This window comes from Mesoplodon mirus, assembly GCF_964341445.2.
Source record: "Mesoplodon mirus genome assembly, chromosome: 17".
In the NCBI taxonomy this organism is placed as follows: Eukaryota; Metazoa; Chordata; class Mammalia; order Artiodactyla; family Ziphiidae; genus Mesoplodon; species Mesoplodon mirus.
Window position 1 is genome coordinate 5087308 of NC_138993.1, and position 116763 is coordinate 5204070.

At 42.6% G+C, this 116763-nt stretch overlaps 1 protein-coding gene and 1 long non-coding RNA gene across 3 annotated transcripts; one reads left to right on the forward strand and one right to left on the reverse strand.

The window, feature by feature from the left end:
• Window positions 1–26702: 26702 nt before the first annotated feature.
• Window positions 26703–64926, forward strand: LOC309792795. Of its 2 annotated transcripts, none has more exons than XR_014291792.1 (7): window positions 26703–26810; window positions 28239–29631; window positions 30736–30837; window positions 31733–31801; window positions 36300–36398; window positions 61741–61939; window positions 62693–64926. It is a non-coding gene; the product is annotated as an uncharacterized lncRNA (long non-coding RNA). The 2 variants fall into 2 exon arrangements; XR_014291793.1 differs by having other exon boundaries at window positions 62698–64926.
• On the reverse strand, window positions 36721–84625 carry LNX2 (ligand of numb-protein X 2). The gene is made up of 9 exons (XM_082602615.1): window positions 84204–84625; window positions 72661–72887; window positions 71308–71507; window positions 66251–66619; window positions 62496–62633; window positions 58895–59072; window positions 53990–54221; window positions 40433–40591; window positions 36721–38984 (listed from the first exon to the last, which is right to left on the reverse strand). Exons 1-9 carry the CDS (start codon window positions 84608–84610, stop codon window positions 38849–38851), a joined length of 2046 nt encoding a protein of 681 aa, XP_082458741.1. The 5' UTR covers window positions 84611–84625; the 3' UTR covers window positions 36721–38848.
• Between the last annotated feature and the right edge of the window lie 32138 nt (window positions 84626–116763).

Genomic DNA, 116763 nt, shown 5'->3' on the forward strand with positions numbered 1-116763 from the left:
TTTATTTCTCTGCCAGCTCAGGTGGAGGGGCACGAGGGATGGGTACCCCACAGCCCTCTTCTGCTGCCGCCCGCTTCCCCCAAACGCCACCTTTTCACAGTTTGCCACTCGATTTGTATGCACACGTGGGCCACTATTCTGGATTCGGTATGCGGTGCCCATCAACCTGTCTCCGAATCTATCCGTTCTTTGTACCAATACCATCCCAGCACTTGGTAGGCAGACCTGGGACACTCAGTCAACATGCCTTAAATTGAGTTAATTTCATGCTCTGAGGTGGGAAGTAGGGATTTTCTGATTTTGGAGAGCCTTTGTTTTTAAAGTAATGAAAGCGAGGGTACAGAACCACATACCAGATAGAATCTCGGCTATGAACACACACACACACACACACACACACACACACACACACACAGAGCTTGTGCACACATGCAAAAAAAAAACAAAAACCTGCAACTATCACCATAGTGTTAAAAAGGATTATCTCTGGGTAGTTGGAATTTAGTTTCTTTCCCATATTTTTTCAGAATGGCTATGGGAATCTATATTACTTTTGGAATCAGAAAAAAATAAACATTTTATTTCTTCTATAAAAGTACCCTTGACACCGGTTAATTAAGTAATCATCAGGCAACATTTTTAGAGGAATTAATGAATGAAAGCCTCGGAGAAATAGCACCTGAGCTCAGTACCTGAGGTTTGGGAAGAGACACGGTGACAGGGCAGAAGGGAGGGCCATGGCCCTGTAGGGCAGTGTCCCTGATGTCACACCTTTCTTACTGTGTGTTGAGCTAAAGAAACCAGACACGAAAGAGTACACAGTCTATGGTTTAATTTATGTGAAACTCTAAAACATGCAACAATAAGGTATGGTCCTAGAAATCACTAGTGGTTTCTGAGGAGGGGCTGTGAACTGACTGGGAAGAGGTGTAAGGAACTTCCTGAGGTGCTGGAAGGGCTTTTATGTCTTGATTGAGTGGCTTATGGGTTATTTATAGGTAAGCATTTGTTGAAGTTGAACTGTACCTTAAAAAGTTAAAAATGAAATTTTAAAGTGTGTGTTTTACTGTGTGACTATGATACAGCAATTTTAAAAAAGGAAGTAAAATCAATATGAATGGACACCTCTCTCAAAAAGAAAAACAAAAAAAACCCCACCTAATAGACACCCTGACTTGTAATTCACCTGAAAACTGCATCAGTGAATTAGAGGAAAAGCAATGGAAACCATAAGAAGGGATAAAATTTGAATCCAGAATAACCAGCACTTGAATATTAGGACTTTCATGAGGAGAGAGAAAAGAAAAGAAGAAAAAACAATGAAAATATCATTAATTTTTTTCTGAGTGGAAAGGGGCCATTGAGTGCCAAGTAGGAATAATTTTTTGAAAAACCAAACACCTGGATATAGTCTGATGAAATCTCTTAATTCCAAGGTCAAACAGAAAAATTTATAAGACAGAACCCTCCACCCCAAAAACCAATCACCCTCATAGAAAAGAGAATCAGACTTACCTACAAGGTCAAGCGCTAGAAGAGAGTGAAACAATATTCCCAGGGCCCTGAGAGAAAGAACTGTGGGTTCGAATCCGTAGCCACCCAGCTTGGCCTTTCATGGGTGAGGGCAAAAGAGTCACGGTCGGTGGACCACCCACACCTCTCCTGTGCTGACAGCCACACACAGTTATTAAGAGAGTTCTCTTAAAGCTCTTAAAAGTTTAAAAGTTCTCTTCACAAGAAAAAAAATGTAACTATGTCTGCTGACAGATGTTAACTAGATTTACTGTGGTGCTCATTTTGCAATATATACAAACACCAAATCATTACGTTGTACACCTGAAACTAATACGATGGTAACTGTCAATTACGCCTCAGTAAAAAACAAAACAAAACAAAATGCAGAAACTAAATAACCTCCAGGAAGTAAGTGAAAATGCACCAAAATAAATAATCCAGGAAAGAATGAAGGTAAGAAACAGTGTGAAACAATAAAAGCTACAATTGAGGTTAAATTATTATTGATACAATGTTAAGTTCAGTGGATTCTTTTAAGCATTCTTAAAATAGAAGAGGGATAAAGTAAAAGTTAATAATAACATAAACTCAAACATTTAGATGATTTCAACAGAGGTATTTCAACCCAGAGAGGTAGAAAAGAGTAAAAGTGTGCTAAATATTGCACTTTCTGTGAACTTGGAGAAGTTATATACAGATTATTTAATTCTTGACATTCATGAAAAATACACGTTCATATGTGTTTGTTAGAATAGAAATAGGATTTAAAAAGCTTCCAAAAACCGGGTGGGGGGGCGGGGGGCGGTGTGGGTTACAAACTGTGTTCATCCCAACAGATGTACATTCCACCGCAGTCTCTGAGTGCCAGGGGTGGGTAGAGATGTACAAATGAAACAGGGATGGCAGAATGCTGTTCATTGTTGGAGCTGGTCGACAGGGACACGCGGGTCATCGTCTTTATTCTGTTTATTTTATATGTTGAGTTTTTGAAAATTTTAAGTATTTTTTCCTATTTCCTTCATTCCAACTGGGTCTTTAGTTTGCAATTTCCTCTCGCTGAGGCTGGTCTGGGAAAAGAGCCAGGTCAGCAGCCCTTTGCTGCCTCTGGCGCCGTGGAACAGGAGCCTGGTGTTCTAACTGTGGGCGTCTGGGTCACGGGGCAGAGGCCAGGGTGCAGACTCAGCCTCCAACTCACCCTGAACTCTGCCTTTACAATTTGCAACCTGTGGACAACTTGAAGCAGAGATGGTGGCCCCTTCGTGCGCCCGACCCCGAGCCCTGCCAGAGGGGTACTCAGCAAATGTTTGGTGAATGAATAAACGAATCAGTTAACAGGAGAGTTAAGCCAATAAATTATAATTGAAACAGGCTATATAGACTTTTCAAAAAATAAGCATATTGTAGGCAGAACCCAGTTTATAAATGGATTGTACTCCAGAGATTTATTTGTCAGCTGTTTGGATTTCTTGATGAATTTCTCCTGAGTGGTGAAGTTTCTAGATCAGTTACAAAATATGGTGGCCTATAAGTCACAACACGTAACATTGTCTCCATGGAAAAATGCATCTGAGATCCAACTCTGGAAGAGTTTGCTGCAAATGTGCAAATATTCGGTATTTACTGAGAGGCAATGGCCCCAAGCAAGAAGGCAAAAGAGCCTCCTAGAAGCTTCTCCTCTCCCAGACTGGGTAGATGTTCTGTTTCATGCTCCCTGTCCCCCTTGTCACTGGGGGAGCTTCAGAATTTCTATCTGGAACAGGGCTCGGGGGCCTTGTCTAAAACAGTAGTAGTTTATACTTAGATCACAGATGTATTTGGAATTGCTTGCAGAGGGTTGCAGAAGCCCCCTGTCGCACACCTTGGTGCTTTCACTACTCGTATACAGCAGTCATTATTATTGCTTTAAAAATACCTATCTTCCTCAGCAAAATGCCTGCCTGATGAGGCAGGTATCAGGTCTAGTTTTCTCCCCACACTAGGCAAGCACTCAGGAAGCTGCTGTTGCATGCTGAATAAGGCACTGCTGTCCGAGGGGAGCCTGCAGGGGCTTCTGGATTCCCAGCAGGATGCGCTGCTGGCGGCTGGGCTGGGCCACACTCAGAGGGCACTGGAGGCTTCGCCCCCCAGGTATTAAAGGAAAGCGCTCCAGGAGATGGAGGGGGACATATAGCCCCCTGAATAGTCACCATATGCTACGAGCTAGAGGTCTGATGGATGTTATCTCATTTTACTCTTACAAATTATATAAGGGAGAATTACATAAATATCCCCATTCTACAGAGGGGCAAGCAGAGGCTTGGAGTATGGTTCTGCTTGGAGATAATAAAGTACACTAACTCACTTAAGGTACCTAATACCCAGTGTGAGTCGACACTTTCAGTGGAAAGCTTTAGAAATATAATATGTCTAACCCTTGCTGATTCTTTGCAATCCCTTTGCTTCCTGCTGGATGAAAAGGGCACGTAGGAGCCATGTAGACGGTGGGGAAGAGAAGAGAAAATCAATGTATCAGAGGAAACCATGAACAGACGCCAGACTGTGTTTCATTCTCAATTTATTTCCTAACTCATCCCAGCCTGGCAGCTGAGCTATTAGAAGCCTGCAGTGTTGGCTGGACGCTTGGACCTCTCTCACACTGGAGGTATTTCTTGCTAAAATAGCAGTTGCACATGCCTCCCACAGAGAAGGACAAGACCGCCAGCCTGAAAGCAGCCTGAAAGTTTACTCAATTCCTGCATCCGAGGGTCTTTCTGACTCTGCCATTTTCTCTTTTTAAATCCTATTAAGGTAAGGCAAGAGCAAATTTTACTGTAATAGGAAAAAAACCCACCACAACCCAATCCTTGGGCCTGTGGTTTCAGTAATTAGCTCAATGTGTTAATGAGAGTCTTCAGGGAGAACATTAATTAATGGGTGAATTTCACTGTAATAAATGTATAGGCAATTTTCTAAATGCAGATGGCAGAGTCCGCCCTGACGGTCTACCTAGAGCCACTCAACGTGGTAAGTGTCGGAGGAAAGTGGTTAATTTGTAAAATGCTTCATGATCCTGATTAGAAGGGAAATCATGCTGATGTTTGCTTTCCAATGTATTATTCGTCTCTCCCAGGCTGAGAAGCCATCCTGCTCCCACCTCCATCGTGTCCTAAGGCTTTGTGTTGCTCCTGTAGTCTTGAAGAGGGAGACACTCCTCTCTTCTTCCTGGGGGGCTGGGCTGGACATCCCCCACTTTGTGGGCTTTCTCTCCTGGTTTCTAACCCCTAGGCCAGCCCAGGGGTCTTTATCTTCTGTTTCTCTGAATACCATAAATGGTCAGAATGTGGTCCAGGCGAGATCAAGACACTTTTAGAAAAGATGGCTTCCAGGATATGTGACACTCCAAAGCCACCATTTCCTTAAGAAATCATTTGCTAGTAGTTGGTTACAGACATTTAAAAACACCAGTAAGGACAGGGCACTAAGAGAAGAAATGAATTCCTCTCCTTTTTAAAAAAAATTTATTTATTTATTTATTTATTTATGGCTGCGTTGGGTCTTCATTGCTGTGTGCGGGCTTTCTCTAGTTGCGGCGAGCGGGGTCTACTCTTTGTTGCGGTGCGTGGGCTTCTCATTGCAGTGGCTTCTCTTGTTGCAGAGCACGGGCTCTAGGCGCACGGGCTTCAGTAGTTGTGGCTTGCAGGCTCTAGGCACGTGGGCTTCAGTAGTTGTGGCTCACGGGCTTAGCTGCTCCGCGGCATGTGGGATCCTCCTGGACCAGGGCTTGAACCCGTGTCCCCTGCATTGGCAGGTGCTTTTTTTTTTTTTTTTTTTTTTTGCTGTACGCGGGCCTCTCACTGTTGTGGCCTCTCCTGTTGCGGAGCACAGGCTCCAGACGCGCAGGCCCAGCGGCCATGGCTCACGGGCCCAGCCTCTCCGCGGCACGTGGTATCCTCCCGGACCGGGGCATGAACCCGTGTCCCCTGCATCGGCAGGCGGACTCTCAACCACTGCGCCACCAGGGAAGCCCGGCAGGTGCTTCTTAACCACTGCGGCACTAGGGAAGCCCTCCTCTCTTCTTTTAATTAACCCTCTGGATCAGGTTTGCCTTCAGGCTTCACAGTCAGGCAAACCTGGTCTCCGATTTGAAAGTGTGCTTCCAGGCTTTCGAAAGTGGCTGTCTCCTCAGGATTTATCGAGCACTTTCTTGGACACGCCACTGGGAAGTCACAACTACAGTACAATTCAACTGCTCTGGATCAATAAACTTGAAAAATGACAAGAAGTCAAAATTCATTGCCACCATTATCTCGACGATAAAACCTGTTTCACAAATCCTCTGTGAGCGAGACAAATTAATTGGAAAACCCAGTTAAATGGAAATGACTCGGCTTGTGATTTGGCGTTTTAAGAATCAAAATGGGAAACTGCTGGACGATCATTGCCATTGCTTTGGACAAAGATAACCTGTTTGCACCTGGACCAACTCCTACTTCACTGGGCAATTCCAACACTCACTGGAGGCACTTAGCCACCATCGTGTGCCCCATAAACCTGGGAGGATGTTTAGAAGAGGACTTGGAGGGTCGGTGAACTCCTCTGAATGGGCCCCACCTGCCCATCCTTGACATCCCCTGAAAGGGAGGTAAAGCATCACATTCTAGGGACACTTTTATGTACATGAGGTGGGATTCTTTTCCCCCCTCAGCCCACAATGAGTAGTAAATTAAGGCAATCAGATGTTATATTCTGATAAATAGATTCTGAATCCAGCACAAAAATCTGGGACAATCACAGATATGGTCCTGGAATCAAAGGTTTTTTTTTTTAAGAACCGAAATGGAATTTGGGATTATCAAGTGTTCACAGCCCAGACGAGAAGAGGCGGCCTGGAGGGGTTGGGATACTTGCTCCAAGCCAGCTGGATAGAGCAGAGGGAGGCCCAGACCCAGCTCCCAACCTCCGGAGGAACGCAGCGGTCTCCCTGACCCGGGAGGGGCCGAGGCTGCCCGCTTGCTTTTTTCTTGCCGGCCCTGCGGTGCGCACACTTCTGGGGCCTGGCCCTTAATGCACTGGCCTCATCGCTCCAGGCCTGGCCAGAGTCTAGCCTTTGAAGTCAAGAGGCTGCTACATTTATTTATTTATTTTTTTTTTTTAATTTTTTGCCTTATAACAAATTTAATCAGTTATACGTATAATATACATGTTTCCATATCCCCTCCCTTTTGCGTCTCCCTCCCACCCTCCCTATCCCACCCCTCCAGGCGGTCACAAAGCACCGAGCTGATCTCCCTGTGCTATGCGGCTGCTTCCCACTAGCTATCTACCTTACGTTTGGTAGTGTATATATGTCCATGCCGCTCTTTCACTTTGTCACAGCTTACCCTTCCCCCTCCCCATATCCTCAAGTCCATTCTCTAGTAGGTCTGTGTCTTTATTCCTGTCTTACCCCTATGTTCTTCATGACATTTTTTTTCTTAAATTCCATATATATGTGTTAGCATACAGTATTTGTCTTTCTCTTTCTGACTTACTTCACTCTGTATGACAGACTCTAGGTCTATCCACCTCATTACAAATAGCTCAATTTCATTTCTTTTTATGGCTGAGTAATATTCCATTGTATATATGTGCCACATCTTCTTTATCCATTCATCCGATGATGGACACTTAGGTTGTTTCCATCTCCGGGCTATTGTAAATAGGGCTGCTATGAACATTTTGGTACATGTCTCTTTTTGAATTATGGTTTTCTCAGGGTATATGCCCAGTAGTGGGATTGCTGGGTCATATGGTAGTTCTATTTGTAGTTTTTTAAGGAACCTCCATACCGTTCTCCATAGCGGCTGTACCAATTCACATTCCCACCAGCAGTGCAAGAGTGTTCCCTTTTTTCCACACCCTCTCCAGCATTTATTGTTTCTAGATTTTTTGATGATGGCCATTCTGACTGGTGTGAGATGATATCTCATTGTAGTTTTGATTTGCATTTCTCTAATGAGTAAAGATGTTGAGCATCCTTTCATGTGTTTGTTGGCAGTCTGTATATCTTCTGTGGAGAAATGTCTATTTAGGTCTTCTGCCCATTTTTGGATTGGGTTGTTTGTTTTTTTGTTATTGAGCTGCATGAGCTGCTTATAAATTTTGGAGATTAATCCTTTGTCAGTTGCTTCATTTGCAAATATTTTCTCCCATTCTGAGGGTTGTCTTTTGGTCTTGTTTATGGTTTCCTTTGCTGTGCAAAAGCTTTTAAGTTTCATTAGGTCCCATGTGTTTATTTTTGTCTTTATTTCCATTTCTCTAGGAGGTGGGTCAAAAAGGATCTTGCTGTGATTTATGTCATAGAGTGTTCTGCCTATGTTTTCCTCTAAGAGTTTGATAGTGTCTGGCCTTACATTTAGGTCTTTAATCCATTTTGAGCTTATTTTTGTGTATGGTGTTAGGGAGTGATCTAATCTCATACTTTTACATGTCCCTATCCAGTTTTCCCAGCACCACTTATTGAAGAGACTGTCCTTTCTCCACTGTACATTTCTGCCTCCTTTATCAAAGATAAGGTGACCATATGTCCGTGGGTTTAACTCTGGGCTTTCTATCCTGTTCCATTGATCTATCTTTCTGGTTTTGTGCCAGTACCATACTGTCTTGATTACTGTAGCTTTGTAGTATAGTCTGAAGTCAGGGGAGGCTGCTACATTTAGACAAGAGCAGCAGATTTAGCAAAGTGAGGAGACCAGGATGGCCACGCCGGGGCCCCCCGGGGCTTAGCCAGATGTAGTTTGTGTGTCCGCTGCAGCCGCCCTCCCAACACCTGGATCCTGGGGCGGCAGGAAAGCAGCGATCCGCGTCTTATTTCATGTGTGAGCGGAGAAGAGAGATGCATGCCTGACTCCCTTCTGTGACACTGGTTATTGGGAGTGGAACACTTAAAAAAACAGTGCTAAGAAAATTCTTGCCAAGAGTTAGAAGAGAGAGTGTGTGAAGGGCCAGGGGCCCATAACCCCTCCTCGCTGCCCCCCGGACCCTCCGACCAGAGCCAGATGCACCCCGGTCTTCTCTGCTATGAGAAAGCAGGGACCACTGACACGCAGCCTCTGAGCCGGGACTGTGTCACATGCTTGGTGGTCTGTTCTGCAAAGCACCCCCGCACGCGTGAGCGCTGAGAGAGGGAGACCATTGCCGTTCCACGCCTGGGCTGCGTTCAAACACCACGGAAACAGCGTGGACTCTGTACACGGCTGCGCCGGGTGCCCCATGGGTGACCTTCGTCCTTTCCATAATTCATTCACTTATTCAACAAATCTGACCACTTTCTTTCCACCAGGCACTAGCGCTGGGGGTAAGACGGTGAGGAACGGGGATGCGTTTCCTGACCTCACGGAGCACACGGTCCAGGGGCGGAGAGCAAGTCAAACAGTAATCTCCACGGTAAACTGATTAAGTTATAAGGTCCCCTTTGCCTCGTCTGGTCAATACACGCAGCGCTTTGTTACAGTGGCTCTTGGGTGCTAAGGGGACAGGTCAGTCGTGCCGAGACCGGGACCAGGAATCCAACCAGGCCACAGGCTTTAAGCGGCAGAGAGACCAAGGGTGGCTTACAGACTCAGACCGCCCAGGTTACAGTCTGGTCCCTGTCCCTCACCAGCTGTGTGACCTTGGGCGGGTCAGCTGTGCATGTCTGAGCCTGCTTCCTCAGAGGTAGAATTGAGTCTAGGGCTCGACCTCGGACGGGGCGATGCCCGCGCTGGTGTCCAGTGCCAGGCGCGGTGCCTGGCACATAGGAAATGTTAGCTGTGGCTTGCCAAGAGTTCTTGGCTGGAAATTTAGCTTGTTGAGGGCAATTCAGTTTATTTGATTAACAGTAACAACAATCTAGGCAGATAGAGGGCCTGGGAGGCTACCGGGGGAATATGGCAGCAGGGTTCAAAACCTGAGACTGGTCTCGGGAGGGAAGGCAGGCCAATGGCTGCGGCAAACGGAGGGGTGGACCCAGACCCCACAGCTGCCTCTGTTTTGCGTTCCCTGAGACCACGGACTGGGAGTGCGCGGGACGTCAGGAGAGGGGCCTGTGTTGGAAGCTACTGTGAGTTCTGAAATCAGAAAGCTTTCCTGACTTTTCCGTCTTGTTCAGCTTTGGGCAGAAAAAAACTCAGCCGAGGTCACGCTTACTCCTGTGTCTGAACCTGGCTATTCAGAGGAAGACAGGACCCAGTGTTTTTCTCTAATTTTCACTGGAAGCCATAAGGAGTGAGGACGCCTGTCCTGGGCATGTCTGTGGGAGAGTTTAAGTTCATAGTTTAGGTTTTAAAACTGCAATTTGAGCCCATTAGAGAGAGATTGGGCTACTGACACACACGGGAAAACAGTGCATTAGCCTATTTCCTTCCCGTAAAGACCTGTAAAAGCCAGTGTGATTTTTGCAGAATGAGGTTATTGCAGCGAGTAATCGGCTTGGGCAGCACCAGAAGCCCTGAAATCAAGCAGACGGGGTCAAAGCAGGGCTGTGTGCCTGAGAGTGGGAGCCGGGAGCAAGGCTCTGTGCCTGGTGTGGAATGTGAACGGATTTATCTGAATATTCACTGTCACTGGATGGGGTTAGGATCAACTCCATTTTATGGATGGGGAAGCTGAGGCTCAGGACTCCGAGATTGTGCTCCCTGGCATTGGGAATGGAGCAGCCTGAGAGAGGAAAAGCTTCCTCCTAATCGAGACAGCCCAGGTTCGAATCCCGCCTCTGCACCCACTGGCCAGGTGACCTTGGGCACGTTCTTGACTTGTGAGACCTCAGTTTCCTCATATAAGTAGCCCTGCCTTGCAGGGCAGCGGGGAAGGTTAAAACAGAAAATGCGCCAGCCTGCTTAGCCCTGCTCCTGTGTCTTGACCTCAGAGCTGCCCCTGCTGCCCTTACAGCATAGCGACATGGAGGGGACCTCAGTCTGCTCAGCACAGGGACAGGCACAGATGCAGGAGGCCTGCAGCGTGCTGCCACTTCCGCACTTGGGGAGGCCCCGCCCAGATAGAAGGGGGTGCTTGGCGATGCCAGGACTCTCCCGGCCCCTCCACATACCAGCTGGGCGGGCTCCCTGTCGCCCCCAGCTGCTCTCACCTTCCAGCATTACAGCTCCCCACAAACACCACCCGCCGTGGGTGGACCATCCATGGAGCAGCTTCCAGCCCATTTCCTGGACTTTTGCCTTTGGATCTCCCGGCTTCCTCATCTGGAAGCAGAGGTCATGAAGTGGCCCACCCTTTGGGGAAACTTTGAGTGTAATTAATCTCATTGTTTAGAGTGCTTTGAACTCTTGGGGGTTATGGTTTATCATGAAGATTATCGACATCGGGATAGCAGATATAATTAACTCACCATATACTTTGCCCAGGAACCATGTCTTTGAAAAACATTATTTGTAACTTTACAAACTGGATGGCCCCATCCTGGTCAGCAGCCAGCAGCGGACTCTTGAAGCAAGCCCGGGGGGTCCTGGACTGGTGTTTGGGAGCATTCCAAAGGGGAGTGGGGACAACTTTCCTCCCTGAGGGCCCTTCGCCCCAGTCAGTAAAACCACAGCAGCACAGACTTCAGAATCAAAGCGGGATCCTGTCTCAAACTTGCTCTTCTTAAGTTGCCAAAGCCGGATGGCAACTGCACCCGCAGAAAGTCCCTTTCTCTCCTCCTTCCAGGTCCGTGGCCCACCTGTATTTTACCTCTTCCGAAATTGCTGCCGTCAGAAAACCCATTGTGATATTCTTTGAAAGAGCATTTATTTATTGAATGCTAACTCTGTTCTAGGTAAAAGGGAAATTAGACATTCTCTCTGTCTTTCATATGGTCGGTTATGGCTGTGGTCACAGAGAGGGAAAAGCACACCATTTGGGGTGGGAGATGGGGGAGCAGCACGGATGAGAGACGGGAGGGTTGCTGTGGAGACCAGGATGCGGGTTTGAAGGGGATGCTCAGACCATTTTTCCTCGCTTTCAAGGTCTCAGTGGCCCCCTGAGGCAGGAGTTACGCCTTTTCTTAGAGGGGCCCCAATTTTGCAGTCGCGATGCCGAAGAGGTCTACCAGTGACCATGGTTTGAAGTTGGCGAACATAGGCAGGTGGGGGGAATACTCGCGGGGAGAGGCAGATGGGGTCACGCACGCGCGCGCGCGCACGCACACTCACACGCACGCACCCTGCGTACCTGCAGAGGTGTGGAGACGCAAAATGGTCCAGTGGGAAGGATACGTACGAGTGAAGCAAGACACCAGCGATCGGCTCTCACCTCTGCGACGTGGATTGTGCTTCTCATCTGACCATCGGAAGAGTTGTCTCCCAGGTCCCCTCTGCCTGATTCCATATTTTACACACCTTGCCAGGTATCACGTTTTGAAGCGAACGCAGTCGCAGGTCTTCTGTAGTGCGGTTTGCTGTGCACGCGGTTCCTCCTCCTTTTTGGGTCCTCTTCTCTGCCTTTTCTTAATCGTTCTGTTGTTGCCTGAACGCCTCACGTGCTCCGAGTTCTTTAGAAGTGTGGCCGTGTGTTTTTGTCTCGTATGTTAGGATCCTGAAGGACCGCACCCTCGTCTCAGCGGAAGGAGGGGCAGGCAGGCGGGCCTAGCCAGCGGGCAGTGTTTGAGTGGTGTCCGCAGAGCCGTCTGCACACGAACCGGTAACAGAAGGCAGCATGGCCGCGGGAACACCGCCTGCTACCCTGAGAGGCCTCATGAATCCCCTCCTGTTTAGTAACTGAGGGTCCGCGGCTCGCGGCCAGGCCTCTGCCCGATGCAAAGCGTACAACTTGCCTCAGGCAATGAGGGGCTCCAGAGAGCCCAGTTGCGTGACTGTGTCTTAATAAATCACTCACCGCAATTGTCAGGGACGTTCTTTCCCATGGATGTCTGATTTAGGGAAAGCAGCCCTGGGCTGTGGACAGCGTTGGAGTAATTTGGTCCTAAAACAATGACCCAGAAGCAATCAATGACATAGCTGTGTTAGGGAGATGGGCCTTCCATGGTGTGGCTTTGGACAACTCAGAAATCACGGATCTGAGCAGTGGAAGAAGAATTCCCAGGTTCAGACCAACAAGGTGTTCTTAACACCTCTGGCTGGCACTCCTCCGAGCCCAAGGATGCCGCTGCAGAAGGCTCTTCGGGCTGGCATCCCCGGGGAGGGGGGTGGACTGGGGTGCGCTCCAGTGCCATCTACTTGGTGATTGTCCAGCTCTTTCAAGGGTGTTCTCTGCAGAGCTGTGTGGTTTATTGTCTTGTTTGGAGCTCCTTTAAATGAAGACAGTCCATGCCAGCACGGTTCTCTCATTGTTGCTTCTGGTCTGTTTACTCCCAGCTCTCTTTAGGGAGGAAAAGGCTGGAAACTGCATCCTAATGGCCCAATTAGTCCTAATGCTGTGCGGTGTTGACTGTTTAGTTACCACCATATTGTGTACAGAACTAATTGTGGTGAAAGCAAATGAATGGTCAGGAAACAAACAGGCTACTAGAAAATAATTACTTGGAGTGTTTCTCTTTAGTACCTGTGCAGCGGATTTCATTATAGTCAACAGCCTCTAAGCTGCTCGAAATAGTGGTATTTGTCATTTTCATAGAAACTTGATAATGACATTAATTTATCTTAATGGCCTGTTCTATTGTTATAAATAGTAAAATTAGCTTAAATTGTCTTGCTTTTGCTGGTTTTGGATGGCTGCAGAGGACCCCACAGCAGCCGACGAGTAGATAATTTGGTGTACTTGACAGATTTCCAATAATTTGTTATTTGGAACATGAGTAATGCTAGTACCATTAATGTTCATTTTCCTCTAAATTCATTACTGCCCTTTTCCCTTTTATCTTTTTTAATGTCTGGGCCATTTTTCTATATTTCAAGTGGAGCCACAGAGCCTGTTCATATTCAGCCAGCTATTAACATTCTGCACATAGCAAACATCCCATAGAAAACAACTCTTTATGAAATGATGAGCCTGGTCGCTCTTTATGACAGAAAAACAGGCAGAAATGGGGAGCTTACTGGTATCAGGGCCTGGGTGTAATTAAGCCAAATGTAATTTTAAAGAAATTTAAATGCTTTCATTTTATGGCAAAGGTAAAATATACTCAAGGGAGAATCTAAGAAGGTGTAAATGCATTAACCACACCTCCTCCTTCCTCCCTTCCACATCACTCCTGTTTCAACTTCCTGGGGCGTTTTATCAAAGGTGAGCAGGCAGTGTTCCCTAACAATTCGATGCTAATTAATCCCTAAGAAATGTTACGACTGATTTCATTTCTGTAAGCAGATATGTTGACGTAATATCTGGAACAAATGTGAAGGCTATTAATCATCGGAAAAACTCCTATGATTTAGCTGGTTCACTCTTAGTTCCAGATCTTTGTATTTCCCCCATTTACTGGGAAAGACCACAAAATCAGTAGCTTCTGTCCCTCAGCATTTTCTAAGTGCGTGTCCTCTTTGTGTCGTGATGTGAAGGCTCTCAAGCAATAGTCCAATTAGAGCTTTTTATCAGTTTAATAATATACGTGTTACAGCTAACATGAAAAAAAAAAAAGTGTGCACTATTTATCCAGGACAAGAGAAAGGCCACTGCCACTTGAAGTGGGTTTCCTTTTACAACCTGGGCAGAATAGACATTATTTCTTAGCCTGAGTGCCGTGACCCAGCCCAGGTTGAAATGCCCATGTGGGTAACAGTGAAAACATGAGCATGTTTGGTGAGAAGTAGGCTTTTCTATTATAAGCTGCATCTTTTCAAAAGGGGAACTTAACCAAACAGAAAGATTGACTTTCTTAGGATGCTTGGTTCTCAGCATAAGGGAGATGCTCCTTCCTGTATCCATGCAAAACTCATCCCAGGATTGTGTAGTTCCGTTGGGAGCACCAAGGGAAGAAGGTGCACTGAATTTTAAAGATGAGACCCTGGACACGTCTGTCAAACCAGAAGTCCCCAAAATGATGACTTTCACACTGAAATAGCAAATCCACATTTAAAGAACTTTTCCTGTCCATGAGACAAAATTATTTCTTTTCTCCATGGATACAAGCAGATTTTGAAGTCAGCCTGTTCAGCAAAATCACCCAGATGTACTCTTGAGTGTATGTGTGCCCAGACCCTGCAAACCTTGGGGAGGGATGAAGGATAATGTACTAATAATGTGATGTCTCAGAGGGGCGATTCATAAAATACTTATCCTAAAGCAGAAAATGTGTCTGTCTGCCTTGTTCATTTATAAAATAATAGTTTAGGGGAATTAGGTACCAGCTAAATTCCTTAGTCAATGTGGTTGGTTTCACCCAGAGTCCATTAGACTAGGTTATGTATCTGCTGAGGAAGACACAGCCTGTCAGCAGTGCATAATGCATCATGAAAGATAAATGGAATTAGGCAATTGAATAATTAGAGTAGTGTCCACCAGAGCGGCTCTAAGTAAAGGGCTGCAGGGATTTCCATTAGAAACCTCCATTTCAACGGTTAGAAATCCATCTGGGAAAATTTGGCTGGTGCTGAAAAGTTAGAGCCCGGTGGGGAAGTAAGGGGAAAGACTCTCCCCAGGGAGTGTCCTGGTACCCGAAAGCCAGTGCTGGGTGGTTTAGGAGCCACGATGCTGGAGAGGCTTGAGCCTTTTGCCCCCTTCCGTCACCTAAGTAAGCCTCCCAAGCACCAGGTTTGATGGAACTGAACATTTCCCTGGAGAGGGGGAGGTCTGATCTGCTCCTCTGTCCTCAGGCTTGGAGCCTTGGAGATGCCTTAGGGGAAGGCTGTACTGTGAAGGCCGTGCCCTGGGATTGTGCAGTAGACAGGCTACACAACCGTGCTCTGCTGCCCTCCAAGGGCCACACCTCCAACACTCAGCACGGAGCCTGGCACGTAGAGGCTGCTCAAAAATATCTGATGATTATGACCTTTACTAAATCCAGTGAGAAAAAAGAGAAGACAGATTGCTAACAAAGGTGGTCCCAGGCTTGGAAGACAAGATTAGAAGATTTTCTGCAGATGCAGTATGAGAAGAGAGTAAAGTCTCTGGGCTATTTTTAAGAAACCCAGAAAGCATTTCCTCACTCGGGATTTATTAAGCAGCTACAGTGTGCCGGGATATAAGACGAAACACAGGCTCCTGTCTCAGCTGCTTTGTGTCCACTGGGGGGACGGACGTCATGCTGGAAGAGGGGACTGTCCCCAGCTCAGGGAGCCTATGCAGGAGCCCAGTTGGCCTGGAGTCCCCGAGGAATCTATAGGCACATCCTTGTGCCCTGGAACCTGCACAAACATTCAAAAGCCTTTTTTGTCCAATAGGATCTAGCTCTATTCCGAAAACTGTTGCTGGAAGGAAAGAAGGTTTCTATTAAAGGTGTGATTACGTTTGGAGGGAAACACAAAACCCCCTGGCCCGGCTTGGCCTCTGATTGGGTGTGGAGCCAGGAGCAAGTCAGTGACCGTCTTTAAGCCCAGTTTTCTCGGCGTCTGTAGAGTTGACAACAGCCAGCTCGCAGAGCCCCGGGATCTAGTGAGGAACAGGGGGCCTGAGTGTGCTGTGAACGTGGACGCTGAGTGGATACGGTCTGGTTATGCCCGTCACCCTCCACTGGACATTCACGCAGGTCCGTGCAGCTCTCCTTCATCAAACACACAGGCGTCTTACTGTCCACTACACGTGTTTGAATTTGGTCATGTTGCCCTATTTTATAGAGAATGAGACTTAAGAAGGTGCAGGAATTTGTGCTAATCTGATGCCTGGTAACTGGTGACACGGGTAGGACTCTTAACTCAGGTCTGCCCAGCACAGAGGCCCTTGGGCCTCGGGGTTTGTGTGGCCTGCACAGAAGGGAAGTCCTGCAGGACAGGGGACATGCTGGCCACCTGCGTACGACAGTGTCCACGTGCAGAGCCCCGCCCTGGTGGAGGTACACGCAGGCACAGGTGCTCCCGGGGGGATGCCGCTGGTGGGGCGTTCTCAGTGCCTGTGACCAGTCTCCTGCACACTTTTCATCCTGCAAAACCCAAACCCTGCAACTCCCTGTTCCCTTCCTGCCCAGCCCCTGGCACCTGCTATTCTGCTTTCTGCTTCTACAAACTTGGCTACTCCAGGGACCTCATATGAGCGTAATCATACAGCGTTTTTTCTTTGGCGTTTGCTTATTTCACTGAGCATAATGTCCTCGAGCCTCGTCCGTGGTGTTACCCTGTGTCCAAATCTCCTTCCTTTTTGAGGCTGGATAGTATTCCACTGTGTGTTCACGGCACACTCTGCTTATCCATTCGTCCATCGATGGACACTTGGTTTGCTTCCACCTCTGGACTGTTGTGAACAATGCTGCTGAGATCGTGGGTGTACAGTGATCTCTTCAAGGCCCTGCTTTCAATTCTTCTGGGCATATACTCATACGTGGGATTGCTGGATCATACTGTAGTTCTATTTTTTTGAGGAACCTCCACACTGTTTTTCATAGCGGCTGCACCATTTTGCATCCCCAGCAACAGGGCACAAGGGTGCTCATTTCTCCGCATCCTCACCAATACTTGTTATCTTGGGTTTTCGATGGTAGCCATCGTAATGGTGGCGAGGTGGTATCTCACCGTGGTTCTACTCATCTTTTAAGACCTAGGTTAAACCGGTTCTCTACTGCCACAATTCTCCCAGCTTTTTCAGACAGGGTGAGCATCCCGGGTGTACCCCTGACACCTGTCCCCAACTCAATTATTATGCTTTATGAGGTTCTGTATTTATTTGTTTATCTGTATCCCCTGCAGGACGTTGAGTTCCTAGATGGTGGTCCCATTTGGTTAGTGAGGTGTTTTCAACATCCTGTATGCAACAGTTATTCTAGAGATGTTTGTTGAATGAATTCAAAAATGTTTTGTCACTCATATTTAGTATAACGTTTTGTTGATTTACCAGTTTTAATTTTCTTAGAGCTACACCTTACATAAAGTACACACATCTTAAGTGTACAGCTCAATGGATGTTTAGATATGTTTACACCTGGGTAACCATCTGTCCAGATCAAGACAGAACATTTCTAGCCCCTGAAAAGTTCCTTTGGGTTCCTTACCAGTCAAATGCCCACTCCCCAAAGTAACTCCTGCTTTTATTTCTTAACCCTCGATTGCTTTGCCTGTTCTTGAGTGCATGTAAATGGAGCCACAGGGTACCTGCTCTTCAATACCTGACTTCCTTCACTCAACCGAGTGTTTGGGAGATTCATCTTCATTGCTTGTGTGTCAGTGATTCATCCCTTCTCATTGCCCAGGAGTATCCCATTGTGTGCATAACCGCGGTTCATTTATCCATTCTCTTGTTGATGGACATTTGGGTTGTTTCCAGTTTTTGGCTATTGTGATTAAAGCAGCTACAAACATTCTTGGCTCTTGCAAATAGAGATGCTGTAAGTATCTTATACACTTCTTTTGAGGAATGCTCCTCTTGTGTTCTCATTTCTCCTGTGTCTGTGCCTTTGAGTGGAACTGCTGGGCCATCTTGTACACGTATGTACAGGATTAGCAGGTAATGCCAGTTTTTCAAAGTGCTTGAATGAATTCACACTGCCCTCAGACAGTGTGCGGGAGGCTCAGGTGTTTCCTGGCCTCACCTACGCTTGACACTGTCTGTCTTTTGACTTCATTCATTCTCGTGATTGCACATAGCTTTTTCGTGATCTTTTCCCTGATTTCAATTTTTTTGGTACCAAAGTTTTATTTTTATACTGATATTTAAAAATTTGTCGCAATTTCTTCTGTTTATTGAATGTCAGACTTCACCTCCTTCTGCATTTGAGATAGGAATTTAAATTTTTTAAAGCAGGGCTTTTTAAAAAAAATTAAGTGTAGTTGATTTACAGTGTTGTGTTAGTTTCAGGTGTGTAGCACAGTGATTCAGTTATATATATATATATATATTCTTTTTCGCATTCTTTTCCCTTATAGGTTATTACAAAATATTGAGTAGAGTTCCCTGTGCTCTACAGTAGGTCCTCGTTTATCTATTTTATATATAGTAGCATGTGTATGTTAATCCCATCCTCCTAATTTATCCCTCCCCTGACCCTTCCCCTTCGGTGACCATCAGTTTGTTTTCTGTGCCTGTGGGTTTTAGCAGGGCTTTGGAAGCATAACTGTTTGAACAACTGGGTTGAAGCTGTGTCCTCACTTCAGGGTGAGCAGAGAAGTGTGAGGTCAAGAGGCTGGGTGTGGACTGATGCTCCGGGCGTGAACCCCACCTCTGACACCAGAGCTGCTGTGTGGTTCTGGGCCAGTTCATACACCCTCTTGGTGACTCAGTTTCTTTATCCATAAAATCGGGAAAGTAATAGAACATGCCTCTTGAAGATGTTAATAGGATTAAACAAGTTATTGCACTTTTAGAATAACCCCTGGCAATAAGTAAGTTAATACTTATTAAATAGTAACTATTTTTGTCACTGAGTTTCTTCAATGGCTTTTATTAAAAGTTGCTTCCTTTCCCTTTGTTTTCTTATTCCAGGTTGGTCCTAGTAACAGCTCTCATAAGGTTTAGGCATATATCTGGAATCTATGCTTTATTTTGTTGGTTACTTTTTTCTGTTCTTAAGCCAATGTCATACTGTCCTATTGATTGTCATTTGGTAATATATTTGATAATTATCTAGGAAGTGAGTTCTCCTGATTCCACTTGTATTTTCCTTCCCCAGTGCAGTGTTCTTGCCTACTTATTTTTCCAGATGGATTCTTAGTATAATTCATGTGGAAAATTCTAATTAGTTTTTGAACTGTATAATTTTTAATTAATTAATTTTTAATACAATTTAAAGTTACTTTCCATTTAAAGTTATTACAATATATTGGCTATATTCCCCATGGAATATATGTACAATACATCTCTGAGCCTATCTTACACCCAGTAGTTTGAACTTTATTTATAACTAACTACAGGAGTTTTTTGATCTTTACTGTGTCAGATCTTCATAGCCTGAAACAGAACCCAGCACCCAACTTTTTAAAACTTCCTTTATTTCTCCCACAAGAATTTTATAATTTTCTTTCAACAGACCTTGAAATCACCACACCAGGTTAATTTCCAAGCATATAAAGAATAAAGCTTTTGTGAATGGGATTGCCTCATTTACTATGCCTTCTGTTTACCTCCCATGTATTAGAGAGTCATTGATTGTGGTGGATTTCTGTCATAGCATGCCACTTTTGAGAACCTGTTGATTATCTCCAATAGTTTTCTGTTTGGTGGGGGAGATAGCAGATTATAGTGGGTAGAACATGGGCTTTGGAGCGGAAGAGCCAGACTGTAGATGCATCTCCTCTCGTGACTTGTGTGAGACACTTTGGGCAAATTGCCATCTCCTCTGAGTGATGGGGGTATTAATAGCCAGGGAGGACTTGTGCTGGAACTCTGGAACTTCTTTCTTTCTTAAAAATCACATAAGCCGTGGGGTGGATACCCAAAAGACTTAAAAGCAGAGTCTCAGAAATATTTGTGCCTGACATTCAGAGGAGCGTTATTCACAGCTAATGAAGAGGTGGAGGAACTCAAGTGTCCGTGGATGTTGGATGAACGAGATGTGGTCCCTCCATACAGTGGAACGTTGTTCGGCTTTGAAAAGGAAGGAGATTCGGACACAGGCAAAACCATGGATGAATCCTGAGGACATGACGCTCAGTGAAATAAGCCAGTCACAAAAGATGAATTCTGTGTGATTCCACTTATATGAGGTACCCAGAGTCATGAGATTCATAGAGGTGGAAAGTAGAGTTGTGGTTGCCGGGGGCTGGGGAGGGGGCGATGGGGAGTTGTGTTTAACGGGGACAGAGTTTCACGTTTGCAAGATGGAAAACATTCTGGAGGTGGATGGTGGTGACGGTTGCACAACAGTGTGAAGGTACTTGAGGCCACTGAACTGCACACTGAAAAATGGTCAAGAGGGGAAATTTTGTTATGTGTATTTTATCACAATTAAAAAAATAATTCTTAAAAAAAATCATGCAAGCTGGAGTTGGCATTCTGGAGGCACATCCTTAGCAGATGGGAGTTAGTGCAATGAAACACACGCTGTGCATCAAAAAAAAATGTAGGGCTCAAGTCCACGAACAAACGTTTAATTGTGCGTGTTTCGTATCTCCTGGTATGTAATAAAAGGAATCATATTTGTTCCTTCCTTAAGTCAGCAGGCTGGGGGGAAAGTCAGTCCTTCCACGACCCGCACCAGGGTGGAGGTGGAGGGAGGGGTACCAGGTGAGAGAAGGGAGGGTGAGAAGCTGCAAGTGTAGAATAATCGTGTTTATAACATTAATAATGGTGACACCAGCAGGTAGCCCTTAATGACTCTTTGTGCTAAACATTTTGAAATCATCATTTTATTCAATATTCATAGCAACCCATGAAGTAAGAGTTATTCCAGTTTTCCCAGCAAAAATACCTGAGGCTTAGGAGGTCAGAGAGAAGGAAGCACCTGTATATTTGCTGTTCCTGCAAACAGGCCTCTTCACCCTGCAGGGGACCTGGAGTTGTTCTTTCTTTTTTCTTCTTTTTTTAATATGGGTTTTCTTTTTTAATGTAAATTTATTATGATTATTTTTAAATTTTATTTATTTATTTATCTTTGGCTGCGTTGGGTCTTCGTTGCTGTGCGCGGGCTTTCTCTAGTTGCGGCCAGCGGGGGCTACTCTTTGTTGCGGTGCGTGGGCTTCTCATTGTGGTGGCTTCTCTTGTTGCGGAGCACAGGCTCTAGGTGGGCGGGCTTCAGTAGTTGTGGCTCGCGGGCTCAGTAGTTGTGGCACGTGGGCTCTAGAGCGCAGGCTCAGTAGTTGTGGCTCGTGGGCTCAGTAGTTGCGGTGCACGGGCTTAGTTGCTCCGCATTACGTGGGATCTTCCCAGACCAGGGCTCAACCCCGTGTCCTGTGCACTGGCAGGAGGATTCTTAATGACTGCGCCACCAGGGAAGTCCTGGAGTTGTTATTTCTGAGACATTTTTACCATTTTCCAATTAAAGAGGACAGAAGGGGTTGTTCTCCCCCAGGTTCAGTTTGACAGATCCCATGGAGAAAGGGCCTGGCTTGGGTCACATGTCCTGTCCTGAAGAGATGACTATGGTCAGAGGAGGCATAGTGATGTGAGGCCCCGTGAGAGATGGGACCCTAAGAACACCCTTGTCTTGTTCCTGACTTTAAGGGAGAGGCAGCTGGCACTTCAGCGATGGCCACAAAAAGAAAGACTTGAAACATATTTTAAAAGACCAGAACAAATGGAGAAAAAATGAAGTTCACGGGAAGAAAATACCAATACTGTAAATGTAATATTGTAAAGATGTCAGTAGATGTCAGTTCTCTCTGAGTGAGCTCAGTCCAGTGCCCGTCAAAATCCCAGCAGTCTTTTTCAAGGACCTGAGCAAGCTGCATCTAAAATTTTATGTAGGAGTAAAGAACCAAGAATAGACATAGAATTCCTGAAGAAGAAGAAAACGGAGGGACTTTCAGATCAAATATAAAGTCTCATTTTATAGCTATTACCGTAGGAACAAAAATGAAATCACATTTGTATCTGACACCATGCACAGAGATCACTTCTGACAAGGAAAGACTTAAAACGTGAGAGGCAAAACCGAAATAAATGAGTGGATCACCGTAACATAGTCATAAGGAAGAATTCCTTCCAAAAGTTCCCCAAAGTACTAATTATACATGAAAAGACTGGTAAATGCAACTACATTAAATTTAAGGCCTCCATTCATCAAAGGACAACAGAAAGGAAATTCATATGAAATTCACAGCGGCCTCCTGGCTCAGCTCTTGAAATGGCAAAAGGACATTGCTGGGAAGAGTGGTGAAATCTGAAGGAAGTCTAGAGCTTAGTTTATAGTAACATGTACCGATGTCAGTTTCTTCGTTGTGACGAATGCTCCTTGGTAATGTTCCCCAATTAGGGGAAATTGGGTGAGGAGTAGACGGTAATTCCTCTGCAAATCTAAATTATTTTAAAATAAAAAGTTTATTCACAACCTGGGATTTGATGTTTATGATATATGTAATCAATAAAAAAGTAATTTTAGGGCTTCCCTGGTGGCGCAGTGGTTGAGAGTCCACCTGCCGATGCAGGGGACACGGGTTCGTGCCCCGGGTCTGGGAAGATCCCACATGCCGCGGAGCGGCTGGGCCAGTGAGCCATGGCCACTGAGCCTGCGCGTCCGGAGCCTGTGCTCCGCAACGGGAGAGGTCACAACAGTGAGAGGCCCGTGTACCACACACACACACACACAAAAGTAATTTTAAAGAACCACAAAAAAATCAGTAAGAAAAAGTCATACCACCCAATAATAAAATGGGCAAAAATCAAGAAAAGATGTTTTTCAGAAGAGGAAAAGTAAACAGTAAATAAACTTAAGGCAAGATGACAATCTCGTCTTTAAAAAAAATTTTTTTTTTATTGGGGTATAGTCGTTCTACAATGTTGTGTTAGTTTCTACTGTACAGCGAAGTGGAGTTCCCTGTGCTATACAGCAGGTTCTATTAGTTATCTATTTTATACATATCAGTGTATACATGTCAATCCCAGTCTCCCAAGTCATCCCCCTCTTCCCTCCTTGGTGTCCATACGTTTATTCTCTACATCTGTGTCTCTATTTCTGTCTTGCAAACTGGTTCATCTGTACCATTTTTCTAGATTCCACATATATGCATTAATATATGATATTTGTTTTTCTCTTTCTGACTTAATTCACTGTGTATGACAATCTCTAGGTCCATCCACATCTCTACAAATGACCCAATTTCGTTCCTTTTTATGGTCGAGTAATATTCCATTATGTATATGTACCACATCTGACAATCTCATCTTAATAAGCAGACAGCTGTCAATTAATGCTACAGTGCCATCTCATCTCAGCAGTCCTCTTATAAACTGCTGGTGGGAATGTAAAATGGTACAGCCACTCAGCGAGTAAGCTGGAGGCCCAGCAATTCCTTTTCTAAGTATATGCCCTAGGGTCGCTCTTGCTTTTGCACTTGGACACCAAGAGGCAACTGAAAGGGTGTTCACAGCAGCATTACTCATAATAGACAAAAACTAGAAACAACCAAAATGTCCATTGATAGGAGAATGGATAAGTAAACCACCCCAGTGGAATATTATACAGCAGCGAAAATGGATGACTGTCAACAATATGCAAAAATAAGGATGAACTTTAGAAACAATGTTGAATCAAAAAAGTCTCAGATGAGACAACATATGGTATAATATTTTATGAAGTTCAAAATCAAGCAAAATTAAACTTCATATTAGAAAACTGTAGGATGGTGGTTAGTTACTCCAGGGTTGAGGATGAGAGAGGGGGATGGGTTCAGGGAGGGACACTCAAGTGCTTTTAGTGACCTTGGTGACATTCTGGTTTTCAGGTCAGGTAGGTTCATGATGTTCATTTATTATTTTTTGTCTCATGTTATCATATGCATTATTTTGTATCTATTAAATGTTACCATTTTTTTCAAATTTAAAGATAGGTTAAAGAAACAAGCAACAGACAGAGCAAGCATGTTGCCAGAATTCATGATGACAGGGCTTTTTTTTTTAAATTCTAGTGTTTCTAGAGGAAAATGGAATCTTTGGAAGGCTTTGGGAGACTATGGAATATCCACATGTCTTCTCAGCTGGAACTGATGCCAAGAATGTAGAAAAGACGGCTGATCTTAGTGTGTCTAGAGGGCAGGGTGGGTGGATGCACGTGAAAATGCTATTCAGCCTCCCCACAAGCCTTCACTAAGAATGGTGAGTGCCCTGGGGATGCCAAGGGGGAGGGACAGAGCTCTGCACTCAAGGGGCTCGTGGGGTGGGGAGGACACTGCTTCACTAGGGGAATATCCAGCAGAGTCAGAGATGATCTTTTTGGAACACAGGCAGATGATGTCGTGACCTTTGCTTACCCCTCAGGGCTTTCTCTCGGCCCTGGGATCAAGCTCCCTTCTCTGGTCCTGGTTCCCTTTGGTCTCGGGCAGCTTGGCCACTGTCCCTCCATTCCTCATGCGACTCTCATCCGGAAATTCTTTGGTTCCTGGAACCTACCGGAGCTCTCCTCTCAGTGGGCTTTTTCACACTTGGTCTGGAATGTCTCCCACCATGTGCTGAGTCCTACTTACTGGCTTAGTCTCCTTTGCAAAGGAGTGCTCCGGGGACCCTGGGCTGCATTAACTTCTGGCTGCACGTGTCTGTGGCATCCTGTATCCCCATCAGCTCTAGGGTGACAGTTTCCGTCCTGTCCCCCATGAGATCCCCAGCAGGCCCTGGAGCACAGCAGGGGCCTGATCCGTGTTTTCTGGATTAACTGCAGGTATGTCTTTTTTTTTTAATTAATTAATTTATTTATTTTTGGCTACACTGGGTCTTCGTTGCTGCGCGCGGGCTTTCTCTGTTTGCGGCGAGCGGGGGCTACTCTTTGTTTTGGTGCACGTGCTCTCATTGTGGTGGCTTCTCTTATTGTGGAGCGTGGGCTCTAGGGTCATGAGCTCCAGTAGTTGCAGCGTGCGGGCTCAGTAGCTGTGGCACACGGGCTCAGGAGTTGTGGCTCGCAGCTCTAGAGCGCAGCCTCGGTAGTTGTAGCGCACGGGCTTAGTTGCTCCGCGGCATGTGGGATCTTCCCAGACCAGGGCTCGAACCCATGTTCCCTGCACTGGCAGGCGGATTCTTAACCACTGCGCCACCAGGGAAGTCCCACAGGTATGTCTTAAGAGTTTCATGCAGTTACAGAGGAGGGAGCGATAACTTGTACTTGGAGGGAAGAGGTGGAGGGCTCCCCGGAGGAGGAGGCGTGGGATATGAGGACATGTCCGTGACGTGCATCAGCTTCCACTTACCAGCGTGCTTTGCCCGAATTGCAGGTTGTCCTCAATGGGTGGGCTGTGTGTCCCTGTGGTTGCCACAATTTCTTTGTCCATTCATCCACTAATGGACACTTAATTGGTTGCACCAGTTTACGGTCCCACCAACAGTTCACAAGGGTTCCTTTTCTCCACATCTTCACCGACACTTTCTTGTCTTTTTTGTAGTAGCCATTCTGATAGGTGGGAGGGACTGTTGCTTTGTGATTTGGCTTTGGATTTTCCTAATGATTAGGGATCTTGGGCATATTTTCATGTACCTGTTGGCCATCCGTAAGGAGGGCTATTCTTACGAAAGCATCGGCACTGTACCAAATGCCCACTACAGTCAGACCTTGGGGAAATTCATAATCCCCTCTCACTAATTTCTCCAGAATCTTCTACTGTGTTCTAGGTGTACTGTTTCTGTGTCACTCATCCTCTTCCTAGTGTCACATGGGCGAGTGAAATTCGGGGTGAATGCATGTGAAAAGACACAAGGAAGGTGGCTCATATGACTGAGCTTCTTGAGGAGAGCAGGGAGAGTTTTCTCCTCTTACGCCTCTGTCTCAACATTACTTACATCCTTTTACTCTTTATCCCTCTTAGCTTTCTTTTAACCACCAGTGCCTTGTCTAACCTAATTTTGAAATTCCTCCCTTATGCCCAGACCCTATAAAGATAAAATCCCCCTGAAAAGTGAGCAGTTTGGATTTGGTGGAGAAGTCAGAAGTGAAATCCTCAACCACTGTGTTCCTAAAGCCCCCCTCCCAGCTGGGAGACAGACCCAGGGGCTGGGAACAGGGGTGGGAGTGACAGCTGATGGGGAAAGGGTGGAGACACCCTCATCACGAACCTGTAAATTCCATTCCGGTGTCTCTTAAGGGGTCGGGCCGCTTGGCTGGCAGGCCACAGAGGTACAAGGTCAAGTTACTTGACTTAATTCTACATCTGTCAAATGGGAAAGATAATACTTGCAGGGTTCCCTTTGCTTTGGGTCAGTAGACTCAATTCCACTTTTATGTCTGTTCCTTTCCAGCTTAGGGCCTGTAGAGAATTCAACCCCACTGAACTTGAGTTTCCTCACTGTCAAATGACCACGTGCAAGGTGATTTACCTGCGTCGTCCGTCAGAGTAACACGCAGAGTGAGGCATGGTCAATCACTTGTTAAATAGTTTTGTTTTTATTTTGGAGAAACACCGACTGCACAGAGCATATATGAGAAAGGTTTGCACTGCATGAATTATTTTCCCATTTGAAACCCAGAATCTCGCTCAGATGGCTTCCCAGCCCACATTGTACTGAAGTACCCTGTTTGTTCCATTAACTATTCACAGAGTCAACTGGGGAACCGCTGTTATTAATTTCAATGGAAAGCTAAAATGCAGTTCATTTTCTATAATTGCAGGCCCACGGTCTAAAGAGCCAGCAAAAGCTTTTAATCTGAGGCATTTTTAGAGGAGTATGATCAGAATTACATTGAACATCTTTTGAAGGTACATAATTATGAAAACCTCAATGACACTGACATTCAAAGAGCCCAAACCATAGATGCAGGGAACTCGCATGCGGGGAACAAGGCAAATTGCCGTCTTAGTTACTCGTGATGGAGAAACGCCCACGGGGAAGGTCGGCAGTGTTTGCCCACCTTGCTTTTCTATTTTACTCCAAAGACGTGAGCTCTTCATACCGCATGGGAGGGGGATATGGCGCTCTCGTCCGAAATGTAGGATTTCTGTAGCCCCAGGGAGCCTGCCCCCGGGGCTGCACCCTCCCTCCCACCCCTTCCGCGGGGCGGGGCTCGGGCCCGGGGCGCACGACAGCGGGAGGGTGCTCCGAGCGGCCACCAGAGGGCGCCAGAGCGTCTCTGCGGGAGCGGCCGCGCAGCTGCCGGTCCCTCCACGGCTTCCTGCGTCTAGACTACTCCTGGGTCGCAGGTGTCTGGGCAGGGCTGTCATCCGTTGGTCGCGACTCCATGGGGACAGAGCTCCCCCTCCCCTTCCCCGAAGGAGGAAGGACACTAAGAAGGCAGTGAAGTGCCCGCAGCAGCCACCTGGCCACTACGACTCCCATGGGGGCCTGGAGGTGGGGAGAAGCCGCGTGCGGGAGAGACGTCGGCTTTCGTTCAAAACGGAAGTGCGAGGCTCCCCTGGTGGCGCAGTGGTTGAGAGTCCGCCTGCCGATGCAGGGGACACGGGTTCGTGCCCCGGTCCGGGAGGATCCCACATGCCGCAGAGCGGCTGGGCCCGTGAGCCATGGCCGCTGAGCCTGCGCGTCCGGAGCCTGTGCTCCGCAACAGGAGAGGCCACAGCAGTGAGAGGCCCGCGTACCGCAAAAAAACCCACCCCCCCCCAAAAAAAACCTGAAGTGCGATTTACAAACACACCCTCCAGGCGAGCTGCGCAGCAAGGGGGCCGCAGAGATACCGAGGCGGGGCCCCCGCGCCCACTCAGCCCTCCCTCCGGATGGGGTGACGCACGTGCCGTGGGCGCCCAGGCCCGCGAATCTTCCGCTCCCCCCCCGCGCGGTCGAGAGGGGTCACTGAGCCCTGAACCGGCTGCGGCCCAGGGTGGAGAGAGGCAGCGGGACCAGCAGGGGCAAACGCGGGAGGGGCAGGGACGAGTCCCGGGCGGGGCTGGGGTGGGCCGGGCATCAAGCCCCACAGCGGCTCCGGGCCCCCAGGGGATGGGTCCCCGGTAACCTAAGTCAGGCTGGGGAAGCTGGACTTTATTAAGTGGCCTGAGGACCCAGTAGCGGTGTTCGAGCTGGGGGGCAATTGACCAGGTCCAGCCTGGCCTTGGCTGTCACGACCATGGCTGGACCATGGCTGGATGGGTAGGAGGGGGCAGTCTGCCACCGTGCAGCCCGGGAGGTGGGAGGAGACACTCACCCCCAGCGGGTGCTCAGCGGAAAATGTTTTGCAGGTTGCCATGCTGCGTTTCTGCAGTTCTCCAGATCTCTTACTGAATTTCAGTGTCAAGTTCTTAACGCGTGCATCTCGGAGTTCTGAAGTACACTTGAGGCTTTTTGCCAAGACATGTAACATCAGCCCCAGGAGGAGGAGCAGAGAAGAGGCCTCCAAGGGCGTTCTCCTGTTCAGAAATTGAAACGGAAGAGTTTGAAAGCAAAGAGCTCAGGTACAGGGGGTGGGCCGAACTCAGCTGGTTTGACACTGTGAACCAAGAACGCCAATCTTTTTCAAAGTCGAGGGTAAGCGTAAATCAGAACATAGATTAGCATAGTTTGCAGCGTTCCTACTCGGTAGAGCCTTTAACTCCTGGCCTCTCCGAGGTCCGGCAGAATACGATCATGTTTTAACATTTCTTCTGACTTGCCTCCTTACCCTGTGAATGTCCCACAGTGCCAGGCTGTCCTCCTCATCCTCACGTTTGTTGAATGAATGGTGACCACACCGAAGCACTCCTCGTGGGGAAGGTGGATGTAAAGAGGTGGAGAGTGGTTCTTCCTCCTAGTTTCAAGATGTTAATACAATGCACTGAGGTAGAGTCTGTAGCAGGTGGTGGGCAGGGACAGTGGGGCTTCTGGATTCTGGTGCGTATTTTTCCATTTGCCACTTCTGTGCAGATAAGTAAGCCACGTAACCTCAGTTTTCTTCACTTATCAAATGGGAATAATCTATACTGAACAGACCTCCTAAGGTTATTATGAGAATCAAAAGGAAAATTTGTAGTGAACGCACAAAGTGTCTCCCCACCTCCAGACAGTGGGCGCGGGGCGTCGGAGTAAAGCTATTGATTGTATGGAGTTTGTGGACAGATGTGCGGGGTTGTGATGTTAGTCATCGGTCGGTTGCCCTTGAACATGTGGAAGACAAAAACTAGCGAATTTGCCTAGAAATGATGCCCAAATAGGTAAGCAAAAATAATCACACTCTTGTGTTCCTCGTACGGGTTCCTTGTACTGATTTCAAACCACAGGGGTCTGGCCAACGACAGCTTTTTTTTCTCACCTCCAAACTTTTCTGTTGGTTGGTTTCTGCTATTGTGCTATTTTTATTATGGAAAATTTCAAACATCCCCTTACTCCCTTCTATTCCCTTGTTCCCATGTGTCCCTCTTTGTTTGCTGGAGGATCCCAGATGTCGTCCTTTCATCCATGAACGCTCGCATGTCTGCCAGACACCTTGCAAGACCTCCATCCACTCCCTCGCCCTCGGCACCGCTCTGCTCAGCCCCACCCCGCCATGGAGCCTGTTTTCTTAAGAATCACCGAGGATGTCATCCAGAGACCATTTCACAATCTCATCCTCAGCTTCCAGCACTGTTGAATGGAGACGGCTGAGCCAGGCACTGTCAGGTATGGCGGCTGATCCCCAGACCTGAAGGAGCTCACAGCCGCGGGGGGCTCAGCCCGAGGAGTAGTCTGCGGTCAGAGGGCACCTGAGGGGCACGCAAGCCCAGCCGAGGGGCAGACGGCGCTGCCGTGGGGGAGTGGGAACTAGGGCGCGCAGTGCTGGGAGGCTGGCTGCAGCCGGCCCTGGGGCTGGGCTGGAAGGGTCAGCAGTGTTCGAGAGGCTGGTCTGGGCGCTCCTGGAGGGATCGGCGTGAGCAGAGAGCCTGGCCGTGGGAAAGCTCAGCGCCACATCTGGGGAAGGGGACGCAGGTCTGAGACGAAGGTGCGTGAGAGAACCTGCCGATCGGTGCGTTGTGTTTAGGAAACGTGCACAATGCTGAGTGTCAACAAAAGCTTGAGTTCAGAGGAACCTCTAAAGTAGACAACTCACTTGAAGCGCGACTTCTTGATAATTCCCGGGGGTGAGTTGGGGAGCCGGCATCTCTTGGTGTCACCTCTTTGCACAATGTGTCAGCCACCTTACACGTACCATCTCTAGAGCTGGCAGCCCTCTAGCGAGGTAAGCAGTATTCTTCTCCTTTTACAGGTGAGAGGCTGAGGTCCGAGGTTAAATGGACTGCCCCTGGTCTTCTAGGCCCCTGGTCTTCTAGGCCACTTCTAGGTCAGTGGCCGCAGCAGATCCAGGCCTCTCTGGTTCCATCCCCTGTGCGGAGCGGCTGGCCTCCCTCTAGATTAGTGTCGTGTGGGTACCAGCCTCTCTCAGTGCTCCTGTTACAGAGCCCGAGAAAGGAGTAGGGGTCCAGCGAGCGTGCCACGAGCCTGGAGCCTACCGTATTGGCACCGTCGTCCTAGAGTGAGGTCACCAGTGAATGGGATGGAAGCTTCTGGTAGTTGGCAAACAGTCGACACCCACACACAATCTGACCTGCAACAGCGACCCCATGTCCTGCCTCTTGTGCCTCCTTAGAGAGGCCTTCCCTGACCGTCTCTCCCACCCCGTTCACTGCATCACATGTTCGCCATGTACCTGGCTTTATTTTCTTCATAGCATTTATCACCATCTAAAATTATGTTATTTCTTCATTTGTTTATTATTCCCCTCTGTAGAATGTAAGCTCAGGAGGTAGCTTCGTCTTGGTAACGGATGGATTCTGAGTAAATACCTGGCACGCAGTAGATGCTCAATATTTGCTGGGTGAAGACGAAACAGTAAGTGTTTTGCCTGTTGTACCTGCCTAAGTCATTTAGATATTAAAAGTAACAAATGAAGAGACTCCCCATCCTCCTGTGCAAATTTCCACACTGTAGCTGTGAAGAGGGACAGGGACAAACTCTACTGAAAAAGCAATCACTTACACTTAGAAATGAAGTAGTGAGGTCCCTGTCATGGGAGCATTCAAGCAGGAGTTAGATGACCATTTCATAGAAGTGGTTCCCATACCAGGAACATGGATAAGGACCTTCCAATTCTAAGGTTCTATGATTTGGGGCCAGTGAGGGGGAAAGACTTTAGTATATAGGGTGTGGGGACGTGGTAGACACAAGGACATCATAGCCTTTGGAATGGCTATGGATGAGAGTGAAACCGCGGGTAACCGTTAGTTAGATGCATTTCACCTGTAACCTGCCTTCACCAATCAAGGTCGTTTGAATTGTTACAAAGGACCGGCGTGTCCTCCATGCGGCACGGAGCCTAAACAAGGTGTTTTCTAGGGTCTTGGAGTCAGCTGTGTCTAATTCACGCGGAGCCTGTTAAGACTGGATAGGTCCACCGACCCTCCAAGGGGGCGTGCGTGAGGGTTACAGGCTCCGAGGCTGTTGGAAGTGAGAGGCCCCAAAGCCCCGCCCTGAGCTCATGCCCCGGGCCTGCGGCTTGGAGCGCAGAGGCCCGCAGTCTAGTTACGCCTGCGCAGAACCACGACGACGCACCTTCTCCCAATCCCCTTTCCCCGCCCCCCACGCCCCCCGCGCCCAGGGCGCCTGCGTCTACGTCCCTCATCCCTTAAGTACCCCCGCCCCCTCGCCTTTCCGCGAGTGGGTCGGCGGCTTGTGCTGCGGTTTCTGCGCTTGGCTGGTTTGCGAGTAAACCGTGTCTTCGCTGCAGGCGTTGGCGTCTCACGTGTTGTGGCTCCTGACGCGGCGGGTAAATGGACCTGGTTCCTTCCGTAACAAGGTGAGACAAGAACTCCTTTCCCTCCGGCGTTTACTAGTTATCCGCAGGACAAACTTCGCTGCCCTAAGCACCCACCACTGTCGGCAGGCGGGGCCCCGAGGAGCAGGAGGCCCGCCCAGGCCCGGGGAGGGCGTGCATCTGCGCAGACGACCCTGGGAGAGGCAGGGGTGTGCGACTCAACACGTCCCATGACCTCAGACACTCTTGCATTGATTGGTTCTGAGTCGTGGGCGACAGAGGACTTTTTCATAGAATCTCGGCAAAGTAAAGGAAAACTTTAACAGCTGCCTTCACCCCCAGAACATCCACGTTGGATAATGGTCACTTCTCTTCCATCAGAGTCTAAGCGGTAGGTCTTCTCAGATCTCTCTCGAAACAGTGGTAGGTCTGCGGGCGGTCCAAGGAAGGGTGGTAGTTGGATTCACCCTCAAACAGAAACTTCTCGAGGAAGCAGGTGAGAACTGGTAGAAGTGCATAAAGAGCCCGTCCTCAAAGCATGACTTGCAGCTGAGCAAGTGAACAGGGCCGGTACGAGTCTCTGCTCGCAGGCGGCGCGGGGGCTGCCGCCGCCCTCCCGAGTGGGACGCCTGCTCTGGGCCGCGGGCAGGTGGCCACAGGGTCCCCACGGGCTGGTCGCCTGCTCCTTTGCTGGTGAAGATTCCGCGTCTCTTACTTGGCACTTTACAGACAGTGGGCGCGGGGCGTCGGTACATCACTTCTAGAGAGCTTCCGTGTTGCCATAGAAACCAGTTGGCTTAGATTTACACTAAAATGGCAAAAGAGCTTTCTAATAAGGACCCCGAGGAGTTGAAACCTCCCCTTCAGCAGACAGAGAGACTGAAGAGAAAAGGCTCACTTTCTGAATTCCCAGCCCCTAACTGGGCAGCAGGTCACCAGGCCGCTGGAATCTATACTGGTTCATTTATCACCAAGTGTGGACAAACGCAGGGGAGTCTGGGTTATGACAGACGAAGTCAGGTGTTATAAAGCCACTGCTTTATAGAGCCCATCTGTGTCTTGTGCACACAGTAGGTGCTGGATAAGTTTTTGTTTAAACGACCACATTAGGTAAAGAAACACGTCAGTCACTTGAACGTGCTTGGGTATTTAAAGGCAACTTAAACAGTATGCATCAGCATGCAGCCTAAACACCCCACGCTCCGTTTATTTAATACCTTGACTTCACTTGGCACTTTAAGAATATCTTACTTCAGCTCTTAGCTTTAATACTGCAAGTCAGTTAAATCTGAACGAATGGGGAGGGACTTCCCTGGCAGTCTAGTGGTTAGAACTCTGCGCTTCCACTGCAGGGAGCGGGGGTTCGATCCCTGGCTGGGGAACCAAGATCCCACATGCCCCGTGGTGCAGCCATAAAAAAAAAAAAAACAACTATCAACGAATGGGGTTTTTACTCTACGGTCCGACGAGACCTTCAGGCATGATGAACGGTGAGGTAACCTTAGAAGCTATCCAGGTTGCTAACTTCACATTTAACTTTAACTATCCATTATCTGACTAAAGTCTCAAGTATTTGAGCAATAAAGCAGCAGCCCACTTTAATACGCAAAAGAAGGGAAATCAGGAAGTTGTAGCAATAGAATTGAGACGCCGTGGTTTTGTAGGGAGAAAAGTGCAACAGCTGTGAGGGAGGGAGGGCTGCGCTATCTGAAAACCAGCTCACGTGGCGCAGCGTCCTGAGAAAACGAACCCCCCAGATCCACCTCGCACCTCTTCCTATGGGAGCTATCTCTGGGTTTATTAACACAAGCTGTGTTTGCTCTGGATACGTTGCTGACAGTGATCTCTGCAACTCCCCTTTTTTCCCCTCTGGAAAATGAAAAACTGCTTTAGTGACTCCAGACAGCTTGGAAACTGGCAGCAGGATGGTGAGGACGGTGCTGCATCCCAGGCTTTTATGAAACCTCCCCCGACACCTGGGCTGCAGCACCAGCTCCCAGCTCGTTTAGGTCAATAAGTTGCCTTTAATCCCACTCTGGCCTGTTTCCCACAGGTTTTTTTTTTTTTTTTTTTTTTTTTTTTTTTTTTTTTTTGCGGTACGCGGGCCTCTCACTGCCGTGGCCTCTCCCGCCGCGGAGCACAGGCTCCGGACGCGCAGGCCCAGCAGCCATGGCTCACGGGCCCAGCCGCTCCGCGGCATATGGGATCCTCCCAGACCGGGGCACGAACCCGCATCCCCTGCATCGGCAGGCGGACTCTCAACCACTGCGCCACCAGGGAGGCCCCCCACAGGTTTTTTTAAAGGTATAATTGACTTACAACATTAGCTTCAGGTGTGCGGGATTTGACACTTGCATACGTTGCAGAATGACCACAGCAAGTCTTGCTAACATCGTCACCATACGGTTAGAACGTTTTTTTCTTGTGATGAGAACTTTTAAGATCAACTCCTCAACAGCTTTCAAATAGGCAATGCAGTATCAACTGTGGTCCCCACGCTGTACTTCACATCCTCGTGACTTACGTTATAACTGGAAGTTTGTACCTTTTGATCCCCGTCACCTATTGCACCCCCTGCCCCCCGCACCTCTGGCAAACCAGCGATCTGTTTTAAGATTCCGCATATGAGATGGTGTGGCATTTGTCCTCTCTCTGACTTATCTAATTTAGCGTGATGCCCTCCAGGTGCATCCACGTTGTCCCATATGGCGGGATTGATTTCTTACGGCTAAACGGTGTTCCATTGTTTACATCACCACGTCTTTATCCATCGATGGACATGAGGTTATTTCCACATCTTGGCTGTTGTGAGCAGCGCTGCAGCGAACGTGGGGGTGTCAGTAACTCTTCTCCACGTTCCTTGTGGGGTATTATTGTAGTAAGAACGACTACAGACTGTGCTGGTGTCAGTTTTTCTGTACTTCACGTAGTTCAGAAACGAAATCTAAACACATCTCGACTGTTCAGAACAATCATAATAATGCCTCCTTGGAGAAGACCGCAAGGAGGAACCGCAATACTGGTGGTCACGTTAGACTGCAGGGGCGGCCGGAGTCGGCAGTGCAGAGGGGACAGCTTTTGGGTGGAGAGGGAGGGGTAGACGGAAGAGGACTTCACTGTGGAGAAGCCGGACACACTTGGGCCGGGTGGTCGGGGGCAGCATCGATAGTCATAAATCCTGGGGACAGTCCGTGCCCTCGAGACGACAGAGGAAAATGGCGCTCTTCCCCCCCAAGCCCATAATCCCAGTCTAACGTGAGGAACAGCAGACGAACGCCGACAGAGCGCGTCCTGCAGTGTCCCCGCCCATCCTCTTCAACACTGTCCAGAGCCTCATAAACAAAGTCTGAGAAAGTGGCCTCACAGCCAAGGAAGACCTACGGAGACGTGACAACTGGTGGTCACGTGTCCTGGGTGTGACCCTGGAACAGAAAAGCACAGGAGGCCTAGCTTCTCTCTCCGGAAAACCTTGGGTTCTTCAGGAGGTGCAGAATCTGATACTTAATGTCTAGTTTTAAAAACTGAAACAGTGGTATTCAAGCATCTACCTGATGAGTTGTCCCAGCACACACTGACCACAAAAATGCAATAAAATCTTTTAGGAGGAGAAGGGTGTTTGCCCTAAGAGGTCGATAATGATTTCTCAAGGAGGTGATGTCACTTGAGCCAAGCCAGCCACGGAGACCCAGGAGGGCAGGGGGGTGGGGGGTGGTTTAGAAGAGAGGCAGGGGAGGTGGGACCAGGTCGTGAGGGGCCTTCCACGCGGTGCTGAGCCGGGCAGGGATACGGTCAGTGATGATCCGGTTGGGGTTTAGGAAAGCTACTCTGCTGTCATGAGAGTCTGGATCGAAGGAGTGGAAGCAGGCAGAGGCTTGGGAAAACGTTTCAGTTTTGCAGGACTGAGATTTAGGGGCCCTAAAGCAATAGGATGCTTAGTCTACAGACTGTGGGAGCTACAGACCCAGGCATCAGTGGTATTCAGAGTGGCAAGGTGGCAATCAAAGACGGTACTTAGGGCTTCCCTGGTGGCGCAGTGGTTGAGAGTCCGCCTGCCGATGCAGGGGACGCGGGTTCGTGCCCCGGTCCGGGAGGATCCCACGTGCCGTGGAGCGGCTGGGCCCGTGAGCCATGGCCGTTGAGCCTGCGTGTCCGGAGCCTGTGCTCCACAGTGGGAGAGGCCCGTGTACCGCAAAAAAAAAAAAAAAAAAAAAGACGGTACTTAAAACTATGACAGTAAGTAGGTGATAGGAAGGCCTGCTGAGATGCATCGTCAGGAGGATCATTCTCCTGAAAGGGGGGGGTGGAGGCAAGAGGGGGCGGCGTTCAAGCTCTTCCTCAAACACGGGGCCATGCGAACGTGCAGAGAAGGGAAAGCACCCCAGGGACGCGGGAGGGAACGCTACCACGTGTGTGGAGGTGAATGGGGCTCCGGAGCTGTGGAAATCCTGACTGGGGCTGGACCGGAGGCCTTGGTTTGAGCTTAACTTACTAGGAAATAGGGAGCTAACTTTCAACTAAAACTTTTTTTTTTTTAATTCAGGGAGTGAGCAAAGCTCTGCAAGAACAGAAATCCCAGTGTCAGGACTGCCTGGTAGGTGCCGGTGAGGAAACCAGTGCTGCCGTCCAATAGAAATGCAAGGTGAGCCATAGAGGTGATTTAGTTTTCTACTAACCACATTAAAGTAAAAAACTGGTCAAATTAATAACTTTATACAACCCAATATATCCAAGGTATTAGCATGTCAACACATGGCACTAGTCACATTTCTGGTGCTCAGTGGCCACCGTCTAGAGGTCCTGCACAGGCTGACATCCCGAGTGTCAGTAGGGATCGCCTGTGTTCTGCCTACAGCAGTGAGAATTAGGAGATGGATTCGTGATCCCAAGTCTTCAGGCTTGGGATATCGTAGTGATGACACGATGCCACGAACAAAAGCAAGGACCACACATGAGTCAGCGTCTGCTGTGCAAGAAGAGAGACAGTGTCGCTCTTACGGAAAGGATGATGTTTATTTCCATCCTAAATGATTATCACAGAGTTATTTAAACACATCTGAAAAATCCTGAAGTAATTTAAACTGAAGGCACAGAACAAATCAAAATATCTAAGCTTAAAATGAGAGAATTCAAATATTTCGACAGTATCAATAAATTATGAACAAGTTTCCATCACCAAATATCATTTTGACCAACAGCTATAGTCTTATAATAAAACCAAATTAGCTTAAACTGATTTCAAGATTTCCATGATAAGAATAATATTGAAAAAAAGTCATCTTTCAAAATATTCATTTTATCACCAGGTTCGCTGTAAGCATTTTATTTATGACAAAGTGGCAGTTAGGATATTTGTTGGTGGGTGACCACTCCCCAAGAATGATGCATTTTTACAAAATGTTTTAAAAAATAGCAAAGTAGGCTACGAAATTCTATTTGGGGAGCAGGAAAAAAAACTTGTTCTATGTCAATTAGAGTAACAAAGCATTTCAATATCAAATTGCTTCAAAAGCCAATCATCACATAACAGTAATATACTGCATAGGGCGTTCCACTGTATCTCGGTTAACTGCTGATCATACAGTGTCGCTGGGGGGCTGAACAAGTCTGTAATGATTATTGTTGCCATTTCTTATTTAGTCAAGAGATATGTTTTAAAAAAATCGTTAAAAAACTCACTGGAATAATCTGTGACATGCTACAGAAACAATAAACCCCAGCAAGGCAACTGCTAAGTTTTGAAATAAAGTGGTCATGCTTCATAGTATACTGTAGTATTCTGAAATACATTCTCTGATCATCAACACCATTTATTAGAGGTCACTTGTAAATTAGCTCAGATTCTGCACTAGATTTCTAAATGAAACTTTTTTCAAGTATGCATAATATTCATAAGGTAAAGACTTTCCTCTTATTCACTTCTTTGTGTGTGCTTCCAATGGACAACCATGATGGTTAAAGGACAAACAATGGGCTGGTCAGTTTTCAAAAACATTTCAAAAAACATGAGATAGTCTAGTGACCAAGGACTGATTGAAAAGTTTTTTTAAAATCTGGCATAGCAGGTTTCACATGTTAGTATCTTTCAGAATTTTTCCTGAAATAACTAAGTAAGGAAATAATAGGGAAAAATAATGGTTTCTAAAACACTCAAGAGAATAAAATAAAAAAGGTATGTCTTCTACTTAGCTGTGATATATATGAATGTGCATTTTTTAACAGCAATATGGTTTCATTTTTATCATCTAATTGCATAAATCACAGAAACACTTCCAGCCAAGTTTGCTGATAGGAGTATAATACAAACTCTAGAAAACGATTTTTAGCAAAAACTGCTTCAAAATCTTCCTACATAACAAAACATTCTTTTGGAAATGAATCTTTAATGCTTTTGGACTGTCCAAGTAAATGCAGCTTTTACCCTCTCCAGCTCTAAACTATAATTATTTCCCAAATTCCTTTGTCATTGGATAAGTGTTATCTTTTATTCTCTACTATTCTAATAATGGTACATTATTTTAAAAAAATCTCTTTAGGGTGTCTCAGACTTAATGTCTTCATCTATGAGTACTGAGATTAAAGTAGAAATAAAATAAGCCAGAAAAATCACCTTATAAACAGTATGAAGTTCTGAAATGTGGCACCGGTGTAAACTGGGAAAGCCTTATCCAAACTCCGACCGCATCCGTTCCCAGCACTGCCGCCCCAGGGGCAGCACATGCTGCCTGTCTTGGGCACGTGGAACTCATTTTATGACTCAGTTAGTGAAAACAGAGCCACCACAAGTCATCTGACCCAGCCGGCTGGCTCACAGTTTGGGCAGACTTCATTCTTTATTATTATAGCTCACATTTTGACAGCTGAGAATCTGAATTCTGAAAATGTGGTCTCACAAAGGTTAGTGGAAGATGGGCACTGAGCTGGCAAACGGAAGGAAACCCTTTAAATAACAAAGGACGAGCCTAGTGGTTTTGACCCTGCTTATACCCAGCTGTGTCTGCAGCCCCTTACAAACAGAAACTCGACAAAACCAAAGGGTTTTCTTTCCAAGCCCTGAAAAGAAGATGTTGGACTGAAACCCGACTTGAGAGTCTACACCAGGCTGCCCGGCCAGCAGACCACTGTCAGTGTGACCTTGCTTCTCTGGCCCTTCAGCATGGGGACCAGCGCCGAGTGGCTCATGCCCACGGTCGACAGGCCGTTTACGGCCACGATCATGTCTCCACACCTGCACAACGACAGACAGACACAGTCACTGTTTCCGTGATTCTGAAACTGTTATCCCGGGACTTGCTTCGCAGGAAAACCACACTTAACCACTGTCAATGACTAGGCTGCACTGTTTACTTTGAGAGACATCTGGGGTGGTTTTTAAGCCTATGTTGGCTTTCCCTTGCCCATCAAGGACACCCCTTGCCGGCCTCTCCTGTAACTGGTAGATGATTTTAAGGGCCAGCAGAAGAATTTTCATATAAGCTTCAGCAACATAGAGTTAAGAGAATAAATCTGCCTCTTCTTTTTTTTTTTTTTTTTTTGTTTTTTTGCGGTACGCAGGCCTCTCACTGTTGCGGCCTCTCCCGTTGCGGAGCACAGGCTCTGGACGCGCAGGCTCAGTGGCCATGGCTCACAGGCCCAGCCGCTCCGCGGCATGTGGGATCTCCCCGGACCGGGGCACGAACCCGTGTCCCCTGCATCGGCAGGCGGACTCTCAACCACTGCGCCACCAGGGAGGCCCAGCATCCACTTTTTAAGAACGTTTCTTTCATCCAAAACTAGGCACTAAGAGCTGAGTCACCCGTCTCCTCTGTTTGTATAATCTCTTGATATAACACCTCTTTCTTCTCACCGTGCCTGAGCTTTGAAAAAGAGGCGGCACAGAGATTGAGAGAGTACTTTTTGCCCAGTGGTGTCAGCAGCAGGGCTGAATGGCAAAGGCTCTGAGCCACAGTCCTGGTTTAAATCACTGTCAACTACTTCCAGCTGTTCGACTGTGGGCAGGTTTTTAACCTGTCGAAGCCTCAGTTATCTTGCGTATAAAGTAGGAACCACAGCAGCACTTTACCTCACAGGTTGCTAAGAAGATTCAGTAACCCGTGCCCAGCACCTGGTCCTGTGCCTGGCACGCATATCATCCATCCAGGGTTGACAAAGACTTTACTACATATGCAAGGCCCTGTGATGGCTGCCAGGGATGTAACAAGAAATGCAACAAAATCCCTCCCATGTGGACTTGCATAAATTGAATGTTAGGCTGACTTAAGTGCTGTAGAGAAAAAGTTACCTAATGACAGGACTGGACCCAAGTGTTCAGAGCAAGTTGTCACGTCACAGTGTGTCCAAATGACTCAGCTTTATTTTGTTAATCTAATAACAGGCACTGAACCTGTGAGTGCCAAGATGGTAGAGGTGATGCTTCAGTCTAGATCAGGGCTGGCAAACTGTTCTGTAAAGGGCCAGATGGTAGATAAATATCTCAGGCTCTGGGAATCACTGGTCTCTGTCACAGCCACTTGGCTCTGCCATGGTGGCTCAGAAGCAGCCATGGGTGATAACGCAAACGAGTGAGCGTGGGCATGTTCCAATAAAACTTTATAAGAACAGACATCAGGCTGGATTTGGAGCTGACCCCAGTCTAGAATAAACACGAAGTACATCATTAAACATAACAAGACTCACTTTAATCTTCCATCGTAATAAGCAGGAGTTCCCAACACAATGGTTTTAATGAAGAAAGGCTGATTGGTGTGGTTTTCTTCATATCCACCAACGATACTGAAGCCCCAGCTTCCCAAGTAACTTCTTCGCAAAACTATATCATGGCAGCTGTGAAGGGCACTATAAACAAAAACAGAAATCAAGCAATATTAGTGGGAAGGCTTTTTATAGCCTGTTCATCTTTGTACAACTCCACACCATGTTACGTGCATCACTGTGGGGGAGCCATAAACAACATGCTAGGACTTCTCGTCTGGTCTACTTTCTTAGCTCAGTGGTCAGCATTTAAAAAGGCTCCTGGGATGCAGAAGAGTCCCACACAGTGGCCTGATATTTTAGGAAAGTGCAGGTTATTTTCATTATTCTGAATCTTCTGCAAAAAAACAAAACACAAATGAGCAGTTGTCTGGTACACCCAGCAAATCATAGTGGAAAAGCCTCCCTCGTAGGAAAACCAGAGCTGCTACCCTAGGTGGCGGCCCCTCTGACCCAGTTGTTGAATACGGGTTTGCATATAATAGAGACCTCCGAGAATCCACAGAACAGTGGCTGTTTATTGACAGGTATTCTTTTGACATAGGTGGGCTCAAAAATAGGTTTTACTATCCTGTGTATTTATTTTTCTATTTTTAAATTTTATATTGGAATATAGTTGATTTACAGTGTTGTGTTTCAGGTGTACATCTAAGTGATTCAGTTACACATACATACATCCATTCTTTTTCAGATTCTTTTCGCATACAGGTTATTACAGAGTATTGCATAGAGTTCCCTGTGCTATATAGTAGGTCTTTGTTGGTTATCTATTTTATATGTAGTAGTGTGTTTATGTTAACCCCAAACTGCTAATTTATCCCTCTCCACCATGTTTCCCTTTGGTAACTGGAAGTGTGTTTTCGAGGTCCATGAGTCTGTTTCTGTTTTGTAAATAAGTTGATTTGTATCATTTTTTTTAGATTCCACATATAAGTGATATATGATAATTGTCTTTCTCTGACTTCACTTAGTATGGTAATCTCTAGGTCCATGCATGTTGCTGCAAATGGCATTATTTCACTCTTTTTTATGGCTGAGTAGTATCCCATTGTATACATGTACCACATCTTTATCTGTTCCTTTGTCGATGGACGTTTAGGTTGCTTCCGTGTCTTAGCTATTGTAAATAGAGCTGCAGTGAACACTGGGGTGCCTGTATCTTTTCAAATTATGGTTTTCTCTGGATATATGCCCAGGAGTGGGATTGCTGGGTCGTATGGTAGCTGTTTTTAGTTCTCTAAGGAAACTCCATAGTGTTCTCCATAGTGGTTGTACCAATTACATTCCCACCAAGTGTTGTTGGGTTCCCTTTTCTCCACACCCTTTCCAGCATTTATTGTTTGTAGACTTTTTAATGATGGCTATTCTGACTGGTGTGAGGTGATACCTCATTGTAATTTTGATTTGCATTTTTCTAATAATTAGCAATTCTGAGCCTATTTTCATGTACTATTTGGCCATCTGTATGTCTTCTTTGGAGGAATGTCTGTTTAGATCTGCCCTTTTTTTTTTTTTTTTTTTGCGGTACGCGGGCCTCTCACTGTTGTGGCCTCTCCCGTTGCGGAGCACAGGCTCTGGACGCGCAGGCTCAGTGGCCATGGCTCATGGGCCTAGCCGCTCCGCGGCATGTGGGATCTTCCCAGACCGGGGCACGAACCCATGTCCCCTGCATCGGCAGGCGGATTCTCAACCACTGCGCCACCAGGGAAGCCCCTGCCCATTGGGGTTTTTTTAAAATATAGAGCTGCATAAGCTATTTGAATATTTTGGAGATTAATCTGTTGTCAGTCGCATCGTTTGCAAATATTTTCTCCCATTCTGTGGGTTGTCTTTTCATTTTGTTTATAGTTTCCTTTGCTGTGCAAAAGCTTTTAAGTTTATTTAGGTCCCATTTGTTTATTTTTGTTTTTATTTTCATTACTCTAGGGGGTGGATCCAAAAAGATACTGCTGTGATTTATGTCAGAGTATTCTGCCTATGTTTTCCCCTTAGAGTTTTAAAGTATCTAGCCTTACATTTAGGTCTTTAATCCATTTTGAGTGTATTTTTGTGTATGGTGTTAGAGAATGTTCTAATTTCATTATTTTACATGTAGCCGTTCAGTTTTCCCAGCACCACTTATTGAGGAGGCTGTCTTTTCTCTATTATATATTCTTGCCTCCTTCATCATAAATAAGGTGACCATATATGCATGGGTTTATCTCTGGGCTTTCTATCCTGTTCCATTGATCTATATCAGTATCATACTGTTTTGATGACTGTAGCTTTGTAGTATAGGCTGAAGTCAGGGAGTCTGATTCTTCCAGCTGCTTTTTTTTTTTGATCAGTATATTTTTAAATTGAAGTATAAGTTGATTTAGTGTTATGTTAATTTCTGCTGTACAGCAAAGTGACTCAGTTTTACATATATATACATTGTTTCGTAGTCTTTTCCATTATGGTTTATTGTAGGATACTGCCTAGTTCTCTGTACTATACAGTAGGACCTTGATGTTTACCCATTCTATATATAAAAGCTTACATCTGCTAACACTAACCTCCCATTCCACCCTTCCCCCAATCCCCTCCCCCTTGGCAACCACCTGTCTGTTCGCTATGTCTGTGAGTCTCTTTCATACATAGGTTTATTTGTGTCATATTTTAGATTCCACATATAAGTGATGTCATGATATTTGTCTTTGTCTGTCTGACTTCACTTCGTATGATCATCTCTAGGTCTATCCATGATGCTGCAAATGGCACGATTTCATTCTTTTTTTTATGGCTGAGTAGTAGTAGTCCATTGTATACATGTACCACATCTTCTTTATTCCTCTGTCCATGGACATTTAGGTTGCTTCCATGTCTTGGCTATTGTAAATAGTGCTGCAGTGGACAGTGGGGTGCCTGTCTCTTTTTGAATTACAGTTTCCTCTGGATATATGCCCAGGAGTGGGATTGCTGGATCATATGGTAGCTCTATTTTTAGTTTTTTAAGGAACCTCCATGCTGTTCTCCATAGTGGTTGTACCAATTTACATTCCCACCAACAATGCAAGAGGGTCCCCTTTTCTCCACACCTTCTCCAGCATTTATTGTTTGTAGACTTTTTAATGATGGCTATTCTGACTGGTGTGAGGTGATACCTCATTGTAATTTTGATTTGCATTTCTCTATAATTAGTGATGTTGAGCATCTTTTCATGTGCTTATTGGCCATCTGTATGTCATCTTTGGAGAAATGTCTATTTAGGTCTTCTGTCCTTTTTTAAATTGGGTTCTTTTTTGTTGTTGTTGACTTGTGAACTGCTTACATATTTTGTAAATTAAGCCTTTGTAGGTCACACCGTTTGCAAATATTTTCTCCCATTCTGTAGGTTGTCTTTTTGTTTTGTTTATGGTTTCCTTTGCTGTGCAGTTCATAAGTTTGATTAGTTCCCATTTGTTTTTTGTTTTTATTTCTATTGCCTTGGGAGACTAACCTAAGAAAACACTGGTATGATTTACATCAGAGAAAGTTTTGCATACGTTCTCTTCTAGTAGTTTTATGGTGTCTTATGTTTAAGTCTTTAAGCCATTTTGAGTTTATTGTGTGTATGGCGAGACCTGTGTATGGTGTATCTTCATTGATTTACATGTGGCTGTCCAACTTTCCCCACACCACTTGCTGAAGACTCTTTTTCCATTGTGTATTCTTGCCTCCTTTGTCAAAGATTAATTGACTGTAGGTGTATGGCTTTATTTCTGGGCTTTCTATTCTGTTCCATTGATCCATATGTCTGTTTTTGTGCCAATACCACCCTGTTTTAATTACTGTAGCTTTGTAGTACTGTCTGAAGTCTGGGAGGGTTATGCCTTCTGCTTTGCCTTTTTCTTCAGGACTACTTTGGCAATTCTGGGTCTTTTATGGTTCCATATGAATTTTAGGTTGTTCTAAGTCTGTGAAAAATGTCATTTGATAGGGATTGCATTAAATATATAGATTGCTTTGGGTAGTATGGCCATTTTAACAATATTCTTCCAATCGATATCTTTCCATTTCTTTGAGTCATCTTCAGTTTCTTTATTCATGTTTTATAGTTCTCAGTGTATAAGTCTGTCACCTCCTTGGTCAGGTTCATTCCTAAGTATTTTATTTTGGGGGGTGTGATTTTAAAAGGTATTGTTTTTTACATTCCCTTTCTGATAGTTCATTGTTGGTGTAAAGAAATGCAACTGATTTCTGAATGTTAATCTTGTATACTGCTAACTTGCTGAATTCGTTGATCAGTTCTAGTAGTTTTTGTGTGGAGTTTTTCTCATTTAGTATCATATCATCTGCATATAATGACAATTTTACCTCTTCCTTTCCAATTTGGATACCTTTTATTTCTTGTCTGATTGTTGAGGCTAGGACTTTCAATACTATGTTGAATAGAAGACATAAGTGGGCATCCTTGTCTTGTTCCAGATTTTAGCAGGAAGGCTTTCAGCTTTTCACCATATAGTATTATATTGGCTGTGGGTCTATCATAAATAGCTTCTACTATATTGAGATGTGTTCCCTCTATACCCACTTTTGTAAGAGTTTTTTTTTTTAATCATGAATGGATGTTGAATTTTGTCAAATGCTTTTTCTCCATCTATTGAGATGATTACGTGGTTTTTGTCTTTTGTTGATGTGGTGCTTCACATTGATTGATTTGCATATGTTGAACCATCCTTGTGAACTTGGGGTGAGTCCCACTTGGTTATAGTGTATGATCTTATGTGTTATTTTCTTGAGAATTTCTGCATCTATATTCATCAAGGATATTAGCCTGTAGTTTTCTTTTTCGGTCGTGTCTTTGTCTGGTTTTGGTATCACGGTGATGATAGCTTTATAGAATGTCTTTGGGAGTGTTCCCTCCTCTTCAGTTTTCTGGAAGAGTTTGAGAAGTATTGCTATAAGTTCCTTTTTGTATGTTTCGTAGAATTCGCCTGTGAAGCCATCTGGGTCCTGGGCTTTTTGTTTGTAGGGAACTTTAAAATTGCAGATTCTATTTCACTTCTAGTGACTGCTCTGTTCAAATTACCTATTTCTTCTTGATTCAGTTTTGGTGGGCTGTTTGTTTCTAGAAACTTGTCCATTTCTTCTAGGTTATTGAATTTGTTGGCATATAATCGTTCATAGTATTCCTTTATGGCTTTTGTATTTCTGTGCTATTGATTGTTATGTCTCCTTTTTCATTTCTTATTTTGTATATTTGGGTTCTTTCTCTTTTCTTCTTGGTGAGCCTGGCCAGAGGTTTGTCAATTTTGTTTGTCCTTTCAAAGAACCAGCTCTTGGTTTTACTGATTATTTTTCTATTGTTCTTATAATCTCTATTGATTTCCCCTCTGATCTTTTTTTTTTTTTACATCTTTATTGGAGTATAATTGCTTTACAATGCTGTGTTAGTTTCTGACTTATAACAAAGTGAATCAGTTTATACATATACATATGTTCCCATATCTCTTCCCTCTTGCATCTCCCTCCCTCCCACCCTCCCTATCCCACCCCTCCAGGCGGTCACAAAGCACCGAGTTGATCTCCCTGTGCTATGCGGCTGCTTCCCACTAGCTATCTACCTTACCTTTGGTAGTGTATATATGTCCATGCCACTCTCTCACTTTGTCACAGCTTACCCTTCCCCCTCCCCATATCCTCAAGTCCATTCTCTAGTAGGTCTGTGTCTTTATTACTGTCTTACCCCTAGGTTCTTCATGACATTTTTTTTTCCTTAGATTCCATTTATATGTGTTAGCATACGGTATTTGTCTTTCTCTTTCTGACTTACTTCACTCTGTATGACACACTCTAGGTCCATTCACCTAACTACAAATAACTCAGTTTCATTTCTTTTTATGGCTGAGTAATATTCCATTGTATATATGTGCCACATCTTTATCCATTCATCCGATGATGGGCACTTAGGTTGTTTCCATCTCCTGGCTATTGTGAATAGAGCTGCAATGAACATTTTGGTACATGACTCTTTTTGAATTATGGTTTTCTCAGGGTATATGCCCAGTAGTGGGCTTGCTGGGTCATATGGTAGTTCTATTTGTAGTCTTTTAAGGAACCTCCATACTGTTCTCCATAGTGGCTGTACCAATTCACATTCCCACCAACAGTGCAAGAGGGTTCCCTTTTCTCCACACCCTCTACAGCATTTATTGTTTCTAGATTTTTTGATGGCCATTCTGACTGGTGTGAGATGTTGTCTCATTGTAGTTTTGATTTGCATTTCTCTAATGATTAATGATGTTGAGCATTCCTACACGTGTTTATTGGCAATCTGTATATCTTCTTTGGAGAAATGTCTATTTAGGTCTTCTGCCCATTTTTGGATTGGGTTGTTTGTTTTTTTGTTGTTAAGCTGCATGAGCTGCTTGTAAATTTTGGAGATTAATCCTTTGTCAGTTGCTTCATTTGCAAATATTGTCTCCCATTCTGAGGGTTGTCTTTTGGTCTTGTTTATGGTTTCCTTTGCTGTGCAAAAGCTTTGAAGTTTCATTAGGTCCCATTTGTTTATCTTTGTTTTTATTTCCATTTCTCTAGGAGGTGGGTCAAAAAGGATCTTGCTGTGATTTATGTCATAGAGTGTTCTGCCTGTGTTTTCCTCTAAGAGTTTGATAGTTTCTGGCCTTACATTTAGGTCTTTAATCCATTTTGAGTTTATTTTTGTGTATGGTGTTAGGGAGTGATCTAATCTCATACTTTTACATGTCCCTGTCCAGTTTTCCCAGCACCACTTATTGAAGAGGCTGTCCTTTCTCCACTGTACATTCCTGCCTAAGGGGATGGAAAAAGATATTCCTTCATCACTTTAAATATGTCCTGCCAGTTGCTTCTGGCTTGCAGAGCTTCTGCTGAAAGATCAGCTGTTAACCTTATGGGGATTCCCTTGTGTGTTTGTTGTTTTTCCCTTGCTGCTTTTAGTATGTTTTCTTTGTATTTAATTTTTGACAGTTTGATTAATATGTGTCTTGGCGTGTTTCTCCTTGGATTTATCCTGTATGGGACTCTCCGTGCTTCCTGGACTTGATTAACTATTTCCTCTCCCATATTAGGGAAGTTTTCAACTATAATCTCTTCAAATATTTTCTCAGTCCCTTTCTTTCTCTCTTCTTCTTCTGGAACCCCTATAATTTCTTTCTCTCTTCTTCTTCTGGAACCCCTATAATTTGAATGTTGGTGCATTTAATGTTGTACCAGAGGTCTCTGAGACTGTCCTCAGTTCTTTTCATTCTTTTTTCTTTATTCTGCTCTGCAGTAGTTATTTCCACTATTTTATCTTCCAGGTCACTTATCTGTTCTTCTCCCTCAGTTATTCTTCTATTGATCCCTTCTAGAGTTTTTTTTTTTTTTTTTTTTGTGATACGCGGGCCTCTCACTGTTGTGGCCTTTCCCCTCGTGGAGCACAGGCTCTGGATGCGCAGGCTCAGCAGCCATGGTTCATGGGCCTAGCTGCTCTGCGGCATGTGGGATCTTCCCGGACTGGGGCATGAACCCATGTCCCCTGCATCAGCAGGCGGACTCTCAACCACTGCGCCACCAGGGAAGCCCCCTTCTAGAGTATTTTTAATTTCATTTATTGTGTTGTTCATCATTGCTTGTTTTATCTTTAGTTCTTCTAGGTCCTTGTTAAATATTTCTTGCATTTTTTCTATTCTATTTCCAGGATTTTGGATCATTATTCTGAATTCTTTCTCAGGTAGACTTCCTATTTCCTCTTCATTTATTAGGTCTGGTGGGTTTTTATCTTGCTCCTTCATGTGCTGTGTGTTTCTCTGTCTTCTCATTTTGCTTATCTTACTGTGTTTGGGGTCTCCTTTTTGCAGGCTGAAGGTTTGTAGTTCCCGTTGTTTTTGGTGTCTGTCCCCAGTGGCTAATGTTGGTCCAGTGGGTTGTGTAGGCTTCCTGGTGGAGGGGACTATTGCCTGTGTTCGGGTGGATGAGGCTGGATCTTGTCTTTCTGGTGGGCAGGTCCACGTCTGGTGGTGTGTTTTGGGGTGTCTGGGGACTTATGATTTTAGGCAGCCTCTCTGCTAATGGGTGGGTTGTGTTCCTCTCTTGCTAGTTGTTTGGCATAGAGTGTCCAGCACTGTAGCTTGCTGGTCGTTGAGTGAAGGTGGGTCTTGGTGTTGAGATGGAGATCTCTGGGATATTTTCGCCATTTGATATTACGTGGAGTTGGGAGGTCTCTTGTGGACCAGTGTCCTGAAGTTGGCTCTCCCACCTCAGAGGCACAGCCCTGACTCCTGGCTGCAGCACCAAGAGCCTTTCATCCACTCGGTGTCCACTGTGACACCATAGAGGAGCTCACGCTCTGGTGAAAACAATGAAGTGACGTTCGTGAAAGATCCTCTATTCCTTTATAACACTAGTTGGAGTTTCTGGTTGCAGCACCTCTTCGCTTCCTCTTGGTTTATTCCCTCATTTTGATAGAGCACCCCCTCCAGTAGCTTCCTCACCGGACCCCAGCAGGGCTGCCGGAGCTGAAATTAGAAACGAGCCCGATGCGTGCTCTTGTGCACTCTTCGCAGCGGGGCCAGGGCTGCGTCCTGGGTGAGTCACCTCCCTTCTGATCTTTATTATTTCCTCCTCCTGCTGATTTTAGGCTTTGTTTGTCCTTCTTCTTATTCTTTTATTAGGTTGTTTATTTGAGATGAAGGCCTGTATTGCTATGAACTTCTCTCTGAGAACTGCTTTTGCTGCATCCTGTAGATATTGTATGGTTGTGTTTTCATTGTAATTTATCTCAAGGTATTTTTTAATTTCCTCTTTGATTTCCTTGTTGACCCACTGGTTTTTTAGTAGCATATTGTTTAGTCTCCATGTAACCATTTTTCCCTCCTCATTTCTTTTCCTGTGGTTAATTCCTACTTGCATGCCATTGTGGTCAGAAAAGATGCTTCAGATAATTTCTATACTCTTAAATTTGATGAGGCTTGTATTTTGCCCTAGTATGTGGTCAATTCTAGAGAATGTTCCATGTGCACTTGAAAAGAATTGTGTATTCTGGGTTTTTTTGGTGGTAATGTCCTGAATATATAAATGAAGTCTAACTGTTCTGTTCTATCAGTTAGGATCTTTATTGCTTTACTGATTTTCTGTCTAGAAGATCTGTCCATTGATGTGAGTGGGGTGTTAAAGTCTCCTCCTATTATTGTATTCCTGTCCATTTCTCCCTTTATGTTTGTTAGTATTTATGTATTTGGGTGCTCCTACAATAGGTACATACATATATGTTGATTAGTGTCAAATCCTCTTCTTGTAGTGATCCTTTTATCATTATATAGTGTCCTTTATCTTTCTTTATGACCTTTGTTTTAAAGTCTAGTTTGTCTGAGTATTACAACCCCTGCTTTCTTGTCATTTCCATTTGCATGAAATATCTTTTTCCATTCCCACACTTTCAATGTATGTGTCCTTTGCCCTAAAGTGGGTCTCTTGTAGGCAGCATATTGTGGGCTCTTGTTTTTTTTTAATCCCATCTGCTACTCTGTGTCTTTGGATTGGAGCATTTAATCATTGACATTTAAGGTAATTATTGATATGTATTTACTGCCATTTTAAATCTTGTTTTCTCATTGGTTTTATACTTCTTTGTCCCTTTTTCTTTTTTCTTTAGTGGTTTAATGATTTTCTTTTGTATTATACTTATGTTGTCTTCCTTTTGGTTTCTCTGAATCTACTGTATACTTTTGATTTGTGGTTAACCCTGTTTTTCAAGTATGTTACCCCCTTCCTCTATCTCTTTGCCTTAGATTGAGCCTATATTATGACTGCCAAACACATTCTAGGAAAAAAGTCTACATTTGCCTACTCTCCTCCCCCACGTTTTATGATTTTGGTGTCCTCTTTTATATCTTCATGTTCATCCTTTTGCTGTTCATTGTGATCATCATCACTGTCACAGAATTTTTGTTTTTTAATCTGTGTACTGGCTTATTTTAGTGATTTACTTTCCACTTGTGACTTTCTCTTTTCTATAGATTCTTCTTTTTTTATTTGGAGAAGACCTTTCAATATTTCCTTTAGGCTATAGGTTTAGTATTGCTGTATTCTTTTAGTTTTTGTTTGTCTGAGAAATTCTTTCTCTCTCTTTCTATTCTAAATGATAATGTTGCTGGGTAGAGTATCCTAGGTTGCGTATTTTTCCCTTTCAGGACTTTGAAATCTTGCTACTCGCTTTTGGCCTGCAACGTTTCTGTAGAGAAATCAGCTGACAGCATTATGGGGGCTTCCTTTACTATTAACTCTTTTTCTCTTGATGACTTTAGAATCTTCTCTTTAACTTTTGCCATTTTTATTATGTCTTGGCATAGGTCTGTTTGGGTTTATCTTGTTTATCCTGTACCTGGATATCTGTTTCCTTCCTTAGGTTTGGGAAGTTTTCAGCCACAATTTTTTCAAATACATTTTGGTCCCCTTTTCTGTTTCTTCCCCTTCTGGAATTCCTATTATAAGTAGATTGGCCCACTTTATCCCATATTGTTTTCATTATTTTTCATTTGGTTTTCTGTCTGCTGTCCTGATTGGGTGATTTCTATTATTCTACCTTCCAGGTCACTTATTCGTTTTTCTGCCTTATTTATTCTGCTGTTCATTGCCTTTATCTAGCTTTCATCTCTGCAAATGAGTTTTCTTATTTTTCTTGGTTCCTCTTTATAGTTTCTAGCTCATTTTTACAGTACTCTGCATTTCTGTCCACAGCCTTTCTTAATTCCTTCAGTCTAATAGACACCCATTTCAACAAGGAGATAATGAAGATACTGAAGAGGTCTGTTTTGTTGTTTGTTCTTTCTGGGGATTGTCTTGGTCATTTAATTGGGAGAGGTTCCTCTGCTTCTGCATTTTACTTACATTTCTTTTATTTACTTGTATTTCTTATATTTAGTTATTATATCTCTTACTCTGTGGTCTTGGAGGGCTCTTTATATTTAGGGGCGTTGCTGTGTAGCTTGTGTGGGTTTAATATATTTGGTGTGAGGGTTGTTTTTAGTATGGATGCATGTCGCCTCTTTCCTCAGCATGTGCTGGTCATTATCCCCTTGATAGGGGGTGTGCTGATGCCTGATCCTGGGATTCTTGGTGGTGGTGGCAGCTCAGGCTCACCCCTGGAGCACATGATGGGAGCGGAGGTAGCTCACGACCACTCCTGCAGTCCAGGAGGGAGGTGGTAGTGGCTTGTGACTGCTCCTGGAGCCCATGAAGGCAGTGTCCTGACCTCTGAGCACACACACAGGGAAAAAGGCTACAATGGAAGGTCTTGCCCCTCCCCTTGTGCATCCCCCAAACAATGGTGCCTGGCCTCTAAGGTGGCCCAGGCTTCCTCCATGTACACCCTCAGGTGCAGTCGCAGTAGATTTCAGCCCCCCCCCCACCCCCGAGGCTGTTTCTGCACAGCCAACCCCAGTCCTCTCCCTAGGTCTGCTCTCCAAAGGCCAAGTTCCAGCACCCACCTGCACCGGTGGACATGTGTCTCAGGCTGGGGAGTGCAGGGTGATGGTACTGGCCACCTGTGCAGTCTTCCCACTGCTCTGGCTGCCATAAAACCAGCTGCTGTGTTCTCCTGAGGTTCTGAAGCGCCCCTTCTGTCCTGGCTGATCTCCCCCACTGGTGAGGGGGCCTTCCAGGGTGCAGGAACCTTTCCTCTTTCACAGCTCCCTCCCAGGGGCATAGGTCCTGTCCTGATTCCTTTCTTTCTTTTTCTCTTTTTTCTTTTGTCCTACCTGGTTATGTGAAGATTTTCTTGCCCTTTCAGCAGTCTGAGGTCTTCTGCCAGCATTCAGTAGATACTCTGTGAGAATTGTTCCACATGTAGATGTATTTGTGGGGGAAGATGAGCTCACATCCTACTACTTCGCCATCTTGATCATTTACCCATTTTTCCTTCTCAGGATTGCTTTGGCTATTTGGGGTCTTTTGTGTTTCCATATAAATTTTGTAATTTTTTTTTTTTTAGTTCTGTGAAAAATGCCATTGGTAACTTGATAGGGATTGCATCGACTCTGTAGATTGCCTTGTACTATCCTGTGCATTTCTCATCTAAAATCTTTGTTATTCTTCCTGGCACATCAGAAAATGCCCTGAACAAAGGAAGAGGTACTGACCCCAAAACTAGCCTGGAATAACAAATAAAGAAAGCTACAAGAAGCATGGGGGTTTCTCCAGGATGCCACTGGTCTCAGCCTGTGCAGCAGCAGAGTTGGGCACTTGGGCAGAACTGCTCAGCAGGAGGGTACAACTTCACACATAAAGTTTTGGGCCGAGTGTTTAATAAGATCAGTTAGGTTCCTTCTGACAGCTGACAGCTCACAACTTAGATGGCATGTCTGCAGGAGTTGAATAGGAACCATTTAAATCTATGTTGACTTTTTAATGGGGAAAAAAATCAGTTTTGGTGCACGGAATAAACATATGAAGCAGTTAATCATCTCTGTCATGAAAAATCTCTCTCCACAAGGGCCCTAGAGTTCCCTGAAACAGTTATTCTATTACAGTTTTATGCCCTCTTACTTTTTTCCCCTCTTCTTTTAACTGAGAGGATGTGTCAGCAAGTTAAATTAATAAATGAAATCCAATAATATCCTTGCTTTTTGTGTTATTCTTTATATGAAAATACTTTATAAACCATATAGCACTGTATAAATGCTAATTATTATAAATTTATTTCACATGAAGCTAGATGGCTCAGAAACGGGCATATTCTTATTGCTTATTTTAAAGAATCAGTCATTTTCATACCAGTTTAAAAGTCAAAATGTTTCACCATATTTCAGTTTCAGGATTCTTCTGTACAGTAAGAATCTAAACTGAGTTGGAAACAAATGAAGATGGTAATTCACATCCTCTCTACCTCAATACCAAATTACACAACTACCACCTGCAGGTTCCAAAACGTCTCACGACCAGACACCGACCAACTACAGAATGTCCTGTCTGGTGAGCCGGTCATGAGCTGTGACCTCCTCCTAAAAGGGGTCAAGAGCAGTAATGCTTGAACACCAAGGGTCTGGCCTAAAAACTCTTATGTCCAATAAAAACTCAGTTTTACACTCCTTTGTAGGAAGAGTAGGGCTTTCAGCGATACTTCTGGGATAGGGAAAGGCCCAACACTTTGACTTGTTTTTCTCTGGTGAAAAATGCACAGAAGTCTAAGCATGTATCAGAGTGAATGTTGGTAAAGGACAGCTGTTCTAAGCAAGAGACTGACCACCCAACCTCATAGCTGGCCCACTGGGCAGCCTTTTGTAGGAATGAACAGAATAGCTTTATTTATTTTTATAAACAGAGGTAAGTCTTTTCAGCTTCGTTCTTATTATCAAATTTACCTTTTAAAATATAACCTAAGAGAAAATTAACCTGATTCGATGTTGCTACTTTTATCTAACTAAAGCCTTTTTTCCTCCTCAATGAGTGAATTTGCTGTGCTATACGCTGATGAAGGTTGCAGTTGCGATTTTCTGTGAAACAACAGAAAAGCTGCAGTACCTGGGCAGCCCAAGCCACATGACCCATGACGGGGACCAGCTGGCATCATACTCATTCTCGCTGACAGTGCTGGGCTGCTCATCTGGGCTGTGGGTGTCCTCCTCCACAACCCACACCTCCAGTGCTTTCAGGGCCACCGTGGGCGACGTGGCGCTGGCCTTCAGCATAGCCACAGCCTCGCTGTGACGTAAGCTGGTCAAATCGATGCCATTGATACTCAACAAGATGTCACCTGTTCAAATAAGGGGGCAAGAAAAATGAGCCACCACGTGATTACGTCCCTGTAAATCCTGTTATCTGTAAACTAATTAACAAAGGTTAGTTCCAAAAACTCAGATGACATAAGGGAAAAGACCATTTTTCTCTTTATAATTCTTAGAATACTGAAGAAAAATCCAATTCATGGACAGAACTCCAAAACAATTCAAAAATTTTTAAATAATGTAATAATATATAGGAAAAGGTTTGGCTCGAGGCTCTGGAATTCAGTTAGGGTCCACATCATCAGCCCTGGTATAGCTGTGGACGGGCCCTGGGCACCTTCATTTCTCTTCTTACCCTTCCTTCCAATTAGAAAGTGATTTGATCTTTTGCTCTTAGAAGGGAAGTTTTAATATATTCTACTTTATATTGATATGGTTTTATACGTCTAGACAGCCCTACATAGTTCACTCAGCGCAATCATCTCAGTACGTAGAGAAGATACCCTTGGGCCTACACAAAGAAGTGAAACTTGTGATTTGAACATGTCCTGCTTGAAGAAGAAAAATAGTCTTTGTTGCTCTGCCAAGTAATAAAATAAAAAAGAACAATGGGGCTCATATAAAAGGTTAGGAAGGAAAGGATTAGTTTTATAGGAAGCACAAACGTTTGTACTAAGAAAGCCAGCAGAAAATCCTGCTCCCCTAATTCATCATTTTTCAGATTATTAAAGCAAAACATTCTTTGTAGAAAACTTCAAAACCATAAAATAACAAGAAGGAAATAAAATTACCTCAAATTCCACGATAGAACAAATAACTTTTAAAAAGCCTTTTAAAGATGTAATTCATATACCATTCAATTAAAGTCTGTAATTTTATGGTTTTATAGTCAGAGTTGTATTGTACAACCATGTCATTTTTAGAAAATTTTTATCACCACCCCCAAAACCCTGTACCCATTAGTAATCAGTTCCCTTCCCTGAGTCCCTAAGCAACTACTAATCTACTTTCCATCTCTACAGATTTGCCTTTTCTGGATATTTCATATAAATGGAATCATGTGGTCTTTTGTGACTGGCTTCTTTTACTTAGCATGTTTCCAAGATTCATTTATATTGTACAGTGTCAATACTTCATTCCTTTTTATGGCCAAATAATATTCCATTGTATGGATAAATCACAGTCTCTTCATCCATTCACCAGTAAATGGACATTTGGGATGTTTTTACTTTTTGGCTATTATGGAAAATACTGCTATAAACCTTCACGTACAAGTTTTTGTGTGAACATGTTTTCATTTCTCTACGAATGGAATTGCTGGGTCATATGACAACTTTAACTTTTTGAAGAACTGCTAAACTGTTTTACAAAACAGTTCTACCGTTTTACATTCTCTCTGGTAAATACATGAGAGTTTCAATTTCTTTACATCCTTGCCAAATGTTATTGTCTTTTTTTTTTCTATATTCATCCTAGCAATGAATTTGCATTTCCCAATAACTAATGTCACTGAGTATCTTTTCAAGTGATTATTGGCCATTTGTGTATTTTCTTGGGAGAAATGTCTTCAGATCAGTTGCCCATTTTTAAATTGGGTTATTTGTCTTTTATTATTGAGTTATAAGGGTTCTGTAATCCCAAACTCCTGATTTATCCCTCCCCACCACGTTTCCCCTTCAGTAACTATGTTTGTTTTCAAAGTCTGTGAGTCTGTTTCTGTTTTGTAAATAAGTTGGTTTTTTTTTTTAGATTCCATATGTAAGTTGATATCATATATTTGCCTTTCTCTATCTGACTTACTTCACTTAGTATGATAATCTCTAGGTCCATCCATGTTGCTGCAACTGGCATTATTTTGTCTTTTTAAATGGCTGAGTAATACTTCATTGTAATATGTACCACATCTTCTTTATCTATTCATCTGTTGATGGACACTTAGGTTGCTTCCATGTCTTGGCTATTGTAAATAGTGCTGATGTGAATGTCGGGGTGCACATATCTTTTCGAATCATGATGTTCTCCAAATACATGCCCAGGAATGGGATTGCAGGCTCATATGGTAGCTCCATTTTTAGTTTTTAAAGGAATCTCCATACTGTTCTCCATAGTGGTGTACCAATTTACATTACCACCAACATTGTAGGGAGGGTTCCGTTTTCTCCACACCCTCTCCAGCATTTATTATTTGTAGACTTTTTGATGATAGGCATTCTGACTGGTGTGAGGTGATACCTCATTATAGTTTTGATTACATTTCTCTAGTAATTAGTGATGAGCATCTTTTCACATGCCTTTTGGCCATCTGTAGATTAATAGACCATAAGTGCGTTTATTTCTGGGCTATCCTGTTCCATTGATCTATATTTCTGTTTTTGTGCCAGTACCACACTGTTTTGATTACTGTAGCATTGTAGTTATAGTTTGAGGTCAGGGAGCCTGTTCCCTCTGGCTCCATTTTTCTTTCTCAAGATTGCTTTAGCTATTCGGGGCATTTTGTGTTTTCATACAAATTTTAAAATGTACTGTTCTGTGAAAAATGCCATTGGTAATCTGATAGGAATTGCACTGAATCTGTTGACTGCCTTGGGTAGTACAGTCATTTTGACAGTATTGATTCTTCTGATCCAAGAACATGGTATATCTCTCCATCTGTCTCATCCTTGATTTCTTTCATCAGTGTCTTATAGTTTTCAGAGTACAGGTCTTTTGCCTCCTTAGGTAGGTTTATTCTTGGGTATTTTTATTCTTCTTGATGCAGTGGTAATTGGGATTGTTTCCTTAATTCCTCTTTTTGATCTTTCATTGTTAGTGTATAGAAATGCAACAGATTTCTGTGTATTAATTTTGTATGCTGCTACTTTATCGAATTCATTGGTGAGCTGTAGTAGTTTTCTGGTAGCACGTTTAGGATTTTCTGTATATAGTGTCATGTCATCTGCAAACAATGACAGTTTCACTTCTTTTCCAATTTGGATTCCTTTTATTTCCTTTTCTCCTCTTGATTGCTGTGGCTAGGACTTTCAAAACTATGTTGAATAAAAGTGGCGAGAGTGGACATGCTTGTCTTGTTCGTGATCTTAGAGGAACTGCTTTCAGCTTTTCACCATTGAGTATGATGTTAGCTGTGGGTTTGTCATATATGGCCTTTATGATGTTGAGGTAGGTTCCCTCCGTGCCCACTTTCTGGAGGGTTTTTATCATAAATGGATGTTGAATTCTGTCAAAAGCATTTTCTGCATCTATTGAGATGATCATATGATTTTTATCCTTCAATTTGTTAATGTGGTGTATCACACTGATTTGTGGATACTGAAAAATCCTTCCACCCCTGGGATAAATCCCACTTGATCATGGTGTATGATCCTTTTAATGTACTGTTGGATTCAGTCTGTTAGTATTTTGTTGAGGATGTTTGAGTCTATGTTCATCAGTGATATTGGCCTGTAATTTTCCTTTTTTGTGGTATCTTTGTCTGATTTTGGTATCAGGGTGATGGTGGCTCCATAGAATGAGTTTGGAAATGCTCCTCCTTCTGCAATTTTTTGTAATAGTTTTGGAAGGATAGGTGTTAACTCTTCTCTAAATGTTTGATAGAATGCTCCTATGAAGCCATCTGGTCCTGGAGTTTTGTTTATTGGGAGTTTTTTAATGACAGATACAATTTCAGTACTTGTAATTGGTCTGTTCATATTTTTTATATCTTCCTGGTTCAGTCTTGGGAGATTGCACCTTTCCTAAGAATTTGTCCATTTCTTCTAGGTTGTCCCTTATTGCCATAGAGTTGCTTGTAGTAGTCTCTACAGTCCTTTATATTTCTGTTGTGTTGGTTGTAGCTTCTCCTTTTTTCATTTCTAATTTTATTGATTGAGACCCTCTCCCTTTTTTTCTTGAGTCTGGCTAAAGGTTTATCAATTTTGTTCATCTTTTCAAAGAACCAGCTTTTAGTTTCATTGTTTCTACTGTTTTTATGTCTTCATTGCTTGTGTTTTTGGTGTCGTATCTACGATAACCGCTGATAAATCTGTTGCATAATCCAAGGCCCTGAGGGTTTACACTTGGTTTTTCCTCTAAAAGTTTTAGCTCTTACGTTTAGGTCTTGGATGAGTTAATTTTTGTGTATGGTGTGAGGCAGGGCTCCCACTTCATGTTTGGAGAACTAGCTTTCAGGACTCCCTTTTCCATCTGAAGCAAGTGTATGGAGAATGCTGTTGTTACCACCACCACCCCTACCCATACAAATGATATAGTATCCATCAATGGGGGTTGTGAAACGGTGAATGAATTAATCCCTAAAAACCACTCCTTTTTATGAAGTTTGTCTCTGCTCCACCTCTTCTGTGATCCTCCTCCCACCCAGACACCGTTTTAATAGGCAACAAGTGTATTTCAGTGAGATGATCCTTCAAAGTATCTGGTCTACCATAATGCTGGAAGCATGAATCTCTTAGAGGGTCTTTTCCAACATAAAATAATCCAACAGTCAGAGTAACTGTTAGAAAGATTATTAAGCTTCAGCAATTTCCCTTTACATTAGGCATTTTTCTAACCTTATAGAGAGGCTTTATGCTTCCATTACGTACAGAATATTTTAAAGGATTTTAAAAAGCCATGTTTAATAGAAAACTTTGTAGACATTCTTTATTTTTAAAAATGTGAGTTGACTTTGGGAGATGTGGTGAAACTGTACAAGATCCTCGCTTACCTCTCTTGATTCTGCCGTCACGTGCAAGGCAGCCATGAGGTGGCACACTGGTCACAAAGATGGGCAGTTCCCCACTTTTGCTTCCTCGGCCCCCAGCTACTGTCATTCCAAGGGACTCGTGTGGTTCCTTCTTTACAGTAATGTGTTTTTCTTGGCATGTCACACACTGCGCAAGATCCTGAACATGAGAGGAAAAATTTATTGGATGATAAATAATATATATAGTTGAAGTAATGACAGCTAAAGTAAACATATAACGTGGCGATTATAAAGTCACTGTAGACCTGAAATCAATACACAGTTCTCCGGAGGCACGTGAGCCCTGTGGATCACAGTGGCAAGCTTTGGACTACTAGTAGCATTTTCACAGGACTATATATGGAACTGGAAAACTCAGGACTGTTGACACGGGGGCAATCAAAGTAAAATAAGCATATGATTTGTATAATGACCTTCAGCTCCCAGATATGATCAGTTCTAAAAAAGTAAGTAATGCATTTGAACTTTAAGATTCTGAAGAGAAGCCAGTTAATTTTACTTCCATTTTTCTCCTATATTCTGTGAGAGAAAAGTTGACATAGTATAAAAGTGTGGATTTTACTAACTGCCAGAAAAAAGCTACAGAGCTATCTTCTGATTCTGACTAAGAAGGGTTATCAGAGCACTCAATCATGAAGCAGGTGCAAATCTACCTTCAAAATTGGTGAAAAGCTAAAAGGATATGAAATAATTGAATTTTTGAAGTTAATAACAGGGAAATAAATCCCCAACAAACTATATTCTCAGGGAAAAGCTATTTTTACTGACATTTGTTACTGTTACCTATTACTGAGATACTCCTGGAAGAAAAGGAGAATCTAAAATACCACTTTTCTTTTGAATTAGAATTCAACGAAATCAAGGTGTACATATGCAATACGAATATTAAAATAACATTTATCGAAGGCTTAACTATGTGCAAAAAGGTCACAGCTTTACATGCATCATTTCATTAATCTTTACAGTGGTCCTGAAAAGTAAGTACTATTATTGGCCCCATTTTATGGATGACGAAACAACTTAGAGAGGTCATGTAACTTGCCCCAAATCATACAACTGTAAGTTCCTGCATAGGGATTTGAGCAGATGCAAATATATAAACATATGCTTTGCATATGTGCACATATGTATACATATTGTTTATATGTACCCGCACCACATGATTACTGTCCTGTTAAGGGTAACAGGAAGCGTAACAGGAAGCTAATGTCTCAAAAGGTTTCCAACATTTATCAACTCTGAGAAAATGTAGATAGTAACATTATTAACAATATCAACAATAGAAATATGACTTACATTTACGGAATTATAACATTCCTTTAGTGACATTATTTGAAAGTGTTGACAAATCTGTGAATCAGGCCCTGGAACTGCAGGCCCATCTCCCTTTCTCTGGTCCTGGAATCCATGTACTCTTGAAATTTTATTAAGGGAACTACCTGCAATAACAGCCTAGTGTTCCTAGAAAATGTTATGACCTAGTAGAAAACTTGGAAATGTCTTAAGGCAGTCTCCTGTTTAAAGGTATGAAATCTGTCTTAGTATCCTTCAAAATTGGGCAAAACCCACTTTATTATGAAGACAACTCATGTAAATTCAGTCTTGAGTATATTTATAAGCAATTTTGGCTTGCAGGTATTTAATCAATTAAAGGTGGTTGTTTTATTCCTCTAGATGGCTCAGATATATATACATTTTTTTTCCTCAGGAACCAAACCAAACTTCAAAGATTATACTCAGAATATTTCAAGGAAAGTTCTAAATCATACAAATGTTTATCTAAGCAGCTACTTAAGAGGCCTAAGTAGCAGGCTAATGTATACTGTAATTTTTAATGATGATTATAATCATCTGAACACATTTTCTGGTGAATCTGTGTTTATTTTCCCTAGGAGACGCTTATTTTTCTAAATCAGGATTTTATATAACAAATGCAGTATATTAGTAGCAAATAGCTAACACTTAAAAGTACATTTCACATGGCTGTTCTAACCAATAAGAGTTGCAGAGTACACAGAATAAATTCAGCATTACTACTTAAAACATTGTCGCAGAAAATTAAAGACAATAAGAGCAGCAGAGTTGAGAGAAAAATATGTGCCCCAAACAAATAAGCAGAGTTCTCTATATGAATGTTGGAATGACTAAGTACAGTTTTAAAAATTGTCTTAAAAATCATGTCAGACACTTATATCTCAAATTATTGTAAAATTCAATGACATAAAAGGTTCAATAATCAATTTTTGCCTTATATTGTAATTTTAGGAATATATATGTAATGCATAAAGTAAGGACAAGCCCTATGAAACTATTCAAAACTCCAAAACAATAACTCCTTTTTCATAGTCATCATCATGAAGGCAATATTATAGGTTTCCTTCATACATTTCAGTTCAGAAATGAGAACAAGTCTGTGGTTACAATTTCTTAAACGTATTAACTAAACCAAAGACCAGTGACAAGTCTGTACTTGAGCTCAGAAAACCAGATAAACCTGATGGGCCAAAAGTACTTGTGCCTTTAAGGGATGCTTTCTTAGGGTACCTGTGACATTCCAAAGGTAAGTGTTCTCTCAAATACTGTACTTACATTAAGAAGTCATTTTAGCACACAGAGAACTTCCTGTGGTTTTAAGCAGGCCAACAGATGTTTTTGTTCAGTAATTTATAATTTTACTTAAAGAGAATGACTTTGGAAGCTCATATTTAACTTATATTTTCACACAGTTGAGTAAACATCATTTTAGAAATCCCAGCCTGGGATGTCCGTGGTGGTCCAGTGGTTAAGACTCTGTGCTTCCACTGCAGGGGGCACGGGTTTGATCCCACATGCTCAGCCGAAAACAAGGAAAAAAAAACCCCAAGAAACCCCAGCCTACCAGAAAGTGAGTTCAAATAAAGGAAACAATATCAAGAATGAACTACCAAAAAAACAAAGAAGAATGAACTACCACCCTTTTTAAATTTCTGCAGCTAAAGTGAGACAGTATGAAGATTCTCAGCACAGGTAAATGACCTTGGTGTATATTATAAAACCGGCAGAATACTGAAGAAGCAGGGAAAAACCTCAACATACAGGAATTTAAAAATATTTAGGGTAGTCTTCCTATACTATTCATATAACCAAAAAAAATGCTATACATGTAGCTGTCGAAGTTTATGAGTTGTGTGTTTAATATGCACATACTGAATTCTGTTGTAGGCAAGCTATCCAGCTGCTAAGTACAGCCTGTCAATCATTGTCTTCACTATGCTTTTTCAATTACATAACCGTCACATTTAAACCCCACTTTAAGCAGAACTAAACAAACTGAAGATTTTTCTGGACCGTCAAACATTTCTCATCAATCACCTGGCAGAGGGTCCTTCCCCACCAAGAAACTCTACTGGTTGAGGGACTGAGACAATGCAGTCACTCTCCAAGGCAGCAAAACATATTGCACATCGCAAACACCTACGTGCACCTTCTCCAACAGAGTTAACAGCCCTCATAACTCTTACCAGCTTGTAACGGTCATCCTTTGAGGGTGGATGAATTAAGAAGCACAGACAAGGCACCTCACCTTATGTGAGCTGGGTCTGTTGTAAGGCAGCGGCTGTGCGTGGTGCTGGCTGCTCTGAGTTCCTGCTTCTCGGACAGCGTTTCCAGGCTGGGGTTTCCCTGGTCTAGCAATTGTTAAATTCACCGTCTCTCCACTAGCCTGGAGAAAACACACAGACACGACTGCCAGTCATTAACGATGCTTCTCATTTCACAAAGCCCAGGCGCTCCTCACCGAGCCAGTGCCTTGCCTGGGGGAGACTGCAGGCACCCGGTGGTCGGAGAAGGGAGCGCTTCTCGTGAGCTCGTGTTTTAAGACGTCTGCAGCTGAGACGCGTGTGCGCACGGCTCTTGGACAGACTCTCCCCAAGCCCGCCTGCACAACGACCCAGGCACAGCAAACGGCCCGCGTTCTTCTCTCCCCGTGATTCCCTGAAGGGTAACTTTCTTCTCATACTTCTCTGCCCCTTCAAGGTTGGCCTTGGCGTTGTGAGGGAGAGAGCAAAGGGAAGAATATAAGAGGAAGAACCGATTCGAAACCTGATTAAAATCCACTGTGACTTTACAAATAAATTCCATGGTGGCTATTTTGGAAGTAATAATCAGTGAAACTATGCACAGCTTTGTTTCTGTTTGCTATAAGTTTGAGTCAAAAATAGGACATCAGCTTAAATAATCATGGAAAGAATGATTCTAGAGATCCTATATAAGATTGTGTTTATATAAACATATAGTGTGTGTATTGCACACACACCTGTGTTAATCTTAGAGGTTTGTGACTATCATTTTAAATTTAGAGGCTCATTATCTATATTCACATACATTTTAAATGTACATCTACTTTTTTTTTTTTTTTTTGCGGTACACGGGCCTCTCACCGCTGTGGCCTCTCCCGCTGCGGAGCACAGGCTCCGGATGCGCAGGCTCAGCGGCCATGGCTCACGGGGCCCAGCCGCTCCGCAGCATGCGGGACCCTCCCATAGCGGGGCACGAACCCGTGTCCTCTGCATTGGCAAGCGGACTCTCAACCACTGTGCCACCAGAGAAGCCCTGTACATCTACTTTTAAGTTATTTTATCTTTGCTTTTAAAGTACAGGCCTGATTTATTTGAAGGTGACTCTTGGTCATGACCACAATTCCCAGTTGCATTATTACTCCTGTGGGAAATTATGATGGCCTGCTTTCAAGGAATTGTGATAGAAAGTGGGGACCTCCCCCATGATTACAGTTAGTAATGTTAAGAAATCACTATTTTCAGTTCCTTCCCCAAGTATTATTGAGATAAATTGACATACATCACTGTATTATTATTAGTTTTTAAGCTGGAAAATATGTTAATTTTTATGTCCATCTAAAAAACGTTTGCTTATTCAAGCATTTTATTCAACTAAATTTCAAACAAGTTCCTCAAAATAACTGAAAGAAAAACTCTTAATACGTGGCCAGATTCCCAAAGCACAGAATCTGGGTACTTGATCTAAGGGGTAAATACAAAAGTAGACTCCTGATGTTGAAAATTCTGACACTTCACATCATTTGATTGCACGGTGTGAAGTGGTGAGACGCTCCATCTGTGACTTTACTTCAATGTACATGTACAGAATTAGTTTCATTACTGCTTACTACCTCATAACCACCAAAAACTCTAATTAGTATTTCAACTTTTACTGGAAAACCCCTGCTTATGCAAAACCTATTATTAATAGAAACAAATCCCTGATCTTCCTAGATTTTTTGAAAGACAAAATTCTGTGCATGTGATGGAAGTGGGCATTTAGGACTTAAATGATGGACCAACATTTGGGTTTAGGCTGACTTTAAACAGAATGCACATCTAATATGTCAGGGTTTCAAACACAGCAAAAAAAAGTTCTGTTAAATTCAAGATTTTTTAAAATGCAAGATGTTCAAATAACAATACCCTTAAGTCATAGTTGAGTAGTACACTCTGGTGCTGGGACTATAAATTGGTATGATCTGATCTTTCTGGAGGGAAGTTTAGCAAAATGTCTTAAAATGAAAACAAAACATGAAAGTCTGTCAATAGGGGAACATTGAGTGAATCAGCTAGTAAAGATGGGGTTCTACACTTTAATGGTAAGAAGTTCACAACATACTGCTGACAAAGAAAAAGCTGCAAACTCAATTTACAAGATAAGCACGTGTGTAAGTATTGTGTAAATTTGTATTATCTGTGGACATACACACTCAAAAGTTTGTAAGGATGTCCTCCAAACACTTAACATTGATATAGCTTGGGGTGTTTAGACTCAATTTGATTGTAACTTCCTTATGTTCAGTATTTTATCTTCAGTGTGCTCCTTTTTAGACATGCAATACGTGTTATTTTTATAATCCTCAATAAGACTATTCATTTTTTTTCAAAAAGAAGTTGAGCAACTTGAGTTTTCTATAGTCTTGGAAAAATCACAGCACAAAATATGCAACTATTTGCATTATAAAAATCCAAATATGAAAAATTTTAAATGTGTTTTCTACCTGTGTAACTATATTTTCTACATTTTGGTTAGAAATTTAGTAAGGACCATCTATTTAGGAATTAGTGTACTTTAACACTGCCTGAAATATATACAGGCAATATATTTCTCTCTTCCTTTCCATCTTACTGATCGGACTTCTCACTTCACAAAGTCCACTCAACTTGCCTATTTCTGTTAACAAATCCCCCAAATGGATTAACTTTCTTCTTCTCCCCCCGCCCCCGCAAGATGAACTTGTTCCCAGCGGTGCAGCAGCCGGCGTGATCCGCAGGTAAAGCTCCTGGTGCCCCAGATGCTGCCTCTGATTTGAGGGAATTTCAAGGCATTCAATTGTTTTAAGCCTCAAGTCTATGAAATAAGACCAGTACCTGAACCGCCTCTCAATGCAATATGGCTGTGAGCGTGTGTGTGTGTTTCCTTAAGGCTATATTAAATCAAAAAGTGGGAGAAAAGGGAGCAGGTTAAAGGGGAGTGAGACGTGGGTTTTCTTAGTGTTAAAATCTCATTGTTATTTGATTCTATGTATATATACATACACCTATCTCGTGACTATCAACCGACCTTAATTCCAAAAGTTCGGTTATAGTAACTAATGCTCGGTTTCCACTGGTAGTGTGTGTGTGTTGTGCTCGCTTCAACACTCCCCTTTTGCTTCACCCTCCTACAAGGCTGCAGGAGATGGCCAGGTTAAATGCCACAGCACCCTGCAGAGCCTACAGGTCTTCTCAGATGGTTTTTAATGTATCTGATGCTCTTACTAAAAACATGTTTTTTCTCTAATCATGACTACCTCCAGAGATACTGTGCAGACAATGTCATGTTTGAAATGCTCTGAATTCCTTTAAAAAAAAAAGGCACTATAGAAATAAGTTGCTCTGAATAAAAAGTGATTTCCCCCTCACTTTTATGGATTGTGCAGTAAAGGTGAGAGGTGAATGACGAGACCAGGTGAGCTACACCCTCGGTGACCACAGCTCCTTGGGGGTCTCACCTTCTCCCTTGTGAAGTGTGGACACTGCCATCTGCCACGTGAAACCGTAGGGCCTTTCCTCCAGAAACAGCCCGCCTACAAGTTCATGGGTGTGCAGGCCAGAAGGGAGTCACCCGGGCTGAGGTTAGACTGGTGTGGACTGTGAAGACCTTAGGTAGCTGTGCTTGACTGTCCAACGAAGTCTCAAGCACCCCCTGGATCCCTGTGTCACCTGCTAGTGAGAACCAAGGCTGAGCGACGGCAGGAAGGCTGAGGGTCTGGAGTGGGTGCGAGGGGGGGCTCACCTGGATGATCTGGGCAGCCAGCTCGGGCGTCCCGTGCTTCAGGTCGTGGCCGTTGACGGCCAGCACCCGGTCATTGCCGCTCAGCCTGCCGTCCTGCGCCGCCAGCCCCCCTTCCAGCAGGTCGAGGACGAAGACGCCCGGCTCGTCGGTCCTTCGGACGAGTTTGATGCCGAGCTGTTCGGCAGAGTCCCGTTTGTGAAGAACGACCTGGAAAACCTCTTCCGGGGGCGAGCCGCCCACGGGGCGGCTGTGCGCGCGGCCGCCGCAGCGTCTCTCCCGGAGCACAGTGAGGTGCAGCGTGCTGCAGGGCTGCGACAGCACGGCGCGGGCGTGGTTGTGGGACACGCTGCTGATGTTGTGGTGGTTGACCTGGAAAAGAGGGTGACGGCCCAAGCGTGACAATCTTTTATCTTCCCAGCTGTAGCAATGTTCATATAAGGGTTCTGAAGGAAACTGACGTAGTGAAAATGATACACAATCATTACTTACAAAGACAAGCACTCCAAAGACATGTTAAAATGTACAGAGTTCCTAAAATTAACTTACAGTGACTAGCATTAAGTAGAGAATAGTCGTCAAGATCACAGGCTTTAATGATAGTCTTGAATGAGGGTCCTTGGTTCTGCCGTGTAACTGGATAACCTCGGGCAAATTACAGAACTTGTTTCCTCACCTGTAAAACGTGTTTACCATCCACTTCATAGGGTCAGGAAGTGCACAACTAGACAACATCAGATATGGCAAGTGCTCATGAAAGACTAGTTCTAGTGGAACAGAAACTGAAGTTCTACTGGATTACAAATTCACTTTTCCAAAATGAAATACACTTAAGCTAGAGAAAACAAACTGAGTTTTCTTTTAAGGAAAGTGGTGCACTCAAGTATACAGCCTTATATTAGATGAGTGACTTTTACTTTAAAGAAAAGCTGATAATCATAATTCCACTCTAATTCTTTGGCATACAAATGTAACATATATCTTATAAAATAGGCATAATTTAATACAGAACATTTACTTATTAAACTTTATAACCTTGAAATAAGTACAGTGACTGATCCTTGGACCTGTAACATCACTGAGAAAATCTACCCACCTTCAGTTATTTCCCTAGTTAGAGGAATCAGCACAGTTCTTAGTATTTATCACAGTGAGAGCTCCTCTGAAGCTGCCTGAGGTGAAAGTGAGGGGGAACCAGCGCTCTGAACATCGGTTATGGGACGGGCTCTGGACGAGGTGTGATCACCTAAACTCCTTAAATTTTTTTTACATGAAATCTACATGAAGCAAGACCTCCCCCCTTTTTATTAATCTAGGGTTGATAGTTTTGAACACTGTTAACTTGAATTTTGTTGATTTTGGCCTGTTGGCATCTTTAAAAATTCAGTCATCAAATTCAGATGTCATACGCAAAGTTGCTATTCTCCCAAGTCTGCAACATCTATGCATTTGGTAGCCATCCAAGCCCTCAATAAAAACACTGAATACAGGGTCAAGTAGAGAATTAAGGCAGTTTCTAAAAAAACTAGCCTGACATGAATCCATTAATGAAAAACCATCCTTACTGGCTGCTCAGCTAAGAGCTGCCCATCTCTAGGCTCACAGTTTTCCTTCTTATGTTCAGGTATATCACAAATGACTTTACGAAGTATCTGGCTGAAATCCGCCCATAGACGTGTGCAAGCATGCAGCCTCACGGTATCCTTGTGAAGTAGGCGTGGAATATCCCACAGAAGATTTTTTCCTTCATGAATGTGTGGTGGCTGGCAAACGGCAGAGAAAGCAGAGACCAGATACACTACTGTCTCCAGGCTTCGTAGACGTGGCACCAGCGGTAGTAAGCTCAACCACTTGGGCCAAATGTGTTTTGTACCAAACACGCGGTCAACACGTGGCTGCAATTATTTCCCTTCAAACCTGAACATGCCTCGATCACTGATGATGGATCAGACTGAAAATACCCCTTCTTCATAATGCTTTAAAAGTTACATTCTCTTTCATAGTGACACTGATGTAATGTATTTTTCCTTCAAACTGCTCAAAAGGCTGCATCACAAAAGGCCTTGAAGGTTATATGGGTCTCCTCTTCCTAGAGGCTATTTAGTAGAATAAGGGGTGTGTGTGTGTGTGTGTGTGTGTTTAATGCAGGAAAACCAAAGCCACACCCTGTCACTGCATACAGTTTGCTAAAATAGAAGCACAGGCGGCTTGGCAGCTCTTTGCTCTATAAATAAACCATCTCGACCACTCTTGGGGATTTTCAGATCTGCTCACTGTATTATTTATGTATCTTATACAGAGTTGGACCAGGTAGTAAACCAGGTAGTAAAAAAAATTCCAAGCAGCCTTCTTTCCCAGCATTTACTTTTGAATGACCATAAATACTCCACATTTGGGCAAGGGGTGTGGCTTTACTTACTGGCTCCAGCATACAATCAGAGGCCGAGAAAAAGTCAGGGCCCACAGTAGGAGAGATCCTTTTGAATCTATTAACCAGGTTATGTGTTCTTACTTTTCTTACCAATTTGAATCATTAAACTGGACTTATTAAGATGATCATTACTAGAGAGATTAATATGTGTGCCTCTGTAAACAATAATAGTGCCTTGGAATTTCTACAATGTAGATTTATAGCTATGAGTTAATTTCCAAAAATGTAGTCAATAATTTCAGATAACTATAATTGTATTTGAGTTGTAAGGATTCAGTTATGTTACTAAACACAATTCTCTAAAACAGAAGAGTAAAAGGCCTGCTGCTGAAATATATTAGCAAATGAAGTCTGAAAAACTATTTAACCTCAATGGTATTCAAAGAAATGCAGGTAAAAGCAAAGCATTTGTTTTCACCTTTAGAATTTAGAAAAAGAATGAGTAATCTATACACATGTTAATACCCAAGGCTGGTACAGCACCGGTAGCCAAAAAGAAAACACAAAAATGCATGCACACTGATTAATAGAGAGGCTGGAAGTGGGAGAAAACGGGAGAGAGAAGGAACGCTGCACGAGCTGCAGACGGGCAACCGAGCTCTCCTGGTCTGGGCCTCCCGGGTGTCAAAATGTCGGGGCGGCCAGCAGACTCGGACTGTGAGCTGGGAAGTCGGGAACACGGGGAAGGTTTTGCCAGCCCGGTGCAGCCAGAGTACTAATATCATACGATGACAGCGAATACAGCATACAGTAAGTAGCTATCTTCTACTAGTAAGCACAGTGAAGAGCTAGCTGCGGTACGATCAGGAAGCTGATTTTATATAAGCAGGACTGGTTACGCTTCCTGTACCCCCTATGTCTTCTCAGTATTTAGTAAGAAACAGAACACTGCTAGAAAGCTCAGTCTGTGTCAGCCTTGCTAAGGGCGATGAAGGAAGGGTTTGGGGCCCGAGTGTGTTAAAGTGGGAATAACACACCGTGAGGGGCAGCATACAAGTGGGAGTGGAAAAATCCCTAGAGGGTCCAAGTTTTGTTTTCATAAAGGAGATGGCTATTCCCGACAGGATGTTATATCCAAGTCCGCTCTTTTACTGATTCAGCAAGCATTTCCTGTGCTTATGACATGCCCAGCGCTATGAGAAATCTGTATCACAACTGGTACCGTTAGGGTGGCTGCAATCACCATAGAGAGCCAAGCCCGTTTAAATAGTTCACTGTGATTATACGCCAAGAGCTGAAGAGTAAAGCAGTGAATGTTGTCAGTAATTCAAGTAAGGAGAGGTCAGAACGGGCGAGAAGGGCTGAGCAAAGCTTTAAGGACGAAGGTGGACAAGCCAGCACGGTGGGACAGCCTGGAACTGGGAGTGGGGTGGCAGCCAGGTGGCCGTGTCTGGCTTTTCCACTGGATTATAAGTTCCACGAGGACTGGGGGAGCACCTTGCTCTTAGTTGTATTCTCAGTGGCTAGTACAGCGCCTAGAACGTCACAGCTGCTATGCGTGAAGCAAAAAGGAAGGGTTAAGATGAAGATGACGGGCTGTGCAAGAGACCACAGAGGACCGTGAATATTAATCAGTCTGGGTGTGACGCTCTAGTCACATTTTCCCAAGGAAAGCAGAGTTACAGATACATTAACCTGGCAGTGATTTTGTCGGATTGAAGAGCGGAGAGCTGGGCGGCAGGGACATCTGGTGGGGTGTGTGCAGAGTTAGACACAGCAGTGGGGGCCTGGACTGAAGAGGGAGCAGGGAGAGGGGGAGTGAGGGGTGGGTGTCAACACATCACGGTGAGGACCAAACAACGAAGGAGGGAGGAGTCCTGGAGCTTGGGTTCCTAGAAGATAGTTTTCCTTGTCATGAGTATTTCTTCTCTCTCCTTCTGGAGGTTACTATTTCTTTTAGCTTCAACTATCATCTACACTTGTATGACTCGAATAGCCAGGCCAGTAGACACAGAACTCCAGTCCCATACACAAGAATCCTCCCCTCCCTCTCCCCTCAGTCCCATGTGCCCTCTAAGAAAACAACACCTTGTCCCAAGCTAGTTCTTTTTGGGGAATAGCTATTTTTCCTTAAATATCATCTTCTGACAGAGCAGGTGAGGGTAGCACCAAGGGTTAATGAGTGGAGTGCACTAGGGAGCCGACGAGACGGGTATGGTTTCTGAATTCCAGCTTAAATCCCATGGTATAAATCGTAACTAACCAGCGCTGCACGGCCTGTCTTTTCCAGATGGTAGTAAATCAGTGTAGTAGAGGAAGGTAAACTAGCCAATGCAGGTGATGGGGGGATGAGAACACTGGACCTGGGATCAGAGGATGTCAGCAGGGGTGGGACGGCTCTGAACCAGCCAGCCCTGCAGACCAAGCGGGGACGAGCCCAGCCGGCCCCAAGAGCCCAAGCACGGCAAGCACAGCCACATGTGGGACTGGAAATAAAGTAGGGAGAAAAAATACATTCCACGCATATGGGGAAACAGGAGAAATTACAGATAAATTCTGACTTGTTTTGCATATAATAACAGTAGAACTAACCTATATACAACTCAAGTTCCACAGTACTACAGTGTTCTGTTTTAAACTTATGAATAAGAACAACAGAGCGCAAGTTAACAGTAATTAAAACGGATACCTGAAGAATCTGGTCTCCAGCAAGAAGTCTCCCGTCTCTGGCGATTATCCCATCCCGATAGACTTCCTGGATAACAATGTTAATCAGTGGCGTCTCATTGCCACCCACAATGCTAATTCCTAGCTGAATATAAGGATTAGACCGGTGAATTTCAATTGTGGTGATTTCGCCTTCTGGTAAACTAAGTGGCTGCTGTGTGGCTGCCAAGTTAGAAATGAGAGAGAGAAATAGATGGAAAGAGAAACATTTTATATTTGGTTATCATCTTCAGGTAAATAAGTCATCTTACATTAGTAGATGGTAAAGAACTATGCAATACCGCTGGATAAGGAAAGCAGAATGACAAAAAATACCTGTTAAGATTATCTAAACATTTCTTCTCCCAAAGGTGATCAGCGAATGATCACAAAGGGCTACTACGTTTCAGATCACAAGGGGCAGCACAGTGATCTGATGAGGCAATCGTAAGAGAACGTCATCTCGACCTAACTGACAAGGTTTGGTGGGTGGAACACGTGTAAACAATGCAAAGCAGCATAAAGACGACTGTGGTATGTAATATGTAATCACCCTGGGGTGAGAGGGGAGTCACAAAGGCTCTAAGAAGGGGTGGCTCTTGGAAAAGGGTTATGGCTGGGGCAGGGAAAATTTGAATTTGTAGTAAGATTTGGAATTTGTTCAAGAAAAGTATATTTAAAAATAAATACCTAGGGCCAACCATCAAGACGTGCCCAAGATCCATGACTACAGGCCTTCTGTTCACTCCTAGTGGCTGTACAGTCAGATTCGTGGCGGCCACCAGAGCACAGCAATAGTCACAGGCGTGGCCGTGGGGTCAGATACACACCCAGCCCTTCCCTGGCGGCACGAGCCGACCAATTCGTCTCAAGATTCAGGCCTCTCCTGTCACAAACCGGCTCCCAGCACCGTCAGCGGCATTTAGTCAGCTAACGGATGGGAAGGGTCTGGCACACGCGTGACACAGGGAGCGCTTAATTTGCGGTATTATTTTTGTTGCTCTTGATGTTGTTGTTTTCTTAGTCAAGAAGCAACAAGCGTTTGCACACAAACACCCAGTAAGAAGCAGGTTAACAACCAGTGAATCATGGACTAAACGGAAGAGGGAGGGAAGGGTCACCTTCCTCAGAGTAAGTTCCAGGCTCTGCTTCTAAACTGCAAACCGTCAGACTTGTGCACTTAAAAGGGTGAGTTATGTGCTATGTGGATTATATCTCAAAATTACTTTTTTAAAGAGGAAAGAAAACGCATGTTGGGAGAGCAGCAGGGAGTGGTGGGGAGGAAGGCAACGCCCGGTTTGAGAAGAGACGAGGAACACAGGCGGCCGACACGTACTGTCCCCGGCGGGGCTCTCCTCGAAGGCGGGGTTGTCCAGGCCAGGCTCCTCCGTCCAGGCGGGAAGGGACGCCGATGTCAGGGTCGGCCCTGAACAGTCTACTTCGGGTGATAAAGTAGCTGGAAGATCTATGACCGTGGTTCCATTTTCATTCTCGATCTCCGTCTGAGCTTTACTAGTTTTCCGTCTCTCCAGGGCAACCCTCTGATGAGAAGCTCCAGGGCATCTAGAAAGAGAGCATCAGGTGGTTTCCAAATGATATGAAAGGAAAAAAAAGTGATTAACAGTTTGTACCACAACAAAACAACGGCAATGGCTTCTACGCAAAAAGCACCTGGAAGTACCCACAAGCATTTCCGCTCAAGCGAAGTTCTTACCACTCCACGGAGCAAATTTAAAACAAGGCACTTGCACAAACATGTACTCAGGAATCTATTAGTACCAGAAATAACATACACAGTGTAGTACACCAGCACACTTCTCCCTGCACTGTGAGAATCATCCTGAGGTTCTGATTTCATAACCCCTTTCACAGGTTAAACGGCTGGACCACAGAAGTGGGAACCAGCACCTTCCTCCACAAGCCCCCTGCGTCCTGCCTTAGACCCTGAGCACCCCGGTGCCTCTCCGCTCTCGTACCCAGCACTGCACATCACCTGTGAGTGGGTGGAAATACACCTGAAGCTTTACCACTTGCAGGAAGGCACAGCAAAGGCTCAAATTTATGACAGGCATGGGAGGAGAGGATAACGTATCTCCTGGTTTGTAAAAACAGAATTGCAGCAGTGGAATTACAGATATGCTATGACACTTATATTTCTAAGTACTGGGGAAACTTACATAAGCACCAAGAAATAAGGGCTGTTAACTTGCTTGTTTTTACTTACTTAGGCCAACAAAGGGGCAGATATACGTCTGTTTAAACATTTAAAGAAAGTCTTTATACACAGATGTTAGCAGAGCTGCAAGGTGCCAGTTCTTTCCCACCTGACACCCTGACTGGACAAAGTGACGAATAATGCCCAGTTGGAGGAGCGGGTGGAAGAACCGGGGATTTGTACAGGAGCCAGGCCCACGCGCCTAGACCCCGACATGGCTCTACAGACCCCACCTACTCTCCTGTTGGGGTAAGAAGTTTAGGAAAGGGTGGGCGGGATTGGCGACAGTCTTGCGGCTAGGGCTGCAGACCTTCATTCAATAACAGTATTCTTAAAAATCTAAAATTTCAATCAAAATTTAGGACAGAATTCAATTAAAATTGAAAGCTATTCCTTAATGATAAGAGTAATAAAATTTCCCTCATGAACTGAAGATTTATTTTAGGTCCTGGATTTCAAGTTCTTGAAAAGGATCATTATGAAATTTCTTTATTCAACGCTCTCTCCGGACATGCTTTCTCTTCACCTTGCTAAGAAGGGGGTCCACTTATTTTCTTCCAGGGAGTGTTTCTGCAAGGGCCTGGCAAATATGTTTGAAAATGATGTCACTGAAAAAATTACTTTTGTCAAGTAAGCATATTTAATTAGAAATGCATTTTAAAATATTTTATTCAACAAAAAATTGACACTAAAAACTGAATCAGAAAAAATACTTTTGACTAAGAAGACAGGTAATAATTTAGTTCTCAAAATATGTATCATACACAAATATCTACACGGCCAATAGCTAGTCTTTAATGGAATAAAAGGGCTAGGAATAGGAATTGAAGAGGAAATACAAACAATGTGAACACCTGGGAATTAGCCTAACAAACAACTAAAAAAATCCTACAAACTAAATAACCAGAAAGGCTAAGATATAGTTATTAAACATGGAAAAACAAATTTAAAAAGCAAAACTTAAGATTGTTAGAGAGGTGAAGAAAACAGGTATACTTAAGTTCCCAGTAGGGCAGCAAATCGTTAACAGGAATTAAAGATATTAAAAATGATACTATATAAAAATATGGAAGAATGATCCTACCCGGGAGTAGGGGAAGGTTACAGAGGGAACCTTCGGGAACACCCATGTTTAAACACAACGGAGCAGCTGAGTGGACCGAGATAGAACCACCAGACGAGAGTGTCAACAAAGAAAAGCGGCCAACTGTGCAAATGCCATAAAGGGGGCAAATGAGATAAGGGCCAAAGCACTGGTTTGATTTCGAAATTAAAAGGTCATGGTGACCTTAGAAAGAACACTTTCAGTGATGAGGGCAAAAGCCCAGACTATATAACACGAGCAGTTCTGTTAACAAAATACATACATTCCACAAAACTGCACACCAAAACTTACAGAGCTTAGGCGGAAAGAGGACCGGGATGGATAGACCATTCAACACCGGGGCATCTGGGGATGGAGAATGGCTGCCAATGGGTACAGGGCTTCTTTCTGGGGTGCTGACATGTTCTAAAAATTAGATTGTGATGATGGTTACACAATTCTGTGAATATACTAAAAACCACTGAATTGTATACTTTAAAAATAGGTGACGTTTATGGTAGGTAAAATATATGTCAATAAAACTAATTTTTAAACAAAAGGTGAATAGGGAATGAGTAGATCAGAGCAGGCTTGGACAGAGAAAAGCCCCTGACCACAGACAGCCCACAGCCAGCATCCCTCAAATTTGTAAACATTTGGAACTGAAAGAGAAAGGAAGAAACCAGAATTTGCTGGGTGTCTAATTAGGGCCAGTCACTGTGTAGACTTCATGTACAGTATTTCACTGAATCCTCAAAACTGCTCTATCATCCCCATTTTACAAATGGGAAACTTACCTCACTAAGCCAGCATCACATCGCTATTAAGTGATGGAGCCAAACTCCAAGCAAACTCAGATCTGATTTAAAGGTGCCTGCTCTTTACACTGGATCATACTAAACTTATGGGGTTCTTTTCCCAGGCCTTAAGAAAACATAAATTGAATTTGTTCCACAAACTTGTACCTAGAAACACAGTTATAGAATGTTAGAGTGAGAAAGGCTTTGGTGATCATGAAAACACAAATGGAAATCACAAACAGCAACAAAAACCTGTGCATCTTTTTAAATGGAGTATTTAACAATAACACAAACCACAATTGGCATAGGGGGATATAACTGGGATCATTCCAGCAGGTAACTAACGGAGTGTAGCAGGAGGCTAGTTTGGAGGCTATTACACATGTTTAAAAGCAACAGAAAAGAAGTGCCTGCACAACTGAATGAGATCAGGGTAGGCATGGGCTCAGACGATGCAGGGGGAAGTGGAGCCCTGAGGCAGTGGGCTGCCCTTAACAAGGCACTGGAGGCAGTGTGACCCGCCACAGGCTGAGGGCTGTGCCCCCCAGGCAGGCTTCTCTACATGCGGGTGTGTCTTTACATTTTTCCTAAATAAAGCCCAAAGGCTTTTGCAGCAGCTACAGCCGAACTGAGGGACTCTTCCGTTCCTGCTGAAGGTTATAATTTCATTCCAGTATTCTGGCTCTCGTGATGGAGGACAATCACCTATGAACGAGCTTGATTTACGGCGTGGTGGCATCGTTCCCTGAATAGTGATGACTCACATTAGGAAGCACAGACACCGCATTACTGGCGGCAGTAATAACAGAGGTAAACCAATGGGGCACGGGAGGTGCCCACACAGTGCCAGGTACTTAGCGCAGCTCAGAGAGCGCGAGCACCCCAGAACCAAGAAAAATGGGTTACGGACTACCACACGCAAACATCACCGTAAGTGACGTCAGTGGGAATGTTAGATCAAGGGTATCTGAAAAGCCTCTCATCCACAAAGCAACGCGAACACTGGCAAAAATTGTCAGAAAAATTCCTCAGCTCTGGAAATAAGCCAAGGTTCTGTAGCAATCTGCAGTGCATTTATTTAAGAAAAATGGCTGAGTCTTAGTAGAACAGTGAGCTCTGTAGCATTTGAGATTGCCCCATTCCCATCCCCACCTCCCCCAGGAGCCTGGGATAGCCATGGCCCACAATCACAGTGGAATCAGGAGTCTGGCAGCCACTGGAGGAGCCGACTGGAGCACCTGCAAAGCCCCATTTGTGGAGAATTGTCATTAACTGACCTGTTGGTTCCCTGGAAGACCTCACTCGCAAGGCTGTCTTTGTCTGACCTGACTTGGGGCTCACCCAGTGCAAAGGCATTTGTTGGGGGGTGGGGGGGAAGGCAACTGTGTAAGACTGTGGCTGCCTGAGGTAGACAAACAAAAGGCTAATCAAAAAGTTTAAAAGGAAAAGCTAGGGAATGAAATGTCCAGGGCTATGCGCATGCACAGGAAAGAGCTGAGAAGGCCCTAAGCTCTCACTTCTGGCTGACACTGAAGCTACGTGAAAGCAGGCGATGAAGGCTAAGGAGGAGTGTCAACTGCCTGAGTGCTGAAGGTGTGCCCCACCGTACACACACAGCCCCTTGGGGAGAGTGGGAGATTCATCGGTTACAGGCATTTAAGAAATTCTCTGTTCAATCATTAGCTGATTAGAAAAATCACTAAACAAACAGTAACAAACAGCAATAATAAATCCCGAAGAGAAAGAAGAATCTGATTTCCAGAGTTGCCACGTTATTTAAAATGTCCAGTGTTCAATACAAAATTAAGAGACATGCAAAGAAATAAGTAAGTATGGCCCATACATGGGAAGAAAAGGAGTTAACAGAAACTGTCCCTGAGGAAGCCCAGACATTGGCCTTACGAGACAATGACTTAAATCGAGTATTATACATATGTTCAAAGAACAGAGGACTCCATGTCTAAATAACTAAAGGAAAATATGAGAATGATATCTCAACAAATAAAAATACCAATAAAGAAATATGTTATATTAAAGAGCCAAATAAACATTCTGGATTTAAAAATAAGTACAATAAGTGCATTTATTATAAGTATAATAAATGAAATGAAGAATTCACAGGAGATTTGAACAGGTAAAAGAAAGAATCAGTGAACTTAAAGGTAGGTCAACTGAGATTATCCAGTCTGAGGAATAGAAAGAAAAAGAATGCGCAGAAAGGATAAAGCCTCTAGGTCCTGTGAGACACCATCAAGAGTATTAACATATGCAGAATGGGAGTCCCATAAGGAGACAGAGACATTAGGGCAGAAAGAATATTTGAAGACATATTGACCAAAATCTTTTCAAGTTTGATGAATGCTGAAAACAGCAAGAGTGAAGTACCTCATCACAAAGAAGTGACCCTCAGTAAGACTGCCACCTGACTTCTCTTCAGAAGCTATGAAGAGGAGGCTGTGGATAGCATATACTCAGAGTGCTGAAGAAAGACTGTCAACCAAGAAGTCTATATCTAGCAAAACTATCCTTCCAAAACAGGAGAAATTAAGACATTCCCAGATAAATGAAAACAAAGAGTCTGTTGCTAGCAGACTTGCCCTATAAGAAATACTAAAAGAAATCCTTTAGGCTGATATGAAAGGACCTTAGACAGTAACTCAAATCCACGTAAAGAAATAAAGACCACTGGTAAAGGTAACTACATAGATAAATATAAGACAGCATTAAGGCGCTTTTTGGTTTATAACTCCTTTTTGGTCCTACTTGGTTTAAAAGACAACCCTGCGCAAAGCAGTAATTATAATTCTGTTTAGATGGGCATGTAATGCGTAAAGATGTCATTTGTATAACAATAACAGCCCAAAGGATGTGGGAAGGAATGAAGGTATATATGAGCTAATTTTGTGCGCACTGGTGAAATCAAGTCAGTATTAATCTGAACTAGACTGTTGAAAATTAATGTTAATTGCAATCCCCAAGGCAACTACTAAGAAAATAATTCAAAAAATAGATATGAACAGAAATGACAAAGGAATTAAAATGGCATACTTGAAAATATCTATTTAACAAAAAAAAGGGAAGAAATGGATTAACCTTTAGAGAAACAAAAAAGAAATGACATATGGAAACAACAAAATGGCAGACATAAATTCTACCTTATCAGTAATTACATCAAATATAAATGAATTAAACACTCCAATCAAAAGCCAGTGACTGGCAGAATGGATGAAAAAGACAAACAGGATCCAACTATATGCTGTCTACAAGAGACACATTTCAAAGACACCAACAGGTCAAAATTAAAAGGAGAGGAAAAAGATATACTATGCAAACATTAACATAAAGAGAGCTGAATGGGTATACTAATTTCAGACAAATAGACTTTAAGACAAAAACTGTTTCTAGTGACAAAGAACATTCTACCATAACGAAAAGGTTTGATTTACCACAAAACTATAACAATTATAAACATAAACACAATTAACAGCAGGCCCTCAAAGTACATGAAGCCAAAAATGACAGAATTAGAGGAAGAATAGACAATTCAAAACTAATAGTCTGGGCTTCCCTGGTGGCGCAGTGGTTGAGAGGCCGCCTGCCAATGCAGGGGACGCGGGTTCGTGCCCCGGTCCAGGAAGATCCCACATGCTGCGGAGTGGCTGGGCCCGTGAGCCATGGCCGCTGAGCCTGCGCGTCCGGAGCCTGTGCTCCGCAACGGGAGAGGGCACAACAGTGAGAGGCCCGCGTACCGCAAAAAAAAGCCCAAAAAACTAATAGTCTAGGGCCTCCCTGGTGGCGCAGTGGTTGAGAGTCCGCCTGCCGATGCAGGGGATACGCGTTCGTGCCCCGGTCTGGGAGGATCCCATATGCCGCGGAGCGGCTGGGCCCGTGAGCCATGGCCGCTGGGCCTGCGCGTCCGGAGCCTGTGCTCCGCAACGGGGGAGGCCACAACAGTGAGAGGCCCGCATACCGCAAAAAAAAAAAAAAAAAAAAAAAAAAAAAAAAAAACTAATAGTCTAAGCCTTCAATATCCCACTTTCAATAATGGATAGAACAACTAGACATAAGGACAAGAAAAGACTTTTAACAATATTATAAATCAACTAGACCTAACAGAAATCTATAGAACATTCCACCCATCGATAGCAGAACACGCATTCTTCTTGTGTACAAAATGGAATATTTTCCAAGATAGACTGTGTGCTAGGCCATTAAAAAAAAGCCTCAGTAGTGACTTCCCTGGTGGTCCAGTGGTTAGGACTCTGCACTTCCACTGCAGGGGGCCCGGGTTCCATCCCTGGTCTGGGAACTAAGAACCCGCATTCTGCTTGGCATGGCCAAAATCATTAATTAATTAATTAATATTTTTTAAAGCCTCAACAAAGTTTAAAGTATTAAATTGTACACATGTTCTCCAATAACAATTAATTCAAAATGGATCAAAGACCCAAATGTAAGAGCTAAAAGCATAAAGGTCTTAGAAGGAAGCATAGGTGTAAAGCTTCATGACCTTGGATTAGGCAGTGTGTTTTTAGATATGACACGAAAAGCACAAGCAAAGAAAAAAATAGATAAAATGAACTTCATAAAAATTAAACTTGTTTGTCCTTCAAAGGGCACAGGAAAATGAAAAAACAACTGATAGAACAAGAAAAAATATTTGCAAATCATATACTTAATAAGGGCCAGAATATATAGAGACTGCTTACAACTTACAAAAAGACAAACACTCCATTTTAAAAATGGACTAATGATGTTAAGCATTTGTTCATGTGCTTACGGACCATTTAAATATCTTCTTTGGAGAAATATCTATCCAAATCCTTTGACCACCTAAATTGGATTACTGACTTTTTGTTGAGTTGTAGGAATTCTTTATATATTCTGGATACTAGACTCTTACCGGATACATGATTTACAAATATATATCTGCTTTTTACATTATATAGGAGAAAAAAATGCTGGTGAGAATGTGTCAAACACAAACTTCTCTCCAAGTTAAAATGTGAATTTAAAAGAGCAATCTTGTCTCAGCCTACCCTGACCCTTAAAGGCTTCAAAACCATTTGATGAACTAGAAAAGCTCTCAGCATAGAAAAAGACTTCTTTAAAGGTTTTCTCTATATTGTACAAACTTTTTAGAATACTGTTAAACTCTAAGTTTTAAGAGGAAAAGAAAAATGGTTCTGAATTTTGCCATAAACCAGGTCACAAATGCTCAATTTAACAACAACGACAAACCGCTCCCCCAGTGTTATCATTTACAATTAGCATAAGATGTTAGATTGCTGAGGATGAGGCAGGGATGAGGGGTAGAGAGGGAGGAGGAATGCTTTATAGTTGACGCTGCTTGGCAAAATTTCTGAAAGCAATTACTACAATGTTCCAGGCGTCATACAATATATAGAATTTTTTTTTTTTTTTTGTAGTATGCGGGCCTCTCACTGTTGTGGCCTCTCCCGTGGCGGAGCACAGGCTCTGGACGCGCAGGCTCAGCGGCCATGGCTCACGGGCCCAGCCACTCCGTGGCATGTGGGATCTTCCCGGACCGGGGCACAAACCCGTGTCTCCTGCATCGGCAGACGGACTCTCAACCACTGCGCCACCAGGGAAGCCCTAGAATATTTCTTAAGGACTTTAGTTCTCCTTTCAAAGATGAGCACTTTCCCACATCTTTTAAAATTCTTCATTGTTTTCCTAATATATAATCAGTTAATAACTAGTTATTTTATTTTAGAACAGTCAGCTTTCATAAATGTTTTACTTTTAGCCATATGAGAAAATGTCAGCTGTTCTCATACTGAAGCAGATTTCTTAAGTTCAAATAGGGAAGGTAATTTAAACTCAAAATTACCAGATTTAACAAACTATTCCTAATGCTGTATTTCTACTAATAATTAAAATAATCGTAATTCTGTGTTTTGTGACATCACTCTTATTGCTAGTTTGTGTTGCTTTTTCCTGGCTACAAATTTTTTTGTCCTCTTCCCACAAAGTGAAGCTTAGTTCCCCTCCCCTTGAATCTGGGCAGTTATGTGACTACAGCATAAGGGATGCTATGTGACTTTAAGGCTAGAGCATACAAGGCCATGCAGCTTCTTGCCTTATTTACTGGAACCCATGTAAGAACTTAAAATACCCTGAGGCCACTGTGCTGGAGAGGCCACCCACAGGCTCTCCTGTGGACAAGTCCCGGCTGAGCCCATGCCTCTAGTGGACCTCCATCAAGGTGCCAGACAAGTGAATGAAGCTGCCGTCTTGGAAATAAATTCTTCAGTTGCAATTGCTGCAGTCCTGGGCTTTTGTTCTTCCCAGCTGTGGCCCAGATTGGACAGAACAGAGACGAGCCATCCCTGCTGTGCCCTGTCTGAATCCCTGACTCACAGAATCCATGAGCAGAATCAAGCACTCACTGTTTTATGTCACTATATTTGGAGTGGTTGGTTTCTCAGCAATAGATAACCAGAACATAGATTAACAATTTAATTGAACAAACATTAGATGAGTGTCAACTTTCTAACTTTTATAATCAATAGTCACTCTTAGCTGCTTACCTCACCTTTTCAAACCATTCACCTTTTTCAATGTATCTTTCACAACACAGGCCTAAGACACTTTGGAAATGATTAAATTAGTAGCTTAGCTTTTATCAAACTGTAAATGAAGGGATAGTCTGCAATTCCCAAGTTTTTATATCATCAACATAAACAGCTTGATAGAAAATACTACTGATACTTCGACTACCTATTAAGTTCTTATATGCATTTTAGTTAAGTAAATATTCCTAAAATAATTGTTTAATTTTTATCTCACTGCTATCAAAATACTTAACTGAATTGAGACTTTGTTCAGTTCCTATAATACCCCAAAATCGATGTTCATAAAAGAGTCACAAAAGAAACTTATCTCTGAAAAAGACTAGTTCTACTGAAAGAAATAGGAAAAGCCTAAAATCTTCTTCAACCTCAGCCACAACTAGGCCTGACCCAGAGAGCAGATTCAGGAGTTTGGTGTCAATCTCCAGGAAGTCTCTGTTATCATGTTCAGATTCTATGCCTGCTGCTGACCAAAGACACACAAAAACCTAAGACTCTTGCACTCTCAAAAGTCTATACATCTATCCTACTCTTTTTTCTTAGCTCTTATTTTTAGACAGTGCAGCTTAAGTTTAAGCAATTTCTCTATAATCTTCATGTTTCTGACATTTTAATAACATCTCATTCTTTCTCATAAATCTAATTTATTTCTAATGAGTACATTCACTTTATAACACTGATATTTAGGAACAGAATGAACACGTATACTCAGGTGTATATGAAACTTTTACTACCACATAACAGCAGAGAACACGATTCACCTTGGGTAAGGTCAGCATGGTATGTTAGAACGCTAAGCAGGAATACTGAAGTTTAAGTCTAACCATGCCACTACCTATCTCCAAATCTTTGTGACTCAGTTTCCTGATTCGTAAAGTGAGGGGATAAGATTAGATTCATGATTTCATGTGTGAGTATAATGACAAGCTGTTCTATACCAGACTTATACTATTATTTCTAAGTCCAATATATTGTGCTAAGCATTGTTTTTCACAGCAATCAAGATTACTGCAGATTTACACTACCCAAGTGGCTGACCTATAAAATTTAGAAATCAACACATTTATTTTGGTCATTTTATGTGATTCCATCTCCAAAAGAGATGAATTTTAACCCTTCTTAAGGGTAGAAACAATTTTAAAGATCAAGCCTTTTATCAAAATCAAACAATAAAACTCACTAAACAATCAGCCAAATAGATTAATCTTTTAAAAAGCTTTTGTCAGTAGAACAAAAATCCCCACTAAATGTTTTAAAGTTTCCAACCCCTAGTTCTTGTTCAGTCAAATTTTTGAACACAGGATTTTACAAGATCTTAGCGAATGAGACCACAGGTACAGGCAGACCTCGTTGTACTGCACTTCCCTTTACCGCCCTTCACAGACTGCATTTTTTACAGACTGAAGGTTTGTGGCAACCCTGTGTGTCATCAGATGATGGTTAGCATTTCCTAGCAATAAAGTGTTTTTCAATCAAGGTATGTAAATTTTTAGACCTAATGCTATTGCACCCTTACTAGACTACAGTACAGCATAAACAGAACTTTCATATGCACCGGGAAACCAAAAAATTCGTGTGACCTGCTGTACTGTGCTATTTGATATTCACTTTACTGTGGTGGTCTGGAACCGAACCTGCAACATCTCTGAGGTGTGCCTGTACCCATTTCCATGTTGCAATAATATTATAATTTTTAACAGCTGCATGATATCCCGATGCACTGATGTACCATTTTATTTTTAACCCTTCCCCTACTGTTAAGTAATGACATTGACCCCAGTTTACTGAACTCTGCACAATGTTGCAGCCAACATCTTTACATACAATTTTCCCTCCTTTTGGACTATTTCCTTAGGATAATAAGCTAGATAAGAGGATACTGACATTTACAGTTTTTGAAACAAACTGAGAAACTGCCTTGCAAAAAGAGTCTATCATTATATCCTGCTACCTTGTGACTATAACAACCTCATATTGGTAAGTGTAAAACGGTACTTCCTGACTGTAGTTTTTACATGCATGTTTTTGATAAATAATAATATTAAATGACGGCTGCATGCAACTTGTTTGTTGTATCTCCTGTGCGGGATTTGTCTGTTTACTTACTGATGCCTTGGCATGTGTATCGGGTTTATTTGTTTGAGCCACCTTTTTATAGCCTAGAGTCGCTTCTCTCTCTCTCACCTGTTTTTAAGATGTGCCTCCAGGTCGCAGCGCTGCAATACATCTTGGCACACTGAAGAGAACGGACATAAAACTAATAATTTGTCCAGAAGTTTATGAACTAGAATGCTAGACTTCTTACACAACTTAAAGTGGAGTCTCTTCCGGTCCAATGGACAGAAATCCTTCTCTTGCAGGAAGTTTCTGAGGCACTTGCAGCAGAAGGTATGTCCACAGGGGGTGTCTAGTGGCTGCAGCAGAGGCTGAAGGCAAATGTGGCAGACCAGGTCATCATCCACTTCGTCCTGGTAATTGTATAAGTGGTTTTCTCGTGTCCAGTGCTGCTGGCCGCATTCAAAACACAGAGGATTGAAGGAGGAGGAGGAGGTCTGCTCCACAGACACCATCTCATCGTTTGTCGTTCCCATTTTGAATCAGCGGAGGCAGTTTCTGTATCTTCATACATTAGACTTCCATTAAAGGTTTGATTTCCTTTAAAAGACAGTGATGTATTTGACTAAAACCCAGGTGTTTTTCTAGACTAGACAAAACAAAACAACCAGAAAAGTAATTACTATCAATCAACACAGGCTAAAAGAATCAACATAACATTACTATGTTGACTTCTTTTTTAGTAAAAAATTAAAATTTACATCAGGGAATAAATTAGTTGTAAAAACATAAAAATGACATTAACTAATTTGCTTGTTGGCTAAGGATGACTTACCTTGCCAAGTTCTTGGTGAAAAAAGAACTTAGGATTAAAAGCAAAGATGACATATTAATATGCGGTGTGACATAGGAAACAATTTGTTCTACTGACTGAAATCCCCCGATACTTCACTGCTTAATGGTAGTTTCAACGCCAGTTAATCTACGTAGTATGCTAATAATGTAATTTGAGGTATATTATGTAATGCATTTGCATTTGCCATCCCAGTCATGGCTCCCTGCTTCTGACTGATGTTACACATTTATAGTGCCATCCCAAAGATTATGTCTTTGAAATGTAGTCTCAAGGATAATTCAGTGTCTTAAAAAAATGACCTTTGCTCTACAGTGTTTGGGAGAAACTGGATTTCAAAATATATATGTATGATTTGAATATTCTCTCCCTATAATACAGATTGCAGAAAGATAGATCTGCACAGCATATATAAATACCATCTCCGCAAACTCCACAAACTTCAACACTATTTTGTGCCATTAAGAGAAAAAACCCACTGATTCAATTTTAATATTAGCTTTTAAAGGTGATGGGGTAATCTAGGACACATCTTTAGGCTTTATTCATATGTACACAGGGTACTAAGAGTCAAGAGGGTCCTGAGCGCTGTTCTTGACTCTGGAAGACTCTTATTTAATTGAAGCTGTCTGTTCACAAAGCAATAACTTTGTCTTACTCCTGTTGGGCTGATCCCGAAGATGAGTGTGAAGTACAGTGTGTGTGGGTGAAAACGGAGTTTTGGAATTGAACTCCTTGCCTGTAAATGTTCCCTAAATAATTGTGTATATGAAACCTGTATAATCAAAAAAAGTATTCTCAATAAAAAAAAAGAAACCCACTATAATTCAATTAAACAGATAAGGCATGTTATAAATGTCCATCCCAGCTCACATTATTCCACACTCCTACTGCTTCTGGCTTACTCAGAGCAGCAGAGTGCACGTGTGTGTGTGTGTGTGTGTGTGTGTGTGCGCGCGCGCGCCTCCTCTAAGACAGCAGCCTGCTCCAGTTTGGTGCAGGGCTAGCAAGGAATGCTCCCCTCACATAACGGTTTCCATACCTCCTGCTGCTGCAGCACCAGGGGTTAAAAAATCACCTCCAAAGGCAGCAGCTATGTTCATTCTCGATATTTACAGTCTCTGGTATGTGCCAAACACTGAACAGGGAGATAAGGGAGGTGGGGAGAGGACAGTTAGGAGAGCCCATTGTTGGATCATATGGTAGTTCTATTTTTAGCTTTTTAAGGAACCTCCACACTGTTCTCCATAGTGGCTGTACCAATTCACATTCCCGCCAACAGTGCAAGAGGGTTCCCTTTTCTCCACACCTTCTCCAGCATTTATTGTTTCTAGATTTTTTGCTGATGGCCATTCTGACCGTGTGAGGTGATACCTCATTGTAGTTTTGATTTGCATTTCCCTGATAATTAGCGATGTTGAGCATCTTTTCATGTGCTTTTTGGCCACCTGTCTGTCTTTGAAGAAATGTCTGTTTAGGTCTTCTACCCATTTTTTGCTTGGGTTGTTTGTTTTTTTTGATACTGAGCTGCATGAGCTGTTTGTATATTTTAGAGATTAATCCCTTGTCAGTCGCTTTATTTGCAAATATTTTCTCCTGAAACTAACACAACATCGTAAATCAACCATACTCCAATAAAAATTAAAAAAAAAAAAAAGAATGCCCATTGTGAAAACTCAATGAACTAAATATTCTCAGAAAGTTGTGCACCGGATGCTGTGTGAATGCAGAGGAGGAGAAGGAGAGCTGGCATCTAACTCAGTTTGGCTTTGTAGCCAGAAATACTTTCAAGAGGGGACACAACACGGCTGCTGGGCTGTGACAGGAAGCACTGGCCAGAGAGGAAAACAGACAAGGGCCTCTTCACGTCCTGCGTGTGCATGGCACATTCGGGAATGTGAGCTGGTGAAACATCTGAGGCAAGAAAATGGACTCAGAGCGGGGGGGGGGGGGCTCTGAAACCTGGGGTCCTGTACCAGATCAGAAAGGGCAGATGCCACTTTAATGCTGCTAGCAGTTGTTTCAGTGATAAAATTCTCTTCCGATCATGTGTGTGTGTGTGTGTGTGTGTATTTGCTATATTATTTACTTGGAGTATTTATCAGAAAAACAATATTAACATTTTAAGAGATTTAACAAGAATTGCCATGAATTATGAGGGGGTGGGACAAGATTCAGATGGCATGGCTGAGTCAGATAAACTGTGTTTTTCAAAACAACTTAATAAAATAATAATAGCAACTTGTGATCTAAACTATCAGTACAGCATCAAGACCGAAGACACTTCCTGTACTTTGTAACTCATGGGGCTTACACTCTCTGAGCACCGTAGCTTTTGTCAGTCCAAGGTATGTGAGATTATGGAGATAAACATCATTTACCTCAGGCAAATAGACCACTTCAGTCTCTAGGTATTTTAATACAGAATGTCCACAGACTCTTGATTCCTACTCAACTAGCAAGAAAATTCATATATCCCTTGCTCTTCTTTGTTTGTGCTAGTATTTATCCTAATTTTTTTCTCAAGAATATACACTGCAATTCTGGCCTCCCACATAATGACTAAGGAAGCATTTCTCTTAAGACTATTGTATTTTAGCTATTTTCTGAATCTCACATAACTTTGATTATTTTCCTATCACAAAATATTTTCATGAGGAAAAAGAACACGTTTCCATCTAAAATACCAAATAACAACCGCATTACCAACAGCCCCGAAATGCCTCTGTGTTACCATGACACAAACATTAAATGAAAATTTATCACGGGTAGATCACTAACACGTGCATATACATATTGATTAAACAGTTTCAAGACCATACAGTCTAAGTAGTTAAGAGCACACACCCTGGAGCCAGTCTGTGAGGGTTCAAGTCCTTGTTCAGTCACTTACCAGCCCTGTGGCCTGACTGAATTTCTCTGTGGCCGTTTCCTCCTCGCGTGTAAAATGGGGGCAGTACCAGTGACGCTCTCAGAGGGGTGATACAGAGAATAAACAGGCACACGGACGGGTGCTGAATAAATGTTACCTATTACTACTATTACTAAAGATAAAGAAACAATGTTCAGACAGATTTTATGATTTGCCCAAAGCTGCACAACTGATAATTACTCAGTAAGAGAGAAGGAAGATAAATCCAGTTCTTTCTTGTTTCAAAATAACCCGATAGTAAATTAAGTAATTATAGGAAAGAGGAACGGTGTTTCACGTAAGCCTGAGTGTATGGATTTTTTAAAGACGAAGGCAGCCTGCGCCTGTTTTCCAGTCCCCAAGCCCACTCCTCTCCTCCCAGCTCCGGCAGGTGACTTGATTTCCACTTTGTGAGCAAGCCCACTCCTAACGGCTCACAAGGCTTCTTACACTACTGTCCCTCCCCCGAAGCTGTGAGCTCCTTAAGAGGTGGACCTCCAGCAGGGGAGAAGCTCAATAAATGCTCAATGACCAACTGGGTGACCAAAGTTAGGTGGCCAGAAATACATTCATGTATACAGGAGGATATGCCCATGTTTAATTTTGATTTCAGACATTCTATTAGCACAATTTGAAATACTAAAATACAAGTTAAATAATAGTCTTAAATATTTTCCAAAATATAAAGATAAAATGTAGCATTACACGTATCTTTACAAGCTATATTCTCCGTGTAGCTAATATAACAGTAATATAACAGGAAGTTAACAGATGGATGCTATCAAATCGGCTGGGAGGGAATTCCCTGGTGGTCCAGTGGTTAGGACTCTGCACTTTCACCACCGAGGGCCCGGGGTTCGATCCCTGATCCAGGGACTAAGATCCCATGAGTTGCATGGCACAGCCAAAATAGATAGATAGATAAATAATCAGTTGTCTCATACTTTCTCTCATTTAAAAAATAAATAAATTGGCTGGGAATATTACAACACATTTAAGATAACATCTTGAAAGATAATCAGTGCAGTGGAGAGGGAGTTATAAGACTGTTTACTACCTAACTCCAGTTATGATTAACATGCTTGCTTTTCCTGGTCTATGAGACAAGACTATCCTGCTACATCTTGAAGACTCTCAGAAGGAGCTACGTTTTTTCAGTTAATTTGCACACACTCCCAAACTATGTTAGTCAGATCATTTCTCTTAATGTTACTTTTGACTCAGGCTGAAGGAGTCCTCACTGGCCCCAAACTAGGAGATAAAAGAAGATGAGCTAAGGGTTACCACCAAAGTATGGTTGGATGGGGATCATCTCTGGTTCCTCTGACACGTCAGTGCTGAGTCTGAGGATACCTCTCCCCATGCATCCCAGCAAAATCCTACTCACGCCCTGAGTCTTACTCCACCTCCGCCCCCTCCGTCAGATCCCATCAGCCTCCTTCCCGCTCCCGGTTCGCCCCCTCTTTCCCTTCTGTTCCTGCTGCTTTTTACACACGCCTTCATCTCATCAATTACTACATTTGCGTGCTTGCTTATCTGTCTCCTTACCTCTTGGAGGTTACGGTAGAGGCAGTATCTTCTTTATCTCTTGTATTCCCAGGTCTTGGCACATCTTGTGCAATTAAAAAAAAAAGTTCTCAGGCTCATACTGGAGCCTGAAATGTATAAGAGTCTTGAGATGTATTATATAACTACATAAATATATGAGAAAACCTTGCACATTAATTTGTGGCACTGCAAAGCAATCAACATACTGGACTCTGCCTTATGATTATAGACAAACTAGGAATAAGATATTACTTCCTTTAATCTTCAAAAGTCTGAGGGAAAAAAAAGGTTTTTTTTGTTTAATGATGTCAACACAAGAAAATTTTCTTATTGTATATGTTACATATCAGCTTTCATAGCTACCTTTGTATAAAGTAGTGGTTTTCAAACTTTTACACCTAAGGATCCCTTTATCCACCCTGGACAAGTTTGGCTGTTTCTTAAAAAAACAAAACAAAAAACAACAAAAAACTACCATACAATCCAGCAACTCCACTACCCGGCATTTATCCCAAAGAAATAAAAACGTTCACACAAAAACCGGTACAGCTTTATTTGTAATGGCCTCAAACCAGAAACAACCCAACTGTCCTTCAACAAGTGAACAGTTAAACAAATGATGGCACATCCACACCACACGGCTCAGCAATAAAAAAGAACGAACTACTGATGTGCACACCAGCCTGGGTGGACCTCAAAGAATTATGCTGAGTGAGAAAGCCGATCCTAAAAGGTTGCATATTATATTTTCCATGTATATAACATTCTTGAAATGACAATGCAATTAAGTAAATTAATTAAAATGTTTATTTGTTAATAAAAAATAAAGCCATTACATGTTAACATTTTTATGAAAAATAACTTTTTTCAAAATAAAAAAATATATAGTGTGGAGAGAAGCATTGTTGATGTAGAATGTATTTTCCAAATCTGGAGTTTCAAATCTGTTTCTACTTTCAACCTTTTGTGAGATCACATGCCAAGTTTCCTCTGGAAAACTCTACTGAACACTCATGAGAGAATGAGAGTGAAAAGGCTAGGTAAAGTCTTTGTGTTACTGGGAAAATAATTTTGACCTTGTGGACCCAATGAAAACACAGGGTCCTGGGTCACACGTGGACAAGTAGTACCGAGCACTGAAGGGTTCTGACACCCCTCTTCCACAAGAAGAAGTACCAGTCAGTAACCAACAAGACTTTAAAAAAAGACAAAAACTGAAAAAGGCAAAATGTGGAGGTGAGCCCATACTGGAGGAATCTGTCTTTCCTGGAATGAAGCTCTTTCTCCAGAGCCTTCTCCCACTGAAGAAGCATATCTGGATATCACTATACAGGAATATTAAGCATATTAAATGAGACCCTTACATAAATTCTATTCTCAAATTAATCAAAACATTTCCTATTGCATGTCATGAGGAAGATGATCAAATACCAGTTTTCCAACAATTCCACATCTATTATTTATAATTCTCTCATTGTCTACATAAAAGTATAATTCAGCACACTTAGCTATTTGTCTCCTATTCCTTTCTATCAAGTAGAAATATTTGAAAAACCATTTAAAAATTCTTAAGATGCTACTTGTAGTTAGATGTACCCTATTTAATAATCTAGAACATTAGTAAGCTAAGCAAAAAAATGCTAGAAGCTATGAAACTTAGGCTCTGAGCTCCATGCCAGCTGGGTAACTAGGTCACTACATAATTCATTTTCATTCACCACATGTTTATCCAGTGTCTACGAGGTGCTGGTATTATATAGGTATTCTGGTGCCTAGGCCTCCTGTCTACACACTATCAGCTTTGCTTAAATAGTAAAAAACCACACATCATACACACACAGTTTAAATCTAGCTCCAAAATTCTCATGATTTTATATCTTTTTATACACAATATTTACTGATATGTTATATTTACGTTTTAGTCCTGACATCTGTTATTGTTTTTTGATAACTTTAATAATCTCCTAAATATTTTATTAAAAGGAGGTTAAATTGTGGCTGGCAGAGAATTTACAAATTTCAAATGTCCTTCTACTTTAGTTTTTCTAATTTTGAACCACTAATCTATGATGAAAACTTTTTTTTTTTTTTAATGCAAAAACCAAACTGGATTACCTACCCAATTCCTGCAAGGCTCAGAGAGTTATACTTCTAAAAATACTACTAAATTATGTTACCTTACAGTAATTTAAAAACAGAATTGATATAAAACTATTTCAAAAAGGAAATACACCATATGGAATGCTAAACATTTCCACACAGCTAAATACCCAGATAGACCTCCACCAATAAGAAAAGGCTTCTGTGGGAAGGGGTCTTCCAGGAAAGACACACTCCCACAGCATGTAATCTCTTCTCAGCAGCACTCCTCACCAGCCAGCCGAGATGGGGCAATTTCTAACTTCTTAAAGGATGTCACAAATTCATAAGAGTTGCACAATACATTAACGATGCGGGGTGGGTTGTGAGGGGAAGTAGTTTTCATTGGTTTAGTTTTATTGCACGCCATGTTCACCTGCTGGATATAATTTTAATACTTCTTTATACGACATTCAAAGGCAAGGGTTCTGATTTAAATAAATAATCTGTTTTCTTCTAAAGGATGAAAACTTTCAAACATTTAACTTCTTGCATAGTAAATTTAGAAAACATTTGTTTTCAAGTGGTTGATAAATTCTTATTTTCAAGGTCTTTTCAATCTCTAATTTCTATAACTGTGGATCAAAATCCCTCTAACTCTCAGTTATCCAAGGAAGTAAAGGGCATCAAAAAGAGCACTGGCCGTGGGTTCAAAATTGGGCTCTGCCATGCACTCACCAGCAATGTGACACCATAACGCGGCATAGCAATTAGAAGTTGATAAATCTCAATTTCCTCATGTTAGAAATAGTATCTTGCTTATGGCGCAGGATTACTATGAAGCTAAAAATGTTACACGGCCAGAAAAACCTCTTACAAACCACAAGGCATTATAACACGAACTTATGACTAGATTAATGACTGTAAAGGCCGATGCAGATAAGAACAGACAGCTGGGCTCATCGGTGGCCCGAGCTCCTTCCACGAGACTGGTCACGGGAGGCCTGTGTCTGATTCTTGGCTCTGAGACCGGCAACCAGGCCACCAGCTCACCCTTCCCCACTCCACTCTCTGAATCTACAGACCAGTGGGCCAAACCAGATAAACTCTGAAGTTACTTACAGACCCCCAATTCCATGATTCTAGAAATGTGCTTTGAGCACACATTTTTTTCCCCAAGACAGAACAGTTTTCTTTACTATTATCCAGCATTGTATTAACTATAAAAATGATCTAAATCCAAAGCTTACCAGGAGAGGTTTTTGTGTGTTTCTTTTTTGTTCTTTGATTTTGTTCGTTTGTTTGATCTTCATAGTACTGGACACTCCTTTAAGTTCCCGACCTGAAAATTTCTCTTTTTGCAGACAAGTGTATGGACAAGAGAGGAGGGCTAGATATATAATTGAACATCTCTGTATTTTTATTATGGTGGGACAACGTACGATACCATAGTGCTATAAGACAAAAATTACTTTTCTTACTGGTTCTCCTAAAGTGCTATTTAGGAGATGCTGCTACATCTATCTGAAGGACTAATATGGTTAGTTTGTCTGCTTTTTTTTTAAAGGCAAGCATAGGTAATTGTCAGTAGTATAAATAGATGTTTTAGATGGCAGATTTTGCTCCAGACTCAAACTTATATTTTTCCATTCAAGAAACATCTAAAGCTACAGAAAAAGAACAAACTTTTCAGTCTTACTTCCTTCAATAACTGCAAAGAAATCAGCAGGACACTGCTACTCTGTGATCAAACCCACACAATAAAATAAATGAAGTGGAAATAAATCACAGTCAGGAAAGGTTTTATGGTGGTGGTATTACTAATAATTAAGATTCCCAGACTTCAATACCTTAACTATCAGTAAGGTATAAGAAATTTAAATGCTGCAGCTTTCCAAGCTAATTAGGGACACCGATAATTAAAAGAACAGATATTATTTAAGATGCTCAATTTGTCCCAGTTATAATTTAATGTATATAAAAGTGATCAGCTCAAGAATGACTCTGGACCAGACTCAAAGGACCATCACCGAATGGCCAGATCTTGTGCTTTCTCAAGACCAGCCTAACAGGCAACAGTGTCAGGGGTAGGGAACAAAGCCTTGTTAGCCTTGGTATTTATCCAGAATGACTCCAGTGTGTTGCCAGAGGTCCTTCTAATTTATTAAAAATGAGTTGTTTGAGTTAAATACAGTTCTAATACTGAGAAAAATTAAAAGAGAAATCCTCATATAATGTAACTCATTATCCAGATTCAGATACATCACAGATAAAACAACTCTTTAAAATATAAATGCCTATGTTACATGACAGGAAATAAAATGTACTATAAAGCCAGAAATTATAAGGGGCTGTACTATGTTAAATCATTAGGATGATCAATAATGCATCCTAAATTATATTAGTTTCCCATGTTTCAGAAACTGAGTCAAACAAAATCCCAGGTTTTACATGTTATGTAGTTATTACCTGTCTTTTTAACATTTCCACTAGGAAACTTTTACAAACAACATATTCAAGAGCAAACTAATTACTCATCTCCCTGACCTTCAAACCTGACCTCCTTTTCAATCTCCTATCCTCCCTCTTTTCCATCCGTCCATCTGTCTGTGTTACTGAGAATCTCCTATGTGCCAGGCACTGTTCTAGGGCTAGGAGTTCAGCCCTGAACAAAACCAAAAATCTCTCCCCTTGTGAAGCTTACATTCTGGGGAGAAGACAGAAAACACACACACAAAATAAATAAAATACTGGGAGGATAGCTTTTTAAATAGGGTGATCAGGGGAAAATGCACTGTCAAGGTAGCAATTGAGTTAACGCCAAAAGGACATAACTAGAAATCCACATGGTTATTTGGTGTAAAATGTTTATTATAGACAAATGAAATAATAAGTATAAAGGCCCTGAGCTGACAACGTGCCTGGTATGTTCAATGAACAGTCAGGAGGCCCGTGTGGATGAAATGAAAAAGCAGAGAGAAGGAAATGGATCAGACCAGTAACGGGGGCTAGCTGAACCCTATAGAACTTTGGTGTTTACTCTGTGTAAGAATCCGAACAGGATCGCTCTGGCTGCTACACTGAGAATAATCTTAAGGGGCCAAAGGCAGAAGCAATCAAGAGCCTACTGAAATATTATAAGCAAGAGATGATGGTGGATTGAACCAGGGTGGACACAGTTGAGATAGTGACTCACTTCTGCATCTATTTTGAAGGCAGACTGGTATGATTTGCTGATGAATAAAATGTGTGCACGGGCTGCTGGTGGTGGGAGAAGTCAAGGACGACGCCAAGGTTTTTAGTCTGAACTAGAAAGACAGAATTAATGTATTTGAGGTGCGACAGTCTGTAAGAGAGTAGGTTTAATGGGTATGGCCAAGTTCAAACAGGTTATATTTGAAATGCCTATTAGACGTCCAAGTAGACACACGGAGTAGGCAGGCAGCTAAGTATACAAGTCCAGTTCAAGGGAGAGGACTGGGCTGATGATATAAATTCAGGAAGCACTGGTGTATAGAATAGAAAGCCATTCGATTGGGAAAGATCGCCAAAGGAGAGTGGATGAGTGTAAGTAGAAGAGAAGGGGGCTGAGGACTGGGCCTTGGGGCATTTCAATATTACAAGGTCTGGGAGATAAGGAGGAACCAAACTGAGCAGGAGTGGTCAGCATGCAAGAAGCAGATCAGGAGAGTGTGGTGTGGAAAAACCAAATACAGAAAGTATTTCAAGGAGGAGGGAATGATTAGCTGTGTCAGATCCGGCAGGCAAGTAAAATAAGATTAGGACTGAGAATTAAGCATCGGATTTAGCAACAGGGCACTCACCAGTGACCTTGACACAGAGTTTTGGTGGGCTGGTGAGAGCGAATGCTTCCTGGGAAAGAGTTCGGGAGACAGGAATTAGAGCATGAACAGTTCTTCTGAGAAATTATGCAATGTGGGAAGGGGGAAATTTTGTATTCTGGGAGGAATTGAGACTCTAATAGTGATCCCCCCAACATTTAACAAAGGCAAAGATGTACAAGTTTATCATTTGCATCTATACACATCCTTAATTCCTTTCTTCTTGCGTCAGACCTCTCCCTCTGCTGTCCCAAGGCTAATCTCTCCTCCACCTGGGCTCACTATTCCATTCCTCTGGCAATCTTTGTTATTTATCGCATCTTTCTTTAACCTCTAACCTTTTCCCCTCCGCACAAAAAAGTTCATGTTTCAACAATGAAAACAAAGTATTCTCCTACAGTTGTTACCCTTTCCTCCACCTTCATTTCACCTCCAATATTTCTGAAATATAAGACCATGCTTGCAGTCTCCGATTCCTGACCAAAAGGGCTTCTTTCTACTTCTACCAGCCACTGAGCCTGGTTCTACTGTGGTCATGGTCGTCATGACTGGCTGCCAAATCTAATGGTCACGTCTCAGTTCCAAACCCTGCTTGATCTCTCTGCAATGTCACCGACTCCTCTTGCCTTGAAACTCTTTGCTCCCTTGCCTTAATTATACCACTCTGCTCTGGTTTTCATACTATTTACCACTCTTTTGTGATAGCTGTCCAATTTTTTCCTTTAGGCGAACTCTAAAAAATTTAAATTGTTGGGCCAAGTGAGAAGAAGCCTTCTGATTCACTTCATTAAACTGCTTTCCAAAACGGTGAACAAAATTTTGATTCCTACCAGCAATGCTACTATCTTAACTTCTCCCAAACTGTTCTAATCCTGGTTAATTTTATTCTTTTTAAATATTTATAAATCTGACAGTTGAAAATACAAAAATAGCATCTCTTTTTTTCTTTAATTTGCATCTCTTTGATTCTAGCTAAATTAAACTTATGATTATTATCCTCACTCTTGTGAAGTGCCTCTAGATCCTTGGCCTCACTTTTTTCCTACTGAATAGCAGTGTTTTTCTTAATTGATATGAACTTAATATATTACGATAACAATCCTTTATCACATTATTATAATTACTTTTCCTCCTGTTTGCCTTTTAGTTGTCTACTGGCATAAAGAAGTTGTCAATTTTCATGTAATCGAATACATTCATTTTCCCTTTAAAAATTCTTCCACTACTCTTATCCCCTCCTCCATAACAAGATGACATGAAGATCTGCCTCTGTATTCTTCATTTGCATAGTTTAAAAAAATGATTACACTCTATTCTGACTGGAATGCAGTATGAGAATAGATCTTTCTCTCCCAGTAGTTAAATAATTGTCCTAATTCCAGTACATCTAATTCACACTTATGTTCAAAAACCATGTCATTACTGCCCTCCAAATGATCCTATTACTGTAGTTGCTAATGGCCCTTCTATACTCCCCGTATGCTGTAACTAGAGCCAGAGAATCCTGTGTCTCTCTCACCCTGAGCCTCATTTTCCACACCCGGTCACCAGGTTCCTATTGATTCCACCTCCAGAATATGTTACTTATGCCTCCTCTCTCCTCTCTCCCTACCGCTACTCTGTTATTTATTACACTTGCTCATTTAGCCATCACTCAAAAGGTTTTCCCATCTTCTTCTTCTCCCGTCTGTCCTTTACAACACTGGCATCCAAGCACCAGCGATATTATTTTCCCTGCTGAATACTCTTCTGTAGCCCCCAACTGTTTCTACAAAATGAAAGCCAAAGTCTCAAGCTGGCACTTAAGTCTCCCAGCTCTGGCTCCTTTAGTTTCATTTCCTGACACAATTCCACACATTCCATGCTTTGGCTAAACCAAACTACTTACACCTTCTGACCTCAGCATGTTCTTCCCTCTGCCTGGAGCGTGCTTTCCTACCTTGCTGGCCTGCAGAACGCCTGTCGATTTAATGGCCAGCGGCTGCGGAGCTCTTCCTGATCCACCCAAACATAATTACTCATCCTGTCCCTTACATCACTGTGGTATTATTACAGTCACTGGGTTCCTCACTGCTGTGGTCAGCAATCACTTGTTTGCATGGGTCTTCCCTGCAGACTGAATACCCCTTTAAAGACAGGAATCAGACATGTACACACTGTTATATTTAAAATAGATCACCAACAAGGACCTACTGTATAGCACAGGGAGCTCTGCTCAATATCCCGTAACAACCTAAATGGGAAAAGAATTTGAAAAGGAATATATAAAACTGAATCACTTTGCTGTACACCCAAAGCTAACACAGCATTGTTAAACAACTATGCTCCAAAAAAAACAAAAAAAAGACAAGAATCAAACCTCATCTCTATAACCCTAGCATTTGGAGCATGTCTGACACAGTTTGTGGTTAATCTCAACAATCAAAGAGGGAATGAATGAACCTTTTTCCTCAGATTTCACCTGCCTCACCAAATCCTGACTGTATCCCTAGAATTTTTATTCCCACTGCCTCTGTCCTAATTCAGGTTCCTGTTACTTCTTGATTATCTCCTCTCTGTCCTTTCGCCTCTCCGTCGCAAAAGGTGATCTCTTAACAAATAGCTATGATTCTGTCATTTCCCTCCAGAAGAAAAATCTGGTCCTAGGAGAGAGACCAGGCTTCTTAACAGGACCTGTCTGTCTCTATCATTCCCACCGCACACCCCACACGCTGTGCTTGAGATGGACGCTGCTCCAAACCATTCACTGATCGTGAGCCGCATACCTTGATGTTCCCCAAAGCGGTGAGCTAGTCTCTGTGACCAGGAGAGTACCTTCCTGCTATGGCTCCCTCCTGTCTCTCCCTTACTTCCCCCTCCTTTCACCTACTCTGTCCCTCCCCATTCCCTCCACCACACTCCCCTTACTCTCCTCACCAAGTTCTCGAGGCCTCCTTTGTGTTATATACTTCCTCATCTTCTTAAATAGAAAATACTAGACATAGATTTTTATGTAACGATTCATTACCATAAATAGCCGAGTCTTCCACAAACAGCACTAAAAATGGGTCAACTTCAGTTAATTCTTCTGCCACCTCCCTCAATGTTTGTCACCTGCTACTTCTCTCTCTCTCTCTCTCTCTCTCTCTCTCTCTCACACACACACACACACACCGCAACACACTTGTCATGTGTTGCTGCTAATCTGCTCTAGGCTGGGCATTCAGATACCCCAACTTATTAAGAACCATGTGTTAAAAAGGAGCCAAAGGTGAGGTTCGGAAAAGGAACAAAGTAGGTGGCTTCAGTGCCGCAAATTGGACACAAGAATCTACAGTAGTCTTTTCCATCACTCTATCCAAGTGCATAAGTGGGTCATTCACAGACCAAAATGCCAACTTTTAAATTTATTGTGAGACGTATAAGTGCCAAATGGAGGCAAGAATATACAGTGGAGAAAAGACAGCCTCTTCAATAAATGGTGCTGGGAAAACTGGACAGGGACATGTAAAAGTATGAAATTAGAACACTCCCTAACACCATACACAAAAATAAACTCAAAATGGATTAAAGACCTAAATGTAAGACCAGAAATTATCAAACTCTTAGAGGAAAACATAGGCAGAACACTCTATGACATCAATCACAGCAAGATCCTTTTTGACCCACCTCCTAGAGAAATGGAAATAAAAACAAAGATAAACACATGGGACCTAATGAAACTTAAAAGCTTTTGCACAGCAAAGGAAACCATAAACAAGACCAAAAGACAACCCTCAGAATGGGAGACAATATTTGCAAATGAAGCAACTGACAAAGGATTAATCTCCAAAATTTACAAGCAGCTCATGCAGCTCAACAACAAAAAAACAAACAACCCAATCCAAAAATGGGCAGAAGACCTAAACAGACATTTCTCCAAAGAAGATATACAGATTGCCAACAAACACATGAAGGAATGCTCAACATCATTAATCATTAGAGAAATGCAAGTCAAAACTACAATGAGATATCATCTCACACCAGTCAGAATGGCCATCATCAAAAACTCTAGAAACATTAAATGCTGGAGAGGGTGTGGAGAAAAGGGAACACTCTTGCACTGTTGGTGGGAATGTAAGTTGATACAGCCACTATGGAGAACAGTATGGAGGTTCCTTAAAAACCTACAAATAGAACTACCATACGACCCAGCAATCCCACTACTGGGCATATATCCTGAGAAAACCATAATTCAAAAAGAGTCATGTACCAAAATGTTCATTGCAGCTCTATTTACAATAGCCAGGAGATGGAAGCAACCTAAGTGTCCATCAACAGATGAGTGGATAAAGAAGATGTGGCATATATATACAATGGAATATTACTCAGCCATAAAAAGAAACAAAATTGAGTTATTTGTAGTGAGGTGGATGGACCTAGAGTCTGTCATACAGAGTGAAGTAAGTCAGAAAGAGAAAGACAAATACTGTATGCTAACACATATATATGGAATCTAAGGGAAAAAAAAAAAGGTCATGAAGAACCCAGGGGTAAGATGGGAATAAAGACACAGACCTACTAGAGAATGGACTTGAGGATATGGGGAGGGGGAAGGGTAAGCTGTGACAAAGTGAGAGAGTGGCATGGACATATATACGCTACCAAACATAAAATAGATAGCTAGTGGGAAGCAGCCGCATAGCACAGGGAGTTCAGCTCGGTGCTTTGTGACCACCTAGAGGGGCGGGATAGGGAGGATGTGAGGGAGGGAGATGCAAGAGGGAAGAGATATGGGAACATATGTATATGTGTAACTGATTCACTTTGTTATAAAGCAGAAACTAACACACCATTGTAAAGCAATTATACTCCAATAAAGATGCTAAAAAAAAAGAAAAAGAAATCCATTACATAAGAATAAATATTTTCGGGCTTCCCTGGTGGCGCAGTGGTTGAGAGTCCGCCTGCCAATGCAGGGGACACGGGTTCGTGCCCCGGTCCGGGAGGATCCCACGTGCCGTGGAGCGGCTGGGCCCGTGAGCCATGGCCGCTGAGCCTGCGCGTCCGGAGCCTGTGCTCCGCAACGGGAGAGGCCACAACAGTGAGAGGCCAGCGTACCGCAAAAAAAAAAAAAAAAAAAATTCAATTAAATGTTATTTATATATTTATTTCTACTTATAAACTGTGAGGATGCCTTTTAATCTACAAGATTATTGAAGTTCTAGTACACAGAGTTTACAGATTCATTAATCATTATAAACTTTCTATAATACTTTTAACAAAGCTAAATCAACTTTATTTTTAAAAACAAGTTCTAAAGGAAAAGATGGTGAAAAGGAAATCCTATGAAGGTACATTAACATACATGTAGGGCCAGCCCTAGATCAATTCTGTCTCATACATTTTGCTTTCTTAATCATTTTTCCCTTTTCTATGTCCTTTCCTTCCTCCATTTCAATATTACCTTCTCTACCCTTACCTATTTCTTTTTCAAACAAAACCTCTTTAAGGAAATAAATCTCAATCAAGTGATTGGTATACAATTTATGAAAATTAATATACTACCTTGTTCTAAGGACATTTGTATATAACAGAAGACAAAGTGACACATTAAAGGAATGAATCTTTAATTAATTTAAGATACTGTCAAAGAAAAACATCTAAATGGAGCTGACTTAATACGGAGACTTCCCAGCAAACACCTAGTATAATATATAGATAGATGCCTCTTTGTCAAGTTTAACATGCCTGCGTAAATGTGATTCTCTGAAGGTACCTTCCTCCCCTAAATAGGCATTTTCCCCTCAAAAATAATCAGGCTTCAGTCAGCCTTCCTGTTTTTTCCATTCTGAATCATAAAATTCTCTATCATTAGGTTATTGCTAGAGGGAAAAACCTGTAAGGCCTGATTATCAGAAATCAATCTGTGCCATTTATGGATGGCCAACGTCCCTAAAACCACATCCTCCTAATTTCATGATAAAAGTCAGGCACCCGGCCAGGTCAATACTCTAAGAAAGATGGTCGCTTACAGGTACTGCTATCACACACATGGAGCGGCAGACCTTCAAGGTAAGCGTGTCAGGGTCAGGTGGACTAGAAGAGGAACAAAGGGTTATGCAAGTAGAAGGGAAAAAGAGGAATGTCTACTGTGGTCACTTGGAAGTTTCTTAGAGAAGTACTCTGGCTCAGAAACAAGAGGGGCTCTCCATAGGAAGTAGGGGGGCCAAGGGACAAGAGCTTTAGAGGAGAGAAGGTGTTCTGGGGAGAGTGGGAGCACCACGTGGGGGTGTATGCATGTGAGGGAGTGGGGGCACAGAGGGATGGACTGTGGTACAGAGAGAAGGCTGGAGGGACGGCTGTGCCACTGGAGAGTTCTGAGTCATGACTGGATGTGTGCAAGTCTGCGTGTCATGGGAGAAAACTCTGGGATACGTAAGGGGGGTACGGCAATAAGGAAGGAAGACAAAACAGGAAGTTGTTACAACGGTCAAGATGAATAGTAATGAGAACCTGAGCTAAGGTATAATGTCTAGGAACAGCCCAAAGAAGAAGAGCGAATTTGAGCAGCATTTTAGGACGTAGACATTAAAGAGGGGCAAGAGGGTGACAGGAGGAGTTAGCATTCCAAAACCATCACAGACATATCCGAGAAAAAAGACCTGTAAGTGAACTTTCCTCATATTTCCCATCAAAATATACCTACCTGCCCTGTAATTCAAGATTAGTTTCTCAGTCATAAATATAAGGATTTCCTGGTATTTCCCCAATTTACCAGCCCATTTGATATTTTAGTCTGTGAATTATACCCTGTTGAGAAATAAAATGTTTTTCAAGATTTACAAAACAGTCCATCCTCAGGAGGAGTTGTAGTCAGAGGCCTGACCTTCTGCTTTGAACAACTAGGGCTCTGGACTAGACGATCCATAAAGCTTCTTCCAGTGCAAACTTCTCTGGAAGCGGCACAGTAAGGGGTGGGGGTGTTTAGAGGGGAGGAGTCTCACCATTGTTTAAAACCAAAAGGCAACAATCATGGTCAAGGCCTATGGACCTAAGGCCCACACCTGCCTGAAACGTCAATGCCCAGTAACCTGAAGGAAAATACAGTGAAGTCAGAAAAAGACTGAGACGCAGGAGACTAAAATGAGAACAAGTGAAAGGAACAGAATATGGGATGGGACAGAATATTGGGATGTTTGTTATTAGACAAAAGGGGATACGACTGATGTCATAAAAAGACAAATAGTCTGGGCTTCCCTGGTGGCGCAGTGGTTGAGAGTCCGCCTGCCGATGCAGGGGACATGGGTTCGTGCCCTGGTCCGGGAAGATCCCACGTGCCGCGGAGCGGCTGGGCCCGTGAGCCATGGACGCTGGGCCTGCGCGTCCGGAGCCTGTGCTCCGCAATGGGAGGGGCCACAGCAGTGAGGGGCCCGCGTACCGCAAAAAAAAAAAAAAGACAAATAGTCTAAATGAGGACAATTTTGACATCTAAAAGGAATGGGTTTCAGGAGATAATTATAATAGCTAATATTTATTGACTGCTTACTATATATCAGGCATGCTATTAACTAAACTGGGAAATTAACAGATTTAATCCTCATGATAATCCTGAGTTTGATATCATCAGCATCCCCATTTTTCAGATGAGGAAACTGAAAATAAGAAACATTAAGTAAATTGCCCAAGAGCCCAAAGCTAGTAATTGATGGAACTATGATTCAAATCAGGCACTCTGACTCCAGAGCTATAACTTTTTTTTTTTTTTTTTTTTTTGCGGTACATGGGCCTCTCACTGTTGTGGCCTCTCCCGTTGCGGAGCACAGGCTCCGGACGCGCAGGCTCAGCGGCCATTGCTCACGGGCCTAGCCGCTCCGCAGCATGTGGGATCTTCCCGGACCGGGGCACGAACCCGTGTCCCCTGCATCAGCAGGCGGACGCTCAACCACTGCGCCACCCGGGAAGCCCCAGAGCTATAACTTTTAAAGTACATACCGTACTTAAGTGCCTAAAGTAAATGTGCAAAGATTGCACACACCAAAATATGCACATGTACGTATATACATATTCAGGTATACACACAAACATACATGTATACACACACATACGTATGTTCATACAAATAAATGGATGATAGACCCATAGGAAAATAATTTATCTTCTGTTGTTAGCATCAGGGAGGCTAATTTCCAGAAGAAAACACATATTGCTATTTATAGAAGGGCCAAAATGCTTAGATGGACCTAATCTCTTAATCTCATAGTTATTCCCCACAATTCTGTATTTTCATTTTAATTTTTACTGTGATAAAATGAAGCCTTAAAAATGGACATTCCAGGGGCTTCCCTGGTGGCGCAAGTGGTTGAGAGTCCGCCTGCCGATGCAGGGGACTCGGGTTCGTGCCCTGGTCCGGGAAGATCCCACATGCCGCGGAGCGGCTGGGCCCGTGAGCCATGGCCGCTGAGCCTGCACGTTCGGAGCCTGTGCTCCACGACGGGAGAGGCCACAACAGTGAGAGGCCCGCGTACTGCAAAAAAAAAAAAAGGACATTCCAGGAATTCCCCGGTGGTCCAGTGGTCAGGACTCTGTGCTCTCACTGCCAAGGACGCAGGTTCAATCCCTGGTCGGGGAAGTAAGATCCCAGAAGCCCAGTGGTGCAGCCAAAAAAAAAAAAAATAGCATTCTTTTTTACATCCACAAAATTCAAATAGCTTTGTGCTTCGGCATTCAGATATCAAAATCAATTTGAATAAACATAAAACCATATAGCATCTCAATTTCTGAGCTGTCCATCAATCTCTCTAAAAACTTCTTGGAAAACATTCACTTATATTTGCCATGTGGCACAAAATTTTTACGAAGCTCTGAATGCAACTTCTTATATAAAAGAGTATCCAGTCAGCCCTCTGTATAGGCAGGTTCCGCATCTGCAGACTTGGACTGAAACCAACCAACACTGGGTGAAAAATATCCAGGAAAAAAAATTCCAGAAAGTTCCAAAAAGCAAAATTTGAATTTGCTGTGAACGGACTATTTACATTGTATTTACAACTGTTTATACAGCATTTACCTTGTATTAGGTATTATAAGTAATCTCGAGATGATTTGAAGTACATGGGAAGATCTGCATAGGTTATATGCAAATACTATGCCACTTTATATAAGGGACTTGAGCATCCCTAGATTTTGGTATCCTCGGGGGTCCTGGAACCAATCCTCTGCAGACACTGAGAGACTACTACTGTACACATGTTTTAACTATGTTTAAAGCTTTCTTCCTAAGCCTTCAAGGTACAAAAGGAGACTTCATGCTTCTTCATTGCAACGACACTGCCATCCGAGGCCATCTACTACTACCTTGTATATTAATGAGTCAAGATCTGTATTCCCACCTTTTTGTTTGTTTGTTTTTTGCCAACGGCTCTGGGTTATACAATCTGGGATGCAAATGCCTCTATCCATACTAGCATCCTCAGTGCAATCTGAACGTATGATTCCTAGTAAGAGAAGTTCACTTTTGTTACAGACAACATAATTATGTTTTAACAATGTAAAGGTCAGTCAGCAATATTTACAAAGCATTCATTAGGAAAGAAAATAAGTGACAGACAATACAAATGAAAGCAAACAACAAAGGTGTCTAGTAGAAACAGAACAGCCCTCATCGTGCTTTAGCAACTCTTTTGCTCTCCAGCAAACTATTTTAATAGAAAGGATGGGCCTCAAAAGAAAAACAGGAAAAAGTGAATAGTTAACAACTTTCCCTCAAATTAAATTTTTACACTTGGGATCTCGAACTTGAGAAACATAGATCTAAATATTTAAATTTCTGGGTCTCAGTTAACAATGGCAGCGAATATCACCCAGAGGCTATTACAGCAACCCAGGCAGTCTTTTGGTTGCTGTTTCCATGGAAACCATCTAAAGGAAGAAAACCTAGTAGTAAAACATAATGTATTAAAAAAAAAACCCGATTCATCTTGTTGACCCCTTTCAGTTTACTAAACACGGCACATAACAGGTACATACATTAAGCACCAGAAAATTCACAATTCATTCAACAAATATTTGTCAATCATGCTGCGTGCTAGGCACTGTGCTAGGGGGCTGGGTCACTGTGGAGCCCTCACAGAGCTTGTCTAGTACAAAGACACTAAGTAGCCAGTGACACAGAAACAGGAAACAGAAAGAAAGCTCATCAGAAGGCTTGATGAAAGCTGGGAAGTCTGCAGGGACGCGATTAATTCACAAAGCGCCATGGACAATGTTAAGGACTTGGATCTTTATCCTAAAAACAAAAAGCAGCAACTGAAGGGTTTTATGAAGGAGACTGACAAGATGAGATCTGTATTTCAAAAACTTATTCTGGATATAATGAGTTAAGAATTAAAGAGAAGCTTGAAAGAACGGGGAAGTGCAGTTAAAAAGCCAGTAGAGTAGTCCAAGGGGAAAAAGATAACTTGAACTAGGATGGTGGCAGTGTGGAGGGAGAGATTTAGAAGGTTAGACGGATGAGTTAAGATATTGTGGGGGAGTGAGGGTGAGAGAAAAAAACATCCAGGTAACTCCCAGACTTTTAAAACAGAAAGCAGCAGTGCCATTCGCTAGGTTCTGGTGGAGGAGAGATCATGACATATTGAATGTGATGTGCCTGTAAGAGACATCCATCCAGATAGGGGTATCCAGGCCTGGTCATGAGAGGACAGGTCTGCACAAGGGAGATATATTTGGGAGCTTTTAGTATAAGAAGGCACTGAGGCTATGAAAAGTAGGTCTGAGGTCATCTAGGGACAGAGCATAGAGTGAGAAAAGGGATAAGGAGCAGTAAACATCAATACTTCTCGGTTTCATATTCTGACTTGTATTTGCAACAAACAGTCAATGTGGATTGTTAAGTATAGCTCAAGAGCAACATAAAAGAATATAATTGATCTTGATCTTATTAAACTTGCCAATCTAAATATTTTGCTAGAGAAACAGGATCAGAATGATTATCAGGAAGATAAGGACCAAAGAGATTCCTAAATTATACTTACAAGACTGAGATAACATAAGAGTCACAAAAGAAAACCACGTGGGGGAAGGTGTCTTCCTTCACAGTTTGATAAAACAAAATATACACCTGGGTGTTTCAGAAATACCATAACATGTTCAAAATCAAACCCAAGATCATTTCTACCAAAACTCAGTCCCCCTCTAGTGAACGGGCTCACCAGCACTGGTCATGTAGGCATCGAAACCAGACACTCAGAGGTCATCTGTGACATTGCCCTCTCCCTCACCTCCCATAATCTGTCCATTACAAAGTCCTACCAGTTTCACTCTGCATAATTTTGTTCTGACTTAACTCTCCAACTTTTATTTTTCACCACAATCCTCATTGATTTCACTTCTCCAATCCATAGATTTTCTATTAGCTCCTTTAAAGTATAATGCACTATTTTGACTCAAGACTTTTGCAAATATTCCACCTGCCTGGAATACACTTTTCCACTCTCCTCTCCTAAATAACTCTTTCTTGTCTTTCAAAATGTGATTTCTTTAAAAAAAAAAAAAAAAAAACTGTCTGGCACCCAAGACTCTGATAGGTCTCCTGCTATACGGTCTTATAACACCCTATACATTTCCCTCTTAGTACTTATCATAGTAATTATTTATTTGCATGATTATTTAATAAGTCTTCCCCACTGGATTGGAAGCTCTGTGAGTCCTGGGCCTGTGCTCTGCTCAGCATTACAGCCTGTGCACTAAGCACACTGCTTAGCACATAGAGAATGATAAATAACATTTTTAAATGAATCATTAATTCTAAAACACTGATAAATTACCCAGTATATAGGAAGGAGAGAAAGAATTTAGGCTAAGTCTCTGACTCCAAGTCTTGAGCTCTCAAGCCCAATGTCACACTGACTGCCTAGGTTGAGACAGGAGGGGCTTGGTTGACAAAGAAAAAAAAAAGGGATCAAGGGTCTAGATCAGCACTGTCCAATGAAAATATAATGTGAAGCATATATAACTTAAAATTTCTAGCAACCACCGTAAGAAAAAGGAAACAGGTGATATTCATTTTAATAATATATATTATTTAATCCAATATATCCAATATTATATCACTGCATAATTAATATTTTTAAAATTAATGAGGTGTATTACAGTCTTTTTCCATACTAAGTCTTTGAAATCCAGTGTGCATTTTATACTTACAGCACATCTCAATTGAGACTAGCCACACTTCCAATGCTCAAAAACCACATAAGGCTAGTGGCTATTACAATGGACAGCAGAGATACAAGTATCCATATCTACATGAGGATTAAAAGTATATCTGACAGAGTAAGACAGTCCTTCCCTCAAAGAACTGACCATCTAATTAGCAGATAACCATTTCATAGTGACATAAGAGTCATGGAAGCCTAACTGTAGAATCACTCAGTAAGAAAAGCAGCCCTGAAGCAAGGGTTATACACACTGGGTGATATACACTAGGTGGGTGTCTCTCTGTAGGATGCTTCAAGCTCCTAGTAGAGTGACAGCCAGAGTTGTCACTCAAATGGCAGTTATTACAATGATTCATATTCGCAGTTCTACAATTCTGCACATTTACATTTCACAACCAAAAGGAAGGCAGTGTACAGTGAAAATATTAAAGCCTTCTAGGGCGATAGTCTTCAATTACTAAAAACAATTTACTTTTTTCCCCTCTCCACCTAACGCTGTATTCTAACTGAATTCAAGGAAAAGACTACCTTTCCCCCTCCCCTTTTTAGAATAAAATCGATGCACTCAACACTTCTCAAAATGAAAGATACTCTAAGAGTGCCCACTACACACATTAATACTGTAAAGATACAGCCTATAGAATTGATGAACACTGTAAAATGCACCAAGACATTTCAAATCAGCAAGCAGATTTGTTAAACAAGTAATTTTTAATTCAGCATAATTTTTACTATAATATTCCCTAATAACCAAGTTTTTTAGCAAAATGTAAAATGTAACAAACAGCTATTCTTCCATGGTTGTACTATATTTGCCAGATCAAAGGAAATGAGAAAATGCTCCATTTTCTTTTAAGTCATCATAAAGATGACTAAATTTTTTTTGAAGATGACTAAATTTTTATTATGTTCAGCATTCCCTTTAAAAAAGGAATAAGCAACAGGGTCATGATTTATAGCTTTAAAAAAAGTTCAAATAATCTTTTTTTTTCTGTAATCATATTCAGCAGAGAAAACCTCTGCGTGGTAATATTTACATGTTCTTCAAGAGAAGCTTTTTTTAAGGTAATATAACCCAGCAAACAAAAGACGACTAAGTTAAATTTCAAAAAGACTAGCAACTTAACACAATTTTTTTTTTCTTTTTTTTTTAAGCTAACTGGGCCTCTCACTGTTGTGGCCTCTCCCGTTGCGGAGCACAGGCTCGGACACGCAGGCTCAGCGGCCATGGCTCACGGGCCCAGCCGCTCCGCGGCACATGGGATCTTCCCGGACCGGGGCACGAACCCGCGTCCCCTGCATCGGCAGGGGGACTCTCAACCACTGCGCCACCAGGGAAGCCCAACACAAATTTTGAGGTAATTTAAATCAAGGTACAGAACAGTATGGTTTAAAAATATCTGTCTATACAGATACATACATGAGTTTATATGCACAAAGCAGCCTAGAAGGATATACAAAGAACTCCCACTGGTAGTCAACTCTGGAGGAGCTGGGTGGCTAGAAAAAAGGAGTGCAAGTCTCACTTTCATTAAGCATCTACTTGTACGGACTGGCTTTTATGTGCATGGGAGTATACCATAGTGGAAGCACATACAAAAGGAAATAAAATAGGAGGTAGAAATTCTAGCAGCCAAGCTTGGTTCTCACATACGTGAAATTAAAAAGCTAAGCGAACAAACAAGATGTCCACATCAAAAATAAAAACAATTTTGTGGAGCACTAGAAATAAAGTAGTATGCCCAAGACAATGCTTTTTCTTCACTGCTTCGTCTGTTCCAAAACTAATTAGGTAAAACACAAGCCTAAATATTAAGATCATGTTTATCTACAAAGTGACTTCATACCCTAAAAAAGGGAGAAACACAGTTACTGCTGCATAATAAGAATCGTTTTTCAGGACATATAACAGAGTTTTATACCTATCCTATTCATACTCTTTGAAACGTCCAGGGTTGGAACACTTTTCTGAGAATCAATTTAACATACAGCTGTAATAACACCAGCAGATACAAATTTGTGTTTTCTCGTCTACACTTCCATTACAGCCGCTCAAGGGAAATCTGCTACTGCATCCTGTTTCTACAAACGCACAGCGTCAACTGATGAGTCCTGGGTCACGCCCCAAATTCTTACGTACCAAAGAAAGCAGGGTACAAGAGTCCTACACATCAACTGTAAAGGCTCTCTCATCAGCTGAGTTACAAATCAAGAGTTCTTCGTAAGGTGACATAGATGATAGTTTTTTGAAAAGACGTGAGAAAATTTAAAATAAAACTGCAAGGATTGATAAAATGATTTTCCCTTGGTCCTCCGTCTAATAGCTGGTAGGTCTTTGTTTTTCTTAATTCAGAACATATGAATAGTAAGTACTGTTGAGATACTGACAGGTACGAAGTCTCAGCTTCATGCAAAGCCAAATGATCTGAGAAATGGTTTTCTGGATGCCTCGCTTCTCTTCCTTCCTTCCTACTTTTGCTCTTTAGTCGTTTCACTGAGTGAGAACTGTCCAGGAGAGGGCACGAAAGGGCAAGGAACAGAGATGGTACTGTTTGTGTCTTTCTGGCAGTGTTAGCTACAAGTTTTCCTGGTGAAGAAGGCAAGCTAATAGCTGAATCCGAGGACCAGCTGTAGATTTTAGTCATCGGTAAACAGATCGCTGAGATCTGACCACATTGTCTTATTTTCTTCCTAGCGTTTGCCATTACCCTTCTCAATTATCCGCTCGCCTGCCCCCACCAGCATGTAAACTCCGTAAGAACAGGGATCCCACTTGTCTTGTTCACTGAAGAGTCTCACCATCTAGAACAGTGCCTGGCATATAACAGACATTCAATAAATATCCAGCGGGAGAAAAGACATATTACTTAGCTATCTCGGACTGGCACAATGGCAAAACTGCTGAAATTTCTGTTCTCCTGAGACTCCTCTTTACCTACAATTTATAATAATAATTTTTAACTTTTGCCTTGCCACAAAACTCTCTATGCTTATGCTTTACCATTTAAATATCATATTTGCATCAAAATATAGTAATTGTAATGAAACTGTAATCTGATTTATCTCAATTTCTGATTTTTTCAATTTTCTATTGAAAAAATAGAGATATTCTTTAAGATGAAGATGTCACTACTTTAAAACTGAATTAGAAATATTACTAAGAATATTAAGCTTTATCTCCCAGATAGATATCTTTCCATAAATCCTAGTATACTTTGAGAGCAATTTCTTTGTTTTTTATTAACAGAGCAATTTTGTTTTCAAAAGGTTCAAGTAACCAACAGAGTAATTCTTTATGGACATGTAAAGAATGCTGTACTATGCCTAAGCATTTTAAGAGCTACTTAATGGTCTACTGTGATTTCCTCCAGGATCAGGTTTGATTTACTGCCTGTGAATCCAAACTATAAATAAAGAAAATTAAGTCACATTGTCACAGTTAGAAAGACTAAAATCACACTGAGCAACTTTATAACATGTAAACCTTTTATAAGAAAAAAAGTTAAGGGCTTCCCTGGTGGCATAGTGGTTAAGAATCTGCCTGCCAATGCAGGGGACACGGGTTCGAGCCCTAGTCTGGGAAGATCCCACATGCCGTGGAGCAACTAAGCCCGTGTGCCACAACTACTGAGCCCACGTGCCACAACTACTGAAGCTCCACAACAACAGAAGCCACTGCAATGAGAAGCCCGCGCACCACAACGAAGAGCTGCCCCCTCTCACCACAACAAGAGAAAGCCCGTGCACAGCAACAAAGACCCAATGCAGCCAAAAAAACCCCAAAGAAGTTAATTGAAAACTTTCAAAAGTTAGTTGAAAGCTGAGATTGTATCATCCTTCTGTAACTTACAAAATGGATTCATTAAAAAAAATTTTAGTCCCTTGTGTAAATAGCTATCATACCATTAAAACTCACCATCCAGACTCACAGAATAAATCCTGAAATGCTTTATTAACATACCTTCAAAGGTGGACAAATCACTCAAATATGCTGACAAATATGTTCCATACACTTGGAAAAGGAACAAGTCAGAGACCCAGAAAAATTACATCTATTTTTAACAAACTCTGAAATTAGTCTACTGAAGTATCAATTAATGTATCTCATCTATAACAAAAGCACAGAGCCTAAAATTAGAGAAATTAATGAGATTGATAAATATTTCATATGAGATCTAATTGCTATGGATATTTCTGAAATTTTACTAAATGGCCCTGACAGAATGGTCTTAAAAGGCAGACTACTGACCATACACAGTACGTATTTAGTAGGAAACACACAGGATGCAACCATATGCAGTCTGATACCTGGCTTCTCCCCAATCATCTTATTTTTTAGCTTCAGCTAGCCCTAGACTACTGATTGTTTCCATATTGGTGTCTCACAACTATAAGAAACAAAAAGGGAAGAGAAATTCACACTAGAATATGCTACAGTTGACCCTTGAATAATGAGTGGGCTGGGGTGCCAATGCCCCCCCACTGCTGCAGTTGAAAATCCGTTAAACTTTGAGGAGGGCCCTGGGTATCTGTGGTTCCCTAACCGCAGGCCAGGTAGTACTGTAGCACTATTTATCGAAAAGGAAAATCCGTATGTAAGTGGGCCCACATAGTTCAAACCCCTGTTGTTCAAGGATCACCTGTAATAAGCACCATTTGAGAATTGTGTCCTTAAGCAATGTCCTCCATCCCCCCCAAATTAAAACTATTCCATGTATTTCAGAACTTTCCCTCTTATTTACATAAGGTCTCAGAAATATGTTCGAAATATTTTGTTTGGACCCTTACTTACACCATATCTAAAATTTGACTCAAATGCATTTAAGAAACTATAAAACTCCTAGAACAAAATATAGGGAGAAAGTTTCATGACATTGGATTTGGCAGAGATTTCTTGAATAGGAGACCGAAAGCACAGGCAACAAAAGCAAAAATAGACAAATGGGACTGTATCAAACTTAAAACCTTCTGCACATCAAAGGACACAATGAAAAGGCAACCTAAGGAATGGGAGAAAATATGTGCAAATAATATATCTGATAAAGGGATCATATCCAGAATATATAAAGAATGCCTACAAATCAACAACAAAAATCAAATAACCCAGTTTAAAAATGGGCCAAAGACTTGAATAGAACTCAGAGATGATGTACAAGTGGTCAACAAGCATGAGAAGATGCTCAACATCACTAGTCACCAGAGAAACGCAAATCAAAACCACAATAAGATGTCACTACATACCTGGTAAGATGGCTACTATCAAAAAAGAGGGAATAACAGTGTTGGTGAGGATGCAGAGACACTGGAACCCTTGAGTTCTGTAAAATGGTGCAGCAGCTACGGAAAACAGTATAGGGGTTTTCTAAAGAAATTAAGAGTAGAACTACCACATGATCCAGCAATCCCACTTCTGGGATTGAAAGACCTGGGATCCAGAAGAATTGAAAGCAGACCTTCAAAGAGATATCTGCATACTCACATTCACTGCAGCACTATTCACAATAGCCAAGAGGGAGAAGCAACCCAAATGTCCATCAACTGATGAATGGATAAACAAAATGTGGCATATACACACAGTGGAATAGTCAACCTTTAAAAGGAAGAAAATCCTGTCACATACTACAGCATGGATGAATCGTGAGATCATTATACTACACTCAGTGAAATAAGCCAGTCACAAAAAGACAAGTACTGTAATGGTTCTAATTATATGAGGTATCTAAAGTAACCAAATCCACATAAACAGAAAATAGAATGATGGTTACCAGAGGCAAAGGGGAGGGGGAAATGGGGAGCTGTTGTTACGGGTACAGAGTTTTAGTTTTGCAAGATGAAAAAGTTCTGGAGATCTGTTATACAACGATGTGAATATACTTAATACTACTTAACTGTGCACTTAGAAGTGGTTAAGATGGTAAATTTTATGTGATATGTTTTTTACCACAATAAAAACTGAAGCAGTATAAAGTATTTTTGTTAAATTATTAGTATTTTGATAAGATTCCTTTTACTTTACCCACTGAAAATGTAGCATCTGCATTGAGATAGGCTACACGTGTAAAATACAGTTGAGCCTTAAACAACACAAGTTTGAACTGCGTGGGTCCACTTATACACAGATTGTTTTCAATAGTAAGTACTATGGTACTACATGGTCTGCATTTGGTTGAATCACCAGATAGAGAGGAACTGTGGACAGGGAGGGCCGACTGTAAGTTATCTGTGGACTTTCAACTGCCTGGGAGCGTCAGTGCCCTTAATCCCCACGTTGTTCAAGGGTCAGTCGACTGTATAACCAGATTTCAAACATGTAATATGAAAAAAGTCAAATGTCTTGTTAATAATTTGTATTGACTACCTATTAATACATTTTGAATATACTGTTTTCAATAAAATATTCAACTTTAAAATATTTTGTCATGCTTTAAGAACAGTAACTAGAGGGGCTGCTGGGTCAATGGAGCTTTGTTTTGAGTTTGGGACTGGAGCATATTTACAGGTGAAAAAGCCAGCAGGGAGACAGATTAAATACAGAAGGCAGTTAACTGATGAAGCTGTCCTAAAAGAGACTCCGAAGGACGGGATCAAGGGCACACGTGGAAAAATTAGCCTTTAACAGACCTGAGACTTACCTAGACAAGCTGGGAAGGGGAGGGACAGAAATCTGCTAAATCAAATCAGATCCTCATGAACTGACCAGATTATCTGCAGGCTGTAGAAGTGGGGGATTGATAAAGAGCTTGTGAATGACGATGGTCTAGAATAATCCGTAAGTGAGACAAGAACAAATCCTGATTAGGGCCAACAAGGCCCACAGGACCTGCCCTGCCTACCTCCCAGGCCCCGTCGTCGCACACCACTCTTCCCCAGCTCTCTCCCACCCACCTCTTCACCCTCCTGCAAAGTGCCATCCCCACCTCTGACTGCTTGGCCTGAGAAGAGTTTACCTGTATAATATCTACTCAACCAGATACCTGTTTCAAAGACAACTTCCTCAGGGCAGGTTCAGTGACACCCAGCTCCCCAGAGACTAGGTTATTAGTTCCCTTTGTTATACCCCAGACAACACCCCATGCCACTGCCACCCAACAGAAACAGAATGTGAACCCCACGCACTGTTTTAAATGTTCTAGAAGCCAAGTGAATGAACTCTTTTTAATATTTTATTTAATCCAACATATCCAGGATATCACCATTTCAACATGTAATCCATATACAAAAATTACTGAGCTATTTTATCCTTTTTGATACTAAGTCTTCAAAATCTGGCGTGTAGTGACACAGCGCATCTCAATTCAGACCACGCACATTTCAAGAGCCGTAAGTGCAGGTGACTACAGCACAGCCCTGTACTATTTCTTCGAAGCACTTACCGTACTTTATAATGTGTGCTATCATTTGATGAGTGTCTACCTCCTCTAGAACGTAAGCTCTATGAGGATACCTCTGCCTGCCAAGTTCTTAGCTCAGTGTCAGAGCACTCAGTAGATGCCAAATAAACGTAATTGACTGAGGGGAGTGCAGGGGACGGGTTGTTTGAGAGGTGATGCCCTGCACTGAGGGCCTGGCCTTCTAACAGCGTTGCCAAAGCAACTCAGGGAGAAGCAGTTAATCCAGCAGGGTCGTTATCTGGCAGGCAGTGAACAAAAGCAAGTTCAAGAGAAGCAAGGTGCCAGTGAAAGCATATAGATTCCACAGATGTTAATACAACAGAGAACGGGAGGTGGGGTGGAATAAAGAGATGGGCAAATCATCTCTGCCCAGAGGAAGGGTACCGAAAGAGCACTTGTGGGTGTGAGAGAGCTGGAAGGACAGGCTAGGAGGCTGCAGTCGGAGAACAGGGTACATCAATGTAAGGTCTCTAATGTGGAAAACAGGGCGGAATGTCAAAACACAGTGGAAGTGAAGGCCATGGAGTTGGGGAGCCAGGTATTAGAAGTCGGAGGTATTCGTCAACCTGCTTTGAACTGATGTGGGGCGGCCACAGTGGGCAGCCGCTTGAAGCAGGATCTCAGTTCCCGGAGCGGGAATCAAACCCAGACCTCGGCAGTGAAAACGCCAAATCCTAACCACTCGACCACCAGGCACTAGTGGCTAGAAGCAGGGCCCTGGCTCTTGTCTCCTTTGTAGAAAGAATTTTAGCAAAGAGACAGAAAATAGTGAAACAGGTAAGTGTTTATTAGAAAAGCAGATACATGGGCAGGCTCAGAGAGTCACATGCTTTTGGGGTGGCTTAAATTGCTTACATAGGGGCAGCTTTCCAGGTCTTTGTTTTCCTCTGGCCAATCATCTTGCTTCCATCCCATACTTGGCCTGACTCAGGGCCCTCCCCCGTGTGCACGTGTATCTTTTTTAGCCAAGATGGATTCCAGTGTGAGGGTCTCCGGGAGGTTGGCAGGACAGATTATGGGCTACTGTTCCCTCCCCTGAGGACCCCTTCTGTGCATGTGCAGTCTGGGAGGTCGCCTTGACCCCAAGAATGAGAAATATGTGGCCTCCTGACCTAAGCAGGGCTTAGTCCCTCTTTGCTCCTGCCATTACCGTGAGCTCGAAGGGTCCACAGGAGACAAAGTCCAGTCGCCTACCCTGTTCCTGTTATTATCTTTGTCTCAAAGCGTAAACAGGAGACTAGCTGTAAATGTCTAACCTGGGGCCCATCTATCTCTTGCCTCGGAATGATTAACTCCACGACTGAATGTCTTTTAAGATTTTAAGTTCTCCAAGGGCAGAGAATCTTTTGTGTCCCGCACAGCCCAGTGTTGATCACATCACGTATGCTGCTTGCTGAATACAATTAAATCGAAAGTCAAACTGCAAACATGAAAATCATGTGGAAGCAAAGTGGAAATGGTCACAATAAAACAAAGAAAAAAGATATAAGCGAAGGACTCCAATTTACTGGTTCAATAACTATGTAGTTTAACTGAACAGGATTAAGAACTCTGATGAAGGATTAATTTTTAATCTTGGTAGCCAAAATCCCAACTTTGGGGGGTGAATGGGGGAAGGGGTATAAATACATACCAGACTCACTTTATTTTTACCTATAAAACAAAGTGATAACCAACAGAGCCTTTGGAAGCTTTACTAAAGCCAAGTACACCTTGTTTTACATAACAATATATCCTCATAACTTGGTTATGAACATTTTTTTTACAATGGCCCCCATTATACACTTCAGGGCAATTTGTTATTTAAAAGAACTCTAAGATTACTCTTTCAATAGAGGAAAAAATTAAAACATCATTTGTTTACATAAAAGTGGTATGCTTTTTAAGTG

Coding starts and splice junctions, on each gene's coding strand:
- LNX2 (XM_082602615.1), bottom strand. CDS start 84,610: ATGGGAACGACAAACGATGAGATGGTGTCTGTGGAGCAGACCTCCTCC. Junction 54,222..58,894: donor TGACGGCAGAATCAAGAGAG/GTAAGCGAGGAT, acceptor TTATTTGAACAG/GTGACATCTTGTTGAGTATC. Junction 38,985..40,432: donor TATTACGATGGAAGATTAAA/GTGAGTCTTGTT, acceptor GTCGTTGTGCAG/GTGTGGAGACATGATCGTGG.